The following is a 144,179-nucleotide window of genomic DNA, read 5'->3' on the forward strand; positions in this document are numbered from 1 at the left end:
TTTCCTTCTGATCCTGGATCTACCTTCCAGTTTGTGTTCATTGGAATCTTGACTGATTTCATGTGCTGAATACCGAACTTGGCGATCAGTTCCCTGGCGTACTTTGACTAGTTGATCAGTATTCCTTTGCTGGTCTGCTTGACTTGTAATCCAAGAAAGAAATTCATTTTTCCCATCATGGACATCTGAAACTTATTAGTCATGATATCAGCAAACTTCTTGCACATGCGTTCGGATTTAGATCCGAAGATTATGTCATCGACATAAATCTGAACAAGTAGGAGATCTTCTCCTTCTTTGAGAGTGAACAAGGTTCTGTCCACTGATCATTTCTTGAACCCTTGTTCTACAAGATACTCGGAAAGAGTATCATACCATGCTCTTGGTGCTTGTTTCATACCATAGAGCGCTTTCTTCAGCTTGTACACCTTTTCTGGTCCTGCAACCTCCAAACCTGGAGGTTGTTCCACTTAGACTTCATCGGTGAGCACTCCATTGAGAAATGCGCACTTCACATCCATTTGGTGTACCTTGAATCTTTGTGAGCGGCAAAGGCGAAGAAGAGCCTGACTGCTTCCAATCTGGCAACTGGGGCAAAAGTCTCATCGTAGTCGATTCCTTCTTCTTGATTGTGTCCTTTTGCTACTAGCCTTGCTTTGTTTCTCACTACATTTCCTTCTTCGTCTTTCTTGTTTTTGAAAATCCATTTCAAACCAATCACTTTTGCATCGTCTGGTCGATCCACAAATTCTCAAACTAAATTTTGATTGAATTCATTGAGCTCTTCTTGCATTGCGATGACCCATTGAGTGGACTTCAGAGCTTCTTCAATGTCTTTAGGCTCTGTAGATGATAAGAAATAATTGAAGTTCCTATCTTCGTAGATGCAGTTCTGGTTGATATCAAAGACGAGGTTGCACATTGATCTTCGAGTCTTTACACCGTCTGATGGTTCTCCAATGTTGTTCTTCTTTGAATAGAGTTCAAACCATCTTCAATACTTCTTGATTTCTTCTGGCGATGGTGGAGGTTCTTCAGTCAGAATGGTTCTGAATCGTTCAGCAGTTTCTCGAGCAGGGGAGTGTTGAACTGGTGTTGCTTCAGCAGGTTCGACTTGTTCTTCGGCAAATGGAGTCCCCCCTTGACTGATGCCATTCACAGTGGTTCCAATCTGAGCTTCAGACCTTTGACTGATCTTCTGATACTGAAGCTTTTCAGTATCTTCTTCTTTTTTGGGTCCCCACACCAAAACTGTAGAAGGTTCGATGTCCTGCCTTTCAGTTCTGGAAACTTCAATGTTCTCAACACTTCTTTCAGTTTTCTGTTTCCTGAAATCATCAGTAGACTCATCAAAAATAACATGTGGTGTTTCTTCAACACAAAGAGTTTGAGAGTAAAACACTCGATAGGCTTTGCTGGATCGTTCAGTTCCAGAGTATCCAAAAAAAATTTCTGGATCAGCCTTGCTATGAAATGTGTTTAATCTCCTCTTGTCATTGTTGTGAATGAAACACCGAGAACCGAAAACATGAAAATATGAGATTGAAGGCTTCATGTTCTTTCATAGTTCGTATGGAGTTTTCCCATGTCTTTGAGTGAGAAAGGAGCGATTCTGCGTGTAGCATGCGTTGTTGACTGCTTCTACCCAAAACTTCAAAGGGAGTTTTGATTCGGCTAGCATCGTTCTTGCTGCTTCCTTCAAAGATCTGTTTCTTCTTTCTGCTACTCCGTTTTGCTGAGGAGTCCTCGCTGCAGAAGTTTGATGACTGATTCCTTGTTCCTCACAGTAGTCACGAATGACCGCATTGAGGAATTCAATCCCTCGATCTGATCTGATGCTGATAATGTTGACTTCATTTTCAACGCTTAGTCTTCTCAGCAGCTTTGGCAATTCCAGCAGTGTCTCTCTCTTGTTGAAGAGAAAGATAACCCAAGTATATCGTGAATAATCATCCGCGACAACTAAGGTATACTTCCTACCGTTGTAACTTCTGGGGGAGATTGGGCCAAACAGATCCATGTGAAGTAGTTGAAGAATTCTTCCAGAGGAGTGTCCTGACTTTGACTTGAATGACGTCCTGCTTTGCTTTCCTCTTTGACATGCTTCACATTCTTGCTTCTTCTGGAACACAATAGAGGGTAAGCCCTCTACCAGTTGATGGTTAGCAAGCTTGTTGATCATTTTGAAGTTGAGGTGGTTTAGTCTCCTGTGCCACAGCCAGTTGAGCTCCGAGCTGCTTTTGCTGATGAGACATGTTTCTGGAGGGCTATCTTCCCATGAGACGACATAGAGACTTCTTTGTCTGATCCCTCTCAGAACCACCTTCCTTTGACTGTTTCTGACAGTGAATTCATCATTTTTGATCTTCACTGCGAATCCGCTGTCACAAAATTTACTCACAGACAACAAATTATGTTTTAGTCCAGAAACATAGCTAACATTACTGATATTGGCGTTACCCATGTCGAGTACACCATAGCCTTTTGTTTCTCCGATTGAGTTATCTCCGAATGCAACTTTTGATCTAGCTTCCCCAACATATTGAGTTAGATATTCTTCGTAGCCCGCCGCTATCCAGGTACCATGTTCTGATTGAGGCTTTAACTTTTTCCTTCTTTTTGTGTTTCCTATTTTTGTCCTGCAAGGAAGAGTTAATTTAGGTACCCAATCAATGTTTGGGTCCTTCATTGTTAGCTCATGTTCCTTTTGGAACCCATATCTGCTTCAGAACTGGTGTTGGTGCTGATCTCTTGCGCTTTGCCGGTTGTTTGACTAAAGTAGTCGGTGCTTCAGTTGGCACATGAGCAATCTTCTGTTGAGCTTTCCTTTTGAGAGCCTCACTCTTGTAGAAGCTTTGTCTGGTGAGTTGTTGAGGTCTTCTTTGCTCCACAGAGTATCTCATTTGAGATACGTGAGTCATTCTTGACTGATGGAGACTTGACTGATGTTGTGGAACATGAGTCATATGATGTCAAGTTGCATGCTGTCGTGATTGGCATTTAGCTCGTCCGGACTTATCATAGCTTTGTCTCCATGGATGTTCTTCTCTTCGGAACTGTACTGGTTTCAGTTTCTGACTGATGTTGTTGTTCTTCCCCCTGGACTGGTGAGGAAGATTCTGCTTGAGTCCTGATGTTCCTTACCCTATCTTTGACTGAAATCTGCTTCTGAGTCTTCTTAGTAGGATGATCTGGTTGGGGGCCTCCTTGGCTCGTCTGTAGCTTTGTGGAGGAGGAACATTTGTTCTTGCCATCAGTTTGCGTACGTTTCCGAACTTCTTCCATATCATGATCTCTTGATTCTTCTAAAGTGTTGTTTCCAGAAACGTCAGCTGCTTCTTCGATCACGATATTCTTTCCTTTAACAGTTGAAGCAACCTTTCCTCCTATGCTTTCGACAAGGGCTTTTGAAGGAAAGTTGATCATCATGGGAGACTTCATCATGCAGTCCTTGACCGTTTCTTCCAATTTGTGATTGAGCCTTTTGATTTCATGAGATGCTCTGTCACACTCTGAAGTAGAAATTCTGAGCTTTTCTACAAGTCGACTGTTCTCCATGATCAGTTCGTCAAGACAAGTTTCATCCGAAAAGTAGATGATTGTTTGATTCTTGATTCGTTCATCATTGATCCCGTTTTCCATTTTCTGATTCTGCTTGAGGAGATGTTCGAACATTTTCCTTAACTGACAGTGATCAGACATGAGCTGATCGTACTCATCTGTTTCATCGACTGAGCTTTCTCCAAATTCTGAGTGATCTCCTGAAAACACCAGGGAGTTATCAGTATAAGGAGTTTTTGAGTGAGAGTTTACCTCTGAGCCGTTCATTCCGTTGTCATAGCTGTTGTCGGCCACACTTTCAGTTTCGTTAGCCATCAGGGCTTGGCTCTCATCATCTGAGCTGGTAGAGTTGAAGTCGGATGATTCTGATGCTTCTTCGGAAGATCCTGCATCGTCAGCAACCATCGCTTTCTTCTTCGCTATTTGCAATCTCTCTTTGCTTTCAGCTCCTTGCGCTCAGACTGCGTCAGTTCAGAGCATTCAGATCGAAAGTGCCCTTTCTTTTTGCATCCAAAGCATTCCACATCTTTCAAGTCAAAAGCGGTTGATTTTCTTTCTCCGCTTCTGTCAGTGGAATATCTGGACTTGCTTTCTCTTTCTTTTCCTTCCTGTCCTTGCGGAACTTCCTGTACTTGCGGAATTTAGACTCCATCTTGTTGAATATTTCAGTCAATAAAGCATATTGACTGAAGAAGTCTTCGGGCTTGAGTTCCGCCGGTTCCTTTGTCTGTTTCTTGCTTTCTTTTGCTGATGCTTTCAGCGCTGCTCCTTTTGAGGTTGATGGACCATCTTCATCTGATCCTCCAGCCCTCTTGGTTTCAAGATTTCTCTGAATGTCGTACTCATTAGTCAAGAGATCAGAGAAAAGCTTGTTTGTCGGGAGTCGACTCAATCCTGGCTTATTTTGATGAGCGACTGAGTAGATCTCCCAATCTCCTCGCAGAAGTACTCGAAGAATCTTCAGGTTGATTTCTCGTTGAGTGTACTTGTCCTTCGAGATGGATTAAACTTCGTTCAAGATCTGGTTGAATCTGAGTTCCATCTCGTCGACAGATTCATTCTTGAGCATGAGGAAAGAGTTGAATTTCTAACAAGCTATGGACAACTTGTTCTCCTTTATCTCCTCAGATCCGATGCACATTCCTTCAAGAATGTCCCACATCTCCTTTGCAGTTCTGCACTTGATGATCTTGGTGACGTGCTTGTCTGGAAATGTGCTGGAGATGATATTTTTTGCGAGGTTGTCAAGCTCATCCTGCTTTCTTTCTTCTGTGGTGAAGTCTGCCTTTGGCTTGATCTGGACATCGTTGAATGGATCTCTAGATGGTTCTAGAGGAATTCTTCTGACAATTTCAGTGATCACGATGGGTCCATTGGTGATGACTTCCCACATTCGGCAATGCTGGGCGGTGAGGAAGCTTTCAAGCTGAAACTTCCATATGTCGTATTTTTCAATACTAAACATAGGTAGAGAGGATACTCTGCTGTGGTTAGTCTCCATATAAAAAGAGAGAACAGATAATAACAGATAAGAAAAGCAGTAAGCACTTTTTGAAAGAGAAAAGTTTTCGAGACCTTTGAGAAAAAAGATCTAGTTCAATTAGAACCTAATCAAAACAGAATTGTTCTTGTGAACAACCTGCTTTGATACCAATTGTTAGGTCCGGAAGGTCTCGAATAGGTGTATGGGGGGGGGGGGGAATACACCTATAGGCTATTTTCAATCTTTACAAGAGATTGAAATGAAACTTCAAACACAAACTCAGAAACCTGTTTACTGAAAAGAGTTTTGACCAAAACAGGGTTGATGACTGATACTGAATACTCTTCAGTAAGGAGTTATCAGTTAAGTCAAAAGAACTTAACTGATGCACGTTAGGCTTCAGTCGAGTTTGATAAACAGAGATGTTATAAATCTTACTGACTATCAGAGGATAGATCAGTAAGACTGATAACACACGCAGCGGAAAACTTTTGCTTCGCAATAGCCTGTGAGTTGAGCATGTTGTTAGTCTTAAGTTTCTCTTTGCAATTAATCAGTTTTCAGTTTACGAAAGGAAGAGCACAAGTAAGAACGTAAATACTAAAGGCTGTAAATAACACAGAGATTTTTACGTGGTTCAGAAAACACTTCCTATATCCACGGTCGGTGGATCAGACCAACAACTTCACTCTGCAAGTGCTTACTAGTGCACTGCAAACCTGAACATGTGCTTACAGGTACACACAACCGAAACAACCGAAGATCCAATCTTCAGTACCAACACACCTTGTTGGATTTCTCAGTCCTAGCACGCACTGGGCACTAGGATCTCACGGAGACAGAACGTCATTCTGAACTCCTTTACAACACAAACACTCGATTCAGTCATTTGAAGGGAGGTTTGAAAACTTGCCAACTAAACGTCAAAGAACAAGTTCTTTGCAGTTAGTTTGACCTAGGCTTTGGGTAAACGAAGTTTGCCTAAGGTCTAAGAGAATTTATGTAATCAGTAGTGACTGATTTTTAGCTTTGGGATTCTCTTCTTCGATTCAAACTTTGGAGAGTCTGGGCTTTAGCTGAAAAACAATTTTGGCAGAGTTTCAGCTTATGTCGTTGAATCGGTGAAGATTGAAGTGATCCTCGAGCACTATTTATAGGAGAAGTCTTGAATAGATCCGCTGGCAGAGAAGGTCTTCAAGATTTTTTCCGTTAGAGAGTAATTTGAACTCGGGCTGAGGCTTCAATCATCGAGGTTCCTTGTTTGGTGAGAACGACTATCTTGAAGAGCAGGAGATGCAACATCTCTGAAAAGGTGATCACCAAAGAGGAATGACCTCTGCAGAGAAAGGACGATCCTGAGATCTCTGCATTTAATGCGGTTGTATTTTTGGAATGCGTGGCTTCTTTTGAACGTTGGAGGTTCAGTCCGAGGAAGAATGTTTAACTGATACTTGACTTTAGTATCAGTCCGCTGATTCCACGTGGCACGCATTAAGTAATCAGTCAAAACTGATTCTTCGACTGATGCTTCAGTCGGCAACTTCAGCCTTCAATCCTTCGTATTTCAGTCTTCAGTCTTCAGTCTTCAGAACAACAAGCTAAACTAGAAAAAGAACTCTAACACTTGAGTTCGAGCTGTTATAGTCTATTACAAAAGAAACCTATTGATTTTGGTATCATCAAAACAAGGATTAGGATATTTCATTAAGTTTCCAACATTAGTTAATCAGTCATAACTGATGCTTTAGTGAGATCTTCGTCCAGTTGACTTCACTAGTATTTGACTTGGTCTTTTCACATGTTGTCTTCAGTCGTGAGGTCTTCAGTCTTCAGAACTTCAAACAAACTAAGCAACTGAACTCTAACACTTGAGTTCGAAAAGTTCTAGACTAAAATGAAATTTTAAGAGTTTTGGTATCATCAAAACTAGGGCTAGGATATTTCATTAAGTTCCCAACAGGTACACATCCATTATTTATAAAGGTTATACATAACGGCTTTTCACCGTTATGTATTTAGATTTTACCATTATGTATTAAATTTTTTGTTTTTTTTTCCATCATAATTAACAGTTTTTTGTACTTTTTATAACGGTTTAAACCGTTATCTTTGTAAGAAATACATAACGGTTCCTACCGTTATGTATTAATGTTTTTACCGTTATGCTATTAGATTTATATTTTTTTCCATCATAGTTAACAGTTTTTTGTACTTTTTATAACGGTTTTAACCGTTATCTTTAATATTTAATATTGTTTTCTCAATTTTTATGTTATTTATCTCAAGAATTATTAAAATAGGATTATATTAAAAAGAGAAGAGAAAAAACCTAAACCCTTGAAAGCACAGAGAGCAGACTAAGGGCCGAGCCTCGTTAAAACCTCAGGAAGAGGAAAAAGAGTACTCGTCTAAAAAGAAAAAGAAAAAAGTGTTTAGAAGCTGAAATGGGAGAATCTCAGAAGCTCCGGCCGTACCATCGCCCCTAGAAAATCCCGGCTTCACAACACCAACGAGAACAAAAATAAACAAAGAAGACCCAAGGGAAAAAAGAACCGAACCAACAAACCCGACGTCTGTCATAGAAGGATCCCCGGCCGGTAATACGCCGTCGCCGAGACCCTCCTCCAGCCATCGAGCAAACAAAGAGAAGGTACCAATCCAACAAAAAGCACGAACGGTGAAGGAAAGAACCCCGGCCGGTGAGACGCCGTCGCCGAGGCCCTCCTCCAACCAACTGAAAACATCACGAAGGCACCTTCTCTGCAGCAGCCACAGAATGCAGGTGGTGCGAGCGCCGCAGCCACGTCCATCCCAATGCCACCCAACCAACAAAATCGAAAAACAGGGAACAAGCTCCATCCAAAAGTCCATGAAACGCAGCCTAAAGAGCGCCCCCCAACTGTTTGAAGAAAAGTCACCGACGTCTGTCATAGAAGGATCCCTAGCCGGTAATACGCCGTCGCCGAAGCCCTCCTCCAGCCATCGAACAACCAAAGAGAAGGTGCCAAAAAGACAAAAAAACCCGAGTTGTCGTGAAAGGAGCCCCGGCCGGTGATACGCCGTCGCCGAGACCCTTCTCCAGCCAACTGAAACTTCTCTGCAACAGCCACAAAATCCAGATGTGGCGAGTAAAGAGAGACTCAGCCGGTAAGGCTCCGTCGCCGAGCTCTCTCGTCCCATCAACAAACATGCGCGAAAAATAGGAGCCAAGCTCCAGCCAAAAAACCACGAAAAACATTCCCAAAAGCGCCTCCAACTGTTTGAAGAAAAACTACTATAACAGCCAATCATGCACATCAAAATCCAGATGCTCCGCTTCATCCAATAATCCATGACCATCAGTCCAATCAACGTCCTCCAACTGAATGAAAAAATGTCGCAATAAAAACTCTCTATGAGCTTCCTACAGCACAGCCAACCTCGCAAATTCCTAGTCATCTCACCAGTGAACACACTTCTCGTAAAATCCCGCTCACCAACAGTTCGACAAAACTCCTCAGCCAAATGAGGAACGCCAACTCGTAGCCGTTCGCTAACATCAAAGTCATTCCAGATCATTCTTGAGAGCCGCATCTGGAGCCAAGAAATCCTCCTACAGAGAATGAGAAAGAACGCTCGGGGCAACCACCGGAGAGATCCGTGAGTTTCGATTCCCAGTAAAAGAACCAAAACCTCCTCCAAAGTCCACCCAAAAATAAACCAAAAACTCATTAATTCTTGATACGCAGGTGACTATGCGTGTGCATGTCAAGACGAACAACTTTTTGAATTTCAGTAATTTCATGTGGCCACCATCCCTCCTCACGTTGATGGTTTGCCATAATATCCGCCGCAGTGTTACCTTCCTGATAAACGTGAGAGATTTGTAGTCTGAAGGTATTGAGAATGCTAAGGATAGAATGCCAAGAAGCAGCAAATCGCCAAGGAACATCTCTAGAGCGCGTGTTAAGCAGATGGACAACATAGCTAGAATCCGACTCAATCCACAGGTGATGCCATCCACGCAAATTAGCAATATGAATGGCGGTAATGACAGCCATTAATTCTGCCTCATAAGCGAACCCAACTCCTCCTTTAACATGAAAACATCCTCTAACCCAACTCCAATTATCTCTGAAAACACCTCCTGCAGCAATGCGACCCGGAGCTCCCATTGCCGAACCGTCGGTATTAACTTTCATCCAAGGGGCCGCCGGCGGCCACCAATGCACGGTTATAAACTCCGGGGGAGGAGCGGCCCTAGGAGCAACGCCAATTTTCCTTAGCATGGTGTAATCTGACCAAGAGTTATACATATGGCCAATATTCTTGCAGTTCATGTCCATTTCCTTAAAACAAACTTTAACCATTTGAATAGCCCGCCTAGAATCAAAAGTTTTATCTTCAAAAACACAGCTGTTACGTTGTCCCCAAATAGCCCAAAGAACCGTGATGACTCCAGCTTTCCAGAGACAATTAAGTTGTGAGCTAAGCTTGATATTCCAAGCAGCCACTAGAAAGTTATGAATATCAATCTCCTGTAAAGCATGCTCGAGATTAAACCAGCTAAGCAGCTCTTTCCAGATAGGTTGCACCGCCGAACAAGACCAGAAGACATGAGGAATACTTTCAGCCGCTTTAAAGCAAAAAGGACAATGGTTCGGCATTTGAATACCTTGTCGAATCAAACGATCAAGAGTAGGCAATCTATTTTGAATGATTCTCCAAGAGATAAGCGACCTCCGAACAGGAATATACGATTCCCACAGACATGTTCCCCAGATAACACGCGAGAATTTATGACATTCATTAGCAAACGCATTAGCCGATGAAACATTACCAGTCATAGAATGTTTCCAATATCTCATATCCGTATCCTCCCCAATAGGAATAAGAAGAATGTCACAAACGACGTGAGGGTACAAGTTTATGAAATCTTGAGTGAAATGCCAAACTCCATCGTAAAAGTATTCCGAAACCGGATAATGCAGATAGTTCCACATGAAATGAGGGATATGACATTTATCAATTAAACGATATCCAAGCCAGTCGTCAGTCCAAAAGTTCGTGGAGCTGCCGTTCCCAATGAAGGAATAAGAATTTTCAACCAGACTTCCGACTTCCTCTCTAATACGCATCCATAATGTGGACGGAGTCGTGAGATTTTTCGTCCTGCAGAAACGATTAAGATATCGATCCTTGATCAAGTCAAAACCAAAATCTTTCCCGCAGATAATTTTCCAGGCGATTTTCATGAGGAAACATTTATTCATGATAGAAAAAGAACGAACCCCCAGCCCACCTTCTGTTTTAATCGAGCAAACCCGATTCCAAGCGACCGGGCAGGAGGGTTTTTTGCAAGTGTCACCAGTCCAGATGAAGTTACGACATTTGGAGTCCAACTCATGGAGAAGCTGTCGTGGCCAACGGTAAACCATCATAGAATGCGTTAAAGAGCTTTGAATCACATATTTAACCAAACACAAACGTCCAGCCATAGAAAGTTTAAGACCCTTCCATCTAGAAAACTTATTCAAAATCTTATCATGAATCGAACGAAGATGAGCAGCACGGACTTTCCCTTTAAATATCGGCACTCCAAGATAAATAAAAGGAAGATTCCCAACAGAGAACGGAATAGTTCTAGTGATCGAGCGACGCAAGAAGGTCTGAACTTTGTTGGAAAAGAAAATCTGAGACTTTTCAGGATTGAAGCTTTGCCCCGAAATCTTCCCGTAATAATCTAGAATATTGAGAATGGTCTGAGCATTTCTGTCATTAGCCGGGCAGAAGACCAAGATGTCATCGGCGTACAAAAGATGAGTGGAGAAGGGAGAACCCCTGCTCGACTTCATCGTAGAAAGATGACCCGAGTTGACACAATTAATAAAAAGAGTACTCAGAACATCTTCAGCAATTCCAAATAAAATCGGGGAAAGCGGATCTCCTTGTCGAACACCACGAGAACAGCTAAAATAACCGCAAAGCTTATCATTATAAAGGATGGAAACTTTTGCAGACTTAAGAATGACATCAATCCATTTAATGAACCTTTGATCGTAGCCAGCGACACGAAGAACATTAAGAAGAAAGGTCCAGTTGATAGTATCAAAGGCTTTCCTAATGTCGATTTTGCAAGCCATATTAATGCCACTACCAGTTCTGTGCATGCAGTTCACTCCCTCCGACCCCAGCATGATACAATCGTGTATCGAACGTCCGCTAATAAACCCAAATTGGTTAGGCGTCACATAGTGATGGGCCAAAGAGCTAAGACGAGTAGCCAACACTTTCGAGATAATTTTGAATAAAAAATTCGACAGAACTAACGGGCGAAGATCCATCACCGAAACCACCGTATCCTTTTTAGGAATGAGAACCATAGTGCTAGAGTTGCAACCCGTCGGCAAATAAGAGCAAGTAAAGAAAGTACGAACATCACGATAAATATCATCCTTGATAATATTCCAACAACTTTGAAAGAAGTGACCAGAAAAACCGTCCGGTCCTGGCGAGCTTTGAGCGTCCATATTAAAAACCGCAGCTGCAATCTCATCATCTTCAGGAATTTTCGAAAGAAGAGCATTATGCTGGTCCGTCACCATCCTGTCGATCACCGCTTCCACCGCAGTGATGTCATCAGTAATATCCCCGCTATCATCGAAAAGATTGGTAAAATAATCAACAATGTGGTTTCCAATCTCTTCCTGATCATAAACTAAATCACCATTAATCGATAAGTGAGAAATAATCTTCGGCTTTCGCTTATACTTAAGCATCGTGTGGAAAAAAGCGGTATTTCTATCACCATCCTTAAGCCAATTAACTCTACTCTTTTGCTGCATTAAAGAGTTCTTCGCCGAGAGTGCGGTATTGATGGTCGCTTGCGCCTGAACCTCCTTCTCAAATAACTCCTCAGTATAACCATCAACAGCAATTTGAGCCTGAATATCCATAAGATCCTGCTGTGTCTCCATGATTTTTTTATCCACATTCCCAAAAGTATTTTTATTCCAGATCTTGAGAACGCTTCTGAGACGTTTGATTTTTGCCATAACCGTATAGATAGGGCAGCTACAATCAACATTATCTGTCCAAGATTTTTCAACAACAGTCAGGAAATCAGGATGTAAAGTCCACATATCAAAGAAGCGGAAGAAGCGCCGACCACTATAAGAAGAAATACAATGCAATACCAAGGGCGAATGATCAGACGTTAAACGCGGCAAGGCTTGCGTATAAACCTGCTGCCACATCTCGAAGAAATCCATAGAAAATAACGCTCTATCCATCGTTGATTCCACATGAGACGGCATAAATCTGCGGCCAGACCAAGTATATTTGAGACCCATCGTAGGAGACTCTATGAGCTTAGAAGCGTCGATAAACTCGCAAAAATCCTGGCAAGCAGCCGAGTTAGGTCTACAACAACTGGAACGTTCGTGCGAACCTTTGACAGCATTAAAATATCCAATAATAACCATATGTCTGGAAATAAAGCTTAATAAATCAGTCCAAAGATGACGCCTAAGCAATTAGTCATTAGAGCCATGTACCACCGCAACTCTGAACTGGTGATTAGCCCAACAACAATCCACAATAACAACCTGATAAGAAGAATAGACAACCGAAGTAGTAAGATCTGGATGCGAGAAAATCCAAATATTAGAGCTCATATTCACTCTGTTATTTTGAAACCGAGGCACCATATTAATAGATTTCCAAAAACCAGCATTGGTTCTGGAAAAATCAGACTTTGGTTCAATAAGACCCAAAAAATAGGAGAAAAAGAGCTACAATGCTCTCTAAGAACACGTTTAGATTCATCCGAAATACCACGGATGTTCCAAATAATAGCATTCATCAATCAACTTTTGTGAGAGTCTCGGACATCGCCGGCTTCCACTTCAGCTGCCCAACTTTGAGTTGCAACATTCGACATGGCACGTGCGCTGCTGGTTGGATGTTTCGTGACCACGAAATCCCTAGGGGTCTGCCCAGATAATCGCGCTTTATTTAACTTTGCACTTATAATTTGATCCGCCTCAGCCGCAGGGGCCGTACGCATGTATTCCGATTTTCGAAGCCTTCCTTTGATACTATCCTGCGCTGTCGGAAGCTTTCTCATCCCCTCAGGTTTTTGCTCAGTTTTTAGTGGCCGTCCCCTCTTTTTAGGTATAGAATTCTGTTCCATTGACGGTTGCTCAGTTTGTTCTGCCATTTTTCCCTGCACCAGATGATCCACACGTTGTGTTTGTATCTGAGGTTCAACAATTCTGTGAGTCTCTCCCGACACTTGCTCCGTGTCAATCTCCTCATCATACTCTTCCGAATCAGAGGCCTCAATCTGTTCATCTAAATCGTGGTTAGCAGAGCCCTCACCTGTATGACTCGATACCAGCAGTGATAAGTCCGGCCCATACATAACAGGGAATTTTCAGTAGGACTTAAGACCAGACCGCTGTCACTCGATCTCTGTGGTTTCTCCAACTGTTCTGCCGAATTTTGAAGAACATAAAATCTGTTTCCTGCGTTGGGTCCATTCACCACGTCCTTACCAGATTTGTCCATCTGTTTTTGGTGCCAATGAGGTTGTCGCTTACCATTTCTGACCTCTTGAAATCCATTTTTGTTATCCGGCTTCCTGCTTTTATCCTCCTTGGCTTTCCCTTCAACCAAAGTTTCCTTCGCATTATCCGAAGATTTGATAAGCTTGTTACATTTATCAATAGAATGTCCCGTAATCTTGCATTTGTTGCAAAATAATGGTAGCTTCTCAAATCCAAATTCAACGTAGAAATATCCATCTTCACAATCAATCTTAACAGAGTCCAGCAAGGGTAAAGCAAGATCAATTTCCACTAACATTCTAGCAAAATGTCCAACATCTCCAGACGCCGACGCATAGTCAACTTTTATGGGAGTACCTAGAGCACGCCCGATCACAGCAAACACCTCAGGGAGCCAGTATTCGCTTGGAAGGCAAAAAATCCGCACCCAAACTTGGCAGACAGAAGAAATCTCCTTATACGGATCGAAATTGCGTACCCAATCCCGAACCCGGAACGATCCAATCGGCAAATCCCAAACCAGTTTAGTTTTGGCTCTTTTTTTGTCGTCGAGAGAACTAAATTGAATAGTGTAAAAACCTTTAGCATGCGGTATAATTTTCCACTCACCCGTAGGTTTCCAAAGTTGCTTCAGGTCCTCCTGCAAATCATTCAAAGTACGAGGAGTGTTGCCTTTGCGAATGAGCAATCTGCCGATGATAGCAAATTCAGAGTCTTTAACTTTTTGCTGATAAACTTCCTTAGGCAACGTGATAACGATTTCTTCGCCACACTTCTTTGGCTGGAGCAAAGAGTATCGATGAATTAAAACATCTGGCTTGCGAGCAATTCTAGGAGCAATGGCCATAGCATATGATTTCGTTGTATCAGACGCCTTGGGAGTAGAAGCCAATTGTATGGATTCCGTATTTTCAGAAGTAGGGTTTTCAAAAACCCTAGCGTCTGCATGTTTCTCTATCGCAGAGGGAGAAGAAAGTTTCGCGGTGGGTAGAGACGGGAAGTCTCTTTCGGACGAAATCGAACCGCAGGCATTCGTGTCGATGTGTATGTTCGGGAGGCTATTGGAGTGACGATGGTTTTTGTTCACCGGCGCCGGAAAATCCATGGCGGCGGTGGCGGGGAAGAGCTAGGGTTACCACAAGAGTCGCCAGAAAGTCATCCACTATGTTTTTTACTCTCATTCACAAAATTATTAAGGTTCCACCGAGACTTGAACTCGGGTTACTGGATTCAGAGTCCAATGTCCTGACCACTAGACCATGGAACCACTTGTTATTTATCTCAAGAAATAAATAAATAACTTTAAAACAATAAAATGATAAAATCACCAATAACAATATTATATATCATCCAAAATATTCATACATTATCATCCGAATGAACCAAGTATCAAGTATATATGATCATTACATATTTCGATTCACTTCCCGGCTTATTCACTCTGACAAACTCTTTCTTCACGCTCATATCTCCATCTTGACCTTCGTTCCTTCTTGGATGTTTCATCCCCTGATAACATACAAAACGATAATCTATTTCTACAAAATATAACAAATAGTTAAACACAGAAACAGTTTAAAGTGCCTAATAAATAAATAAAAAATCAAAGAATAGAATAATACTTAATAGCTGGTATATACCACAAAGTAAATGGAGACTTGCATAGATAGAACAACAAATGGCAGCGGAAGAATCTTACGGTAAACTGACCCTGTCTCTTGTTACGTCTAACAAACAACTATGAAAGTAGATCAATAAACCCTTATCACATTTGTAGTGGATAAAATCCGACTGACCAGAAGTCAGCGGAACCCTCGCTAGAGGGACTAGCGAATTCTCTGCTCGGGGCGACTTTCCTGCTCGCCGCGATTCCTCTGCTCGGGGCGACCTTCCTGCTCGCCGCGATTCCTCTGGCGCCTCGCCAGAGGAATCAGCGAAGTCTTCGCCAGAGGAGTCAGCGAAACCCTCGCCAGAGGGATCAGCGAATTCTCTACTCGGGGCAACTTTTCTGCTCGCCGCGATTCCTCTGGCGCCTCGCCAGAGGAATCAGCGAAGTCCTCGCCAGAGGAGTCAGCGAAACCCTCGCCAGAAAAGTCAGCAGAACCCTCATTAGAGGGACTAGCGAATTCTCTGCTCGGGGCGACTTTCCTGCTCGCCGCGATTCCTCTGCTCGGGGTGACCTTCCTGCTCGCCGCGATTCCTCTGGCGCCTTGCCAGAGGAATCAGCGAAGTCTTCGCCAGAGGAGTTAACGAAACCCTCGCCAGAGGGATCAACGAATTCTCTACTCGGGGCGACTTTCCTGCTCGCCGCGATTCCTCTGGCGCCTCGCCAGAGGAATCAGCGAAGTCCTCGCCAGAGGAGTCAGCAAAACCCTCGCCAGAGGAATCAGTGAAGTCCTCGCCAGAGGAGTCAGCGAAACCCTCGCCAGAGTAATCAGCGAAGTCCTCGCCAGAGGAGTCAGCGAAACCCTCGCCAGAGGGATCAGCGAATTCTCTGCTCGGGGCGATTTCCCTGCTCGCCGCGATTCCTCTGGCGCCTCGCCAGAGGAATCAGCGAAGTCCTCGTCAGAGGAATCAACGATTCCTCTGCTCTGGCAGAGGAGCGACCCCTCTGCTCTGACAGCGGCATGATCTCTCTGCTCGGGCAGAGGCGTGACCCCTCCGCCCTGGCAGCGACACCATAGTAAACACCTCAATACGAAAGCAAACAAACGGAATTATACGCTTACGAAAACCTAGTCAAACGTGGGTGACTAGGTCAAACGAAAGTCGCGGAAGATCATTTCCTAAAAATTCGGAGCCGCTAGGGTTTCAAAGAATATTCCAACAAACCCTAGAAGGGCAGCGACTTGGAGAGAAAGAAAGGAACGAGGTCAGGGATACGATCCCCCAAATATCGGAACGACCAGGGTTTAAGGGGACGTGCCAGCAAAACCCTAGCCATCAGGCCTATACCTATATATACTACTTCATTAACACAATGGGGGGACACGCCGTCATTAACACTCAGACTGATACTTACGATCATTCTCATTCTAACACATTCTCTAGCATTATTCTGCCTCCACGCTCCCAGCCTTAGGTTTTTCGGTGATCAGATCAACCGGGACGACCCAACGGCCCTCGCTCATTGCTCAATCGCCTTCAACTCCGTCTACTAAATCGATCCTATTCATTATTTCATTTACTTTCAATTGCTTTCAATACGATTTTTATTACAAATGTTTACTGACTTGAGCGTCGGAGGCCCTTCCATTGACACCCCCACCGGTGCTCTTCGGAGGGCTCTAACGTTGCTAGTGGTTTCAGGTTGCTAGTGCCCATCGATTTGGACGTTGCCGACGTCGCTTCCGTGATTGTTGGATTCATCCTCCACAATTTGGCGCCCACCGTGGGGCCCTAGCAATCAAAAGCTACACCATGAGTGCTCCGAACGACGCTCACGACCCGAAGAACGCCTCAGACTAAGTGGGTTCAACCCAATCGGAACTGCTAGCCCAGGTGGAGATGAATGCGAAGCTCAATGCTTTGATAGACCAGATGGCCCAAGAAAAGGAGAGTAGGCTGATGTTGGAAAAGCAAAACCTAGAGTTGCTAGCCCGACTGAACACTCTCACCCAGATCCAAACTCCTCCGCCAATTCGAACACACCATCTGGACCGATTCCGAGTCCCCGTCAATTCCATGGTGGACATCGAGGACATCCCTCTCACCCCTCACGGAACTGAGATCATCCCAGACGATCCTTCATCTTCGGTAAGAAACACTGGATCTGGGGTAATTCAACCTAACACGGGTGTTACTCTTGTGACTGCAGGTGAAACGCAAGTCCTAGGTCAGACACCTGGGGTACCAAAGATAACTGGAACATCTGGGGCGACCAGGATGACCGGGACAGCCGGGACAACTGTAATGGAAACCCCAACCCAGATCAACTCAATGTCAGGAGAGATGGTTCGATCTCTTCCGACAGGTCAGACCGACACTACCCAGATGCAAGTAGTACCACCAGGGCAACTGGAAGGAGATCACGTGCGCAACACCCTGACGTGTCAGCCGGATGGAATATCAAGGTAAATGATTATAGCTAACCAAGATAACAATGCGTCCGATCAACCATTCCATATCAACTCGAGCAAACAAGCCACGACCAGTACCCATCCGAACATGGACCCGGCCCTGGCCGTAAGATTGGCCGAAATGGAGGCATTGATCCAGCGAATTCCTGGTGTCCCGGCACCTATCCACAAGAGCTCGAAGAACTGCTATGCCGACTCCCCCTTTGTGGATGAGATTGCCTTGGTGGAGATGCCCATCAAGTTTAACTTCCCGAGCATGCAAATGTTTGACGGCACGATGGATCCGACCGACCATATCGCTCAGTACAAGCAAAGGATGTTCACTGCCGCAATTCCTCGTGGATTGAGGCAGGCCTGCATGTGTAAGGGGTTCGGTTCTAGTCTGACAGGACCGGCCCTCCAGTGGTACACTAACCTTCCAAATTATTTTATTTCAAGTTTTGCTCAACTAACAGATATATTTGTGCAGCAATACGCTAGTAGCAGGAAACTTGAAAAGATATCGGAGGATCTCTACGCCGTGGTGCAACAGCGTGGCGAACCTCTTCGAGACTACATCAGCCGATTCAACAAAAAGAAGGTGTCCATCACCAATTGCAACACCCAAACGACGGTCACCGCCTTCCGGAAGGGTCTTCTGCCCGACTCAGACCTCTACAAAGATCTCACCAAATACCCGTGTAGAACAATGAAGGACGTCCTTGCCAAAGCATGGGCACAAATCAAATGGGAGGAAGATCAATACAGCCACCACCGATCTCCAGGGTAGATAGAAGGACAAATGATAGGCGGTCTGAGCCTTACCCATCTTCACGACACGAATACAGAAGGAGACAGTATGACCAACCTTACGAGACGCGACCACGTGAAAGGGCCAAGATCCCAGAGTACAACTTATCTATCTCGCCAGCCGAGGCGATCTTAGCTCTCAAGAGTCTAGGCAACAAAGTCAAATGGCCAAAAAAGATGAGGGCCCCAGCTGACCAGAGGGACAGATCCAAATGATGTGAGTTCCATGCAGATCATGGGCATCGGACAGAGGATTGCATCGTTCTCAGATTGGAAGTGGCCCACGTACTAAATCAAGGCCACCTCACCGATTACCTGACTGAAAAGGGCAAGCTTACCCTACAACAAGGAAGGGATAAGCAAGAGAAACACAGAGACGACAGCCCGCCAGACTCACCACACCATGAGAGAACTGTGAACTGTTCGCTATTTTATTTACACGCCGCAAGTGTACGGGTGCAATTGAGTATAGCAGTGACAAGGTCGAATCCACAGGGACTAATTGTTATCAATGCCTAATCGTAATCACTTTACTCTATCTGGAAAACCGAATTGTAAAGGTTTGATTCTTGAAAACAAATTTAAATTGAAATAAAGGAATACTGAAAGGAAATCAAGCTGTAAAAATGCGAAGTAACAGAAGAAAGAGAGTTTCCCAAGGCAAAGGTTTCAACAGATTCTCCTAACCAACACGTTTGATTCAATTAATGAGATAATTCCTAAGGCAATCTCAAAGTTAATTCATACCCACTCCCGTGGCATACAAATCGTTGATTACATGCAAGGCTACCGTCCCCGGATCACACTTCTAACATGTAACTCCTAAAAGTTCCTAGGATTAAAGCCTTCACAATTATTAATTCCCTTTAGAATTAAAATAAATGTGTTCTATGTTCTTAGTTCAGGTTATAATTATCATCTCCCGATCTCAAATTAAAACCTATGATAATGCTAAATTGGTGATCAAGCAACAAAGCAAACAATTATAACAAGAACATAGAAAGGAATATAAATCTCAATTAATTAAATCAACAGTTAGAAATTTGAATCATGTTTACTCCCTAAATCCTGGGAAAAAGGGATTTAGCCACACATAGACATATGACTAACAATCACAATCTCAATAAAACTAATAAACATTAAACAATGAAAAACCGTAGAGAAGTTGAGATTCTTCAGTCTTGCTCTTGCTCCGTGTCTCACAGCTCTCAGGAAAAGTCAGAATATGATCAAAGGTGATAAAAGGTGTCTGGGATAAGCTAAAAGATGGTATTTATGAGCCCTAGGTCGTCTAAGCCCGAAAATACTCCAAAAACGCGCTTTTAGTGAAAAATCGGAAAAACTGGGCGGAACTCGGCGTTTCGCGCGGCCGGGTCGCGCGGCCGCATGGCTGGACCGCGCGAGCTCGCGCGGCCTTCTCGCGCGCCCGCGCGCTGTGCCCGCGTGAGCAGTCCAGCAACTTCTGCCATCGTCGCGCGGCCGGGTCGCGCGGCCGCGCGCCTGGACCGCGCGACCTCGCGCGGCCTTGCGCAGTGATTTTGTTTTGGCTCGTTCTCCCTCGTCCGAACTCCGATTTACGAACCGTTTGCACTCACGAACTCCTCTAGAGATGAACTAAAACTTGTATTTCAGCCAAATCTTCCAAATTCTTCTTCGTTATTTCTGAAAATACGTTCAAACACAAGCGAGTGACAAGTTCTTGACCAAAAACCAATATAAGCTCAAAATAAACCATCAAACACACAAAAACCTCATAACTAACCATCAAATATGACACACTAAGAGGTAAAAAAGCATGTTTATCAACCCCCCAAACTTGAACTATTGTCCGTCCTCGGACAAAACAAAGATGAACCAAGAATGAATCAACAAGAGCGCAGAGAAAAGTGGATAACATTATGGCTTCAGATTTGTCAACAAAATACCAACATGCATTTGTATCTCCTATCATCACAATATCACAATCTTGACAAACTCAAATTATGCTCTCAATGAATTGCAATCCTCACCAAAAAGATAAAGAATATAAGAACTCTCAACTCTCAAGTGTATCAATTCAAAAAGGACGTGTATACGCTCAGTTCAAGCTAAACAAGTACTCATCCATAAGCTTGTCAATCGTCTCACCTCTCCACCACTAAATGTGTGCTCCTATAACCAAGATCAAAAAGGTCTTTATTGAAGGTTGTAATGTAGGCTCTTTGGTAAGGTAGGATAAATTTGGCTGAGTGACTAAAAGATACTCCTCAATGTAGCTCGATCACCAACCTTATAACATTCTTAAATCATACCATCTTCCACCTCTCACAAAACCAGATTTTTCAATGCGAGAAATCATCACAACTCAACAATTATTTCTCATAACATTATGTCTCTCTAATGCATCCTATGTACCCATTTTTTCAATTCTTTTGCTCTCTCTTTTCCTTTCTTTTTTTCTCTCTTTCTTCTTTTTTTTTTTTTCTTTTTTTTTTTTCAATGACTTGTAGGGTACTAGGATTTTTTCAATCAAGATCAAAGTACATAATCCATAAACACACATCTCCACAAACCAACTACCCCATAACAACAATCTCCAAGCTCCCACCCACGGCTAAACCAAATAAAATGGAAAATAAAAGGCTCAAAGGGGGCGAACTAGGATCATATATAGTAATAGGACAAATATGGGATATATAGGCTAGCAAAGATGGCCTTCTATCATCTCAAAGTTATTAAGCACACTATGTGACCTCGAGAGAGAAACCAAGACAAGTTCTAGTGAGACACATGCATGCTCGAACAATCACTCAAGAATAAGAAATAAGACTGTAAACATGGTGACAGTCAAGGCTCAAATCTCACAGCTTATTTCATTGATTGCAACATCAAAAGAGACCATGCTTATCATTCATCAATCATGCTCAATCTCAACAATATCAACACAAACGCATGCAATTTCACAATTTTAAAGCAGAAATCGTCATAAGCCAATTATCCAACAAAACTCTGCACTACTCACATCATCATCAAGGTACATCACAAAGAAATCAACAAAGCAAGACTAAACAACTCAACGACAAAACAAACAAGAACAACCAAAGCAAACAGTGCACCCACAAAGACACATCCCCCCAAACTTATTCACCACCAAGGAGAATAAGTTTGAAAAGGATTTGTGGGGCACGAAAACAAACAAACAAACAAACGAAAAGGAATAAACTAACCAGAAATTGGGTTGCCTCCCAATAAGCGCTATTTTTAACGTCGTTAGCTCGACAGAACAGCAACCTCTTCAAGGTGGCTGGTACAAGCAGTGCTGCGACCAGCTGCTTCCTACTCCATGCTTTTCATCCAGAGCTCTTCCTTTAAACTTTCGATCACGTGGGTCCTGCCAAGAAAAAGGATCCGTATCAAATGTATTAAATATATCAACACTTACCTTGCCCGGATCTTTAGCTTTCTTGGGCACTTCATCTTCTTGGATGTGGCATGGTTCATAGACATGGAACGTTTGGCTTTCCTCATGAACCCTCAACGTGAGCTCTCCTTTCTCCACATCAATCAAAGCTCTTCCCGTTGCAAGGAACGGGCGCCCCAAAATCAGCGGAATTTTGTTGTCGTCCTCAATGTCTAAAACCACAAAATCTGCAGGGAAAATAAAATCCCCCACCTTCACGAGCACGTTCTCCACAACTCCACGAGGATAAGTGACCGACCTGTCTGCCATCTGCAACCTCATAGATGTCGGCTTTAACTCCCCAATCGCCAGCTGCTTGAAAACAGATAACGGCATGAGATTGATGCTCGCCCCCAGGTCGCAGAGTGACCTTCCGAAATGCTGGCTTCCAATAATGCAGGAAAGTGTGAAGCTGCCCGGATCTTTGACCTTCGCCGGCAGCTTCCTCTGCAAGATTGCGCTGCATTCTTCATTGAGATTCACCGTCTCAAACTCCACCAACTTCTTCTTCCTCGAGATAATGTCCTTCAGGAATCTAGCATATTGCGGCATCTCCTGCAATGCTTCCACCAACGGAATATTAATTTGCACTTTCCTGAAGATCTCTAAGAACTTGGAGAACTGCTCCTTCACCCTCTCTTTCTTATGGCGCTTAGGGAGAGGAATGGCCACAGTTGCTGGCGAAGTAGCTTTTTGCTTTGCATCCTTCTTTCTGCCAGAAACCTCAACAGTGACCTCCTCAGCTTTTTCCTCAATCAGCCGTGCGCTTTCCTCTGTTGCCGTCATAGCCCCTTCCTGTGTAGTCCCGCTCGGCAGATCAACCATCTTAAAGTGACGCTGGGGAAACGGCAACCACCCAGGAGGACGCAGATGAGGTGGAAGTCGTCGACCTTCCTCCCAGACTCTCCACGATAGCTCTGGTCTCTCCATCTCACGAGATCCATGGCTGCAATCTGAGGTGCCTTCACTATTTAACCCAATGGCCATGCACTGCTCCTTTGCATTTACCTTGGCATTGTTTGTGAGGTTGCCCGACTGTTGGAGTTTGTTGACGGCTGTGGCTATTTGGCCCAATTGGGTCTCGAACATCTTCATTTGAGTCCCCACAGCAACGGCATTGGACTCCAGCTTTTCCATCCTCTCATCTACCCTGGAGATGAACTTCATCATCAGCTCTTCCAAATTAGGCTTCTTTTCATCATTGATGACTCCATTGGTGACAGAGAATCCTGGTGGAGCATGAAGCGCGTTATTCGGATTCCCATAAGCCAAATTGGGATGTGGACGCCCTCCATGATGAAACTGTTGTCCATGCTGATAGTTCCCATAGTTTCTGCCATTGATGTAGTTGACGTCTTCTACGCCTGTTGGGATCTCCACAGCCGGCTCAGGATGGCCAACAGTCATAGCCTTGATCTTCGAGTTCATCTCTGCCAGCTGAGTCAAAATCAACGCCATAGGCTCCGAACTGGAGGTAGCAGCAACTTTCTTCAAGTGAACTCTCTCGGATGGCCATTGATAGCTCGTGGTGGCCATGCTCTCAATGATCTCCATAGCTTCAGAACTTCCTTTCTTGAGCAATGAGCCCCCTGCAGCTGTATCCATGAACATCCTGGTGCGCTCCCCACAAGCGTTATAGAACATAACCACCAGAGTCCCCTCATCGAAACCATGGGACGGGCACTTTCTCAACTTTTCTTGGTATCTCTCCCATGTCTCTGCTAGTGTCTCTCCATCAAACTGTTGGAATTGGAGAATCTCCATCTTTAGCTTCAGTGTGAGCCCGGGGGGATGGAACTTCCGTAGGAAAAGATCAGCCAAATCCCCCCATACCGGATTAGCTCCCAGCTGCAAAGTTTGATACCATGACTTTGCCTTATCCCGGAGTGAGAATGGAAAAAGGCGGAGTCGTATGATATCATCTGGGACTCCGTTCATCTTGACGGTGCTGCACAACTCCAAGAATTGCGCCAGATGCGCATTGGAATCTTCCACAGCTTTGCCTCCATACTGGTTTTGCTGCACCATCGTGATTAAACCAGTCTTGAGCTCAAAATTATTTGCGTTGACTCTTGGAGGCTCATGAAAATAATAATGCGGAGTGAACGCCTCATTGATCGGGGCCTGTTTCTGCTTGCCAGCATCTTTCTGAGCATCTAACAACGCCTGCAGCTGCTCTCTCAACCCCCGGACTTCTTCTGCAGTGGCAGCCATCGTGTCTAGTGTGGCTTCTCTTTTCTTGTTGTTGTTGAGGTGGAACGTGGCTTCAATCTCTGGATCAAAATCTTCAAGAGGAAGATTCTGAGATCGTGTGTCCATTCACTACCTGGAAAGCTCCAAACACAAGAATTAGAACCACAGGAAAAACAAAGAACAGTAAAATAAATAACAGAAATAAAAAATCCAGATTAGTATCAAACAATTAACAGAATAGTACTGATAAAAATCAGTCCCCGGCAACGGCGCCAAAAACTTGTTCGCTATTTTATTTACACGCCGCAAGTGTACGGGTGCAATTGAGTATAGCAGTGACAAGGTCGAATCCACAGGGACTAATTGTTATCAATGCCTAATCGTAATCACTTTACTCTATCTGGAAAACCGAATTGTAAAGGTTTGATTCTTGAAAACAAATTTAAATTGAAATAAAGGAATACTGAAAGGAAATCAAGCTGTAAAAATGCGAAGTAACAGAAGAAAGAGAGTTTCCCAAGGCAAAGGTTTCAACAGATTCTCCTAACCAACACGTTTGATTCAATTAATGAGATAATTCCTAAGGCAATCTCAAAGTTAATTCATACCCACTCCCGTGGCATACAAATCGTTGATTACATGCAAGGCTACCGTCCCCGGATCACACTTCTAACATGTAACTCCTAAAAGTTCCTAGGATTAAAGCCTTCACAATTATTAATTCCCTTTAGAATTAAAATAAATGTGTTATATGTTCTTAGTTCAGGTTATAATTATCATCTCCCGATCTCAAATTAAAACCTATGATAATGCTAAATTGGTGATCAAGCAACAAAGCAAACAATTATAACAAGAACATAGAAAGGAATATAAATCTCAATTAATTAAATCAACAGTTAGAAATTTGAATCATGTTTACTCCCTAAATCCTGGGAAAAAGGGATTTAGCCACACATAGACATATGACTAACAATCACAATCTCAATAAAACTAATAAACATTAAACAATGAAAAACCGTAGAGAAGTTGAGATTCTTCAGTCTTGCTCTTGCTCCGTGTCTCACAGCTCTCAGGAAAAGTCAGAATATGATCAAAGGTGATAAAAGGTGTCTGGGATAAGCTAAAAGATGGTATTTATGAGCCCTAGGTCGTCTAAGCCCGAAAATACTCCAAAAACGCGCTTTTAGTGAAAAATCGGAAAAACTGGGCGGAACTCGGCGTTTCGCGCGGCCGGGTCGCGCGGCCGCATGGCTGGACCGCGCGAGCTCGCACGGCCTTCTCGCGCGCCCGCGCGCTGTGCCCGCGTGAGCAGTCCAGCAACTTCTGCCATCGTCGCGCGGCCGGGTCGCGCGGCCGCGCGCCTGGACCGCGCGACCTCGCGCGGCCTTGCGCAGTGATTTTGTTTTGGCTCGTTCTCCCTCGTCCGAACTCCGATTTACGAACCGTTTGCACTCACGAACTCCTCTAGAGATGAACTAAAACTTGTATTTCAGCCAAATCTTCCAAATTCTTCTTCGTTATTTCTGAAAATACGTTCAAACACAAGCGAGTGACAAGTTCTTGACCAAAAACCAATATAAGCTCAAAATAAACCATCAAACACACAAAAACCTCATAACTAACCATCAAATATGACACACTAAGAGGTAAAAAAGCATGTTTATCATGAACGTGATATCCGGAGGCTCCGAAGTCAGCGGAATCACCCACTCAGCCGCCAAGAGACACGCCAGACAGGCTAGATCAAGCAAAATAGGGGCTCTGCCTTCCGGCAAAGCTGGACCAACGGATCCAACCCTGACAATCAGCTTTGCAACATCCGAATCAGACAAGCTTCTACACCCTCATCATGATGCTTTAGTCATTTCCATTTATATTGCTAACTGTTTAACAAAGCGTGTGCTAATAGACAATGGCAGCTCTGCCAATATTTTGTTTTTCAGTGCATACAGGGAGATGGGTTTGGACGAGTCCAAACTAATCAAGAAAGCGGCAGTACTCGTTGGCTTTAGTGGCGAGAGTACGACTACTGTAGGGGAGATCGATCTTTCCGTTTACGCAGAGGGAGTCAACCTTTCCACTAGGTTTCTCGTGGTAGACGCCCCATCAGCATACAACGTCATCCTAGGCCGTCCATGGATCCACGAAATGGAAGCAGTACCATCTACCTATCATCAAGTCATACGATTCCCAACCAAGTGGGGAGTTAAAGAGATCAAGGGAGAGCAGACGGACTCCAGGGCATGCTACCAAACTACTATTAAGGCGAAAAACCCATCCTTATAGCAATTACAGCAAGAAGCCCCGCCCCATTCAAGGCACATGGGAGAACAGGAACACCCACATCATACCTTGCGGTGCACTCAAGATAAAAGTCAACACACGAAGCTATAGAGAAGTCGAAGCTACCAGAGCAGCGAAATCGACAAAGGCCAGAGCAGCGAAGTCGACGAGCTGCCAGAGCAGAGAAGTCGAAGCTGCCAGAGCAGCGAAATCGACAAAGGCCAGAGCAGCGAAATCGACAACGGCCAGAGCAGAGAAGTCGGCGAGCTGCCAGAGCAGAGGAGTCGAAGCTGCCAGAGCAGCGAAACCAACAAAGGCCAGCGCAGCGAAGTCGCCAAGGTGCCAGAGAGAAAGTCTAAATCGGTGAGGTGCCAGAGCAGAGAAGTCGAAATCTGCAGAGCAGAGAAGTTAGAGTCTGCAGAGCAGAGAAATCAAACGAAGAGACCACGCAGCCTGATCGAGGAGGAGATGGTGGAGATAGATGAAATTCAAATTAATGCGAGCTTTCCAGACCACAAAGTTCGGATTGGAGCACAACTCGATCCAGAACTCAGAGAGAAACTTATCAACTTCCTATCTAATTACTATGATTGTTTCACTTGGTCCCACGAGGACATGACAGGAATTGACCCTAGTATTATTGTTCACAGGTTATAGGTCACCCCGGGCTACCCACCGAGGAAACAGAAACGTAGAAAGTTTGCACCAGAGAGGAACCAAGTAGTGAATGATGAAGTCACGAAGCTCCTTAAGAATGGACTCATTCGAGAAGTCCACTATCCCGAATGGCTCACAAATGTGGTGGTGGTCAAGAAAAAGAACGACAAATGGCGGGTCTGCATCGACTTCACGGACCTCAATAAGGCATGCCCGAAAGACTCGTTCCCACTTCCACACATCGACATGCTAGTGGATGCGATAGCAGGACATGAATTGATGAGTTTCATGGACGCATACTCGGGGTACCATCAAATCCGGATGCACCCTGATGATGAGGAGAAGACGGCCTTCATGACCAGCGTAGCGTTATTTTGCTACAAATATATGCCATTCGGATTGAAGAATGCGGGAGCAACATATCAATGCCTGGTCAATCGGATGTTTGCAAGCTTGTTGGGCCAAACAATGGAAGTCTACATCGATGACATGTTGGTCAAGTCCATCCGCGCAAGAGACCACATTGATCATTTGAGGGAGACATTTGAGATTATTAGAAAATACAATATGAAGCTAAATCCTATTAAATGTTCTTTTGGTGTCAGTGCAGGGAAGTTCTTAGGTTATATGGTCACCCAAAGGGGCATAGAGGCCAACCCGGCCCAAATCGACTCCATCATGAAGATCCAATCCCCAACATGCGTCAAGGACGTACAAAAATTAATAGGGAGGATAGCCGCGTTGGGCCGATTCATCTCAAAATCCTCAGAGCGGTATCATCCATTCTTCAACACTCTTAGGAAATCAAAAACCTTTGAATGGACAGAGGAGTGTGAGGAGGCACTACAACAACTCAAGCAATACCTGACCAACCCGCCCCTTCTGGCCAAACCAAAAGACCATGAAGTCCTATTGGTTTATTTAGCCGTGTCCGAGACTGCTGTCAGTGCCGTGCTGGTCAGGGAGGACGAAGGGAGGCAAGCGCTGATATACTATGTGAGCAAGTCCCTCCTAGATTCGGAGACCCGATACAGCCAACTGGAGAAACTAGCTCTCGCATTGGTCCACGCAGCAAGAAAACTTCGACCCTACTTCCAATGCCACCCGATCTCAATGGTGACCACATACCCCCTCAAAGCCATACTCCACAAGCCGGAACTATCTGGTCGATTGACAAAGTGGGCAGTGGAGTTGAGCGAATACGACATCACATATAAACCACGGACCGCACTTAAATCTCAGGTATTAGCCAATTTTGTTGTCGACTTTGCACCTAACCTTACTATACAGGTCGACAAAGAGTTATGCTGTCTGACGGAAGAACCAGACCAAACGGGAACTTGGAAACTATATGTTGATGGATCTAGCAACGTACGAGGGAGCGGACTTGGAATTATCCTCTCATCACCACGAGGAGACAACATTGAGCGGTCAATCCGATGTGATTTCAAAACCACCAACAATGAGGCTGAATATGAAGCCATGATAGCTGGACTCGGACTAGCTAAAGAAATTGGGGTAAAACGCATTAACATATTTAGTGATTCTCAACTTGTAGTTAACTAGATGCAGGGTACATTTCAAGCCAAAGATGTGAAAATGACGGCTTACTTGGGCAAGACGAAAGAACTCCAATCGGGCTTTGAAGAGTTTACCATCAATCAAGTGCCGAGGGTGGAGAATGGCCCCGCTGATGCCTTGGCCAATCTGGGGTCAGCAATTCAGATCGCACAACCTAAAACAATAACAATCACTTGCCTTCAATATCCAGCAATACAAAGAGACGAGGCCGAGGAACACGTGACTGCAATATCAGTCGGACAAACGTGGATGACCCCAATAATGGAATATCTCGAAAGAGAAATACTCCCAGATGATCAGAATGACGCACGTCGAATTAAAGCTCAGGCCGCACGATTCTGCATCATTCGAGGTAAACTGTATAAACGTTCATTTACCGGTCCATACTTGAAATGCATTAACCCTGCAGAAGCAAGATACGTCTTATCCGAGCTACATGAAGGTGAATGTGGCAATCACTCAGGAGGAAGAAGCCTCGCACACCGCGCTTTAACCAGCGGTTACTATTGGCCCACCATGAAAACTGACGCAGCTGATTATGCTAGAAAGTGCGACAAATGTCAACGATTCGCCCAAGTATCACACCTGCCCCCGGAGCCCCTGACCGCTATCACTTCACCATGGCCATTCATGAAATGGGGGATGGATATTGTAGGCAAACTGCCCACCGCACCCGGGCAGAAGGTATACATGTTGGCAGTGACCGATTACTTCAGCAAATGGATAGAAGCAGAATCTTTCCACCAAGTTCGTGACAAAGAAGTCAAGGGGTTCATATGGAAGAACGTGATCTGTCGGTATGGGGTGCCCAAGGAGATCGTCACGGACAACGGGTCCCAATTCATAAGCGCAGACTTTCAAGATTTTTGCAAGTTTTGGAACATCAAGCTAAGCTTCTCAACGCCAAGGTACCCCCAAGCCAACGGGCAAGCGGAATCCTCCAACAAAACCATCATGAACACCTTGAAGAAATGACTAGAGAAGGCCAAGGAAAGGTGGGCAGATGAGTTACCAGGCGTGCTATGGTCCTACCGAACAACTACAAGAACATCAACAGGGGAAACACCATTCTCTCTCGCCTATGGGATGGAGGCAGTAATCCCAATAGAAAGCGAAGTACCCACCGCCAGACATGAGCTCACGACAGACGATGGAAATCAAGAGGCCATGTGCCACGAATTAGATCTCCTCGACGAGAAACGGAACAAAGCAAACATCAGAATAGCTTCCTACCAACAAAGCATCGCCAGACACTACAACAAACATATCCGCACTCGCACATTTAAGCCGGGCGATTGGGCGTTGCGAAAAGTGTTCCAGAACACCAAGGAAATAAGTGCGGGTAAATTAGCCCCGAATTGGGAAGGACCATATCTGATCACCAAAGTGGTTGGACGTGGAGCATACAGGTTACGATCGACAGACGGACGTGAAATCAACAACAGTTGGAACGCTCTACATCTCAAGCAATACCACGCTTGATCCCAAACTCTACAAATTTTACTTTATTTCAATAAGGTCTTCCGAGACCCATACCATCTACTACAATTACTGACCTTTGCATGCAGGTCAGAACTACATTCGGGCTTGATCCCTTAAATGGGTATGTAGGCAGCTCTAAGGAGCGCAGCCCCCCTCCCCCTCACCCTCCTATTCCCCTCCACACCTCGCCAGAGAAATGGCCCTCGCCAGAGAAATGGTTTTCATCAGAGAAATGACCCTCGCCAGAGAAATGGTCTTCGCCAGAAAGCTGGCCTCCGCCAGAGAAACGACTCTCGCCAGAGGAATGGCACCACACCCAGGGGGAAAAAAAACTTTAAATACAAAAGGCGCAAGCCCATCTCGCCCCGAACACATTGAATTTAGCTTTAAGTTTATCAACTAAGTCTAAATGGGGGAGATAAAAATTTTCACGTCAAAGGCTCACGCCCATCTCACTCCGAACCTCTTGAATTTAGACTTAAGTTTAAACAACTAAGTCTAAATGGGAGGAAGAAAACTTCATTTAAAAGACGCAAGCCCGTCCCACCCCGAACGTCCTGAATTTAGACTTAAGTTTCAACAACTAAGTCTAAATGGGGGGGAAGAACTTACTTATACAAGGCACAAGCCCATTTTCACGAACCTAAGGTAAAGACCCATCGCGTCCGTCAGCGCAAAGTGCGCCTCTCCCAAATCGAAAAATTTTCGCTTTGCCAGAGAAATGGCCTTCGCCAAAGAAATGGCTGTTGCCAGAGAAATCACGTTTGCCAGAGAGATGGCCTTCGCCAGAGAAATGGCCTTCGCCAGAGAAATCACATTCGCCAGAGAAATGGCCTTCGCCAGAGAAATGGCTCTTGCCAGATAAATGGCCTTCGCCAGAGAAATCTCCCGCCTAGGGGCAAATTTACTCCTATGCCTTCGACCACGCAAGGTGCATGTTTTAGCAACGAATTTACTATCTTACCTCCAGCATGGGTTTATAAATAGACATGTACGCGTAATCTGAAACCTACGCTATATTTGCTTGCAACACTACAACAATTCACTCTCGTGCTCTCAACAATCCAATTATCCTCTCTCACCTTTCCAATCAAACACTAGGTACAATTCGCGATTCAACAACAATTCACCGATTGATTCTATATCTATTTCATTTATGATTCATCACCACCGTAACATCCAACGCCATTGGATACATTTTGGGGCTTTGAAAGTGCCGCGGTTCTAGGACACCCAATGTTATGTCACCCCGACCATTTAATTCCACGTTTTTCCGGCTCACCTATTTCACGCGAACTGCCGGGAAGCAAAGAAAAGGGCAACGCCCTGCTCACTATGCGCACTCTATACAAGTTAAATTGCACTCCATAGTTAAAAGAATTCCAACTATGGAGTGGGGGACAAACTGTAGTGGATAAAATCCGACTGACCAGAAGTCAGCGGAACCCTTGCTAGAGGGACTAGCGAATTCTCTGCTCGGGGTGACTTTCCTGCTCGCCGCGATTCCTCTGCTCGGGGCGACCTTCCTGCTCGCCGTGATTCCTCTGGCGCCTCGCCAGAGGAATCAGCGAAGTCTTCGCCAGAGGAGTCAGCGAAACCCTCGCCAGAGGGATCAGCGAATTCTCTACTCGGGGCGACTTTCCTGCTCGCCGCGATTCCTCTGGCGCCTCGCCAGAGGAATCAGCGAAGTCCTCGCCAGAGGAGTCAGCGAAACCCTCGCCAGAAAAGTCAGCGGAACCCTCGTTAGAGGGACTAGCGAATTCTCTGCTCGGGGCGACTTTCCTGCTCACCGCGATTCCTCTGCTCGGGGCGACCTTCCTGCTCACCGCGATTCCTCTGGCGCCTCGCCAGAGAAATCAGCGAAGTCTTCGCCAGAGGAGTCAGCGAAACCCTCGCCAGAGGGATCAGCGAATTCTCTACTCGGGGCGACTTTCCTGCTCGCCGCGATTGCTCTGGCGCCTCGCCAGAGGAATCAGCGAAGTCCTCACCAGAGGAGTCAGCGAAACCCTCGCCAGAGGAATCAATGAAGTCCTCGCCAGAGGAGTCAGCGAAACCCTCGCCAGAGGGATCAGCGAATTCTCTGCTCGGGGCGATTTCCCTGCTCACCGCGATTCCTCTGCGCCTCGCCAGAGGAATCAGCGAAGTCTTCGTCAGAGGAATCAACGATTCCTCTGCTCTGGCAGAGGAGCGACCCCTCTGCTCTGACAGCGGCATGATCTCTCTGCTCGGGCAGAGGCGTGACCCTTCCGCCCTGGCAGCGGCACCATAGTAAACACCTCAACACGAAAGCAAACAAACGGAATTATACGCTTACGAAAACCTAGTCAAACGTGGGTGACTAGGTCAAACGAAAGTCGCGGAAGATCATTTCCTAAAAATTCGGAGCCGCTAGGGTTTCAAAGAATATTCCAACAAACCCTAGAAGGGCAGCGACTTGGAGAGAAAGAAAGGAACGAGGTCAGGGATACGATCCCCAAATATCGGAACGACCAGGGTTTAAGGGGACGTGCCAGGAAAACCCTAGCCGTCAGGCCTATACCTATATATACTACTTCATTAACACAATGGGGGGACACGCCGTCATTAACACTCAGACTGATACTTACGATCATTCTCATTCTAACACATTCTCTAGCATTATTCTGCCTCCACGCTCTCAGCCTTAGGTTTTTCGGTGATCAGATCAACCGGGACGACCCAACGGCCCTCGCTCATTGCTCAATCGCCTTCAACTCCGTCTACTAAATCGATCCTAATCACTATTTCATTTACTTTCAATTGCTTTCAATACGATTTTTATTACAATTGTTTACTGACTTGAGCGTCGGAGGCCCTTCCATCGATACCCCCACCGGTGCTCTTCGGAGGGCTCTAACGTTGCTAGTGGTTTTAGGTTGCTAGTGCCCATCGATTCAGACGTTGCCGACGTCGCTTCCGTGATTGTTGGATTCATCCTCCACAAAATTCAAGTCTCAAAGGAATAAATTAACTCCAAATAGCACACAAATAATAGCTTTGTATAGCTCACCTATCACATTCAAGACTCAAGGCAAAACTATATCATGCATTCCTGAATCAGCTGAACAATTATCACATTCAATACTCAAACTGGACAACTAGACATGCAAACTATTGACCAGATAATTCACAAGAAATCAAGCACCAAGAATTATATATCACATGCTAGAGGGCAAATTGATATCAATAAATCAAATAACACATATTCAATCAACTATGTACAAACCTTAGGTTCAGATAAATGAACTAGTCAGACATAGCACAAGAAAACATAAACATAATTAAAAAGAAAGAAATTGTAAAAACTGAATTAAATAAAACCTGGAATAAACCAATAGCAACAACTTGAATCTTCAATCTTGCATAAATCCAATCCAAGCTCTAAAAACTAGAAAGCAATGAAAATTCTAAAGCTATGAAACTCAAAATAAAAGTCTGGAACACTCAATAGGTCATTAGAGAGATCTATTTATAGTCTCAGGGAAAATACAGAAAACGCATAAAATAAAAGAATCTCGTATGCGCGGCAGTCGGGGCGGCGATCACCGCCCCTAATGCAAAAAAAATTCAGCGGACGACGACCATACTGGCAGTCGCCGGATGGATCGCCATCATCTTCGTATTTCCAATGCCCTCTGTGGCGGGCGCCGTCGAGATCGTAGGCCTCATGCAATATTTCTTCTGCTGGCGGCGCTTGTCGGCTAGGTTGTTGTTGGTCCGTTGTTCCGTCCATTTCCTCATTTTTTGAGCTCGTTTCTTTGATTCTTGCGCTCGGAACACTTGAAACTCGAACCTTAGATCTTCATTATCCATATTTAACTTTCAAAACACTCAAGCCTGTATCGAAATAGCCAAAACTATACCCAAACGTAATATCGCAAAAGCATATAAAACACATACCAAAAGATATCACAATTAGGCATAATCCTAACACTTTAAGCACTAAGATTAAAAAATAATACAAAATGAGTGTTTATCAAGGAATGAACATCTGAACCAATAGAAGCGAATCTTTGAGATTCACAGAGCACAAGCTAAGCGTAGGAATATTTGAATTGACCCCTATGCTCGAAGGCATACAACCTTTGAGCTCGATCAATGATTTGATCATCACTCATGTCACTTCCTTAATTCGCTTGACAATTTTTGTATATGGCCTCCATATCTTGACGTCATTTTGGACGCGTCGAAAGTGCGACTTGATTTGCTTCACGTCCCGTTGAAGGGTGTTGAGAGATCGTTGCTCGTTGTACTTCGTGACAATGCATCCCCAATAGACGAGAGCCTTTCGACTGGCCCTCTTGACGATGTTTAGAGTAGTCTCAGCCCACAATGGGCATATGAACATTGTCTCCGCCGGAGTGTAGCCATCGTGTTACTTTGTCGTCATCAGCATGGACAGTATCTCTGTCACATCATCATCTTGAAAAAATTCTTGTTCAAGTTAATTCCCTCAAGATCCGCTGGAGTGAAGGCGTTTGATTCTTGAGAGAACGGCGAGAAGGCTCTACCAAACGAATTTGGATTGAGCGGCGACAGTGCCGAATTTTGGGGGTGATTGTTCCACCAATTTTCCTAATCATGCTCCATTTTTTTTTATCAAAATAAAAGGAAAGAAAGAAAAATTGAAGATGAGATGGATGAAGAAGTAATTTGTGTTATTGAAGGTTAAAGAGTGTAGTATTTATAGGAAAAAAAGTAAGGAATAAAAAATATAAAATAAAAAGGAAAATTAAGAATGTTGTTGCATTCAACGGCTTTGTCACAAAATGGAAAAAAAGTAAAATATTGAAACAAACAGCTCTTTCCCAGATTTTTAAAAAATTTTTTTTGCCAATTTTTTCTTCGTACCTGGCTGCACACGTCTCACTCTCCTCATGCACATTCAATACGCGCACGCGAGCCGCGCATCGCGCGCTCTTGGCCCGCAAACGAAAATGGGCTCATGCAAACTGGGCTTGCGCTCGCTCTGCAAGTCCTGCTGCGGGTGCTCTAAAGAGAAATTTGCATAATAAAACCTGAAAATTATGGAAAATCAAAAGAAAATCTAAATTTAATTTTTGTATAAAACAAGAGAAATGAAAAACTTTAAAAAGAAAGCAAGGCAAAAGAGAAACTAAAATTAAATTAAAAAATCGATTTATAAAGAAAAAAGGAGAACTGATAGAGATCTTTTTAAAAAAAATAGACTTTTTTTTGAGAAATAAAAAAATAAATAAACTTTAAACAAGCATCATTTTTACATTATAATTTTTCATTTTGTAGATAACAGTATATATAATTTAAGATATTATCATAACCTTTAATTTGATAAATATTTTAATTATATTACAATTAGTCAAATGGTAAAAAAAGAAGTAAAATAAAAACTAAAGAAAAATAAAGCATCTCTCCACACGCTGTGAATACCACGCACCAATGGTGCAGCAGTGCTGTTTTCATCCACGCACACCAAAATGAAAGATGAATTTTTGCCCCTCACCTCGAACCCACCTCCACCCCCACATATACACCTCTCTACTCTCTATATATATGACTCATTCCCCACAAATTCAATGTTCAAACAACTATCCAAACCTCAAACACTAGTTACTCATTCTTCACATTTTATATTTGTCTAAACATATATATGGATATGTCTGGGACTGGGAGCTCCAAGTCAGAGTCCTTCACTGGCGGCGTGTGTTCACCCTCATCATCTTCTTCAACCCCCAGCGGAAGCTCCAGCGCCACTGCTATTCTTTCAGATGATAGACATGTCATTCTAGCTTGCGACAGCCCGAAGAAGCGGGCCGGAAGGAAGAAGTTCCGCGAGACGCGCCACCCTGTGTACCGCGGCGTGCGCTTGCGGAATTCCGGCAAGTGGGTCTGCGAGATTAGAGAGCCCAACAAAAAATCAAGGATCTGGCTTGGCACTTTCGACACCGCCGAAATGGCGGCGCGTGCACATGATGTGGCCGCCATTGCATTAAGAGGGCGTTCCGCTTGCCTCAATTTCGCCGACTCCACATGGCGGCTGCCCGTTCCGGCGTCGACGAGCGCTCAGGACATTCAGAAGGCCGCGGCCGAGGCGGCCGAGGCTTTCCGCCCTCAGTCAGCCGAGGCCGAGTCAGTTCCCGAGGCTGTCGCCGAAGCCGCCGCGTTCACGGAGAATCCATTTTTGATGGATGAAGAAGGTATGTTTGGAATGGATGGATTGGTGTCGGATATGGCTGAGGGGTTGATGCTCTCTCCACCACCCCTCTTCAATAATCACATCCAACCGGAACCCGAACTCGAACTGGAAGATGATATGCCACTGTGGAGTTTTTCTAGTTAAAGTTCCTCACTTAAAAATATGAAACATTAAATTTTTGTTCTACTTGTTTTGGCAAGCTCCAAGGTCAGGAAAGAGATGCACAAATATGGAAAGACATGTTTCTAATAAATAAGCATCATTCAACGCACTCAGATCTTTTAACTTGTCACTAAACTGCTACAACTTTAATTTTGACCCAACATATAATTTAAATACTATGATAAATTATAAAATAAATTAAATGAAAAACATTTCAAATCCAGCACACCATTATTTTAACATATAAAAATTACTATAAATTGAAAAGTAGATCTACATTATTATTCAAAACTTCTTGCCTGCTGGGATTTGTTTAATGGAGTGGGGTTCACTCACACTCTTGAGTAGCGATTGACAGCTCTCGACGGACCTTAAATCCTAGACCCAAAATATCATTAGTTTTAGTATAATCAGGGCTGGAATGCTACGTGATACGTGATAAGACGTGATATTTTTTATTGTGATATCTGTTAAATTTATTAGATATCAATATTATGTTAGGTAAGATATCTAATTTTTTTTTAATTTGTCATATCTCTCAAGTGTGATACAGAATCCAAAAGATATGAATAATAGATAACGGACCATTAATTTCTAAAGGACTTTGAATTTCGAAGCAAACAACATATTAAGGTGTTATATGTATCTATCCCACACTTATCATGCATAGCAAACAAGCCCTAACATATAATCGGTTTCGGTTTTGATGGATAATCACTTTATATTATAATTTATAATTAAAATTATAAAAATATTTTTATATTCCTTCCATACACAAAAAATAGTCTTAAGACGAGACAATATGAGTTTTAATAAAATAATTGAATGTATGGTGTAACGCCAATCTAATTAAAATTTATATAAATATTCATGCAAAAAATCATAAATAAATATTTAATAAATCATGAAATAAATTTTTATTTAAAATACTTTACTCAACATAATATCTTTAAGTAAAATTAAATTCAAAATATTTGATCCGCCACTCAATCTTCCACGTGCCTCCGTTCTTAAAAATTTGAAATTATTAAATCTGAGATAAACATACAAAGTATACTCAATGTGAGACTTCATGCAATAACTGACCAAATTAATAAAATGATAACACATACGACTATAACATTTATAACCTCAAGTCACACAAGTTTCGTATGAATCAACGTTCCGTGAGTATGCGTGTGAATAAGTCAATAATTTCTCTAAACAAGTCAGCGTTCCGTATCAACAAGCATTTCTATCTGAATTCAAATTTTGAAGGATGCGAGATTTTTGACCTATAAAATAAGAACCAATATTAGCCCTTAGATCAATAAAATTGGATGGTCAGATTTCACCTTATTTTTCAGCCCATAAACTCACGTCAGGTTTCTATGGGGCTGTTAAGTAATTTTACCTTAAAAGATTCAGTTACCCCAAGATTGTAGGGATTACATCATTTAATAAAATATTATCTTCTATATTAAATCCAATTCATAAGATTTATATTTTTGTTAGCTTATTTTTTTCACACGCTGCAAATTTACGAGTGTAATTAAGTATAACAGCAAGTAAGATCATATTTCACAGAGATTGATTTCTAATGATTACTACAGAGATTGATTTCTAATGATTACTAAACTATTATCATCTATCTGGATGACAGAAAATAAGGTTTGATTTTTTTAACAATTAAAATAAATGACAGCAGTAATAAAATCCACACAAGTAGAAAGAGACAAAAACTATGAAGAATAAATATCACAAGGCTATGGTTTCAAGAGATTCAGGAAATTAGACAAATTCAGTTCAATAATCAATGACAAGTTCTTCCTAAGCCAATCTCAAAATTAATTTATACCCACTTTTGTGGCATACAAACTGCGGACTACTGATAATACTCATGTTTCCATGGTTTTTTAGTGTTTATATAATGTTAATTTTATAGGAAATTGAGTGTTGGATAGTTGTTTTGTGCTTATATTGCTCTATCTTGTGAAATATGATACTTACTCGAACTTTGATAGAATTTACAGGAATATTAAGTCCGAATTTGAAAAAACGTTCTGAAATAGAAGTTGTACTTCATCTCGATACAAGTTTGTGAGTGTAAACAGATCAAAAATTGAAGTTCGGAAGAGGGAGATATGGCCGAAACAAGAAACTCGCGCGCAATAGTGGCGATTCATCAGCTGAAGAAGGAAATTTGCACGGCGGTCGGCGACCCAGCCGGCGACCGCCGAAAACTCAGTGACGGCGACGACTGCCAGGAAGGTCGTCGAAAAAGGCGGATTTTTGGCCAGGAGCGCAGCGATCACCGGGGAGGCCGCCGCGCATCCGGGAAATCTTATTTTTAGGCGTTTTTTAGTGTTTTTTTGAGCTCTAACTATATTTTTTCTCATGTGCCTATATATAGGTCATTTTCTTGACCTATTAGATTTTTTCTTTATCTTGCTTCACCTCTTTTCATATTTTCTTTCTTTTAGACTTAGAATTTTATTGTTTTTATAGATTAGATTTATTTTCCTGCAAGATTCAAGATTTCAAGATTCAAGCTATCACTTTAGAATTTCTTCTGGGTTTTATCAATTTTATTTATTTTTATTGCTTTCTTATTTATTACTATGACTTTCATTTATTTCCTGATGTCTGCCTAGTTCTTTATCTGATTTTAGGACTTGTAAATAATTGATTGAATTTATGTAATTGATTTATTGATACCTTTTTGCCTTTCGGTTTTTTATTCATAATTCTTGGTGTTTGATTTCTTGTGGATTATATGGCCAATAATTTGCATGTGTACATATTCGCTTTGAGACCTAGCAAAGAAAACTGTTTAGCGGATTCAGAAATATATATATGATATGATTTTAACCTTGAGACCTAGCGGAGATAGGTGGATCATAGGGAGCTATTCTTGTGAGCTGTTGGGAGTTAGTAGATTTTCTTGAGACCTAGCGAAAATAGAGAATTTATTAATCCATTGTCATATGCTGCTCTAGCGAGAGTGTTTGATAATATTTGTGATCTCTCATCAGAACTGGATTAAACTGATAATTAGGATTAATAGGTTGATTATATGAATTTGATTAATAAATTTACATCCCTATGATCAGTATTTTATATATCTGAGTTATTTCTTTTTATTTATTTATTTTATCAGAGTATTTTATTATTTGATTTAATTATTCTCTTGTTTTTATCTGTTTTGTTCTGCTGGGTTCCTGCCCACTACACGGCGCGCAGCTTTCGCATCTCGCCACCGCTGGGTTCATCTGCTATTAGAGAGAGAGAGAGGTCATCGCTACAGGAGCAGCAAGGCTTTGGGAATTGGGTTTGCAGCAGCAGCCGCTGCTCCCTTCTCGTTCCAGTCAGCCCGTCGCTGCCGCCAGATCCGCGACGCCGACGACGTCGCGCGACCTCGCCTGACGAAGCCCGCTGCTCGTCAGCACGCTGGAGAAGCCTGCGTCGAGGGGAGGCGTTTTCAGCAGGGAGAAGCGCCGCTCTCGCTGGACGGAATCCAGCCGGTCGCAGCTCGTAGGCGAGTCGGAGGTTACACCGGCGACCTCGATTCCAGCCCAAAACCCGCAACAGCTCTGGGCGGCGGCTCAGATCTGGTCCGTTTCAGATCTGGTTCTCTGGTTTCCGATCTGGTTTCAGTTCGTCGACGCCCGCTTGCCCAGACCCTAAGCAGCATCTCCTCTGCTGGTCGATGGATCTCCGTTCGCCGGCCGGAATTCATGACAAGGGGGCTCTCAACCTCCCTCCTATCTCCACAAACTTCGATCCTCCACGACCTCTAGACGCCTCTAAGAGGCACTCTCTTCAGCCGCTGCCCCTAGCCGCTGCTGCAAATACAAGCATCGCCACTTCGGCCGTTACTAGCGCCGCCGAAGCTTGTTTGCTGTTACAACTCGATGCTACTAAGATGCACTCTCTGCAGTCGACGCCTCATGCTGATACAGAAAAGCCTTCTGGAGGATTACACGACTCAGAACAGCTCATCCAGTCGTCCAGCGAACCTATCTCTTATGCCGCGAAAGTTCGGCCTACCATTATCAAGAAGCCTGATTTTCCTGTTTATGGCCTTCGTACCCTTCATTCGAAACGTGAGGGGGAGGTCGTTACTTTATCGATCCCGAAATCAGAGTATCAACAGCGTCTAGATGAATTCCAGTTTGCTTTGATCGGGAGGATGATCCTTCGCAAAGGCGACAAGCCGCGTTCGTTCGCGGATATTACGCTAGAGTTGCAGCGTATCTGGCAGTGCTCGGATTGCCAATTCATTCCTATGGCTAAGGGATTCTTTACTATCAAATTCAATACGCTGGAAGCAAAAAAAAAGGCAAAAGGAAATGCGATCCTCCAGCTTTCAACGGGTCACATACGTCTTCGAGAATGGTGCAGATACTTTGATCCTTATAAAGAAACCACATCTCTTGCGCAAGTGTGGGTAAGGGTGTATTACCTCCCGGTGGAATTATGGACTCCAGTTATTATTGCTAATATTGATCGAGCCCTAGGACATCCGTTGCGTATTGACAACGTTTCTGCTAATGGCCAAGTGGGGCACTTCGCCAGGGTCCTTGTGGAAATCAATATGGCGCTGCCCCTTCTCAATTCAATGTACATCGATGATGGTAATAATTCTTTCTACATTGAATTTGGTTTCGAATCTTTGCCGTTGTTCTGTTCTCGTTGTAAAATCACTGGTCATTCCACGGACAAATGCCGGAGAGTTGTGAAAGCAAAAGGCAAGCAGAAGAATGAGGAAGCGGCTGATCAAGTTGAGGAGAATCATGAAAGAGCTACTAAGGTGGATCCCAAGCCTGCTTGGCAGCCTAAGGAACAGGTTAATGAACCTAATGTCAAGGATAGTGATCTTCAGCCGATTGGATTGGAAAAACGTTACGGCGTGTTTCATAAAGATGATGAGAAGGTGGTCGAAACAGATTGCGACAGGGTGGACGAAAACTTTGTTGTTGAGTCTCCCGATATGTCTCTAAATGATGTTGTGCCTAATTCTAGTAGCGGCATACCCACAGCCGCTATTACGACTTCAGCATCTCAGGAAGAGCCTGGCATCGATCGCACCCCTGAGTCTGGTGCTTCAATCGTCCCTCTGCATGATGACTCGACTCATGCAACTGTGCCTCTTGATCAGGTTCGCCCAGCCTCAGACTCAACAGTCGAGCTCACTGAAGCTTCTACGGCCAAGCGAGGCCGAGGGCGTCCTAAGGGCGCTACCAAGCAAGTCGGGAAAGGGGGGATTTCTGATACCTCTATAAAGCAAAGGTTACGACATCCTGCTTCTATCTCCACTCCCGGGGATGCAGCTGGTCTTGCGATGACGGCGGTCTCTTCTCAACGTTGGGGGGACATCATGGATTCTGATATTCAAACGGTCTATCCTCAACGTTGGGGGGACATCATGGATTCTGATATTCAAACGGTCTATCCTCAACGTTGGGGGGACATCATGGATTCTTATATTCATACGGAGGATGATGCTCTTGAATTTTGATTGTCATGGGATTCCTGCTATGGAGCTCCTGCACATTTCTTGACTCTTTTTTCCTCTCACGGTGTTTTTCCCTATGGGTCCTCGCCGTTATGGTTTCGTAGCCCGTTAGTTTGCTATAATTACACTGTGTTAGTTGTAGTTTTTGTTACTAAGAAAATAGTGATGAATTACATGCAAGACTACCGTCCCTGAATCACACTTAAACATATAACTCCTAAAAGTTCCAAGGATTAACGTCCTCACATAAGTCTCAAGTTCCTTTGACAAATATTGACAAATATATTCCGTGTTCTTAGTTCAGACAATAATAATTATCTCTCGATGTCAAATTAATACAAATAATCATGTAAAATTAGTGGTCAATCAATAAAGCAAACAATAAGCACAAGAACACAAAAAGGATAACACAAAAAGGAAACCATCATCTGTTTACTACCAAAACCCTAGAATAAAAGATTACTAGCCACACATAGACATAACTAGCAATGAACAATCAAAAATAAAATAAATCATCCTAATGATAAAACTCAAAAAGTTGTGATAAATCTTCAATTCTTGCTTCCAATCTTCAAGTCTTGCGTCTCTTCAAGTTCTCCAAGTATAAATATGAGCAAAAGTAAAGTCTCTACAATATGTTTATGGGGAGTATTTATATGTCATATGTCTCAAAGTATAGGTCAAAACCGTGTAGGATCGAAAATTAGGTGAAAAACTAAAAAAAATGAGAAAAAATTCGAGCAAAAACGCGCTCCGAGACATGGCTGCGTGATCAGCCCACGTTCGTTGCCGAAAAGTCCGCGGTCTGGGCTGCGGCCTGCACCACGAAGTCCTAACAGCTTTGTGCAACAATTTTATTTCGGCCCGTTCTCCTTCGACTGATGTTCGATTTCTGATCCATTTGCACTCACGAACTCATATTAAGCTTCCATATTTCTGAAAATTTGCTCAAACAACAAGGAAATAACAAGTTCTCGACAATAAACCAATATTCACTCAAATAAACTATCAAACATACAAAATCCTCACAACTTATAAGCGTCAAATATGACATACCAAGAGGCAAAAATGCATGTTTATCAATTTTTTCTGAAACATAAATTAACAAAACCATCATCTGAACATAATTTTTTTCTTTTCTGAACTTTCACACGTTGAATATGGAGAATTCAGATATTGAAGGACGTTTCTTCTTAATTATTACCCCCTCCGTCCCACTATATCTGAGACTCTTTCTATTTTGGGCGTCCCACTGTAAGTGAGACTCTTTCCTTTTTGGATAAAAGTTTTTCCCTTTAAACACATTTTCACTTTTTCACCTACACACAAAATACACCTTTCTTAATTCCTGTGCCTAAAAAAAAGGTCTCACTTACAGTGGGACGGAGGGAGTATTCATTATCATCATTTTACGTTCTAGAGTATAATATATATAGTGTTGTTATTTATACATTCATTCTGTACAACCTTGAATTCACATATTTTCATTTATGAATCCATACAACGTTAGACACTAATTCACAATGTATTATCGAACTTAATTTTTTTTTTAAACATGAATATGACTTTGAAAGAAATTTAGTGCCTAAATTTACTATACAAATCAATGTTTTTGTATAAAACATACAAAATTCATAAGATCAAGCTTACAAACATAAGTTTCAAATTCACGTGTCATCTCGAGTGTTACTAACACAGTAAATGACAAACAACGGAAAATAAAAGATGACGCCAGAAATACTTTCTGCAGAAATAACAATGATGAAATCATTACAAATTACAATATAGTAGAACAAACATATTCTACCTTCTAGATCCTAGAACCTAGTCTTGGAGAATATACAATAACAACCAATCTAAGCCTAGACTAGTTTAACAACATACGAAAAGAGAACAAACATATTCTACATTCTAGATCCTAGAATCTAGTCTCGGAGAATTTACAATTAGAACTAATCTAAGGCTAGACTAGTTTAACAACATACAGAAAGAGAACAAACTATACAGACGTAAATCTACCTAAGGAATTCTCTAACCGAACATAAGATTATTCTAGGAACAATCTAAATAAGACTACCTACACTCGTGTTGTTTGAATCACACAGATTGCACAATCTGTCTGAACTAACAGCGCCTCTGTCAGAAGACGGAGTTGCTAACGCAGGCAGGCATAAAAACACAATTAAGAACAACTTTACAGCTATAAAACTGCCTTAGTCATTCTCAATGGAAAACATGATCAGTCTTCGACTAATTAAGTTAACACCACTTAAACATGTGTTGCTCCTTTAAAACGTTGCAAGAACTGGGCTTGAAGTCTTCACAGATTCCATAATCTGTTCTGGACTCACAGCATCTCTGTCAGAAGATACAACAGCTAACACTGGTAGGTAGAATGATGAACTTAGAGGAGCTCTCGAGTTTGCAGCAAGGGTTCTGGATCTTCAAATGCATAACCTCGTAAATGAGGTCTTCTCTGGTATATATAGACGTTCCACAGATCGTGGACTTCATGGATGATCAATTGCATGAGTTGGGGTAACTTCCTTCAGTAGTTATCTTCATGATATCCATAATCGTCGTTGCCCACTCCTTTTAAAATCACTCCCTCCCCTTTATTGTATAGCCTATAAAATCGTATAATAAAGAAATACACATAATAGAAAGATAAACTGATTAAATAAACCTCAAGGATGAAAATCCGAGTGGTTAAAAATGAGTAACGGTTTTCATGTTTGTTAGTTAGCCAACTAACAAACAACATAACCTATTGGTAACACACCAACAAATACGTGTTCACATCATGTTGGTAACACACCAACTAACACGCTTAAAATGAAAACCTTAACAAACTTTTTTGCTACAAACCACGTGTATCGACTACGGATTCATACAATGTTAACTATGAATTTACAATTTAAAATTCTTGAAAAAAATAATATTAAGAAAAATGAAAATAATCAGACTGTGAGAAACTATGTTTATCGATTTTTAATTTCGTAAGTATGTAATTTGTTCCGAAAATAATAATCGTAGAAAGAAATACACCATTCATTAATTTTTGTATTTTTCGTTGCATGATTTCTATGATGCAAAAGGTGGTGAACTAGCATGCATGCTGATACGAATTCATACACTCAGATTTATGAACTAACTTGCATGGCAGAGAAGAGAGAAGAACTTTCTAGGGCTATATTCAAACATGGTGAAAAAAATGAGAGAGTGAGATTAAATGTAGATTCATTGAATAGATATGGAAAATCTAAATTTTTAGATTATATGCGTGCTTTCCAGTATTAATTAGTTGTAGACAGAAGGTCAAATTTGTTCAATTACAAAATTGTTCTTATCAGTAAAGATGTTATGAATTAACAATACTTTTGAAACGAATTAATCTGAAATGAAAATCTGAATCGTTAATTTGGTATAGCTCTGGGGTGAGAAATTATTCATATTTTATAGTTTAAGGATTGTTTTCATCGTAACCCTACATTGAGAATGTTAAATGTGTTGATAATTGAGAATGTGTGTGAACTCTCGCGAATAAGTCAATAATTTTGATGAATAAGACATTAATTTGCATGAACAAACATTTTGGTTGGGTTTGAATCATGGATGGGGCGAGATTTTTATCATATTAAATAGGGTTAAGGTGCAGATAGGCCCCTCAAGTGGAGGCCCTTAGAGCGTTTCAGTCCCCTTACTAACTGTGTGTGCAAATTGGCCCCCAAACTCAAAAAAACGGTGCAGATCGGCCCCTCTGACTTAACACCGTTATGGGCCGTTAGTCAAGGGGGCGATCTGCACCGTTTTTTCGGAGTTCAGGGGCTAATTTGCACCTTTTAACTTTTTAATTAATTCATCTCTCTCGCTCAAAATTTGATCGTCGTTGTCGCTGATTCAAGCTCCGGCGAGGCCGGCGGAGGGCGTCGCCCCTTTCTTTCTCTCTTGGGCCTTAAACCTCGGAACCCGCCGCCTGGCTTTTCTCGATGAGGAGTCGCCTAGCTTTTCTCGATAAGGAGTCGCCTCTTTATCTCAAATCTGGCGAAATCCGGTGATAAAGGCCGACGATGCCTGTCGCCATCTACACTATCGGCGTGCTGTTGAAGAAGGACGCCTCCAAATCAGAGACCATGGCCAACATGATCTCGATCTCGATTGGGGTCACGATCACCGCCTACGGCGAGGCGAAGTTCGATTCGTTGGGGGTGATTCTGCAATTGGGGGGCGGTGACGTTCGAGGGAGAATTCGAGTTTCCATTTCGATTATGTGATTTTCGGGAGCAATGACGCCAATTTGGAATTCTCGATTTGGGGCTTGGGAACTTGATTTCGTGATTTTCCTCATTTGACGGCGATTGACGCCGGAAAAGTTGGTCGGAGAAGATGAGATGTGATTTTTTTTAATGAACGGTGTGCAGATTAGCCCCCGAACTCCAAAAAGGGAAAAGGTGCAGATTAGCCCCTGAACTCCAAAAAAAAGGTGCAGATCGCCCCTTCTGACTAACGGCCCATAACGGTGTTAAGTCAGAGGGGGCTATCTGCACCATTTTTTTAAGTTCGAGGGCCAATCTGCACACACAGTTAGTAAGGGGACTGAAACGCTCTAAGGGCCTCCACTTGAGGGGCCTATCTGCACCTTAACCCTATTAAATACTCCCTCCATCCCAACTTTAAGTATCCAATTTTTCTTTTTTGGACGTCTCACATTTTAGTATCCATTTATATTTTTAGTAAAAGTAGGTGGGACCCTTACTCCACTTTTATTATTTTAACACTCACATAAAAGATGAGACCTTTATTCCACTCACAACACACTTAACCACTTTATTAAAACATGTGTCACTCTCAAATGGATACTAAAAGTTGGGATGACCTGGGAATAGATACATATGTTCATCAATTTTATTGATTTATTCATTATTCTCATTTATGATGAAAAATAAAATTATCAATTGAACAACACCATATATATATATATATATATATATATATATATATATATATATAGGGGAGGGCTACGGTAAAAACACTTCTTAAAATATAAATATAAACGTTTTTTAATGTACGAATTTTATCCAACAGGGTTACGAATTCATCAAACATGGTTACGAATTGCGAAAAATAATTTTTTGCTACCTTTGGGATTCGAACTCAGGACCACGAATTCATCCAACAGGGTTACAAATCAACCGTAGATCTTGATGATCTAAGGGCTGAAAATCATTTATATTTTATACACTTAAGAGTGTTTTTATTCTAGCCCTCCCCTATATATATATATATATATATGGGCGTTCCAATGAGATCCTCTATATGTGGTGAGATCTTAGATTGATTTGTGGGTGTTGATTTCATGTATCTTATGACTGATATTTATCTAAAGGGCGAATTTTTTTACCAGGGTTTGAATTCTTGAGAGAGCGAAAATTTTGTAATTTTTTTTAATATAGTTATTCATCAGTATTTATAGTCTTATTCAACACTGCCTTATTCATTGTACTCATTATCTCACGAAAATAGTAGCCTCACTGGAATGCACCCCTATATATATATATATATATATATATATATATATATATAGAGAGAGAGAGAGAGAGAGAGATGTTCCATTGAGAATGCTAAATATATTGAGAATTTGAGAATGCGTGTGAGAATAGCAAACAAGTTAATAATTGTTATGAATAAGCATTTTGGTCTGAGTTTGAACCCTGGATTGATCGAGATTTTTATCATATTAAATAGATACGTCTATTCATCAGTTATCCTTGGATTATTCGTAGAATTTATTGATTTATTCACTATTCTCATTTTTCACGAAATAAAAAATTCTAAATAGAACCACACAATATATCTATATATATATATATATATATATATATATATATATAGGGGAGGGCTACAGTAAAAACACTTCTTAAAATATAAATATAAACATTTTTTAATGTACGAATTTTATCCAACAGGGTTACGAATTCATCCAACATAGTTACGAATTGTGAAAAATAAATTTTTGCTACCTTTGAGATTCGAACCCAGGACCACGAATTCATCCAAAAGGGTTACGAATCAACCGTAGATCTTGATGATCTAAGGGCTGAAAATCATTTATATTTTATACACTTAAGAGTGTTTTTATTCTAGCCCTCCCCTATATATATATATATATATATATATATATATATATATATAGGGAGAGGTTCAAGAAAGAACCACAAATGAAAAAAGAACGGAGAACCATTTTCAGCCATTCGATCATCAAGATCTACGGTGGATGCATCATCTTGTTGGATGAATACAAATCCTGGGTTCGAATCCAGAAGGGGGCAATTTTTTTTATTTTTTTGAGTGCATTAATTTTAATAGTGAATGCATTAATTTTTACAGTGGATGCATTAGATTTTATGGTTCTCACGTTCTCACAAATAATGTAGTTCTCTTTAGAACCACACCCTATATATATATGTGTGTGTGTGTGTGTGTGTGTGTGTGTAAAAGATCTGTAGAGAAAGACAAATATTTAGGGAATTGAGAAGAAATCTCGGTCATTTATTTTGATTCATCCAACGATATATATTTATTCTAAATTTATTCATTTCTACATATATTTTGTCAATTTGCAAAACGTTGAACATATTAATAATTTTAATGAACACGTTAATAATTTTGATGAACAAACGTATTTTATTTAACATATTGAAAATCTTGTCACTTCAGGATTCGAACCCCAAACAAAAATGTTTGTTCATGATTTCTCCATGGAATATAACCCTATATATATATATATATATATATATATATATATATATATATATATATATATATATATAATATAATATAGAGTTACGTTTTAGTAAGATTGATATTTCTCGTGAGATGTGAGACTAATGAATGAGGCAGTATATACTGATAAATAAGACATTATATAGTGTTAAATAACGATATTCAAAAACTTAGTAAAATTTTCACTCCATCCAGGATTCAAACCCTAGTAAAAAAATTTCTCATCTAGATAAATATCAGCCATATGATACATTAAATTAACACCTTCAAATCAATTTAAGACCTAATCATATATGAGGGAGATATATATATATATATATATATATATATATATATATATATATATATATAGGGGAAGGCTAAAATAAGAACGCTTCTTAAAATATAAATTAGGAACCATTTTCAGCCCTTAGATCATCAAGATCTACGGTTGATTCATCACCTTGTTGGATAAATTCATGGTCTTGAGTTCGAATCCCAAAGGTAGCAAAAAATTAATTTTCACAATTCATGCCTTTATACAGTTTATTCATGCGTGTTATACATAAAATTCATGCATTTTTGTTGGTTCGTAATTCTTAAAATAAGGGTGGTTTATTGAATAACCGCCCCCTATATATATATATATATAAGGGGGGGAGCTAAAATAAGTGCACTTCTTAGGATATAAACTAAGAATCATTTTCAGCCCTTAGATCATCAAGATCTACGGTTGATTCGTAATCATGTTGGATGCATTTATGGTCATGAGTTCGAATCCCAAAGGTAGCAAAAATTTATTTTTCACAATTCGTACCTTTATACAGCGAATTCATACGTATTCTACATAAAATTCATACATTAAAAATTGCTCTTATTTCTTATTTTAAAGGGTTAAGTACCAAATACCCCCCCCCAAACATTGGGGCCCCTATCGCGTATAGAACCTTATAGTCAGGGTAGGCGCTGTTTACTACCTCAACGTGGCCAAACCTAAGCAACCCCCCCCCCCTGCGTTTTAACACCGTTAAGTCACTGTTAAAAAAATTATTTTTTTTAATTTTTTAATTAAGATGGTCTCTCTCTCTCTCTCCCCCCCCCCCCATCGAGCATCCTCTCTACTCTCCTCTGCGTTCTTTTTCCCTCTTTGCTATACCGTCTCTCTCCTTCCTTTTCCAGTGAGCGTCGCCGGTTCTCGCCGCCTCCGGCGTGGCGAGGCCGGCACCTCCCTTCTTTCCCCTCTTTTCCTTCATTTTCTTCCCCTTTTCCTCAAATCAGAAATAGATCTAGGGTTTCTAATTTCCTCTCCACAATTCTTGTTCTCCAGCGAATAACGCCGCCGCCACCGTTTCTGTCTCAGGTAAGCTCCCTTCCTCACTCTCTCATGATGTCGCGCCGCTGCGCATGCAGTGTCGGCGGTCGCCGCCCTGCTCTCTTCTCTCTTCCTCTATCTCGCTCTGTCATTTTCTCCCTCGCTCAATCTCTAGCTCTCTGTCTCCTCTCTACTTCACTCCCTCAATCTCCCTCTCTCTCTGCTATCGGCAGCCATCGAGGACCACCGTGGCGCGGGCAGCCCGTGTACTGCTCAAATTAATAAATCTCTAATTATTTCTTACTTCAGGAATTGATGGCTCAGACGTCTCCGGCGAGGCAGCCCGTCTACTGCTCAAGACTCTATTTTTTTTACCTTTCTTTTGTTATTGATCTGCTTTCCTATTTAAATACTGTAAAATTAAGGTTTTGATGGTGAAGCTATGCTTATGTTTAATCTGGTGTAGCTATGTCTATTCTGCTTTGATGGTGAAGCTATGCTTATGTTTAATCTGTGAGAGATCTTCGGAAATGATTGTTTGTGTACTGGAGAGAGAGAGAGAGACCATCTTAATTAAAAAAAATTTAAAAATAATTTTTTTAACGGTGACTTAACGGTGTTAAAACGCAGGGGGGATTTGCTTAGGTTTAGCCACGCTGAGGTAGTAAACAACGCCTACCCTGACTATAGGGTCCTATACGCGATAGGGGCCCCAACGTTGGGGGGGGTATTGGTACTTAACCCTATTTTAAAATGTGCTCTCACGGTAGGCCACCTCTATATATATATATATATATATATATATATATATATATATATATATATGGGGAGCGTTCCAAACTTCCAATGAGATCACTCATATATTGTGATATCTTAGATTGATTTATAGGCGTTGATTTAATGTATCCTATGGCTCATATTTACTTGGAGGGGAGTTTTTTTACCAGGGTAATCCTGGAGTGAACGAAAATTTTACTAATTTTTCGAATATTGTTATTCAACATTATACACTGCATTATTTAGCACTATATATTATCTTATTCATTATACTCGGGTCTCGCAAAAAATAATAATCTCATTGGATCGTTCCCCTATATATATGGAGAGCTTCAAATGAAAACAAAGATTTAAAATGAGATCAGAGACTCATTCTCAATCCTTTAGATTTACGGTAGATGCATCATTTTTTTATGGATGAATGCATCACCTGGGTTCGAATTTTAAAGGGATAGCTTATTTTTTTCTTCATTTTTCTCGAGTGCTGCGAATGCAGTAATTAATTTTACACGTCAATACAATGTTCTGAGTTATTTTAAATTGTGGTTTTCATATAATCAACACACACACACACACACACAAATATATATATATATATATATATATATATGAGTCGTTCTTTTAAATTTTTGCATGTGCCAGTAAAAATTAATGCATTCGTTGCTGAATTTATTGCACTCAAAAAAATAAAAAATAAAAATTCCTTCAGGATTCGAACTCTGATGCTATATTTATCCACCAAGATGATACATTCACCGTAAATTTTAATGATGGAAGAGTTAAAAATAATTCTCATAAAAACAAATAATTGATTCATCGATTTATATTAACTTATACATTATTTTCATTTTTCGCAAGGAGAAAAAAGGAAAAAAGTAAAAGAAAACTATTTTAACTTGATCTCCCAAAATAGATAAAGTTGGGAATGAAAGAAAGAAATCAAATATAGACGGACAAATTTGTTTTGTTGTTAATTCCAAGTGCCAGCCAATGAGGTTGCCTATCATCGTAACAGTTGCCATCAATTAATAATGCTTTATAAAGCAAAGAAAATAAAAATGGTCGTCGCACGGATAGGAAGAGGGAAGAGGATGGAATGGAACACATACTCACTCTCGTATGAATTAAATAAGAGTAGAGGTGTGAAAGATTACTAGATATTTCTCAGCCACGAAAAATAAAAATAATGTTTAATAATTAATATGGGACCGACGACATAGAAAGTAACCACAAATTTTGTAATGGTGGCTCCTAGGTTTTGGATGAGCACGTGGGGCCCGCGTTTCTGTGTGGAGAACACCGAATTAACGGTCATCCGGTAGTGAAAACCGGATCTAACCACCTTCTCATCTCTCTCGCCCATTTCCATCAACATAACTACAAATGCGTCAAATTTTGTCCCTTGCTTTATTAGAATAAGCTTGGCCACATGATTTCTCACTTCTAACTACAAACGGGCAGAACCAAGTTAAAATTAATTTGACTTACCATTCTATTATTTTTTGTTTTTGTTACTTATCTTCATTATTTTATGTTGCTTTTACAGTACATATCCATTTTCTTATTTACTTTTGTGATTGCGATGTGATACCAATGTAGTTTAATTTGCAAGCTTTTCTTTTTTGGGTAGAAGATGGAAGTTTTAGTTTTCTCAACTTTGTATGTGTTGGATAATTTAGCTCCTATAATCAGGTTGTACATAAATATTATCATACAATAAAAATTCTATAAATTAATAATCTTCAAATCATGAAATTTTATTAATTTAAAGATACATTAATATATTAATTAAACTCGTCTTAAATTATAAAAATGTGAACCAACAAAAATGTATGAATTGTCTAAATTTTGACAATTGAAATTTGATCTATTCTCATTTGATCCATTCTCTCTCTCTCTCTATATATATATATATATATATATATATATATATATACTCAGACAGCATAAGAGCGAGTAATATGGAATGATCAAGCATTGAAAAGGAGTCAACAATTCTTAATGACAACTTTCTATTGCAGAACTCTGACACCAAATTTTTAAATTTTAATTAGTAAAGTGAAAGATGAAATCCACTTAGACGTAATTTTTCAAGAAAAGACATACTCCCCGTCCACGAAAGAACTTATTAAGAAAGAGTGACACAAGTTTTAAGAAATAGTTTGTTGAGTGTATTGGAAATTGAGAAAAAAAAAATGTTAAATATATTGAGAATAGGTAAAAATATATTTAATTCGTATTGAAAGATGTTAAAATGTGAAATTAATCCAAAAATATGTAGGGAGTTCTTTTATGGGCGTCCCAAAAATGAAAAGTATAAAGTTCTTTCGTGGACAGAGGTAGTACAAAAATATAGTTAAATTTTAGTAAGTTTTTTTAGAGAGAATATTTTACCAAGCTACTATATACTTGAATATTTAAGAATAATTAATTTAACTACATTGATGAGACCTATATATAAATATATGGGAGGTCTTTAAAAGTTCGTATTATTTTACAATTCATTGAAATTGATTATTTCTTGAGCTGGCCCAAGCCGGAATCACATATAAATTATTATTTTAAAGAGTTTATTAATCATAAAGTTTTTAGTTGACAAATATTTTAGTGTACTCATATTTTGATGACATTACTAGAAAAAAATGTACATTTAAATCATATGAAAAATACCACTGAATATCCCACGTTAACAATATTTATGCTTTAATGTCTCAAACCAGTATCCCTAGCAATACCCATAATTTGAATTTTTCTTTTTATATTATTTGAAATGGATATTGGGCCATTCTTTCCTTAAAAGGCCTTATGGTGAAACGAGAAACCAACACCTAAACTAGAAAGCAGTAAACGACACCGGATTTACGTGGTTCGGTCGAGAAGATCTACGTCCACGGGGGTTTTGGGGGTTTTCCACTATAATTGAGAGAGTATTTTACACTTTACAAGTTGTAGGCTAGAAAAAATGACTATCCCCCATCAAGGCCCTATTTATAAGCATGAACATAAACTAAAGGCCCTTGGGCCCATTAGACCCCTAAAGCCCATTAGCCCAATGAATCAAGCCCAAGCCCCATTATTCTAATCTACATCTTGAAATTAAGCCATCAGAGCTGGAAAGCGGAGCCGAGCCGAGAGTCAGGGCAATCCTGTATCAAATATCAGAAATAACCACAACAACAATAATAATAATAATAATAATAATAATAATAATAATAATCATAACTAGAAATATTCCCGTTATGTTTAGCACAGCGCTGGTGCATATTTCAGTCCTCATCACCTTATAAGGGAGAGGGTTGTCTCACCATATAAAGTGACTTATCCCTAGCAATACCCATAATTTGAATTTTTCTTTTTATATTGTTAGAAATGGATATTGGGCCCATTCCTTTTAAGGATTGCCTCAGCATATAAAGTGGCTTATCCCTAGCAATACCCATAATTTGAATTTTTCTTTTTATATTGTTAGAAATGGATATTGAGCCAATTCCTCCTTTAAAAGGCCTTATAAAGGAGAGGGTTGCCTCACCATATAAAGTGGCTCATGTCAATATCTCAAATCCAATGTGGGACACTTCAATACACCCCCCGCATTTTTCTTTTTATATTGTTAGAAATGGATATTGGGTCCATTCCTTTTAAGGTTGCCTCACCATGTAAAGTGGCTTATCCCTAGCAATACCCATAATTTGAATTTTTCTTTTTATATTGTTAGAAATGGATATTGAGTCAATTTCTCCCTTAAAAGGCCTTATAAAGGAGAGGGTTGCCTCACCATATAAAGTGGCTCATGCCAATATCTCCAATCCAATGTGGGACACTTCAATACACCCCCCGCATTTTTCTTTTTATATTGTTAGAAATGGATATTGGGTACATTTCTTTTAAGGTTGTCTCACCATATAAAGTGGCTTATCCCTAGCAATACCCATAATTTGTCTCACCATATAAAGTTGTTCATGCCAATATCTGGCTTATCCCTAGCAATACCCATAATTTGCCTCACCATATAAAGTGGCTCATGCCAATATCTGGCTTATCCCTAGCAATACCCATAATTTGTCTCACCATATAAAGTGGCTCATGCCAATATCTCCAATTCAATGTGGGATACTTCAATACACCCGGCTTATCCCTAGCAATACCCATAATTTGCCTCACCATATAAAGTGGCTCATGCCAATATCTCCAATCCAATGTGGGACACTTCAATACACCCCCCGCACGCGCAGCGTGGACTATCCCAAATGCCATCTGTTGACAACGATATTGGGGGGGGGCCATCATTGAATTGGGTTGGCTTCTGATACCATGTTAGAAATGGATATTGAGCTCATTCCTCCTTTAAAAGGCGTTATAAGGGAGAGGCTTGCCTCACCATATAAAGTGGTTCATGCCATTATCTCCAATCCAATGTGGGACACTTCAATATATATGGTCGTGTTAGATAACCATAATCATAATCTTCAACATATAGAAATTCAAATTCTACCTCGTGCGAACGCAAGAGGATTTGATCTACGAGTCTGCCTTAACAAAATGTAATGAGAATTAAACTTAGTGCAAACCAGTTTAATAGGAGTATAAGATTTTTTTTTTTTAATCAGATGTGCTTATTTGACATAAACTGTATAAGTTGACTAAATTAGCTTATTGAATTTAGTTAATTTTCTTAGTTGACTGAATTAGCTGTCAGATAGTGTCGTATTTATAGATAACAAGGTAAAGCTAACACCAAGAAAGTTATTAACAAAATCACTTGATCTAAGCCTAGATAGTTAAAAGTTATAAGGAAAAAAAAATACAAGAAAAAGAATATTTAGTGTGAGTAATAAGGCAAATGTTAATGCAATAATCGGAGTGATACGAAGTTAACGTGAAAAGAAAAGGATGGGTATGAGGCGAAAAAGTAGTAGAAAAGAAAAGAAAGAAAGGGACGGGGGCAGAAGTGAGGAATGTGGAAAATTGAGGGGAGAAAAAGGAAATTAGTGAGAAGTGATGAAAATATCAGAAAGTTTACTGTAGTGAAGCAATGAGAGTGTGGATGAAGAGGTTGTGCGAAATAAGAGCTGGCTAATCTTTCGAGCAGGCTTTTGGTTTTAAAAGCGAAACACCCTAACGTCCACACATCTATCTCTTCTCTATAAACATCACTCACGACATTCCCCCAAAAACTCAATATAATGTTGAAAACACTCTACTCTCTCTTCCCACTGCCAACTCAATATCATTTACATGGATGCGTTTGAGAGTTCAGACCCGTTTTCTGACCTGCAAGATTTGTGGTCATCATCTTCTTTATCCCACTTCGGAAGCTCCAGCGCTGCTGCTGACTCTGATACCCAAGCCAACGTGATTCTCGCCTGCAACAGCCCCAAGAAGCGTGCCGGACGGAAGAAGTTCCAAGAGACGCGCCACCCAGTGTATCGCGGCGTGCGCTTGCGGAATTCCGGCAAATGGGTTTCCGAGATCAGAGAGCCCAACAAGAAAACAAGAATCTGGCTTGGCACCTTCGACACCGTCGAAATGGCCGCACGCGCACATGATGTCGCCGCCATTGCACTCAGAGGCCGCTCCGCCTGCCTCAATTTCGCCGAGTCCACGTGGCGCCTGCCCCTTCCGGCGTCTTCCAGTGCTCAGGACATTCAGAAGGCTGCGGCCGAGGCAGGCGAGGCCTTCCGTCCTCAGCCGCCTCCCTCCCACACCGACGCCGCCTTCACCGACAAATCATTGCTCGCGGATGAAGACGGTGTGTTTGGATTGATGTCCGATATGGCGGAGGGGTTGATGCTGCCGCCACCACCTCTCTACAACAATGACGTCGAAATGGAAGATGATGATATGCCACTATGGAGTTACTCTATCTCAAATCATTAAAACCGTGTTCTACTTTATTTAGCAACAAACAAGGTAAGGAAACAGGTACACGAATATAGTATACACAGTCACGAGTGACATCTCAATATTCTGTATATTACATCTATCTTTGATTTTACTAACTTTCATATAAAGTAAAATTAAATTAATTAATAAACAAACTTGTATATATTAATTCTAGTATAATAATTAATTTATTGCTCTTAAATTCGCAGGTCAATAAGCATATGAGGAATATCTATATCATATCCCCCTATTGTGTTCCGGAGGCAGCTATTGCAGGTTGCAAACAACAGTGTGTGTTATGGAAATAAGAGACAGCAGATTCGAGTGGTATGAACTGTGAAGCAACTATTGAAGAACAAAGCAATTTCCTTGTTCAAGAATATTTAATCTTGTTAGATTAATTTCATCAGATCTGAAAGAAACATAGCAGATCTACCTTTAAAAGGATAAATGTTCTGATATAATACTCTCTCCATGTACGAAAATATTGGTCATAATTTTTTTTGGTCCATCCACAAAAAATTATCACTTTTATTTATAGTAATAGGGTCTACACAACTTTACTCATATTTAAAATAGAATATTTTTTTAAGGGATTTAAAGTGAGATTTTTGCTCTCAAATAAAAATTCTATTAATATTTATTAAAATTCGTGTCATTTATAATATAATAATAATAAATTTTTTATGTACAAAGAGAATATGAATCAATATACAATCCTGGATGATAATGGTGAGTTTCATAACTTCATGATAATTATATCGTTTATATTACATCGTGAATATTGTTTACATTCATAATGTATTGTTGCATGCATGGGCGGATCTGCATAGAAGCTTGCACTGGGCTCCGAGTGTAAGCCTAAAATTTTGTCTTATATATTAAATATATTTAGCCTAATATTTATATAGTTCAGTCTTAGTCCTGTCTAGTTTTTAGAAAAAAGATAAAAATACCTTTCAATATACTAATAAAATAAGTTTATTTTTGTAGAAGCTAGATTAATTTTTTTGAAAACATATAGCGATAGTTTTTATATGCTTTCAATGTATATGTTATTGAATCAAAAGAAAGAGATTAATTATTTATTATAGTAGGTGATCGAATTTTAATCCTAAATCTATTAAAATTATACTTGAACATAAAAATAAATTGTACAGACTGCCCAAAATTTTTGACTCGGGGGCGGTAGCCCTCGAACCCCCCACTTAATACCGTCAAAGTCAACCCCCTATCGGCAAATTCTGGACGCGCTTGCATGCAAATATTTAGATTAATTTCTGTTGTGCAACTCTAATGTATATGTTTTACTAGTTCAAAAATAGTTCCCACGTAGAAAAAGTAAAAAAGAAATCAAATATATAGAGAATTATTAATTTTGTTCGTTAGTGCCATGTGTTCGACTAATAATTAATGAGATTGAGGGCGCCTTGTAATTCTCTATCTTTATCGTGTCAATTGCCATCAATTAGTAATACTTAACCTTTTTTAGCCGACTTAGTTATGCTTCCTCCCCCATCTATCTTTATCGTGTCAATTGCCATAAATTTGTTCGTATATTCTTGATTCTTATTTAAAAAAAAAAAAAAGAGTTTCACTACTATATAAAATAAGTGATTTAAAATGAATAATCAGTAAAAAAATTTATAAATAAAAATTATTTGTAAAAATAAAAGATAAAGAAAAGATATAAAGTCATGTTCTAAAAAAAATATCATACTTTTAGTAGACATTAAAAATGACAAAAATATCATATTTTTCGTGGATGAAGAGAGTATTTAATAAAGCAAAGAAAAGAGTGACACACTTTTTCTAAGGATGAACACTTGATTGTCTAAAAATATGTGAGATCATACCTATCGGGGATTTTTTTTTTTTTCCTTTTTTGCCTAGGACCCCAGAATATCAAGGCCGACTATGCTGCTCCAGCCACCGCAAATTTCCATCTCCGTCAGCTGCCTCTGCCTCTAACTCCGTTGTATGTCCTCATCATTCACTCAACCCTGCCTCACGACAACAGCCGCTCTAAAGGTTTGAGCCAAATGTATGGAGCTCGCTTGCGCTAGTTTGCTTGATCCGATGTACACATGTGACAATACTTCAATATATATAATATTTATTATCTATCATAAATAAATACTCCCTCTGTCCACGATTGATGTTCCCCAATATTTTGAGTGCAGATTTTAAGAAAATGTTAGATGAGTGTTGAGTGGAGTTTGGGTTCCACATTAAAGATGTTATTATGAAGTAGTGTTTAAAAATGTGTGGTAGATAAGTGAAGTTTAGATTTCACATTAATAAATTGTGTTGTGAGTGAAGTTTGAGTCACATATTAAGTGCTCGTTTGGTTTCATTAGATGAATTGAAAGGAAATAGAATCAAATAAAGAGGTGGAATGGTAACAATTGCTTTTATTGAATATTTGGTTAACAATGAAAGTGAGTCACTAATAAAGAATTCCATTTTTTTTGTTCCCCCTCTATTTTTGTGGGTAATAAATTGGATGATTGAATTATTCTCAAATAAGGGTAATAGTTAATTTATTGCCCAAAACCGAACAACTAGTAATGAAAATCAATTAATTGAATCTCTTTCAAATCTCTAAGAACATTCGATCAAACATGGACTAAAGGTATTATTTTGGGGTAGTGCTTAAAAATGTGTGGTGACAGTGGAGTTTGAATTCCACGTTAAATAATTATTTATGTTGTAGAATAGTGTTTAAATTTTTAAAAAATATATATATATTTTTTAAGCGTATTAAAATAACAAAAAATGAATATTGATCGCGGATGAATGGAGTGTCCACAATCACATTAATATATACATAAAATTTTAAATACAATGACGAACCAATACTGCCTCGCCAAAAAAAAAAAAAAAAGACTAGACCGCCTAAAAAAAAAGGACTAGACAATGTATCGGAACCCGAAATAATGGAGGCTCCTAAGGTATTGGATGAGCACGTGGACCCGCGTTTCAGTGGTGAAAACCGGATCAAATTTGTCCCTTGCTTTAGTATTAGAAATAAATTGCCACTTGCGTTCTCACTTCTTAGTGCCCAAACCGAATTAAACCTAATTTGATTTAGCAATGCACTCTATGGAGGATTCGGAAGGCATGAAGCAATTTCATTTTTTATGAAATTGATCCATATATCATAAAAGTTGTGGAAAATGTGAAAATTAGTTTTTGAAAGTGACTTTGTGTCTAATTTTTTTATTCTTTTTGTTGTTCAATATTTGATTAATTGGTGTAGTTGGCCGAAAAATTTATTTTTCGTGTAAATTTTAATTTTGAAATTCTCATGGTGTAAGGGTTGAGTACCCCTTATACTCAGCTATATATATTATATATTTTTGAGTTTTCAAAAAAAAAAAAAAACCTAATTTGACTTCTAATATTATACTCTCATTCCGTCAAATTCATGTCATTTTTGCTATTTTCGGCATCCGTAAAAACTAATATTTTTATTTATAAAAATATGATATTTTTGGTGAACACATATTTTAATAAAGGTACTCTATGCATTTTTCTTTGATTATTTGCATATAAATAAAGTACAAAATTTTGAAAGTTTTTTGATAATATATATATATATATATATATATATATAGTTATTTTCTTAATCGAAATACCAAAACTTTTATATATTATTTTATTTCCGAAACACTATTTTGAATTTTCTTCAAATTAAAATTGAGTTGGCAATTAAAATTTTCAATATAGCCAAATCGGTGATGAAGAAAAAACAATACAATATATTAAAACACACCAAAACATTTGTTTTAGGGATGAAGGGAGTATCATTTTTTCTCATAGTTGTTTTAGCCACTTTCAAATTTCTGACTACCAACTCAATTTCAATTTGGAGGAAATTTAAAATTGTGTGCAAATGGAAAAAAAATTGGAAGGCCCCATAATTATACTATTTAGAAAAGAATTATGTGCAATTTTAAAAAACCTACAAAACCAGTGTATTTACAAACTAATATCTAATTTTCTTTTGTGATATTGTCATGGAACGCCGCCGTTGTTTTGGTAATTGTTTTGGGGCGTTATGAATATCATTACGTAGAAGAATAAATTTATATGTTTCTCAAATCTGTATAGGGGTTCAAGATTTTAAATACCACCTTTTAAAAATGAAATATTTTTTAGCTCCTCTTCAAAAACATTTTTTTTTATACCAAAATGAAATTAAAAGACTAAAATACCCTTTACGGTCCCCACCACTTTAATTTTCGCGTAACATGACACTTGCCCACGATCGTGGACACGATGGACACGATCGTGTCCACCATCGTGGGCACGATGGTCATGATCGTGTCCACCATCGTGTCCACGATCGTGGACACAATCGTGCCCATTGTGGACACGATCGTGGGCACGATGGGCATGATCGTGTTCACCATCGTGTCCATCATCATGATCGTGGGCACGATCGTGATCATGATCGTGGCACGATCGTGTCCACCATCGTGGTCAGGATCGTGTCCATCATCGTGATCATGATCGTGGGCACGTGTAATGTTGAGCGAAAATTAAAGTGGTGGGGACCGTAAAGGGTATTTTAGTCTTTTAATTCATTTTGGTATACAAAAGAGTTGTTTTTAAAGAGGGGCTAAAATACATATCACTTTTTAAAGGTGATATTTTTTTATAAGTTTCCTCATCTGTATATGTTTAGAGTGTCCGTATGCACTAGAATTAAAAGAATATTTTGATGCATTTCAATGAAAAAGATGGACATCTAAATCATATATAGATCATATATAGGGTTAAATTCTTTGAGATTTTTTTTTTCCATGAGAAATAAGAACAATGAACAAATCAATAAATCTTATAAATAAACCAATATAATTGATGAGCAGATTCTTATAAATTACACAAGTAAATAAAGAAATTTAAAGATCGATCAATGGTGGATTTGATTCCAGGACCTCAGATCTTAGGTATTAAACACCTACCTCTGGGCCAATACAATTGATATGTTCAAACACATTCTCAATTTCGTTAAATATTCAATTTCTCAACAGATCCTTTCTCTTTATATATATATATATATATATATATATATATAGTGAGAGAGAGAGAGAGAGAGTAGTTCTAATAAAACCAAAATTATTGTGAAAAATGAGAATTAAATTTTGTAAATGCAAAGTAACATAATTTCTGCATTACAAAAATTGTATTTGTATTTTTATATTTTTATCTGATATATCATGATTTTTCTACAATACGGAACGTGCATGGTCTATAGTACTTTAAAACTGTAGACTATGTGTGAATTTTTAGCAGTGTGAAAAATGTAAAAATACATCATGACATGTTTTCCTTTTTGGGTTGTCCCAACCTAGATGACACGTTTCTATTTTGGAAAATAATAAAGGTTAATTTAGCCTTAATTTAATCACTAATCACCTACCTAAAAATTCTGATAACCCTAATTAAAACTCATTTCCTACTTCCTCTCTCTCTCTCTCTTTCTCTCCCCTACCAGCTGCCGCCTCCATTCTCTTCAAAAATTCTCGGCCACCACGGCCCGTCGATCTACTGCCACCACCGCCCTCTCGCCCCCCACCACCCGGTTGCACCCGCGTCGCCGCCTTCACCGCTGCTGTTTACCACGGTTGCTCCACCCGCCTTTGCCACTCTCTTCTCCGCCGCCTCCCTCACCTTCCGCCTGCTCCACCCCCTTTGAGTGAACCCTAGTAGCAGCACGGCGACGGAGTACGAAGGAATTGTTTGAATTTTTGTCTTCAATACTTGGGTTTCGATGTTTGTGGGTAGATCTGGTTTTGATTTTTGTTCGATTTTGTCTTCAATACTTGTGGATTTGTGGATTTTTGTTTGTGGGTTTCGATTTCTGTTTGCTGGTTAATCGAGCTGGCCGACGACGAAGGCGGCAGCGGTGGCGACTCTTCACCGCGAGCCCAGCGGCGCTGGAGGACGAAGGAGGCGGCGACCGTTCTCTGTCTCCGGCACAAGGGGCGTATGCCCTGTTCCGAACGAGAGGCGGAGAAAGAGAGATGGAGAGAGGCAAGAGGGAAGGGAGAGAGAGGACAGGGGGAGGACGGAGAGGGGGCCGACGACGGAGGCGCTCGCCGGCAGTGGCGCCGTGTGCCAGTCCGGCGAGAGAGAGAGGCCGAGAGAGGAGTGTATGTGAGTGTGTGACTGCGTGTGTGGTTAATTAAAATAACACTAAATATCTAATTCCCTTAATTCTACTTTTCTTAATCTCCGTGCCGAACAATAACGTCCCATAAATAATGGGACGGAGGGAAATGCAACAAGAATACATCCATAAAAATGACTACAATATGATTCAATAATAAAGCATAGTATTTTTATCAAGAGCACATAATTTTACAAAACATTATTAGCAATAGTACTATTTTGTATGAAAAAACGTATTTAAATATTTGATATGGTTGATAATTTAGTCCAACAATCTGTGTGATAGAAGTTATATATAGTGAAAGGGAAGCGAAAGGCACAAAATGGGAAGGTGTAAATATTTGGGGGCAAATAGGAAAGTACATGCCTAGCTAGGATAGTTTATTTGTGTTCTGATATAGCAAAACATATATACCCCACGAATTCGAAAATATATATATATATATACCCCACAATCCACATGCAAGTTGGTTGAGTGGCGCTATACTATTGAAACGTGTCTCTCCGGATCTTCATATTCTTCACCTTGTGGTCACCCGTCACTCATTCTCGCCCTAAAACTACAAATCAATTAGCGCCGGCTTTTCATCCTCACTCACTCAGGGAATAATGACGTCCAAATGGAAGATAATATGCCACCCTTTATTTAGCAACAACCAAGGTTAGGAGAAATATGGGATAAATAAGCATCATTTGCCACTTTAACTGTATCACAACTTTAATTTTGATGTGATGCAGGCAGAGGCAGGCATATAACATAACAGGGTCTTAGATATTTTTGATTAATAATAGAGTAGTTGTAGTCTGTTTGGGAATTTATGGGCAGCAGCATACACAAAGAAATACACAGCAATGATTGTGATTGTGGGGCGGACTAAGTTGACAATGATTTTGTAGATTAATTAATTGATTTCATTGGACAGCTGTGACACTACTAGATATGTAGTACCGTAGTGGGCAAGTTGGGAATCATTTTCTAAAATTTGACTGTGGGCCATACTGGCGTCCTTGACGAAACTCCACCACAAAGAGCTCCAGCATCCACCCCCACCCAAAATACGTACAGTACAATATTGTCTTGTCTACTATATCAATTTTCAATGCCCATCATGTGCTTTTTTACTCGCTCTCATATACTCTTATTTTTATTTTTCAGATATTTCAAATATATATATATATATATATATTTTAAAATACAACTTCCAAGTGACATGAATTTTAAGAATAAAATTATTCAGTATATCGAGAGTACATAAAAAATTGTTGAGTGTATTGACAATGGTAAAAAAATATTTTAATTAATATTGAGAGTGGTGAAAAAGTGAAAAGTAAAAGGTAAATGAGATATTTATAGATGGTAGGGTATAGTTCAAAAATAGGTAGAATTTCTTTTATGGACGTTCCAAAAATAAAAAATAGAAATAAAAACTTCTTTCATGGATAGAGAAAGTAATTTTTTTTTACTCATTTATTAATGCATTTTTATTTGATTATTTGATTAACTCCAATTTTAATTTATTATAAAATAATAAATATGGACATATTAAAAAGTTTATTTATATATTTTCATTTCTAATAATTTTTTAATCATTGTATAAATTTCAATCATACTATATAATTGGAACGAAGTGAGTCTATAATACTTCATATGTCCACGATAACGTTTTTATTTTTTCTATTTTGGTCCGTCCACAATATAATTTAATTTCAATTTCATTTATAATAATAGGGTTCATAAAGTCCACTCAAAATAATAATGGGATCCAAGCTCCAGTCACGATAATATCCACGCATGAGAATTAATTCGATTCCATGTGCAACGCATGTTCATTTCAATAATTTGTTAATTTCATCGTAGATGCATTATTAGGTTAGAGCAGGCAAATGGAATCTACCACCTAGGCTTAGGCGTTATCTAGATATTTGTGATGCTAGCAAGATTACTAGTTTAAGTAACATATAATACGAGATTAATTTGACTGCAACAAGTTCCTCAATATATATATATATATATATATATATATATATAAAGGATGATGCAACAAGAAGAAGAAGAGGTCTGTAGTGTGAATGTAACTCCTTTTTAATCCGTGACATGTCGGTTACAGTGAAAAGAAGGGAATAGGGATGAGATGAAAGAGCCGGGGAGGAAAGTGCGAACCCGATAAAATTGGGGACTTAATAGGAAATTTCCTATGAAATGCCAATTAAGTTTTGCATCTGGTTTGAAAACTGAAAAGGTTGCAACTCCACTGACCACTCGAAATCGATACACGTGGAGTGTGAGCTGTACTTGCTGGGATATTTTCGAATAAAGGCAACTTTAAAACTAGCCTGTTTGAAATAGTAAAGAGAAAAAATGGCGAATGTTATAAAAATATGAAATATTAGCCATTCTTATTATAAGAAAAGTATCCTTATTTTATACTCACTTTGTCTCATAAAAATATATATAAATTTTTTCATCATTTCCATAAAAATATGCATATCCTATTTATAATAAAAGTACATTTACTTTGATGAAAAATGAAAGTAAAAATATATTTTCACTCATTTTCCATCATTTTCACATGTTTATTATGATTGGAAATTTTTTTCAAGGATTTTTTTTTTCGAACAACTCATTTTCACTATTTTTCTCTTCAATGTTGAATAATATTATTTTAAAGTACGAGTGTGGAAATATTTTCCAACATTTTCTCATCTTTTCATCTAACATATGATAAAAAAAAGGAGAAAAACAAATATTTTCTTATCTTTTTTTTATCCATAATTTTCCAATGAAAATTTTACAACCAAAGTAAACTCACCCTAATAATTCTCCCACTAAACATCACAATTAATATGAGACTCTTTCTCCATTCACACTATACTTAACATGATTTTCTTAAAATACTATATTTTTATGGAACGGATGGAGTATATTTTATACGGATGGAATTTAGTGTCCCACAATTTTATGTGTCACTATATACCGTTAATTTATTATTTATTTCCTAATAGCCAATGAGACCTAGCTCAAGTGGCAAAGTTGCGACATTTAGAGCATCACCAACACGGTGTTGAAGACCCGCGTTGATCCGGGGTGAAGGAAGAAGCGCCGCATTGGAGACCTCCATTGGGTCGAAACCGGGGCGAAGCTACGACGCGGGGCGAAGGCTTTGATTGATGGCAAGTATCATTACATTCGGTCTGTGATCAAGCATTGTGAGGTTGCATTGATGCATATTGCAGGAGTTGATAATCTGGCTGATCCCTTCACGAAGAGTCTTCTTAGTGCGGTATTCAACAAGTATGTTGAAGGCCTTGGAGTTTGTGACCTCCCTATACTAAATTAAACTATAGTGTAAGTGGGAGATATTGTAATAGCTAGAGGATATTATCAGTTTATCAGTCACGTTGTATGCTAAAAGTTTGCTTTAGTATAAGTGAGAGAATTAAAGGGTTGTATATTGAAAGCAAGACTTTATGTTTGTATACATTGATTCCTTAGTTCACTGCAATTCTTCTATCTGAAATATTGTTATTGCATAATCCTATTATAGTCCAATTTATCTCATACTATAGATTATATGGTGTGTTCTAGATCACAGACGATCATATAATTAGAAAAAGTTGAGATATAAATTGAGTTCACAATCAAGGCAACTATGGACGAGTAGCTAGTTTAGATTGTAGCATAAATGGATAAATAGTTTGTCTTGACTATTTATTTATGCTAGTACCTTCGTGTATTGAATATTTTCTAGAGAACCAAACTCTTCTTTGGCACCTAAGATTGGGTCACATCAATCTAAGGAGGATCCAAAGACTGGTTTCTGATGGTATGTTGGAGTCTATTCAAGTAGAACCAATCCCAATCTGCGAATCCTGCATAGAGGGAAATATGACGACTCAGCCTTTCAAGGCCAAGGGGTATAGGGCCAAAGCAGTGTTACAATTGGTTGACTCTGACTTGTGCGGACCTATGTCCACTCAAGCTCGTGGAGGGTACGAGTACTTTGCAACTTCCATTGACGATTACTCAAGGTACGAGTACATTTACTTGTTACGCTACAAGTCTGAATGCTTTGACAAGTTTCAAACATTTAAGGCAGAAGTAGAGAAACGACAAGGTAAAAGTATCAAGTTATTGCGATATGACCGTGGTGGCGAATACCTCAGTAACGAGTTTAGAGCATACTTGTTAGAATCTGGGATTACATCTCAGTTGACTACACCGGGTACACCCCAACAGAATGGTGTGGCAGAGAGAAGAAATAGAATTCTTCTAGAAATGGTTCATTCGATGATGAGTTTTGCTACTCTACCTATTTCGTTTTGTGGATATGTCTTGGAAATGGCTGGTTACATTCTTAACTTAGTGCCTTCTAAGTCGGTTGCAAAGACCCCCGTCCAAGTTGTGGCCAGGGCAAGAAAGAGAAACCGGTCCATATGGTAATACGCGAAATACCCGATCCCGGCTAAAACTACCTATATCAAAACCGCGAGTTCTGAGTAGAACTGAAGTAAAGCTGTTTATAGGATATCCTAGAGGAACGAAAAATGGTTATTTTTATTGTCCTAATGATCAGAAAGTCGTTATTAGCACTAACGCAAGATTCTTGGAAGAGGACTATGTAAATAACCACAAAAGTAGGAGCGAAATCATCCTCGGTGAGGTCAAAGAGATTGGCACGACAAGTCAACCAACTCAGCCAATTCTGCAATAGTGCCACGTCGTAGTGAGAGGGCAACAAAGGGTAAACCGCCCAGTTGATGTGCGTTTGTCAACGAATCTACAGATTTAGTTGATGATGGGTTTGTCGAAGAAGATCCCTGGACTTACTCAGAAGTACTAGCAGATCCAGATGCTCTTGAAGGAGAAGCATGTATGGTTTCTGAATATGAATCCATAACTACCATGGATGTATACGAGAAATATTTGCTTCATGTGGGTCGAAAGGCCATTGGTTGCAAATGGGTATACAAACGGAAGAGAGGACCAGATGGGAAGGTTACGACCTTCAAAGCGAGACTAGTGGCGAAGGGTTATACTCAACTGAAAGAACCATATTTTGACATATGATTCACGTGCATGTGAACCATTTCGGATACTAAACGAATACATACAAAAATCAACGTGCCTATTACAAGAGAACGAATCTTACTTGCAAATCTAGCGATAAGCGACTCCAGAGTGAATCTTCCGACTTGTTTCCCTCGGCAAGACTTGACGTTGGATGGCGACGAGCTTCAAGTTCCTTTCCACCTTCTAGGAATGGCGTCTTCCCTCTCTCTCTTTCTGTTATCACAGAACTCTCTTTTTCTGGTCTCACGTAAGCGTAAAGTAATTAGGTTTTAGGGCTTCCTTATTACTCCCTCCGTCTCACTCCAATAGGCTCATTTTTCTTTTTGAGTAAAAAGTTGTACTTAATTGGTGTGGACCACGCCACTTTACTACCACTTTCCTACTAAAAAGTAAGTTTTCTTAATCTCCATGCCCAAAAGAAGTGAGCCTATTGGAGTGGGACGGAGGGAGTATTTATACTAGGTATTAGTCATACCTAAATAATAACCATAAACTTAATTAAATCAAATAGAGCCCAAAGAGATATTGAGAAAGGGACGCCCCCTATGGAATGACGCCTTTATTGGGCCAAGCGAGGATCTACTAGCTTGAATAAAGTTTGGCCTCCCAGTGCTCGATTTCTTATTCAGCCTAGAAAAAAATCGAAACACAAGTATTAATGTATTCCACTAGAAAATGAATACTGAATTGCCTCTTTATTCTTTAGGTGAGCCGGGGCTAGCATTAGACTTAATTAATCCCCGTGTTTAAGATATCCAATATCCATTAATTAATTAATTCCTCTGATGATCAATTAATTAATTAATTAGCCGTTTAATTATAAATGATATCTCGAGTGCTACCACTTAAACTTATTATCGTATCGAAACTAATTCCACCTGCAAGGTTTAATACGATAAACTTATTAAGTTCCTCAAGAGGATATTATCATCTTGTTATTAGCAGGACAGAGATCCTTGTTGCAATGTAATCGCATGTCAAATAATAATTGCTATCACCCAAAGTATCGAGTATATTGAGCTTCAACAGAACTCTCACGCATGATATATCAAAGTAATAGTCAATTAATTATTCACACCGATTAATTCAATTAAGGCTAAGACTATTTAAGTCGCTGAGATCTTGATTCTTAATTAGTCAGAATATAAGAATTCATCTCACTGTGATCCTGTTCAATACACGAAGGTACTAGCATAAATAAATAGCTAAGACAAACTATTTATCCATTTATGCTACAATATAAACTAGCAACTCATCCATAGTTGCATCGATTGGACTATAATAGGATTATGCAATAAGAATATTTCAGATAGAAGAATCGCAGTGAACTAAGGAATCAATGTATACAAGTATAAAGTCTTGCTTTCAGTATACAACCCTTCATCAACGATCTGGTATTGATTATGTAGAAACTTTTTCGCCAGTAGCCATGCTTAAGTCTATTCGAGCTCTCTTGACCATGGCTGCCCATATAAACCTAGAGGTGTGGCAAATGGATGTCAAGACCGCATTCTTGAATGGGTATCTTAAGGAAGATAGAGATATATAAATGCTACAACCAGAAGGGTTCATCAAGGAAGGTGAAGAGCATCTAGTGTGGAAGCTTAAGAAGTCCATTTATGGACTTAAGCAAGCTTCACGATCCTGGAACAAACATTTCGATGATGTGCTCAAAACTTGTGGTTTAGAGCAGTGTGTCAACGATAGTTGCGTTTATAGGGTCTGTATAAATGGGAGTTTGGTATTCCTCATACTCTATGTGGACGACAAACTTCTCATTAGTGATAATGTGAATGTATTGTCTGGCATTAAGGAGTGGTTATCCCAACAGTTTCAAATGAAGGATCTGGGAGAGGCAGCATATATTCTCGGGATAAAGATCGGTCGTGACCGATCTAAAAGAATGTTGAGTTTGTCTCAAACAGCCTACATTGATACTGTATTGGCGCGGTTCAACATGCAGAATGCCAAGAAATGTTTTCTACCTTTCTGACATGGTGTTCCGCTATCTAAGGCGTTGTGTCCCACAACACATGAGGAGATAGCGAGCTTGATGATAGTTCCCTATGCTTCTGCTGTGGGAAGTCTCATGTATGCGATGCAGTGTACCAGGCCCGATATCTATTTTTCCGTTGGCATTGCAACAAGATATCAGACGAATCCAGCTCAAGCTCATTGGACTGCTGTAAAGAACATACTCAAGTACTTTAAACGGACTAAGGAGTACGCACTAGTTTACCAGTCTGATGATCTGACACCGGTAGGGTATGTGGACGTCGATTATCAAGGTGATAAAGATAAGAGGAGGTCTACTACTGGCTATGTGTTTATGTTTGGAGGTGGAGCCATTGTGTGGAGAAGTGTAAAGCAGAAATGCAATTCACTATCCACCATGGAAGCCGAGTATGTAGCTGCTTGTGAAGCTGCTAAAGAGGCTATATGGCTCAGGAACTTCCTAACTGAGATTGATGTGATTCCTAGTTTGCCGAAGTGCATCACAATTTATTATGATAATGAGGCTACTATTGCGAATAACAAGGATTCACGATATCATCAATCCATGAAACACATTGATGGCAAGTATCATTACATTCGGTATGTGGTCAAGCATGGTGATGTTGCATTGATGTATATTGCGGGAGTTGATAATCTGGTTGATCCCTTCACGAAGAGTCTTCCTGGTGCGGTGTTCAACAAGCATGTTGAAGGCCTTGGAGTTCGTGACCTCCCTATACTAAATTAAACTTTAGTATAAGTGGGAGATATTGTAATAGCTAGAGGATATTATCAGTTTATCAGTCACATTGTGGGAGAATTGAAGGGTTGTATACTGAAAGCAAGACTTTATGCTTGTATACATATTGATTCCTTAGTTCACTGCAATTCTTCTATCTGAAATATTGTTATTGCATAATCCTATTATAGTCCAATTTATCTCATACTATAGATTATATGGTGTGTTGTAAATCACATAAGATCATATAATTGAAAAAAAAATTGAGATATAAATTGAGTTCACAATCAGAGCAACTATGGACGAGTTGCTAGTTTAGATTGTTGCATAAATGGATAAATAGTTTGTGTTGGCTATTTATTTATGCTAGTACCTTCATGTATTGAATAGGATCACAGTGAGATGAATTCTTGTATTCTGACTAATTAAGAATCAAGATCTTGGTGACTTAAATAGTCTTAACCTTAATTAAATTAATCGGTGTGAATAATTAATTGACTATTGCTTTGATTTATCATGGGTGAGATTTTTTTGAAGCTCAATATACTCGATATTTTGGATGATAGCAATTATTATTTGACATGCGATTATATTGCAATAAGGATTCGTATCCTGCTAATAACAAGATGATAATATCCTCTCGATGAACTTAATAAGTTTATCGTTTTAGTTCTAATACGATAATAAGTTTAATAAGTTTAAGTGGTAGCACTCGAGATGTCATTTATAATTGAATGACTGATTAATTAATTAATTGATCGTCAGAAGAATTAATTAATTAATGGATATTAGATATCTTAAACATGAGGATTAATTAAGTCTAATACTAGCCCCGACTCACTTAAAGAATAAAGAGGTAATTCAGTATTAATTTTCTAGTGGAATAAATTAATACTTGTGTCTCGATTTTATTCTGGGCTGAATAAGAAAATCGAGCACTGGGAGGCCAAACTTTATTTGAGCTAGTAGATCCCCACTTGGCCCAATAAAGGTTTTGCTCTAAGTGGGCTGGGCGTCCCTTCTCATTCTCACTTAAGCCTTTGGGTTTTGTCTTAATTTAGTTAGATGATGGGCTTATTATTTAGGGTTTTAATACCCAGTATAAATAATAGGTACAACCCTAATTCTAATTAGTTGTGACATTACGTAAGATAGAAAATTGAGAAATCTGTAAGAGCAGTGCGAAGGGGAGATAGACAATTACACTAGGGAGAGGACTTGAAGATCGTTGCTATTCAACGTCAAGTCTTGCTGTGGGAAACAAGTCGGAAGATTCACTGTGGAGTCTCTCATCGCCGTATTTGCAAGTAAGATTCATTCTCTTGTAATAGGCACATTGATTTTTGTATGTATTCGTTTGATAAGCAGAATGAATCACAGACACGTGAATCATATGTCATAATATGGTTCCTTCAGCTTATTGTACAAAATTCACATACGTACTTACGATAGTGGTTATAGATTATCCTAGTTATGAAACAACAATTAAAAGGAGTAACTATTGAGAGAGTTTGATGAATTTGATCACAATAAAGATAAACTAATGGTTTAAGTTATCACAATTTGACCCCCAAAAAAAAAAAATTCTAATGATTTATTGGTTATTATTATTATTATTATTATTATTATTATTATTATTATTATTATTATTATTATTATTGTATGAAAATAAGTATTTGATGATATTTCCAATTTCAATCATCCACTAATGCGCCTGAAGTGGGAAGCCACCCTAAATGCACATGGGATCCTCTGTTCCACTATTTTGTGTGTACCATCGTGTATCACTCTTAATTTATTATAATTTTTAATTATATTTTCTTTAATTTTAATTTATTATGCTTTTATATTATAAAAAGATAATTAACAAGGTTCACTCATCCAATTAGGATTTATATTTATTTTTTTATATTTATTTGAATTAATAATTGATTATTTAGATTTATTAATTCAAAGTTAGGGTATATAATTTTCTAAAATTTCAATCTTTAGTGATAAATATTAATTAGAGTTCATAATATAATAATTTTTTTATTTTTATATAAAATAATTATAAAATAAATAAATTAAGAATGGTACACATAAAATAATAGGACAGAAAATGAGGGGAGGATATCGTGATTAAGTTTTGAAAATATCACAAGTTTAGTGAGCAGACGTGGATGCAGAGCTTTGCCAATTCCAAATAACAAAAATTCCCCCTTTCCCTGCTCTTACCTTGCTGCATTTAAAAGTGTTAATCGTGATAACGTGTCTTATCCACAGACCCCACACCCTAATTAACATTCACCTCTATAAGTATCACATATTCAATGTTGAAACAACTCATCTATCTCCCAATCCTCACTCACTTATTCCATATATGGATATGTTTTCCGAGCTGCAAGACTTGTGGTCACCCTCTTCATCATCATCATCCTACGCCGTCGCCACTTGTATTGACGATAGACAAGTGATTCTAGCATCCAACAGCCCTAAGAAGCGGGCCGGGCGGAAGAAGTTCCACGAGACGCGCCACCCTGTGTACCGCGGCGTGCGCTTGCGTAGTTCCGGCAAGTGGGTTTGCGAGATCAGAGAGCCCAACAAGAAATCAAGAATCTGGCTTGGCACTTTCGCCACCGTCGAAATGGCGGCGCGTGCACATGATGTGGCCGCCATTGCATTGAGAGGCCGCTCGGCTTGCCTCAATTTCTCCGACTCCACGTGGCGGCTGCCTATTCCGGCCTCGTCCAGTGCTCACGATATTCAGAAGGCTGCTGCGGAGGCCGCCGACTCATTCCGGCCTCAGGCGTTGACGGAGAATTCATTTTTTGAGGATGATGAAGCTATTTTTGGAATGGATGGATTGATATCCGAGCCTCAGGGCTTCATGCTCTTGCCACCAACGCTCTACCATAATCACGTCCAATTGGAAGATTATATACCACTCTGGAATTTTTCTATCTAAATATACAATTTTGGCAGATTTATAAATATGGAAAAATATTTTTCTGTCCTTATATTAGCACCATATAAAGCAAATCAAGGAATCGAGGGTAACTAGCCAAAAACTTCTTATATACTCCACTATCTACGTACCAGTAAAAAAATTTGCCAAAATAGAAAAAGAGAGAAGAAATCAAATATAGAGAGGCAAGTTTATTTTGTTGGTTTGCGACAAGTACTAGCCAATAATGAGGGAGGGGTGGCTAGTAATTCTTGATGTTTGTCGTAGCAGTTGCCATCAAATAACTATGCTTTACAAAGAAAAGAAAATAGTAGTTGTCACACGGATAAGAAGAGGATGGAACACACACGTATGAATTTAAAAAGAAGAAAAAAGAAAAAAGAAAAAAGAAAAAAAAGGGACGGCGACGTAGTAGAAATAAATGAGTCGCCATCAGTTAAATTCATAATAGCATAATTCAGTGCAACCGTCTGCACCATTTTAATGGATGATATATAAATTAAAGGGTAAATGTTACTTTTTGTCCCATTGTTTGAGAGAATTTTCAAAAATATCACATCCTAACGATAATATCAAATCGGTACCCAACGTATCACAAAAATATCGTCCGTGTCCTGCAAATTTTTTTTCGGTAATCGAAAACTTACGTGGATTGCCGGTGTTACACCATGGCAAATCCACGTGGACTCATTTAATTTAGGTGAAATTGGTTTTTATCAGCAATTTAAAAAAGGCCCAGAACGGTACCGTTTTTCACTTCTTCTTCTCCTCTCTTATATCTTATTTTCACGTTTTTCAGCATTTGTCCTAATTTCAAACGCGACAATCTTCTTCTCCTCTCTCTTAGCAAATTTAATCATCAATTTCTCGATAAAAATCTCTCAATCTAGATCAAAGAATGACGAAATCTTACAGTGAGGAGTCCGTGAATTCATTTGAGAAAAAGTACTGCATTCATGGAGAATGTAATCTCCTTCAGTCATTTAGTATAGCTAATCCAGGTAGGAGGTTTTGGAGATGTCAATTTAGAAATTTGGTAAGTTTTTTTTTTCTTCAATTTCGTTTAAGTTCCATTTTTTTCTTTGAAGTCGAAATATTTGTTGTCAAATTCTATGTAATTGTCAAAGTATTTATTAATTTAGCCGGATGATTGCAAATATTTTGTGTGGTACGATGAGCCGTTCGATGGAAATGTGAAATCGGCTCTACTACATTGCATACGGAAAAGCAACGTCTTGATTGAAAAAGAGCAAAAAGTTGCAGCCGAAAAGCTTTAAGAATTGAAGGACGACCTAGAGTTGAAGATGCATAAGTATCGTGTTGAAAATAGGTCATTGAAGAAGTCTTTGAAGGAGACGAAGTGTAGACTTCATACTTTGTGTTTTGTATTGATTGTAACATATGTGTTTTTGATGCTTTGGATTTTTGTAGGTCGAGTTGAGTTTGTATCGGACACCCGACGTTGTCTTCCTATGTATCTGCAAAAATATATATTTAGGAGTATTAGAGAATCCATTTCAGAATGCAAAATCAATTGAAGTAGATTCTGCTCTAGCTTCAAAATTTAAAGGCAGCCATGGAATTTTCATCATTACAAACTAATTCAAAAACTTATTCCATCAAATTAGACATGGCAGCAGGGACAAGAAAATTGGGAATTTTCGAAAACTTATTCAAATTAGGAACAAATTTATGCTGGAAATTTTCGAAAGGAATTTAGGAACAAATATGGACAGAGACTTTAGCCATAGATTGAAGAACACCGCGATTGGATAGAATTACCTACCAAAAATTTTCAGATGCCGAGGTTGAAGAACACCGCGAATGTTAGGGCTTCTTCAGCAGTACATCGCGATTTGAAGAAGACTTCCTCGATTTCAGCCCACCGTGATTCCCGGTGACCCAACCGATTTCAGGCCGCCGTGATTTCAATGAACTCTGGTAAGATTTTTGGCAAGAAGGCAGACTCATTTTTTCAAGGAAGGCAGACACATTTTTTTTAGGAGAGAAGAAGTTTGAAGTTTCAATCTTTTTTTTCTAAGGGGAAATAGAAGAAGTGAAAAACAGTTCCGTTTTGGACCTTTTTTAAATTACTGATAAAAACTAATTCCACCTAGATTAAATGAGTCCACATGGATTTGCCATGGTGTAACTCCGACAATCCACGTAAGTTTTCGATTCACCGAATTTTTTTTGCAGGACACGGACGATATTTTTATGATATATTGGGTACCGTTTTGATATTATCATTAAAGGTGGGACATTTTTGAGAATTCGCTCAAACGATGGGACAAAAATTGATCTTTACCCCTAAATTAAATATATACACACTTAAACTTATAGTTACGAATCAATAAATATGTAAGCTATTTGTTTGATGGACATACAACATATGTAGCTAATTTGCTTTTGATAATTTGATTGAACTTTTGCTATGATTGTGTGAAGGATAGTGAATGAAACGAAGATATCATTGCTATATTGGTTTGATGCATCACATTATGAAAGAACGAAGAAGAAACAAGCGTAAGCTCATTTGAAGGATGGTGAACACTTTTAAGAACATTCTAACTACTTACAAGACCTATATATATATAAAGGAAAAGACAAATTAAAAATGACTAAGGAGGATTTGGACACAACGAAAACAAATACACAAATACTCTTGTGCAACTGGTTTCCAGAATGACACTACTTCATTCGGGAAATGACACTTGAACATTTCCGAATGACACTACTTCAACATACAAATGACACTTGAAGACCTTCAAGTGTCAAATGTCATTTGTATGTTGAAGTAGTGTCATTTAGAAACCAGTTGTACGGTACAACCGGTTGCACAGGAGAGTGCCTAAAAAACATATGTACTCTGGCGGCAAAACATGCACCATGACTGCAAAAGTATATCATCTTCTTTATTTTTTCGGCGATATCGAAACTATTTTTTTCTACATTTTTATATGGGCTTAACCTTCTATATATTACAATTAGATAGGATCAACCGTATGATATTCTTTTCGATGGATATGGTTTGGTATTTAATATCGAGATAATAATATTATATGATTAGTCATAACTTATGAGTCTTAATCTTTTTTCCATGATAGAATTAATCACGAATAATTTTAAAATAATTCAATCTCAGACAACTGAATATCTTATATAGTATTAGTGTTTAATATATGACATACAAATTCAAAAGGCACACTCATGTGCATTCGAATGCATAATGCATATTCATCTTAAATAAATCTATTTATATTTATTAGTATATCCTAACTAAAAAATGAAAAACATTAATAAAAAATCACCAAGCTCTAATTATTATTAATAATTAATTGTTAAATGCTCCCTCCGTCCCACTATTGATGGTCTGTTTTCCTTTTTGAGTTGTCCCATATATAATGGCCTGTTTCCTATTTTAGAAATAATAAGGGGTCAATTAGTTACACTAATTAATTCAGAAAATTGTCAAATTACTTAATTAGTGGCAAATGACTCCTAACCCTAAAACAAAATAGCTTCGTCCAACACTCTTCTCTCTCCACAATTCCTCTCTCCCAATTGCTATCGCCACTGAAACCCTAGTTTTGTGCGCCACCTCTCCACCATTTGCGGCACCATCGACCACTGATACCCTTTCCTCTCCCACCGAGGTGATGAAATCTAAATGGGAGAAATATCTGAGCGATGAGAAGATACCCGATACTGAAGAGGATTGTTCCCAATGGTCGGCGCCGCCAATGGTTGAGTTTTCATGGTCTATTGACTACTCAAGCGCGGAGAACTCGGAGGTGGGGTCGATTCATACGATGGAGGTCGATCTACTACCGACGAGTGGAGATTTGAAGGGGCGCGACTCCGACTACCACCACACATGTCGGCAGCCGATCTACCGCCGCCCCTCTCGGCTATTGATCCATCGTCAACCCCCTTCCTACGGCCATCCGCTGCCTCTGCCTCCTGTGAGAGAAATGACTCCTAACCCTAATTCTATGACAACTGCAGTGGAAAGTAAAGTGATTGGTGGCCAGAGGTTGTTGGCGGAGTCGGAAGCCACCCCTGCGGTAGTGTGGACGCCAGCCCTAATCCGTATGTAAAGGATTCTGCTACCTAATTTTAATTGGGTGAGATCTTTCTTTTAGCCTCAATTATTTGTGGTAATATCTGTCCAATTATGTTTTGTTGATGGTGGAATTCTTTCTGTGAGTAGTGCACTGTGTGGTAGTGATGAACTGGGCTTTGAAATGATGAAATTGTGCTCACCTAGTTGCTTCCCCCTACACATCGATGATTACATTCATGTATGAGATGTTACTAATTGTTGCCCCCCGTGTTGCTTGTTTCTTGGTTGTGTGCTGTGTAGGATAGAGCCTTGTGTGGGTGCCCATTCTTGGTTGTGTGCTGTGTATGATAGAGTTCCGTGTGGCTGCCCTTTTCATTGCATATAAACATGATCTAAAATGTTTACACCTTAAAACATGGCTAAAAATTAAGCTATACATGTTTTCTAGGCATAAAACACAAAATTCGTAGCCATAGAACAACTTACAAACCTCTTGCCATAACTTTAAGTTCCGCCATCCTTCGTTCTAGCCCTGTCATTCCCTCTTGTTCCTGTCCTAGCTGTGTTGATAGGTCTTCGAGTTGACTTAGTCCCTGTTTTCCTTGGTCAACAAGGTAGTTAATGCATTCTCTTACTAAAATAGGAGAAACTTCCAAACTAAAAGGAAAAATTCCCTGTCTAGTAAGTGCATCCTTCATCATATGGGGTACCTTGTAGCAATTTTTCCCCTTAACCTTAATCATTTCAATCATACAACCTTGTAGGCTCAATAACACCTTGTTCAAAGTTTGAGCAGAGAGTTCTTGAAAAGATTTCTCAACTGCATTCACAAGTGAATCCATGTCGAAACACACGGATTCAGTTTGTAGGCTTTGTATTGCCCGAAACCAGCCCAAGTCAATAATATTGGTATCCGGCGAGTTAGGTAGTTGATGTACCAACTTTATGTTGAAGCCATCACCACTGGCTGCCGCCCTGAAATCAGGGTCGTTACCCTTTATATGTGGCCTACTATTGTCTTGCTGAATATAGATGTCTTTACTTGCAAATGCAGACCATTTAGACTTGATGACTGGTATAATCTGTGGTAGTTGAAACCAATAAACCAGTTCAGTAAAAAAACAGAATGTTGAGTTCATTAAATGCAGTACCTTATGGATTAGCCACTCTTTTATCACTTCCTTAGTGATGGAAGCAATAGGTTTCTGCTCCAGAGTACCAGCCTATCGATTCTTACTTGTTCTCTTAGCTGGAACCCATTCTGTCAAGAGAAATATCCCTATTTTTCCATCGAATTCCATCCGGGCCAGACACTGGTCTGCACACAGCGCATATAAACATCACCTTGATGATGAATTTTTTACTCTTGCATGTTCTATGAGGTTCAGTTTCACCTGGAGTCATTGACTCAACCTAAACACTACTCTAGATTGACTCGCAATAGTACGAGATCTATTGTAACGTGTAAGTTAACCCTAAGTCGTCTCACAAGGAAAGTCTTTAAGGGCTTCTAGTAGTATCGTAGGAAAAAGCAATAAAAGAAAGCATTAAAGAGTTTGATTATTAAACTAAAACTTAGAATTAGAAACGGAATTAAAAACTGAATTTTAGAATTACTAGGCGAAATAAATTATTAACCCTAGGCAAGATTAAAACAACTTAAATTAAATCTAACTTAAGAAAATTAAATACTTGTGAATTAAAAACCAACTAATCTAGGCGTGAAACTAAAGTGCATAATCTAAATTGCATAATGGAAAAGAAAGCATAAACATGAACGAAAAATATAAACATGATTAAACAAAATAAATAGAATTGAATTACGAAATACCAAAACGTCACGAGGATGGAATCTGTCACGTGATTACACCTTCGACAAAAACTAAAGAACGAATTTAAAAAGAAACTAGAACTAAAACTCGAAATCTTGAAGAATTATGAAAGCAATAAAATTCTTAAGTCTCGGATGCCAACAGATCTCCAAGGCGTCTAAAACTAGGGCAAAAGGTTAATTTAACAATAAAAAGTAAACCCTATTTATAGATCTCAAATTTCCCTAGATCACCATGGAAGTTGCCTTGCAAAGTAGAACTCTAAAGGAAACAAAATCGTGCAAGATAAGGCAACTCCAGCTGGATGCGCACTCTGGAAAACACTCCTACTCTGGCCAAATTCGCAGCTCTGCCTCGGCAAGGCAGAGCTAAAAACATCAGCTCTGGCGAGAATAACTCTGCTCTGGAATGGTAGTCAGAGCTGGAAGTCAGCTCTGGAACAGTAGTCAGAGCTGGAAGTCAGCTCTGGAACGGCATGACAGAGCTGAAAGTCAGCTCTGGTGAGTAGTGCAGAGCTGAAAAGTCAGCTCTGGCGTCGCGCGCTCTGAAAAGTACAGAGCTAAAAAGCAAGCTCTGGCATAGTTGACTCTGGAAATTGACTCTGGGAAGTACAAAGCTGAAAAGTCAGCTCTGGCAGTTGACTCTGGCACTTAGCTCTGCTCTTCCGGGTTTACTCTGGTGCGTATTTTAGCTCTGCTCTGTAACACTTGTTCTGCTCTGGAGATGTCAGCTCTGGAAATTCCGGCTCTGCTATGGAGATGTCGGCTTTGCTCTGCTACAGAGCTATATTCGCAGCTCTGCTCTGTCGAGCGTCGCAGCTCTGCTCTGCAGCGCGGGCTTCCAGCTCTGGCGTGGGCTTTTAGCTCTGGCGCGGGCCTTCAGCTCTGGCTAGCTCTGGCTAGCTCTGGCGACAGAGCTATGCTAAAAACGCCATTATTAGCCCAAAAATCTCCAAAATTGCATTCTTCCATCTATAAAACCTAAATCTCCTGCAAAGCATAAAACAACACATAAAACGCACCAATTTCCAGAAGATTATCTTAAGATTAAGCTCATACAAACCCCAAAATTTAGCACAATTAAGCATAAATCAGTCATATAGAATCTGTGAGAGCTTTAAGTAATGTAGAACCACTTCTCGTTTATGTGGACAATGTTTTGCATGCTTTTGAACCTCAAAGTTCTCATAATCCCATCATATTCCAATGCCTCTAGTGAAAACCTTAGTCTCAACAGCTTATTAGGAGTTGTTAGATCTGGCTTTATAGCACTAGTGTGAGCTTTGATCAACCCTTGACATATCCATCTGCCCACAGTGCTCTTACTGCATTGAATTCCACTTGCAAGCCTCTTAATAGTTGAACTCTTGCATAACTCTAAAGATGCTATCAAGTCTAAATCAATTTCAATTCCACTTGTATAACTAACCATAGCTCCTGCTGCTTGTTGTTTCTTTGATGCAGCCCACAAGCGACTAATCATCCTTCTCGAGCTAGAGAATTTGAGAATGGCTGCTTATATCTTGCCTCGCGCCGATTTGCCATTTTTGCTGCCTTCTTGAAGAAATTGAAGAATGGATGCTCTTTCAAAGGGAGATAGATCTTTCCTTCTCATTTTCTTTTATTTTTGGTAGTAGGTCGATCTGCCCTCTTAAAGGCTGAACTGTTTCTGTTTTATAGACTTCAAAAATTATGTAGAAATGATGTTAAAGGGAAATTCGTACCTCCTTTAAATTTTAATGAATTTGCCGCCTCATTTATTGTTGAATCTGCCGCCTAATTTAATGAAAAGGTGTAAACAATTCATTTATTTTATTGCTGAATCTGCCACCTCATTTATTGATTAAATGCATTCTGCCAACTCCTAATTAAAGGCATAAATGAATTTTGATGAATTGATAATTCAAGTTTTTTTATTCAATTTGTGATTTTTATTAAATCTAATCGAAAAAAAGGAAATGAAAAGTTATGAAAGTCACTTTATTAGTCAATCATAATAACAATACAATTAGTGTTAATTAAATTACTAATTGTGTGGACCACACCCACCTTTTCCCTTAGTTTAACTCTCCTAAATACCCGTGCCCAAAAGAACTAGGCCATCAATAGCGGGACGGAGGGAGTAAAATTTTAATTTAGTTAATAATTGCAATAGTCTGCGAACTCCACACGGTGGAAAAGGCCGCACAAGAGGAGTCTATGCTTAAAGGCTAACCAACAGAGGCAGCTTGTCTCCTAGGTTTGGTACGAGCACATTGGGCCCGTGCTATTGTGCGAAGAGAGCATTGACTTACCGGTCATCCGGTAGTGGAAATTGGATCCAACAGCCATCTCATCTCTTCCTCTCATATCCACTCAACATAATGACAAATGCGTTAAATTTTGTCCTTTTCTTCATTTTAGAAATGAGTTGCCACTTGCCTTCTCACTCGTCACAAGCCGAAAGGGCATTACCGAATTAAACTTAATTTGACTTCCAATATTCTATCATTTCTTTTTTATTTTATTTTATCTTCATTTATTTACGCTGGTGTTGGGAACTTATTGAAATATCCTAATCCTTGTTTTGATGATACCAAAATCCATAGGCCTTAATTGTAATAGCTTAGAACTGTTCGAACTTAAGTGTTAGAGTTCTTTTCTAGTTTAGTTTGTTGTTCTAAAGACTGAAGACTGAAGGACGAAGGACTGAAGACTGAAGACTGAAGTTACCAACTGAAGTATCAGTTGATGAATCAGTCCAGAATTGATTACTTAATGCGTGCCACGTGGATTCAGCGGGCTGATACTAAAGTCAAGTATCAGTTAAACATTCTTCCTCGGACTGAACCTCCAACGTTCAAAGGAAGCCACGTACTCCAAAAGTACAGCTGAAAATCCCATTGATGCCCTGCTCGATGTCATCTCCGATCAGCAATTCGCAATCGAGACACTCAAGCATGAAAGGGAACGACATGACATCTATGGCGCAAAGTTCCTTAGGCACCTCACAGCTATTGAAGCTCAAGCCAAAGACGACATGATCAATCACGATGCTCGTCTCATTGATCTCCAAAGAACGATTTATCAAGCCAAAATCAGTCATCTCACCTTCCAAAGAGACCTACTCCAAGAAGACTTACCAAAGATTAAGACAGAGCTCAAGGAGCTTCATCAATTCGTGTTGGAAGCTGAAATCAAATCCAAGCAGCAACTTCTTGAGATTCAAGATAAGCTCAGAAACATGCGCATCGAGTTCATGACAGAATTCATGACTTCTACAGATGCCTAACTGATGATCGCGCAAGAACTCCGACCGATCCTCGTTCGCTTAGCTAAAGTTGAAAGTGAGCTGAACTCTGTTCGAGAGTCTTCCAACTCTTCGCTCATGCAATCAATGCTGAGTGACATTAAGGATCTTCAAAAGAAGGTTAGCTCTCTCCCTCGTGATGATGCCAAAAAGGGGGAAGAGTATTTGGAACCTTCCTTACCCAAATAACTGGCACAGAGTTTTGCCAGAGCATAAGCCATCTTCTACGGCGCTACCAACACCACAGCGCAAGCTCCTTCCGTCTTAAGAGACTTCAGCAGGAAGAGACCAAGAGAAGAAAGCTCATCTTCAGAACCAAAGGCCAAGAAAGCTCTCTCCATGGACGAAGAGACCAAAGAACCCTTCCCAAAGAGGCTTCAAGAAGAACAAAGAATAGTTCAATATATCAGCGAAGGCCTCTTGGCATCCCACCTGGATAGATGTGAACGACAAGATCGTTGGATGCCTTCCGACATGAATGAATGGTGGGAAAAGTTGAAGGAAAGCTACACCAAGTGGGTTGTCTTCGTAAATCTCGACAGGAGCAGAGAATTCCAAATTGAAGCTTGATAATACTTCCTTGTCAATTGGCCTGAAAGAGCAATGGTTGAGAAGATGCAGGCTGCTCAGAGAAATGCTAGGATTCCGACTTCAAATACTCTGAAGAAGACTGTTTGTCCTTCGAGAACCAGAAACGGCGTGAACAGAGATTCCATCAGAAGAGAAGTCGAAAGCATCTGCAAAATTTAGAAGGTACCTACTAATGTTCAATCAGAGGCTCTCGACAATATCAAGAATGCAGTCTTCAGCCTGTATGGACAGAAACCTTAGTTTTCTGATTCTGCTATCTTAAGAAGTTTCCTTTTTACATGCTATGTAATTCAAACTGATGTCTCATCAGTTTTACCTTTTAATGAAAAAAACTTCTTTTGATCTCAACCTGAAGACAATGACTCTTTGTCCAGGCTCTGATTAATATTTTTCTATTTTCTCCTCGTCCTGTGTTTGAACTGTTGTGTTTTTTCTCTTAGTACAAGTTTTTAGGTTCTATTGTTGAGGGGGAATAGTTTTCACCCTTGTTTAGAACTTGTTCTCTGAGTTCAGTCTTTGGTTTGTCTAGAACTGTTGTGTGGTTTTGGCATCATCAAAAAGGGAGAAATTGTTGGGAACTTATTGAAATATCCTAATCCTTGTTTTGATGATACCAAAATCCATAGGCCTTAATTGTAATAGACTAGAACTGTTCGAAATCAAGTGTTAGAGTTCTTTTCTAGTTTAGTTTGTTGTTCTGAAGACTGAAGATTGAAGGATGAACTACTGAAGACTGAAGACTGAAGTTAGCAACTGAAGTATCAGTTGAAGAATCAGTCCGGAACTGATTACTTAATGCGTGCCACGTGGATTCAGCGGACTGATACTAAAGTCAAGTATTAGTTAAACATTCTTCCTCGGACTGAACCTCCAATGTTCAAAGGAAGCCACGTACTCCAAAAGTACAGCCGCATTAAATGCAGAGATCTCAGGATCATCCCTCTCTGCAGAGGTCATTCCTATTCGGTGGCTACTTTATCAGAGACGTCACATCTCCTGCTCTTCAACATAGCCATTCTCACCAAACAAGGAACCTCGAAGATTGAGGCCTCAGCCCAAATTCAAAAAGCTCTCCAACAGAAGAAATCTTGAAGACGTTCTCCGCCAACGGATCTATTCAAGACCTCTCCTATAAATAGCGCTCGAGGATCACTTCAATCTTCACTGATTCAACGACATAAGTTGAAACTCTGCCAAAATTGTTTCTCAGCCAAAAGCTTAAATCTCTCCAAAGCTTGAATCGAAGAAGAGAATACCAAAGCCAAAAATCAGTCACTGCTGATTACATACATTCTCTTAGACCTTAGGCAAACCTCTATTTACCCAAAGTCTAGGTCAAAACTAACTCCAAAGAACTTGTTCTTTGAAGTTTAGTTGGCAAGATTTCAAACCTCCCTTCGAAAGATAGAATCGAGTGTTTGAGTTGAAAAGGAGTTCAGGAAGGTACTCTGACCCCGTGAGATCCTAGTGCAGGTTCGTGCTAGGAGTGGAAAATCCAGCGCGAGTGAAGTGTTGGTACTGAAGATTGGATCTTCAGTTGATTCGGTTGTGTGCACCCGACTAAGCACACAGATAAGTTTGCAGTGCACCAGTAAAAGCACTTACGGAGTAAAGTTGTTGGTCTGATCAACCGACCATGGATGCAGGAAGTGTTTTCCGAACCACGTAAAAATCTCTGTGTTATTTACAGCTTTCAGTTTTATATTCTTACTTGTGCTCTTTCAATTGATAAACTGAATACTGATTAAATGCAAAGAGAAACCTAAGACTAACAAAGTGCTCAACAAAGGCTATTTCGAAACAAAATTATTTTCGCTGCGTATGTTATCAGTCTGACTGATCTATCCTCTGATAGTCAGGAAGACTTGTAACATCTCTATTTTAGCAAACTCGACTGAAGCCTTAACGTGCATCAATTAAGTTCCAATAACTTAACTGATAACTCTTTACTGAAGAGTATTTCAGTATCAGTCGTCAACCCTGTTTGGTCAAAACTCCTTTCAGTTAACAGGTGTCTATGTTTGCGTGTAAAGTTTCGTTTTGATCTCTATCTTGAGATCCCTCTGGTTTTTAGATTCAAAAATAGCCTATATGTGTATTCCCCCCCCCCCCATACACTTATTCGAGACCCTCCAGACCTAATAGCTGGCTATACATAGCATGTCCATTTTTCTTATTTAACTTGTGATTGCGATTTATTGAGGTGTGATGAATTTATCTAGAATATTCTAAGTAAGATTAGTTAAATTTATTTTAGAGAATTCATTACTAACTAGAAATATCTATGTAATCTAGAAAATTAATCTTAAGATATTTTAGTAGAGAATTTTAGATCCCTCAAGTACTAGTGGATTTAGAATCATTATCTAACACCTATAAATAGAGACTATTGTAAATAATTCGTAAAAAGTATTACATTCTAATACATTCTAAGTTCTTTGGAGACAAGAGCTTCACTCTAAAATCATTCTCTCTATTTCTGCATACACTGCACTCATAATATTCATCTATATCACCTCACTAAATCAATCACCACATCCAAAACATCTTGTTAGAGTTGTGTTTACTCTATTTAGATATTATCATTTATATAGACACTTAGCTATTCTTTGATACCATCGGAGATACCAGTTGAGTTATCGTGTGAACCAGAATATTCTTAGAAGATTCCTTTGCAGATAAGTATAGAGTTTCATGAAGATCTTTATCTGTCCTCAAGAGATATTTTCGTGGTGGACTTCTCATATCTTATGGATCGACTTAAAGCTTATCATGGACGAGTTCTAATCGAAGAAGGAGTCATTTCCTTCTCCTCTATATAAGCCGATCTCTTCCAAGAATTGGGGATCCGCGACTTGTGCCTTTATTCGAGCAGTTTGTGAGTGCAACACGTTTTATTGAGAGAACATCATAGCTTCGATCATATGTTCTGGTATTTCATACTTTGCGTTTAATCTTGTTGATAACATAGTTGTTATTCTGATTATATCCTTTGTGAGTTGAAGGTTGTGTTGTAAGGGAGTAAGTGTGTTCGTCGGGGTTCACACTTAGAAGGTTAGTGTTATCTAGCTTTTGGCGTTTTACTAATGTTGAGGTTTTGGGAAATTATAGAGGCATAGATGGTTGAGTCTTGTGTAAGTCCTGTAGTAATTTAATGTCTCATAGTTAATCGTTTCCCTAGGAGAGGCCCCCCCCAGACCTAGGTGTTCTATCACCGAACTAGGTTACCATATCGTGTGTTCGTGTTTATTTATGTTTGTGGTTATTGTTGTGTTCTAGTATCTCGCTCAGTATTATCCTTGGTATTTGCGAGATTTTATGTGTATTTGGGTAGGCAGGTACTTCAACACCTCCTACCACTTCCAAATTTTCTAATATTTTCTAACAAGTGGCATGAGAGCCTATTTGATCATAAGCGGGCATTATGGCGTCGTCAAGTCTATCCATCACGACTCCAATATTCAATGGAGAAAACTATGATTATTGGAGTGTTCATATGAAGACTTGCCTTGAATTCCATGATCTTTGGGATTTCATTGAAGAAGAAATCAACATACCGCAAGAAGATATCGACAAGAAATATTATACTAGACAAGAAGTTAATATTATACTAGGGGTATGAAGAGAAGTTATAATAGATATTGGTTTTCTTTAAGATTTGAGTCTTATAGAAAAGTAAAGCGGCATCATGCACTCCATCGTGGGAGTAGAGTATATGTAAGGCCAGGGCTTGTCTTATGGCGGAGGGAGTGATCACTATTTTATTAGCGACAAAAGTACCGCAACTAACACGGTGTAATCGTAGTATAAACAGCAATCGGATATCGTATCCACAGGGACTGTAAGACGAAATCACTCTATCTATCTCCTACACAGACTCTCACAATATGCAAGTAAAACGATTATGAAGGTGAATATTAAACTAAGATTAACTAAATAAAACTAAAGAGCATATAAATAACAATTACTTAACTCAAATATATGGAAAACTCTGACCCTAGGGATGTACTTTCACTAATCAACTACATGTATTTAACCTATTGATTCAATTACCAATTTTAATCCAACCCTGATGAAAGATCACTATATTATTCACAAGCGTCTCTAACGACCACCTATGAACGTAGATTAATAAATCCCTTTTCGCATTCAAGACTCCAAGGAATAAATTAACTCCAAATAGCACATAAAGAATAGCTTCCTATAGCTTCACCTATCGCATTCAAGACTCAAGGCTAACATTATATCATGCATTCCTAAATCGGCTGAACAATTATCGCATTCAAGACTCAAATTGAACAGCTAAACATGTAAATCATTGATCAGATAATTCACAAGAGAACAGGCACCAGGAATCATAAATCAAAAGTTGGAGGGCAAATTGATATCAATAAATCAAAAACACATAATCAATCAGCTATATACAAACTCTAGGTTCAGATTAAAAGACTAGCCAGACATAATAAAATCCAACATAAACATAATTAAATTGAACGCAATTGTAAAAACAAATTGTATAAAAACCGAATTGAAACGATTGTAGCGGCTTGAATCTTCAATCTTGATCCAAGCCTTGAAAACTGGAAAGCTAAAAAGTTCTAAAGCTATAAAACTGAAATATGAATGTTGGGAACTGAAAAACTAAAGCTGGGAACCCTAGATAGGTCTAAAGAGGACCTATTTATAGTCTTAGGGTGAAAAACCAAGTTCTAAACCGAAAATAACTTGAAAAAATCGTAAAAACGCGGAAGGAAAATAAAACACGCCTCAAAACGGCGACCCGTTCGGCGGTCGCCGAACTGGTCGCTGAATTCAGGCCATTTTGTACACGAAAACGGCGACCGCCGTTTTTTCCACCGAAGGCCAAAATCCATCCAGGTAATTCGGTGACCTGGCCAGCGATCGCCGTCTTGGTCGCTGTTTTCACCCTTTAAATCACCGAAATTCGGCGGTCAACTCCCTTTGACCGCCGAACTGCTCCTTTTCCGTCCCGACTCCAGAATCTTCGTCTTTTCTCGATTTTTGGGCTCGATCCTCTCAAAACTCTTCTCTTCAACATGTTCCTTACACTCCATGCTCCATTATCACTCAATTCTGCATCCAAACAGTCAAAACTACACCCAACCGTGAAATCTCAAAATAATAGTAAATGAACTCCAAACAATAATGAAACGGGTGTAAAATCGACTTAAACTACAGAATATAAACCATAAAAACCATGCAAAATGAGTGTTTATCAACTCCCCCAAACTTAAGATGTTGCTCGTCCTCGAACAACGAGAAGAACAAAACAATAAACACGAATGGGTAAGATGATTGGATCATCGATGCCTCAGAAAAAAAATAAAACCTTTCGAATTCCCTCAAATTCTCAACATATGAACACAATAATCACCAACAAGTATAATCAATGGCAAATTCAACCTCGACATTCCAACAATTGACTCTCAAGATAAAAGTGTTTCGCTCAACTCTCAATTGATGGAAAAAGGACGTGTATCACTCATCGAAACTCATGAAATGCAGATTACTTACCATATGCTTGCCAATTGTCTCAAAATCTCCATCGCTAAAAGTGTGTCAAGGGTTCGATCAAATAGGTCTTAAATTTGGGTTCTAATGTAGGGACATTGGATTAGGTAGGGAAATTTGGCTAAGTGACTCAAATTAAATTGCTCTCACCAACCTTATGACTTCACCATTCAAGCATGGAATAAATTCCATCTTCCACCTAACAACATCTCCATAATCATCACAAACCAAGGGATATAATCATCATAAATCAAACTAGACATTCTTTTATGCTCTTGTTTTTCTCATAACAACAAAGTCGACTATCCATGAATTTTTCAATTATCACTCGACTTTCTCAATCAACTTTCATCAAAATTTCCTTTTTTTTTTTTTTTTTTTTTTAGAGCTTATAAGAATGACTAGAATCATGTTTCACCCTTATTTCAATCAACCCACAGTCAATATCACACGATGATCCCCATATACTCCATCACCCCCTATCATCCGGTTAATGAATCAAAGCTTAAAAAGGCTCAAACACGGTTAACAAGGGAATAATGTTTTCAGGACAGTGTTTGGGATATAACATGGCTTACGAAAAATGGCCTAAGATCATTTCAAACTCTTGAACACAACAGGCAACCTCGACCAAGACTCATGGCAAGTTCTAGAAGCGCACTACATGCATGACAACACTCAAAAACAAAGAACAAACTGCAAATATGGGCAGTTAAGGCTCAATTCCTCACTAGCTTGTTCAACGTCAAAAGTCAAGGCAAAATCTACTCATCAATCACACACATCGGTTCAAATCATGTCATCATATCAAGAAAATTTGAGAATTACCTTCTTTTCGCAGAAATCGTCACAGGCACCTTACCAATCAACTAAATGGAGCAACAACCATTCAAATAGCACAGAAACTATGGAGTAAGTCTGAGAGATTATATCAATTTAATTACAGGCCCACGAATTAAAAGACTAAGAAACAAATCTCCTCAAAAACATCAAAAAGATCAAAAATATGCTAGGCTAAAAATGCAAACCATAACTAATCTCCATCCCCCTCCCCCAAACTTATTAAGGAGCGTATGCTCGAAAATAAGTTTGGAGGGAAAAATAGATAAAAGTTATGGTTAGCATACTTACACATCACTCAAGATGGCGGTCCTCCTTGTCTCATCTGGAACTCCTGAAACTGTCGTAGGAGTTCCTCCTGCATAGCCATCTGCCTCGCATATTCTTGCTGCTGTCTCGCCATCTCAGCCCGCTGCCACGCCTCAAAGGTCGCCTGCCGGTTGAACTCCTCCCGGGCGTATGTCTCAAAAGCGCCATAATGAGCAAATTGCTCGCGCTGATATGCATCCATCGCTTGTTGCTGCAGGCGAACCGCTGTGACGTCAGTGCGCATCACTGTGAGCTGCGCCTCCTGTTGCTCGACGAAGCCCTGCAACCGCTGCATCCGATCGGTGAGGTCAGTCACATCAAAATGGGCTCCCGGTCCCCATTGTTCTCCGGCTGCTTCTGCCGCGGGCTCCTCCTGCTCCTCTTCCTCCTCATGCACCTGCTCCTGCTGAAGGACCTGCTCATCAACCCGCTGTCCTGCAATAACCCTCAAATGGGCGTCAGTGTTCATTAGCCAATTTTGCGTCTCAAAGCGTCCGCCCACTCGGGTGAGAGGCGGGTTCGGCAGGGGGAAGTGGTCTCCATCACTTTGCACCAGTTTGAACGGGGGCTGAGCGCTCGTCAAGAATCGCATGTGGACCAATCGGCGACCGTTGAGTAGCGTATCACCTGCCAACGCATCCCATTGAGCAACGGCGGGACAAATACGTCGGGCAAGGGGTGTAAGCATCCCTCCAATTGTAATCACTCCTCTGGTCGCGCTGGATGCCTTGAACAACTGCTTGAGGAGGATTTGAGTCAAATCCATTGGGGTGCGTGTGAGCATCCCCCAAATCATGAACAGCTCCTGCTGCGTCACATGAGTGTTGTCCTTCCGTGCAAGCACCGTATAAGCCAAGATGCGGTGTGCCATCCTTAGGACAGGATTTCTGATATCCGCCGCATTCGATGTCCCCGACTCGAATGCACCAGCGCTCGGCAGGGCTATTTCTCTCCAAAATGCTCCAGCATTGAACTCGGTACCAATTGTGTGCACGGTGTAGCCCCCTACCCTGCAGTTGAGTGCATTGGTGATCTCGTTCACCGAAGTATCCGCCTCCCAAATATTATTGAGCTGGAAAGAGATGGTTCTCGGTCTGGGTTCCTTGAAGACCGACTGATCCAACGAGCTCAGAATCTCCAGCGTTGCTCGTTCATAGGTGGGCCATCCACCGTTGAAGATGTAGACCCACCCCACATGGTAGAACAAGTCTTTCACGTCGTCATAAATGCCCATCTCCCGGAGAAGGTCATGATCGGCATACTGTGTGATTTCAATCCCCTTCTTAGCAAGCTTCTTAAACCGGACCCTATCATCGTCGGATATCAGGACTACCCCATGAAACTCGGGGTTCTCCCGTGTATATTCGCCCGGTTGGCGTGAGCTTTCGCCCGGTTGGCGTGAGCTTGAGGCGCCGGCGGTTCTACGCTTCTTTGGGGCCATTGTACCTGGATTAAGTGCTAGTTAGAGACCATTTAAACATGTACAAGATTGTAAAACAAGCTAACTAGCACCCCATTTCCATCTCTCTTGACAAAAATCAACTTCTTGTGTCTATCATAATCCCCCACATCATGCTAAGTCTTTCAAAAGATACAAAGCCTCATGAATATTATCAATGCCACAATCAACATCACATATAATCTTCAAATAAGGACCAATCAAAATCAAAGCAAAGACAATATCCCCTTGAGACTCAACAATTCTAGAACTAGCATGCTCTTGTTGATTCCATCACTCATCAACACCAACAATGATCTATCAATAAGTTCAAACACCAACACAAAGCAATTGATTCAAACTCCCTAAACAATTAAGCTCATAAAAAGTTCTAGCATAAACCCTAGCTCTACTAACCCATCAACAATTTCACAATTAAACCAAAGGAACGTAGTAATAGCATAGGAATGATACTAGATTAAGAGTTAGAAGCACATACCTTGAGGATTTAGGAGTGATTTTCGAAAATTCAAGTGTTCTTGAGCAAAAATCCCAAATTCGTGAATCTCCCGATTTGGTGGATGAAAACCCGAAGTAATCGGATGGAATGGAAGATAATGATTTGGGAAGGAATTCGGCGACCGCTGAAATTCTGCAGCATGTGTATTTTTCATCCAGGACTTTCGGCGACCTGGCCGGCGATCGCCGTCTTGGTCGCCGTTTTCTGAGCTGGGTCGCCGATTTCCGAGTTTAGTCGCCGTTTTTCGATTTTTCCCTTCTTTTTTTTTTTACTGCAAAAACGAAACACACTAGGAAAAACATTAAAAACGAACATAAACTGACAAAATAAAAACTAACAAAAGTGAGAGGAAAAACAACGACAAACGAAAAGCAATAAAAACAAGCAAAAACTAACAAAGCAAAGTGCTAAAATTAACGTCTATAGCTTGACGATACCTCCAATCATGGATCAATGAAATTGACCACTTCCACGTCGTGGTCCAGCTCTACTTTGAAGTACGGTTTGAGGCGATGTCCATTAACAGTGAAAGTGGACCCATTCGATGCAAGCAACTCATAAGTCCCATTCCAATTGCTCTTGTGAACCACATATGGACCTCTCTATCTAGACTGCAGCTTGCCAGGAAAAAGTCGAAGCTTGGAATCATACAAGAGTACCTCATGTCCCGGCTTGAATTCCTTTGTGCGAATGCTCAAATCATGAAACTTCTTCGCCCTTTCTTTGTAAATACGGGAACTCTCATACGCTTCATTCCTCCACTCATCCAACTCTGTCAACATATCTCGCCTTGTATAACCGGCCTCCTTGAACTCCAAATTGATTCTCCTCGTCGCCCAATATGCCTTGTGCTCTATTTCAACAGGTAAATGACAGGATTTGCCAAAAACAAGTTGATAGGGAGACATACCAATTGGAGTCTTGTAGGCGGTGCGATACGCCCAAAGAGCATCATCCAAGTGTTTGGCCCAATCTTTCTTGTTGGCGACACTCTTCTCCAAAATCTGCTTGATTTCTCGATTTGCCAACTCTGCCTGCCCATTAGCTTGAGGATGATATGGAGTCGTCACCTTGTGCTTTACTCCATACTTCGCCAAAACGCTTGCTAGCAGCTTGTTGTTGAAGTGCGAACCCCCATCACTAAGCAACGCTCTCGGTGCTCCGAATCGAGTCAAAATATTCTTTTGCAAGAATTTAATGACTACCTTTGAATCATTGGTGACAGTCGGGATCGCCTCCACCCATCTAGACACATACTCAACCGCAAGCAATATATAGGAAAAACCACATGAAAGAGGGAAAGGACCCATGAAGTCAATTCCCCAAACATCAAAAAGCTCTACCTCAACAATGATGTTCTGTGGCATCTCATCCCGCTTGGTAATGTTGCCCATGCGTTGGCATCGATCACAAGACTTCACGAAAGCATGGCAATCTGCAAAAATTGAAGGCCAATAGAATCCACTATGATTTACCTTCATGGCAGTGCGGTTGGCAGCAAAGTGGCCTCCACTAGGTGAGCTATGGCACTCCTCAATGATCTTCGGCCATTCATGCTCCCTAACACATCGCCGAATAAAGCCATCGGCGCACCTCCGGTATAGGTAAGGATCCTCCCAATAATAAAACTTGACATCATGGAGGAACTTCTTCTTTTGATAGTGCGATAACCCCTCGGGAAGAGCTCCAATAACCAAGTAGTTGCTATAATCGGCATACCAAGGATCCTTAAATAGTACCGCCCAAATCTGCTCATCGGGGAAAGACTCATTAATGGCCATCTTCGGATCATCCCCCTCAATCGGATTCTCCAATCGAGACAAGTGGTCAGCTACCACATTCTCACATCCCTTGCGATCTCGGATCTCCATATCAAACTCTTGCAGTAATAAGATCCAACGAATCAAGCGGGGCTTGGAGTCCTTCTTTGTGAACAAGTAGCGGATGGCGGCATGATCAGTGTAGACAATTGAATGAGTTCCAATCAAATAAGAACGGAACTTATCAAAGACATACACTACAGCTAGCAGCTCCTTCTCCGTGGTAGTGTAGTTCATCTGCGCAGAATCCAAAGTTTTACTAGTGTAGTAAATTACCTTGAACAACTTATCTCTCTTTTGCCCCAACACGGCTCCCACGGCCCAATCGCTAGCATCGCACATCAACTCAAACGGGGCACTCCAATCCGGCGTGATCAAAACTGGCGTAGTGGTCAGTGCAGCTTTCAACTTCTCAAAGGAGACGAGGCACTCATCGGTGAAGACAAACTTCACATCCTTCTCTAGCAAAGCACAAAGTGGCTTGGACAGCTTGGAGAAGTCTCTGATGAAGCGCCTATAAAATCCTGCATGCCCAAGAAAGCTCCGCACCGATTTCACAGATGTAGGAGGAGGCAACTTCTCTATAGCCACGATCTTCGCACGATCCACCTCCAAACCTTGGGCAGAAACCTTATGCCCCAAAACAATGCCTTCTCGAACCATGAAGTGGCATTTTTCCCAATTTAGCACTAGTGCCGTCTCCTCACAACGCTGCAACACTTGAGCAAGATTGTCCAAACAATTATCAAAGGAGGAACCAAAAACAGAAAAGTCATCCATGAATACCTCCATAATGTTTTCAATCAACCCATGGAAAATCGCCATCATGCAGCGTTGAAAAGTGGCAGGAGCATTGCAGAGACCAAAAGATATCCTCCTAAAAGCAAAAACGCCATAGGGACAAGTAAAAGCGGTCTTATGCTGATCCTCCGGGGCTATCATAATTTGATTGTAGCCCGAGTACCCATCCAAAAAACAATAGTACTCATATCCTGCCAAGCGGTCAAGCATCTGATCAATAAATGGCAAAGGAAAGTGATCCTTACGTGTGGCTGCATTCAAAGCTCGATAGTCAATGCACACGCGCCATCCTGTGACTAGCCTCGTAGCTATAAGCTCATCTCTCTCATCCTTAACCACAGTCATGCCTCCCTTCTTAGAGACAACTTGAGTTGGGCTCACCCACTCACTATCAGAGATGGCATATATGATTCCTGCATCCAACCACTTGAGCACCTCCTTTCTCACAACTTCTTGCATCGCCGGATTCAAACGTCGCTGCGGCTGCACCTTAGGCTTGTATTCCTGCTCTAATAAAATACGATGCATGCAAATAGAAGGACTAATTCCTTTGATGTCAGAAATAGACCATCCTATAGCAGACTTGTATTTCCTCAACACTCGCATCAACTTCTCCAACTCCAACGGAGATAAATAAGCAGACACAATAACAGGAAACGTTTCATTCTCACCCAAAAATTGGTACCTCATGTGCTCAGGAAGCGGTTTCAGCTCAAGTTTGGGTGCAGCTGCAGCTGCAGCTGGTGCAGGAAAATCAGCTCCCTTTTCCGTGGACTTGCTTCCCCCATCAACAGGTTTGTGAATATCCATGTAGGGCACAGGATCGATGGGATGGCTTTCAACGGCTTCCAGCTCTGCAATATAATTTAAGATCTCATCACACGCATCATCAAGATCGGAATAAGGATATAAGGCCTGTGTGATGCACTCCTCCAAAGGATCATCTACAGCTGCAGGAAAGTCCACCAGAGTATCAATTAAATTGCAATCCTCAACTTGTGGCTCAGTTGGCTTCTTCATCGCATCGTAGATAGACAACGTCATCTTCTCATCATTGACACGGAAAGTCAGATCTCCCTCCTGAACATCTATCAACGCACAGCCCGTAGCTAGAAACGGACGCCCCAAGATCAGTGGAGTATTCTTGTCCTCCGGCATGTCCAATACTACGAAATCTGCAGGAAAGATAAACTGCTCCACCTGCACTAGAACATCCTCCACAACTCCCTTGGGATAAGTAAGGGAACGATCTGCCATCTGCAAAGCAATAGATGTAGGCTTGATTTCTCCAATCTCCAACCGGTTGAAAATAGAGAGAGGCATCAAATTGATGCTTGCCCCTAAATCACACAGAACACGTGAGAAATTCTGCTCTCCAATCACACAAGCTATAGTAAAGCTACCAGGATCCTTCTGCTTCAATGGTAGCTTTCTTTGTAGTACAGCACTGCATTCCTCGGAAAGATTAATCGTCTCATATTTCCCCAACTTCTTCTTGTTGGAGACTGCATCCTTGAGGAACTTGGCATAGCCTGGCATATCTCTCAAAGCATCAAGTAAAGGAATATTGATGTGTAGCTTTGAAAATACCTCCATAAACTTGGCTAACTTCGCATCCATCTTTGGCTTTCCCAGGCGATTCGGGAAAGGCGCTACAGGCTTGTACTCTGGCCTGGGAAACGTAGGAGTAGGATTGGGCTCCTTCACAGCAGCAGAACTCGATGCCTTAGAAGTAGGCGGCGAATCGCAAACAATCGTCTCCAAATCCTCCTCCTCAATGATCTCTACACTTTTTTCCTTTCCATCCTGCAGCTCTGGATGATTCTGATACTGAGTCCCGCTCCTTAGATGAATCGCATTACACTGATTTTTAGGATTGATCTCAGTGTTGCTAGGAAACTTTCCTGGTGTGTGCTGCGCAGCTGCTTGGTTGGCAATTTGACCAACTTGAGTCTTCAAAATCTGCACTTGTTTGGACAGTGATGAAACATGATTTCCTATTTGACTCACTTGGTTCTCCATGTTGGTCTTCCACGCACCTACATTCGTTTCCAAACCACCTATCTTTCCCAACACCTGCTTCATCATGTCTTCCATCGAATCTTTCTTTTGCTCATTGATAACTCCTCCACTAGACACAGAAAATCCAGGTGGAGGTTGCAAAGCATTGTTCGGATTATCGTAAGACAGGTTAGGATGTGGGCGTGCTCCTGGCTAGAATTGCTGAGGACCCTGCTGAAACTGTTGATTTCTGCCATACATTCCTGGCTGTCCTCGCTGGAAATTCCCATAATTTCTGCCATTCACAAAATTTACATCTTCCATGACTGACGGATCTATCACAGCTTGCTCAGGACGTCCAACATTCAGCTCACCAAGTTTTGTAGTCAACTCTGCCAGCTGTGTAGCCATTGCTGACTGCTGCGTAGCCATCGCTGCTTGTTGAGTAACCATAGCTGCAATAGGATCAGAACTGGAAGCAGCTGCAACCTTCTTCAATTGTATTCGCTCAGATGGCCATTGGTAGCTTGTAGAAGCCATACTATCAATAATGTTCCATGCATCAGAACTGCTCTTTTGAAGTAGAGAGCCACCTGTAGCTGTATCCATGTGCATCCGTGTACGCTCCCCGCAGGCATTGTAGAACATTATCACTAGCGTGCCTTCATCAAATCCATGGCTTGGGCACTTTCTGAGCTTCTCCTGATACCGCTCCCAAGTCTCCGCTAGCTTTTCTCCATCGTACTGTTGAAACTGCACGATGTCCATCTTCAACTTCAATGTAAGGCCAGGCGGTTGGAACTTGCGTAGGAATGCATGAGCCAAATCCTCCCACACAATATTATTTCCCAGCTGCAGCGTATGATACCACGACTTCGCCTTATCCCGCAGTGAAAAGGGAAAAAGACGAAGACGGATAATGTCATCAGGGACACCATTCATCTTCACCGTGCTACACAGCTCCAGGAAATGCGCCAGGTGCGCATTAGGGTCTTCGATCGCCTGTCCACCATATTGGCTCTGTTGAACCATCGTGATCAGACCCGTTTTCAGCTCAAAATTGTTAACTTTCAGTGGTGGGGGCTCCTGGTACACATACTGTGATATGAACGCTTCATTGATGGCTGGTTGTTTCGGAGCCTCTCTCGTCTCCTGTGCGTCAAGCAGCTTCTTCAACTGCTCTTACAGAGCTCGAATTTGGATTTGCTCTGGAGTAGCCATCGTATTATCCTCAACTTGATTCTGTTGCTTCTTAAGATTGCGCAAAGTCTTGTCGATTTCAGGGTCGAACTCAAAAAGAGGATTTCCTTGAGATCTAGTGTTCATACGCAACCTACAGAAAAACAACTTATAAAAGTTAGAAAAGAAAAATAAAAACAAAAAAAACTTGCAGTACTATAAAGTCCTATTGGAAATATTAAAGCAAAATCTAAACAGTCCCCGGCAACGGCGCCAAAAAGTTGATCACTATTTTATTAGCGACAAAAGTACCGCAACTAACACGGTGTAATCGTAGTATAAACAACAATCGGATATCGTATCCACAGGGACTGTAAGACGAAATCACTCTATCTATCTCCTACACAGACTCTCACAATATGCAAGTAAAACGATTATGAAGGTGAATATTAAACTAAGATTAACTAAATAAAACTAAAGAGCATATAAATAACAATTACTTAACTCAAATATATGGAAAACTCTGACCCTAGGGATGTACTTTCACTAATCAACTACATGTATTTAACCTATTGATTCAATTACCAATTTTAATCCAACCCTGATGAAAGATCACTATATTATTCACAAGCGTCTCTAACGACCACCTATGAACGTAGATTAATAAATCCCTTTTCGCATTCAAGACTCCAAGGAATAAATTAACTCCAAATAGCACATAAAGAATAGCTTCCTATAGCTTCACCTATCGCATTCAAGACTCAAGGCTAACACTATATCATGCATTCCTGAATCGGCTGAACAATTATCGCATTCAAGACTCAAATTGAACAGCTAAACATGTAAATCATTGATCAGATAATTCACAAGAGAACAGGCACCAGGAATCATGAATCAAAAGTTGGAGGGCAAATTGATATCAATAAATCAAAAACACATAATCAATCAGCTATATACAAACTCTAGGTTCAGATTAAAAGACTAGCCAGACATAATAAAATCCAACATAAACATAATTAAATTGAACGCAATTGTAAAAACAAATTGTATAAAAACTGAATTGAAACGATTGTAGCGGCTTGAATCTTCAATCTTGATCCAAGCCTTGAAAACTGGAAAGCTAAAAAGTTCTAAAGCTATAAAACTGAAATATGAATGTTGGGAACTGAAAAACTAAAGCTGGGAACCCTAGATAGGTCTAAAGAGGACCTATTTATAGTCTTAGGGTGAAAAACCAAGTTCTAAACCGAAAATAACTTGAAAAAATCGTAAAAACGTGGAAGGAAAATAAAACACGCCTCAAAACGGCGACCCGTTCGGCGGTCGCCGAACTGGTCGCCGAATTCAGGCCATTTTGTACACGAAAACGGCGACCGCCGTTTTTTCCACCGAAGGCCAAAATCCATCCAGGTAATTCGGCGACCTGGCCGGCGATCGCCGTCTTGGTCGCCGTTTTCACCCTTTAAATCACCGAAATTCGGCGGTCAACTCCCTTTGACCGCCGAGCTGCTCCTTTTCCGTCCCGACTCCAGAATCTTCGTCTTTTCTCGATTTTTGGGCTCGATTCTCTCAAAACTCTTCTCTTCAACATGTTCCTTACTCTCCATGCTCCATTATCACTCAATTCTGCATCCAAACAGTCAAAACTACACCCAACCGTGAAATCTCGAAATAATAGTAAATGAACTCCAAACAATAATGAAACGGGTGTAAAATCGACTTAAACTACAGAATATAAACCATAAAAACCATGCAAAATGAGTGTTTATCAGGGAGCTATTTGAAAAAAAGGGATTCCAAAATAATTGCTTACATCGACAAGGAATTGAGGAGGGGGTAACCTCCGACCTGCGAGGATTTGCTGTTCCCAGATAACGATGGTGTCTCTATTAAGCCGATTCAATTTCTCTTTACCTTTAGATTGGAATTTAAATTCTAAAGAAGGGATGGGGCATCAGAGAATTCTCATGATCTTTTTTAATTCTTTAAAAGTCATACAAGAATTGGGAAGATGAGCACAATCCATATTGTTTTGGTATTTATCGCGTTTTGGCGGGACCCTACAGTGGTCATGATTGATTGGTCTATATATATGCTCTAAGCTACGAATATACACCGAAAGAGTGGTTGAAGAAAATAATGAGGACGAAAATAAGAAAATCAGAATCGAGGAAAAGGGGTCTAATACCTGTAAAAGATGTGGAATCTTAGGAAAATGAAGAATCACCGATGAAATAGGACAGTCGGAGTGTTTGAAATTACGGTAAAAGCTTCAGAGGTTTGATAATGGTGGAAGAGGGTAAGAATTCAAATGATGAAGAATGAAAGACATTTATATGAATAAAGAAAAGGAATTGAGAAAAGACGTATTCTCTTACGGTTTCATGAAACTAGAAATGGATGGATTAATTAAGCCAAATCAACATTTAAAAGCAGAAACAATTGAGATTTCATACGAAGTCGAAAGGTTTGTACTGGGAAATGAAAAAGTGTATCAGTTTTTAAAATATTAACCGATAAATGATATGATTACTGATGACCTCAAAGGAGGTGACAGTTGTTTTTTTAGCCTAAAAGCAGAGCTGATAATTGCGAGAAAATGAAAAACTCATCATAAATGTTCGTTTATCGTTATCCAGGAATGGAGTAGCTGATGAGTAGTAAAATATACATCAACGTTGATTGCTTGTCTGTTTACTTAATTAGTTTCCTTTTTTTGAGAAGCTTATGGTTAGAAGAATGTGAGAACACGGTCAAATTAGAGGATGAGCTGGCAATATAACATTTCAATATATATTGGTAGGGGTGTCAGAGTTCATGGCCACAACCATCTCTCTATCGGAGCTGAAAGCAAGGAATTTAATATATAATAAACCAAATGAGTTAACAAAGTGATGATCACAGACATAGCTAATAAAGTCATAAAGGAGGTCGCCAGAGCTGATACATTCCGGCAGAAAAACGTTAAAGATGAGCTCCGCCAACAGAAGTTGTTATAATTTAGTTAGTGAAGGCTAGTGTAATAATTTCTAATAGTTATAGGCATTGTACAATGCAGTGTACGTGATAACATATTTGGATACACTGTTTTACCCTTCTTGTAATCCTCTATAAATTGATAGATTGATCTCATTTGTAGGACACACGAAAATATCTAAAGAAAAGTTATCTTCTTCTTCAAATCTAAGAGATTGTTCTTCACACAGGTTTCATTTTTTTCTCAACTTATGCATATTTAGATTAGGTGTTGGTAGATAACTTATCGACTGGCGAAAATCCTTGACCATCTCCAAAATATTCTCGAATCTGTCACTGTGCCTCAAAGATCCCCAATTCTTAAATATAGGCCCAAAGTCTTCATTTTGATGAAGATCCCCAATTAAATCCCAGATCTCCTTTCCCATCGGATGGACAGAACAACAAAATCTCGTTCCAAAATCTGACAACATAATAACACTATCCCTGGCATCATCTTCCCTCTTCTATGTAATCTAGATAAACCATAAAATATTATAGTAGAGAATTCTAGATCCCTCAAGTACTTTAATGGATCTAGAATCATCATCTAACACCTATAAATAAGGACTTGTAAAAAATTCGTAACAAGTAATACCAATCACATTCTACTACATTCTAAGTTCTTTGGAGACAAGAGCTCATGCACTCTAAAATCATTCTCTCTATTTCTACATACACTACACTCATAATATTCATCTACATTACTTCGCTAAATTAATCACCACATGCACATCCAAAACACCTCCTACCACTTCCACATTCTCTACACGATTTGATGTCGTTTGTTGTTGTTGTTGTTTTCTTTATTTTTTTCTTTTTTTTGCTCCAACGACTTCAATTACATGTGAAATAATTATTTTAAGGGTGCGTTTATATTGGAGGATTAGTCTTGATAGATAAAAATAATAAAGTTAATCCCTTGTTTATTGTGATGACATGAATTGAAACTTTGGGATATCCCAAAGCCCTTGATTGTTTATATCATTCAAGCTAGTTTTGCTTGATTCTTATCCCATGAAAATGATGGGATTGGAGAAATCCTACTGATGGGTACAGAATTAAGCTAAGTATTTGGACGGAGAGATTTTTTTTGGGTTCACCTATATTTGAGCGCGCGAGACAGAAAAGCTTTAAAGTGTTCTTGAAGGTGGTGAATATCATGTGTATTACATAATAAAAAGGAGTTATTTATAGAGTTTACAATGAGGGTATTGCAGTCATTTCGTGATAAAACATACGCTCCACACACTAACTACCTAGGTCTAAACAGATACGCTTTAGAAAACTGTCAGATTCTTTGTCGGATCATTACCTCTGAAGTCAGTTCTGGAACCTCATCCATAAATAGGTCTGGTCTGGTCCTCTCCGATATGTTTCCCACGGTCTAGCCCTCTCTGGTCTGATCTTCTCTGGTCTGATTTTCTCTGATCTGGTCTTCTCTGGTTTGGTGTTCTCTAATCTGGTCTCCTCTGATCTGGTCTCCTCCGATACTCTGGCTTGCTTATATGTGCCACGTGGCGCGATCCTGGATGAACACATAATTCACCCCTCATCAGCTAGTCCTCATCTGGTATGGTCAAATGAATCATTTCCAAAGTTTGACCAACCATCAGTTCTGCTTTATCTGCATTTAATTTTCTGACAGGGTGGCAGCTTTTCCCTGTTTCCCAGGTAGTTACGTGTTCTTGTTATGATAAAAAAAAACCTTTCGACTTCGGAGCAATACTAATCGTCGGATTTTCTTCCCATATCCACAGGTAATCTACACCATTGACATTTTTTTAATATAATCGGTTCTGCAGATTTTGAAATTCCCATCTTATCGCGCTAATTTCTTCCTTCCTTTCTTCATCTTCTTCTACGGTTATTTGCCATCACTTGTTCGTTGCTGCGTGTCTGCGATTCTGTCTTTGAGTGCTTCTCCCTCCTGTGTTCCTCTGTCATTTCAACTAGGTATTTTTTCCGAACTTTCAAATTTTCCCTTTTCTAGCTTTGACGTTATAGTGTGACTGATTAGATATTAGGATCGATTGTGTTTCTGAGTATACCGTCCCCTTTCAAACTCTCAATTTTATCCTTTCCAACATTTCAAATATGTTTTCTTCGAGTGTTCCGGACTTCTTGATGATGCCGGATCAATTGCAGAAATTGGAGGGAAGGTTAAGAAGTCCTCCAAACCTCCGATTCCATATCCCCGGTAGGGCGAGTGATCTTTTTAACAATCTTGATAAGACCACAATTCTCCTTTGGAAAGGTCATGTGGATGTAGGCTTGCGCTTTTCTCCTCCGGTTTTTATAAAAGATGTCAGTAACTACTATGGAATCTCCTTCTATCAAATTGCATCATTTGCATTACGACGAGCCTTTGTTTTTCACATTCTTCTTACTCACCATGGTGTTCCTGATACAGCCAAGCTTTTCTTTCAAACTCAGATATTGAAGAAATCCAACACACACTATAGTTTCGCGAGTCGCCGTAAATATCCCATTCATTTTCTATCCAGCCTTAATTCCAATGATAAAGGATTTTTGCCCCAATACTGCTTGGTTTCTACCATCAAGGGGGATTGGGGTACTTATTACCATTTAGGTGATATTATCTGGCATCCTGCTAGGCATTCGAATGTTCCTGAGCCCCCAGAGAAACCCTCCTCACATGATCTGAGTGTTATAGACAGATTAAACGCTAGTCAATAAAATCGAGTTTTTAAGTGCAAGAAGTTAACGGACAACAACTCAGCCCTGGGAACCACAAGGTTGTTCGAACTTTTCCCAGTGGGTAATATAGGTAATTTTATCTATTTCTGCGGATGTTCTTAACCGTATTTCATTTTCTCTTTGTCATCCTTATGTTGTTGCTTTCTGGGTTTGTTTCGCAGATTTGTCGTGGCGGGATGATTGTAGAGTTTTTTTTGAAGCCGCCGAAGAAGACTAGGGATGGTGAAGATACTTGCTTCTTCCCATCAAGATACGTCTTGAACTTTGTCAGATCGAGCTGAAGATGCAGCCCCGTCCTTTGGCATTGATCAGGCTGTCATGGGAACTTCTATCCCGTTCAGCCCTAGTCCTAGAAGGCTTCCCCTCGAGACTTCAACCTTCATCCTAGAACCCTCTTCTTCTAGTACGATGGCCTAAATTTCTTCCGATCCGATGTCATTCGTTCTCTCTTCTCAGCAGCCAAACAGAGGAGTCAAGGTGGTCGAGTTAGATGCTCTACCTTTTCTTGATAAGGGTCCATCGGATGTTGTCGAGGATAAAGTTGACTTGAATTGTAAGAGGCGGAGGGAAAGCAAGGAAAAGTTGGTAGATCTGGCCAAGAAACAGAGGTGGGAGACTCCAAAAAAATTGCGGTTCGAGATTTTGCCTTGGTGGATGAGGGCGAGGAAATTCCAGTTGGTGGCCCAGAGAATTTGACTGCTCTTCCCGTTGATTCGACTGATGCTCCGAAACCTGTCCTTCAACTGAAGGGGTAGGAATTTCGGGAGCGAGTGCATCATCGCGTTCATCCTAACGATCGTGCTGCAGCGCGGAAGTTAAAGGGCAAAACTCTAGCCGACGGTTTAAGCAAGTTCTGGATGGTGGTGAGGATCTTCTCCCTTTTTGTTCCTCTTTTCCTTCCTATATATATATAAAGTTTTCTATGGTAGGGTGAATCACGTCTAAATGAAGCTATATAGTGTGTGGAGGATTATGAGGGTCTCGAGTATGACTTGAAAGAGGCCCGCGAAACTTTGGAACAGCGGGAGAAAAAACTTACTGCGATTACTGAAAAGTACAGCACTACTGACACAGAGCTGCCAACACTACGAGCCCGTCTGTTTGAGCTCGAGGTAGAGAAGGCCTCTCTCAAGTCCAAACTAACCAGAACCAAAAGAGAAAGTCATGAGCAATTGGTTCGCTTTAAGACGACTTACCCTCAGCAATATGGGGAAGCAAGGCGTCGCTGGCAGTTGGCTCGAGATTCTGCTTATCGGGAAAGATTTCTCTACGGAGCCAGAGATCATAGGTTGGACTTTCTTCTCTCCCCTCAGGGCCATCAATTCCTCAAGATTCTCTTTGAAGGAACTCTGAAGGTTGTTCGTCTCACCCCTGAAATTCTCCATTGGTTCGCCCCTCTGTTTGCCCATCTTATTGCTGTAATTGGACGAAAGGCTGCAAAGATGACAAGAGCCAGCTCTGAGCAAGTGGAGAATCTGGATTTAGAAGCTCTAATGGGTGCCATTGATGATGAAGAAAAGTTCGCTATTTTGGGTATTGATGTTTCTACTCTGCCAGCTCCAGCTTGGTGGTATCCAGTGCTAGATGAAGCAGCCGAGCAATTTGCCTTCGGCATTTGTAGCGATCCCCTTCCATCAGATCGTTTATATCAATCTCCCTTTCTCATTGCCTTGAAGGAGTTTGTGGACAAGTTGAAAGGGCCCAATGTTCTTGGAGTGGGTCAACGGCGATTTGAAGAGTATGGGATTAGCCCTTCTTGGCCCTCTTCAACTGGTGTCGGGGGGATGTCTGTGTCGAAAGAAGATCTGCTCCAGTAATTCATGACTTTTTATCAGGATGAAACTTCAGTTTCTTAGCAGATCGTTAAGAGTATGATCCCTACTCCTGGTTCCTACTCCAGTGTTGGTGACCAGGATGATTTGAAAGTCCTTCGCATTGACCCTACTCCTGCCCCTCATGGTCCGAATATTGCTGGATCCTCCAACTCTGCTCGGCCTCCTTGTTAAACTTGTCTTCTTGTATATTTGACTTATTTTGTAACTCTTGGTTTTCTCGAACTGGTCCTTTGTGTAGATTTTTCATTGACTGATTTTCTCCTTCATGGTGTTCTATCTCTTTGAATGCTCTTGGATTCATCTTGTCCTTATAATTTTATATATTCTAGGTATCCCATTTTCTGAATATGTTAACTTATGCTCTTTGACCTTGCTTTGTTCCGAACATCTATAATTTATGTTTTGAATATCGTAGTTCTGATTACTTGTAATTCATGCTCTGGATGTTGTTCAGCTCGTGCTCTGAATGTTTGGGCTTGTGCTCTGGGTATTCTAACTTATATCCTGGATGCTCTTTATTTCGAATTTTTTATTCCTAAAAAATAGGATATGAAACGTGGGAGGGGTATACACCCCTAGTCCCCCCCAGTGTCGTGCACGTACTTTAGAAGTCAAGCACAATTCTGGCATTATCTTTGCATGGGGTTTCTATTTTGGGCTTGTGTTTGATGTTCTAGCCTATGTCTTCTTAGGTAGAATTCTACTCTGCTTAATTGCGTTTGCTCTGGCTCATAGCATTTGTTCTAGCTCTTTTGCTCCAGCAACCAGTGGTGCCTGCATAGCGTTTTTTTTTTTTTTTTTTGATCGGACAAAGTAATGTTAGAAGTTAACAGTTAGTACCCCAAACACTCCAAGAAATCACCAAGCCCACCTTATCTCTCCAATCACCAAATTCGCTTAGCGTTTGCTCTGCCTCGTAGCGTTTACTCTGGCTCTTTTGCTCTGGCAACCAGTGGTGCCTGCATAGCGTTTGCTCTGGCTCTTTTGCTCCGGCAACCAGTGGTGCCTGCATAGCGTTTGCTCTGGCTCTTTTGCTCCAACAACCAGTGGTGCCTGCATAGTGTTTGCTCTGGCTCTTTTGCTCCGGCAACCAGCAGTGCTTGCATAGCGTTTGCTCTGGCTCATAGTGTTTGCTTTGGCTTTTCGTTATGTCTCATCTTCCCTTTTTGTTTTTAGAGAGAGGATCAGTGCTGAAAAAGAAAAAAGACACGCATATTACCCTAAAACCAAGAGTACCATTTTATTGCTGGTATCTTGGTCTCAAACCTCATTAAAACCCCTGCGGGGAAAAAGAGTATCTGGTCAACATAGATGTCTCGAGTGATTACACATAGAATTTTTTCAACATGGTGATATTCCACGGGCGTGTGAGTGGTCTGCCGTAGTTATCCGACAGGTGGTATGCTCCTCCTCCTAACACTTCCATTACTATGAATGGTCCTTCCCATGTAGGCTTGAACTTTCCTGTATTCTTTAGGGCGTCTGCCCTTTTCAAGACCAGATTGCCCTTATCAAATTTACGCACAGTTACCTTTTCGTCGAACCCAGCTTTGATAACGATTTTGTACTTAGCAGCTTTAAGTACGGCCATATCTCTTCGCAAGTCGATGAAATCTAGATCTAATCGTCGAAGCTCGTCATTTTGAATATGGTCATAATGAAGTATTCTGTGTGACATCAGCCGGACTTCCGCTGGTATAACAGCGGTGGATCCATATACCAGAGTGAAAGGTACCTCGCCTGTGGCAGTTTTAGGGCTGGTCCTGTGAGCCTATAAGACCCCGTCAGCTTCCTTTGCCCATTTACCTTTGCTCTTCTCCAATCGTTTTTTCAATCCATCGCAAATAGTGCGATTAGTGAGCTCCACTTGGCCATTAGCTTGCGGATGGGCCACAGACATAAATTGTTGCACGATATCCATTCGATCGTAGAAATCTTTGATCTTTTTACTAGTAAATTACAATCCATTGTCTGAAACAAGCACATGTCGGGATTCATACCTGCAACAGATTATTACGCCATAAAAATCTTTCAATTGCGCAATCATCCACTTTAGTTACCGCCTCTGCTTCTACCCACTTTGAGAAGTAATCCACTGCTACGATGAGGAAACATTTGCCCCCTGGAGCAGTGAAAAGTTTTCCGACGATGTCAATTCCCCATTTATCAAAGGGACACGTGGCGTACATGACGCCTAGTGTTTCGCCTGGCGCGTTGATTTTTGGTGCGTGTTTTTGACAAACTGGGCATCTCTTAACAAAACTTCGGGCGTCCTCCCCATCTCTGGCCAATAAAAACCAGCTCTGATAATTTTCCGCATGAGATCTTTATACCCGGCATGATTCCCACAACAGCCCTTATGTATTTCATTTAGTGCGAACTGGGTCTCTTTTGGGGATAAACATTTCAACAAGGGACGTGTGAACGATCGCTTGTACAATTGATCATTGAGGAGGCAATACCGATTATAGAGGCATCGCTGAGAGACAGTGGGATTCAAGCGTTCTTCTATTTTCAAAAAATGGACGATGGGTGTCCGCCAATTGTCCCGAGCCTCTAGTGTTAATATTTGTTGATTCGCCTCTGGGTGAGGTTCATATAAAAGCGTGACTTTGTTGTTCCAGCCCTGTTCCACCGCGCTGGCCATTCGTGCTGGTAGATCCGCTCGGTTATTATGTTCTCTGGGGATTTGTTCTAATTGGCATTCTTGAAACTTTAGCATTAGCTCATTGGCTTTATTGTAATAGGCCATCATCATATCCTCTCTGACGTCATATTCTCCCAACAACTGTTGTATGACGAGTCGAGAATTAGACCTTATCAGTATTCTTTCTATACCCAGCTCTGATAAGAATGTCAATGCTCTAACCATGGCCTCATATTCGGCCTCGTTGTTGGAAAATCATCGCTCGTACTTTACAGCAAACTGGAGGTCATCGCCCAAAGGGGAGATGATGTATATTCCTACTCCACAGCCTTCCTTCGTTACTGATCCATCGACATAAGCTATCCAAGGCTTTTTTTCTTCAGTTCTGGTCATTTCCTGGACGAAATCCGCCAAGGCCTGTGCTTTAATGGCTATTCGTGGCTCAAAATCAAGATCGTACTCGCTGAGTTCGACAATCCACTTTACCATCCTACCCAACAAGTTTGCTCTGCCTAGTACTTGCTTAAAGGGCAGAGTGGTACGTATTATGACCTTGTGTGCTAAGAAATAAGGCCGTAGCTTCCTAGCCGTAACTAATACTGCCAGTTCTGCCCTTTCAATCTCTGTATAATTAAGCTCTGGTCCTTGCATTATTTTGCTGACGAAGTATATTGGTTTCAGTTGGCCCCACTCCTCTCTGATCAGTACTGAACTCAAGGACTCTGCTTCCACAACTATATATAGATACAACACCTCTTTGGGGATTGGTTTCGTTAAGACAGGTAACTCCGCCAAATATGTTTTCAATTTCTCAAAAGCACTCTGGCAATCGTCTGTCCATTCAAATTTTGATCCTTTCCTCATGATTTTGAAAAAATGGAGACTTCGATCAGCCGAGCGGGAGATGAACCTTCCCAAGGCTGTAATTCTTCTGTTCAAAGTCTGGACCTCCTTAATGTTTCTCGGGAGTGTCATGTCCATGATTGCCTGGATTTTGTCTTTGTTCACTTCTATCCCCTGAAGAGTAACTTGATAGCCTAAATGTGCATTTGTTAGGATTCAGCATTAATATGTTTCTACGGATGACGTCAAAAACCTCATCCAAATCTCGCGGATAGGATGTCAAGCCTTTACTCTGGACCATCATGTCATCCACATAAACAGACATGATGCGTCCGATCTGCCCTTCAAAGATGGTGTCCATCATACGCTGATAAGTAGCCCCCGTATTTTTGAGGCCGAAAGGCATTCTAGCCCATCCGAACACACCGCAATAACTGACGAAGGCAGTCTTAGATATATCAGTTGGATGCATGCTGATCTGATGGTATCCTTGAAAGGCATCCATCATAGAGAGTAATTCATACCCAGCGGTGGAATCAACCAACTGATCTATGCGTGGTAACGGATAACAATCCTTTGGACAAGCCACATTTAGATATCTGTAGTCTACACACATGCGCCATATTTTTTCCTTTTTCTCGAACATTATAGCGTTGGATAGCCAGATCGGGTAATGAAACTCTACTGTGTGCCCGGCTTTTAACAAGGTTTGAATTTGCTCACGGATGGCCGCATCCTTTTCTGGACCAAAGTGTCGTGTCTGTTGCACCACGGGTTTAATGGCTGGATTTACGTTCAAGCGATGCTCTGCCAGAGCCCGATCAATTCCTTCCAAATCTGCGGCGGAGAAAGCAAATACATCCGCATTCCTTTGTAAACATTATATCACCTCTTTTTCCAGAGTTGGTTCCATTTCCGTTCCCACCTTAGTGGCGAATCCTATTTTTCCGGAGAATAACTCCACCAACATACAGTGGTCACTGGTGGAAATCATGGGTTGTTTGTCTGGATTTTTCTTGAATCCTTCTACTTCTGCTCGTTCGATGATATTTTCAGCTCTTGGATTAACAACTCTGGTGATGCTTGCTCTTGTGTAGTCTATTTCATTATGTGATCTCTTTCGAGTAGCTCGGGATGTCAAACTTCGGACGTGGCATTTCTTAGATATGATCTGGTTTTCCACACACCTCCCATACTTTTCCTCCCTCTAAAGGGAATTTCATCTTCAAGTGGTACATTGAGATTACGGCCTGAAAAGCATCAAGAGTTGGACGCCCTAAAATGATGTTGTAACTAGGCTTCGGAAAGTTTATCACCAGAAAGTGCAAGATTCGAGTCCTGGATGCTCCCGCTTGTCCCCATGTCATGGGTAACTCTATCGATCCGACTGGAGTAATTGACTTTCCAGTGAAACCATATAGAGGGGCGCCTGAGGGCTTCAGGGCTGCGTTCAGATCCATAGCTGTCAAGCAATCCATGTATATGATATTGACTGCACTCCCCGTGTCAACGAAGATCCGGTGTATTGTACAATTAGCCACTTCTACAGAGAACACTAAAGCATCACTGTGTGGTTGTACTAAATTTCTCAAATCAGCCGGTCCAAAGGATATGTCTGGCTCTTTGTTATCTTGTCGTATGGTCATTACATGCGAGGGGTATTGGCAGCTCTGATAACTTTCTTTCTTGCTCGATTGGACGTGGGACCGTCTTCCTCTCCTATGATCATATGTACTACTTTTCTTTCTGCGGGTGGAGGATTTTCAACTTTGTTTTCCCGTTCTCCCTCTGGATATTGTCCCTCATGTCTTTCTTTAGCTCTGCCCTGTTGAGGTAGTGGTGTTTGCTTGACAAACCGGTCCAATCTTCCTTGTCTCACAAGTATTTCAATCTGGCGTTTGAGGTTATGACAATATTGTGTCGGATGACTGTAGGCATTATGATATTGACATAAAAGATTGTTGGGACCTAGTTTGGGTGTTCCTCTTTCATAACCGGGTGGTGCTCGAAACCAAGGCTCGTCCTTAACTATGTCAAAAATCTTCTCCTGTGGGGTATTCAAGGGAGTAAAGTCGGTGAACTAATTCACAGTGTTCACGACTGGCTGTGGTGTTTGATCTTCCTTTACTCTAAAAGGGATTCTGGGCGGCAATCCCCTGAAGGGGGCCCGACCGATTCAATTATAATATCTGTTCTCTGCTTGCTCAGCTCTGGTTTCTACCTTTTTAGGTCTGTTGCGTTTATATTCAGCTCTGCGAGCGGCCTTAATGTAACATCCCAAATATTTAGATTTATTATATAAGTTGAATTATTATGGTATTTTCTTTATAGTTTATTTTTTTGGATAATTACATGAAACATATAGTTATGCACCATTAATTTTATCTAGACTGTAATTATTATTGTTATTATTATTAATTATGATTTGGGTTATATTCTTTATTAAACCTTTTAAAGTTCAAATTTAGAGTTTTAGGTAAATCGATTTATTTTTGGCAAAAGTGTTTTTACAGATATATATATATATATATATATATATATATATATATATATGGTTAACATTTAAACGATTTTTTATCCTATAATTTATTATTGAATTATTTTCGGTGATTAGTCTAATTAAAAATAGATTTATGTGATTATATATATATATATATATATATATATATATATATGCATGCAATCATATATATATGTATACGAAAGAAATTTTGTTTAATGCTTTTGTTCCTTAAAAATTTAGATTTGGATTGGTGTTTTAATTGTGATTTTTTTATGGTTTGACCGAGTGGTCTATATGAATGGGAAACTATTTAAATAGTATTTAGTTAATTCTTATTCTATTATTATTAGTTTTATTAATAGGATCAATATGTATTTGGGGATATAGCTCCAAATGGTAAAGCAATATATATACGTATATATATATAAGAGACAAAAGTGATTTACTCAAAGTAGATTCATGATTATCAAGAATTCTTCAAAAATTGAATATATATAAGGGGGTCAGGGACGTATTATGGGGAGGACACCAAATCTCATATTTTTCTATCTTTCGTTTTTTTTAGCTTATGGTTTTCATCGGATATTTTCAAAACAAGTTTAAGGTGAGGGATTATATGCTTGTGGTTATATTCATGTATGTTTTTATATGCTCTTATTTCATGTTTGATTATACTTGCTCAGTCATGTTGAAATACATGTTCAGCCATGTAGAAATACATGTTCAGAAAATCAGCCATGTTGAAATACATGTTCAGCCATGTAGAAATACATGTTCAGAAATTTAGCCATGTTGAAATACATGTTCAGCCATGTAGAAATACATGTTCAGGGGCTCTCAGTTCGCCCATCAGTTTTTCAGTATATGTGTATGACAATGTGAATTATTTGCATGTTTAAGCATATGTGAATATTTGCATGGTTTCTCACTGAGTATATTTTCAATATGCTCACCCCTTATCTTCTCAGTTTTGCAGTTATGGAGTTGAGGTGGCTATGGAAGTCGAGAATGACTAGAGATTTAATATTTCCATAGAAATTTAAGTTGAACATGTTACTTTTTAGTTTTTCATTTTATTTCATGTTACTACTTTAGTTTTGGCAAGTTGATTTTTAAATTGGTTTAAACTTTTATATATAATTCAAGAAATTTTATTTTATCTATTAGTTCTTCAAGATTTTTAAATTGAAAAGTTTATGAAAAATCGGGGTGTTACATAGTGGTATCAGAGCGGGTCTACGTTCCTGTAGACTCGTGTTTAAAAAAAATGGCTTTCAAAAGTTAAGTAAGCCTAGTCATTCGAAACTCATGCGCTGCATCGACTCCAATGTATGTGTTTTAATTATTCAAGTGTATGGCCGTTATGATGATTTACATGATATTTTTTTTATGATGCTTTTATGTTCTAGTACTACTACGTTTAGATCCATTAGAAATATTTGGTTTTTATGAAATTGTTTAGATGACAAGAATGAAGCATGATTAGAAATTTCGGGGACGAAATTATTTTTAAGTGGGATAGGTTGTAACATCCCAAATATTTAGATTTATTATATAAGTTGAATTATTATGGTATTTTCTTTATAGTTTATTTTTTTGGATAATTACATGAAACATATAGTTATGCACCATTAATTTTATCTAGACCGTAATTATTATTGTTATTATTATTAATTATGATTTGGGTTATATTCTTTATTAAACCTTTTAAAGTTCAAATTTAGAGTTTTAGGTAAATCGATTTATTTTTGGCAAAAGTGTTTTTACAGATATATATATATATATATATATAGGGTGGAGTTCTATGGAGACCACTTCTTATATAGAGAATGAAGACCAAATCTTGTGCGTCGATCTTGCTTAATCTAACGGTGATCATTCGTCCATTAATTATTGTAATTTTTCCATATTTATTTATTTCCCTATTACAACTAATCAAATCTTTTATTTATGCTCAAATCTCTTCCTCACTGTTCCGTCCCTCTCTCCAAACTCACGTTCGTAGAAAATACTGATGAACATACTAATGTTCGTTGATATGTTCGTAGAAAAACAAACGAACATACTAAATTTTCTACAAACATAGCAACGAACATTAGTACGTTCATTAGTATTTTCTATGTGAACATTAGTATGTTCGTTTGTTTTTCTACGAACATATCAACGAACATTAGTATTTTCTACGAACGTGTGGGAGAGAGAGAGAACGTGAGTTTGGAGAGAGGGACGGAACAGTGAGGGAGAGATTTGAGCATAAATAAAAGATTTGATTAGTTGTAATTACGGAAATAAATAAATATGGAAAAATTACAATAATTAATGGACGAATGATCACCGTTAGATTAAGCAAGATCGACGCACAAGATTTGATCTTCATTCTCTATATAAGAAGTGGTCTCCATAGAACTCCACCCTATATATATATATATATATATATATATATGGTTAACATTTAAACGATTTTTTATCCTATAATTTATTATTGAATTATTTTCGGTGATTAGTCTAATTAAAAATAGATTTATGTGATTCTATATATATATATATATATATATATATATATATGCATGCAATCATATATATATGTATACGAAAGAAATTTTGTTTAATGCTTTTGTTCCTTAAAAATTTAGATTTGGATTGGTGTTTTAATTGTGATTTTTTTATGGTTTGACCGAGTGGTCTATATGAATGGGAAACTATTTAAATAGTATTTAGTTAATTCTTATTCTATTATTATTAGTTTTATTAATAGGATCAATATGTATTTGGGGATATAGCTCCAAATGGTAAAGCAATATATATACGTATATATATATAAGAGACAAAAGTGATTTACTCAAAGTAGATTCATGATTATCAAGAATTCTTCAAAAATTGAATATATATAAGGGGGTCAGGGACGTATTATGGGGAGGACACCAAATCTCATATTTTTCTATCTTTCGTTTTTTTTAGCTTATGGTTTTCATCGGATATTTTCAAAACAAGTTTAAGGTGAGGGATTATATGCTTGTAGTTATATTCATGTATGTTTTTATATGCTCTTATTTCATGTTTGATTATACTTGCTCAGCCATGTTGAAATACATGTTCAGCCATGTAGAAATACATGTTCAGAAAATCAGCCATGTTGAAATACATGTTCAGCCATGTAGAAATACATGTTCAGAAATTTAGCCATGTTGAAATACATGTTCAGCCATGTAGAAATACATGTTCAGGGGCTCTCAGTTCGCCCATCAGTTTTTCAGTATATGTGTATGACAATGTGAATTATTTGCATGTTTAAGCATATGTGAATATTTGCATGGTTTCTCACTGAGTATATTTTCAATATGCTCACCCCTTATCTTCTCAGTTTTGCAGTTATGGAGTTGAGGTGGCTATGGAAGTCGAGAATGACTAGAGATTTAATATTTCCATAGAAATTTAAGTTGAACATGTTACTTTTTAGTTTTTCATTTTATTTCATGTTACTACTTTAGTTTTGGCAAGTTGATTTTTAAATTGGTTTAAACTTTTATATATAATTCAAGAAATTTTATTTTATCTATTAGTTCTTCAAGATTTTTAAATTGAAAAGTTTATGAAAAATCGGGGTGTTACATAGTGGTATCAGAGCGGGTCTACGTTCCTGTAGACTCGTGTTTAAAAAAAAATGGCTTTCAAAAGTTAAGTAAGCCTAGTCATTCGAAACTCATGCGCTGCATCGACTCCAATGTATGTGTTTTAATTATTCAAGTGTATGGCCGTTATGATGATTTACATGATATTTTTTTTATGATGCTTTTATGTTCTAGTACTACTACGTTTAGATCCATTAGAAATATTTGGTTTTTATGAAATTGTTTAGATGACAAGAATGAAGCATGATTAGAAATTTCGGGGACGAAATTATTTTTAAGTGGGATAGGTTGTAACATCCCAAATATTTAGATTTATTATATAAGTTGAATTATTATGGTATTTTCTTTATAGTTTATTTTTTTGGATAATTACATGAAACATATAGTTATGCACCATTAATTTTATCTAGACCGTAATTATTATTGTTATTATTATTAATTATGATTTGGGTTATATTCTTTATTAAACCTTTTAAAGTTCAAATTTAGAGTTTTAGGTAAATCGATTTATTTTTGGCAAAAGTGTTTTTACAGATATATATATATATATATATATATATATATGGTTAACATTTAAACGATTTTTTATCCTATAATTTATTATTGAATTATTTTCGGTGATTAGTCTAATTAAAAATAGATTTATGTGATTCTATATATATATATATATATATATATATATATATATATATATGCATGCAATCATATATATATGTATACGAAAGAAATTTTGTTTAATGCTTTTGTTCCTTAAAAATTTAGATTTGGATTGGTGTTTTAATTGTGATTTTTTTATGGTTTGACCGAGTGGTCTATATGAATGGGAAACTATTTAAATAGTATTTAGTTAATTCTTATTCTATTATTATTAGTTTTATTAATAGGATCAATATGTATTTGGGGATATAGCTCCAAATGGTAAAGCAATATATATACGTATATATATATATAAGAGACAAAAGTGATTTACTCAAAGTAGATTCATGATTATCAAGAATTCTTCAAAAATTGAATATATATAAGGGGGTCAGGGACGTATTATGGGGAGGACACCAAATCTCATATTTTTCTATCTTTCGTTTTTTTTAGCTTATGGTTTTCATCGGATATTTTCAAAACAAGTTTAAGGTGAGGGATTATATGCTTGTGGTTATATTCATGTATGTTTTTATATGCTCTTATTTCATGTTTGATTATACTTGCTCAGCCATGTTGAAATACATGTTCAGCCATGTAGAAATACATGTTCAGAAAATCAGCCATGTTGAAATACATGTTCAGCCATGTAGAAATACATGTTCAGAAATTTAGCCATGTTGAAATACATGTTCAGCCATGTAGAAATACATGTTCAGGGGCTCTCAGTTCGCCCATCAGTTTTTCAGTATATGTGTATGACAATGTGAATTATTTGCATGTTTAAGCATATGTGAATATTTGCATGGTTTCTCACTGAGTATATTTTCAATATGCTCACCCCTTATCTTCTCAATTTTGCAGTTATGGAGTTGAGGTGGCCATGGAAGTCGAGAATGACTAGAGATTTAATATTTCCATAGAAATTTAAGTTGAACATGTTACTTTTTAGTTTTTCATTTTATTTCATGTTACTACTTTAGTTTTGGCAAGTTGATTTTTAAATTGGTTTAAACTTTTATATATAATTCAAGAAATTTTATTTTATCTATTAGTTCTTCAAGATTTTTAAATTGAAAAGTTTATGAAAAATCGGGGTGTTACACTTAACCTCCTCCAACTGAATATATCCTGGTAACTTGGCTATTATGTCATCGAAATCGAAAGGCGGATTAATCTGTAACTCTTCAAAGAATGCACATTGTTTTAGTCCTCTGACGAATGCATAAAATCTTGTTGCGTACTCCTTCAACATTTCATGCGGCTCCTGCTTCATCTCCATGTGAGACATCGTTGTTTTTACCATCCGCTTCGAGTTGGCAAACTGACATATGAAGAGGTCGTGGAATTCTTTGAAATAATGGATGGACTCGGGATCGAGTGTTCGGAACTATTGTTGCGCCAGACCTGTTAGCGTGGTGGAGAAGATTCTACACTTGATGCCTTCAGATTACTGATGAAGCATTACCACGGTCTTGAACCTGGCCATGTGCACCTCCGGATCTTCAGAGCCATCATACTCCATGTTGATGGGCTTATAATGATTAGGTAAGATATCTGCCAAGATTTCTTCCGAGAATGGGCTAGATTGGAGACGTGGGATATAAGCACGTCCTCCTATCGCTCGTCGATACCTTGGTAGGTCTCCATGGGGTGCGCGAGAAGCGTGTGCTCTGCTCTTACCAGGGTAAGAAGAATGGATCCACTCCCCCTCCTCTTGATCAGTCTCCTCATCATTCTCTCGCTAGTGCTCATCGTTGGAATGTAGCCTTTTTCTGGATATGGTAATTCGACTCTTCCCTTTATCTCCCTTGCCTCCAGTGATCTCTGCTTGGAATTCCTTTCTCTCTATCACAGCCTCCAACTCTCGGATATGTTTCTTCATGAGGGAAACTCTTTCCCTTAATAGATCTGGATCCTCGACTGGGTTGTTGGGCTGATGTTCCACTATTTTAGAGGTTCTACTTGAAGTATCCTCTACGTCTTCGATATTATCCATATCACCCGGATGCAAGGGCCTAGTTTGTCCTTATTTTTTCGGGATGTCAGATTTGTCCGAATGATGTCCCTCCAGAGCTGGTTGTGGGGTAGTTTCCATGTTTCCTAGGGACGGAGCTGGTAGTCCCGATGTTGGCATACCTCTCGGTGTTAAGGGGGAGAACGGGATCCCCATCATCTGCCTTACACAAGAATAGTTTATGAATGATAGCAATTACTCTGGTATAGTAACATTTTGCAGTCCATGTTCTGGTGAGAAAGGCCCTGTCAATGACAACCCTGTATGGATCTGCACAGCGGTAGAAGAAATCGGCTCGGTAGTTCCTAGCGGTGTTAACCCAACATGATAGGTTTCTTTGTCACTTCCAGACAGAAAGGGATTAATATCAGTGGTTTCTTTCTGGAAATCCCCATCAAGGTTCCAGGGAATGGTGATGTCTTCCATTTCCTGTATTTGAGTATAATTGTGAGTATAATTATTATGATAATATCGCGATCTCGCAAACGTCGTATGAAAAAACATACAACCATCATCTACAAAGCAATGAACTGAAATTTTAATCAAAATTTCACCATTCACCCACATCAAAGTGGTTCTAAAAATATAACCAAGGGTTTGTGTAATGAAATGCTCAATCAACATTATGTATCAGGGAAGAACGAACAACGATAAGCGAACGACAGTCATAAGCATGCGAATCACATACATTCTAATTTGTTCTAGTTTTTCAAATTCATGTAGATATGAAAAGTACGTGGCGTTGTATCATTCAAGAGCTAGATCGCAAAGTGATGATTTGGCACGAGGAAAGTTTTCCAGCCTATATACCATTTCATCCTATCAACAACTTTAAGATTTGAGAAATTCCTTTTCATAAAAGCAACGATAATCTCTAAACTAAACGCACATATTTCGTTAGGACTCAGAAACACAAAAATGCCAAAGCTATTTCAACAGAAACGCAAAATCGTTATGAATGAAAATGAGATCTAAACGCAGCGTCATCGATTTTCCACTCCGTAAGTAATCCAATTCTCCACTTATATATTGTATGAATCACTCGCTTCACGCGCATTTCAATCGATATTTTATGCCCTCAAACCTGGAATATCCGCCCGGAGATAGAAAACTCCGACAGATACTCCAGAAAGGCAAAACCGCACAATATTTCCTCACGCCTTAGACTTTGTTTTTGCACAGACGGCGGCAATTGATGAGTACAGAATTAAAGTATTTGGATGGAAAGATTTCTTTTAGGTTCACATGTATTTGAGTGTGCGAGAGAGAAAAGCTTTAAAGAGTTCTTGAATGTGGTTAATATCGTGTGTATTACATAATAGAAATGAGTTATTTATAGAGTTTACAAGGAGGGTATCGCAGTCATTTCGTGCTAAAACACACGCTCCACATTGATAAACATGCATTTTTACCTCTTGGTGTGTCATTTTTTATGTTTAGTTATGAGGATTTTGTGTGTTTGTTGATTTATTTGAGCTTATATTGGTTTAAGGTCAAGAACTTGTCACTTCCTTGTTGTTTGAACGTATTTTCAGATATAATGAAGCCGAATTTGGAAGAATTTGCTGAAATACAAGTTGTAGTTCGTCTCGATAGGAGTTCGTGAGCGCAAACGGATCGTAAATCAGAGTTCGGACGAAGGAGAACGAGCCAAAACAAAATTGCTGCACAAAGCGTCAGAGCTCGCGCGGTCGGCTCGCGCGGCTGCATGCCACGGCCGCGCGACGGAGCAGAATTTGCTGGAAGACCGCGTGGTCCAGGCGCGCGGCCGCGCGAGCGGCTGCGCGAGTTGCCGAGTTTTCGCCCAAAAGTCCGTTTTTTCAGCCTTTTACGCGATTTTGGGGGTATTTTTGAGTTCTACTTGACCTAGGGCATATAAATACTCCCCAATAACTTATTTCTAAAGAGCTTTTATCATCTTTTATCATTTTTTACATCTTTTGGAGAGCTTTGAGAAGACGGAGAACACCATTGGAGCAAGACTGAAGATTCTCGATTTTACTACAGTTTTTCTTGTTGGATGTTTATTTGTTTTATTGAGAATTGTAATCTAGTTCATATGTCTATGTGTGGCTAGAATCCCTTTTTCCCAGGGTTTAGGGAGTAGACATGGTTTGAATTTCTGACTGTTTGATTCAATTAATTAAGATTGTTATTCCTTTTTATGTTCTTGTTGTAATTGTTTGCTTTATTGATTGGCCACCAATTTAGCATAATCATAGGTTTTAATTTGAGATCGGGAGATGATAATTATTACCTGAACTAAGAACATAGAACACATTTATTTTAATTCTAAAGGGAATTGATAACTGTGAGGGCGTTAGTCCTAGGAACTTTTAGGAGTTACATGTTAGAAGTGCGATCCAGGGATGGTAGCCTTGCATGTAATCAACGGTTTGTATGCCACGGAAGTGGGTATGAACTAGCTTAGAGATTGCCTTAGGAATCGTCTTATTAATTGAATTGAACATGTTAGTTAGGAGAATCTGTTGAAACCTTTGCCTTGGGAAATCTTGTCTCATCTGTTTCTTTGTTTCGCAGCTTGATTTATTTTCTTTCCAATGTTTATTTATTTATTTAGTTTAAAAACAAAACTCTCAATTTCGTTTGTCCATATAGAGTAGAATAATTTAGGATAGGAATTGATAATAATTAGTCTCTGTGGAATACGACCTTACTTGCTATTGTACACAATTGCACCCGTACACTTGCGGCGGTGTTAAATAAAACAGCGAACAAGTTTTTGGCGCCGTTGCCGGGGACTGATTTTTATCAATACTATCTTTCAATTGTTTGAGACTAACCTGGATTTTGTTTCTGTTATTTTTTTTATGTTCTTTATTTTTCCTGTAGTTCTAATTCTTGTGTTTGGAGCTTTCTAGGTAGTGAATGAACACACGATCTCAGAATCTTCCTCTTGAAGATTTTGATCCAAAGATTGAAGCCATGCTCCACCTCAACAACAACAAGAAAAGAGAAGCCACACTAGACACGATGGTTGCCACTGCAGAAGAAGTCCGGGCGTTGAGAGAACAGCTGCAGGCGTTGTTGGATGCTCATAAAGATATTGGCGCGCAGAAACAGGCCCCAATCAATGAGGCGTTCACCCCGCAATACTATTTTCATGAGCCTCCAAGAGTCAACGCAAACAATTTTGAGCTCAAGACTGGTTTAATCACGATGGTGCAGCAAAACCAGTATGGAGGCAAAGCTGTGGAAGATCCCAATGCGCATCTGGCTCAATTCGTGGAGCTGTGCAGCACTGTTAAGATGAATGGAGTCCCTGATGACATTATACGACTCCGCCTTTTCCCATTCTCACTCAGGGATAAGGCAAAGTCGTGGTATCAAACTCTACAGCTGGGAGCTAATCCAGTATGGGGGGGCCTGGAAGATCTTTTCCTACGGAAGTTTCATCCTCCTGGGCTTACTTTGAAGTTGAAGATGGACATTCTTCAATTTCAGCAATTTGATGGAGAGACTTTGGCTGAAACATGGGAAAGATACCAGGAGAAGCTGAGGAAGTGCTCGTCCCATGGCTTTGATGAGGGGACTCTGGTGGTCATGTTTTACAATGTGTGTGGTGAGCGTGCGAAATGTTTATGGATACAGCAGCTGGAGGTTCTCTGCTCAAGAAAGGGAGCTCGGAGGCAATGGAGATCATTGAAAGCATGGCTACTACAAGTTATCAATGGCCATCCGAGAGAGTTCAGTTGAAGAAAGTTGCTGCTGCGTCCAGCTCAGATCCCATGGCATTGATTTTGACTCAGCTGGCAGAGATGAACTCGAAAATCAATGCTATGACTGTTGGCAATTCTGAGCCAGCTGTAGAGATCCCAACAGGCGTAGAAGACGTCAACCACATTAATGGCAGAAACTGTTGGATTTGTATACTGAAAGCAAGAACTTTATGCTTGTATACAATGATTCCTGTTATTCACTATTCTTATCTCCTATCTGATTGTGTTCATGATTGCATATGTATGTTCTTTATCTCTGTATAAGTAGATTATATGGTGTGTTGTAGATCACAGAAGACCATATAATTGGAATAACCTTAAGAGATATAATATGATCACAGCCGAAATAACTCTAGGACAAGTTATTGGTTTAGGCTGCAGTATAGATGGAAGTAGTTTGTCTTGGCTACTTGTCTATACTGGTACGTCATTACGTATTGATAGGACCAACAGTTGAGATGTATTCTTCTATCTGACTTAAGTGAAGAATCAAGATCTCGGTGACTCATAAATCTTAATACTAATAAGTATTCAGATATATATGTTAATTCGTATATCACTTTGACTTACTATGGGCGAGAGTTAAATACTAACTCGAGTACTCTGTATCTTGGGTGATAGCGGTTAATATATGATATTTGATTATCTGTATTAGTACCCGTATCCGGTATAGGATAATGACATCCCCTTAAGGAGCTCAATAAGGTTTATTACGCTAAACCCTGCAGGTTGATTAAGTTCAGGCGTAATAATAAAGATTGAGTGGTACTGCTTAAGGAATTATTAAGAGATTAATTAATTTAAGCTGTCAGAGCTCTAATTAATTAATGGATGTCGGATATTTTAAATACGGAGATTTAATAAGTCTAAATACAAGCCCCGACTCATCACCGGCAATAAAGGGGTAAGTCAGTATCGGTTCTCTAGTGGAATGAACTGATATTTATAAATTAATTATGGTCTGGGCTGACCATGGATAAATTAATTTATTTGAGGCCCATCTTTATTCCTTGTATCTGGTCCCTGGGCTGGCCCAATGTCTCCAAGCCCTAGAAGACAGTAATTTTCGGCCCTCTCACTAATGTGGCGCCTCCTCCCTCTTTTCTGTATTATTAATACAGCTGTCAGCTCTCAGGAAAATACACTGATAAAAATATTAGGGTTTTGAGAGCAGAGGGAGGCGCAGGAACGTGATTGGCCTTTCTGTCTTGGGAGTTCTCATAGCTCGTTGTCCATCCAACGTTGGGAATTGAGCGGGATACAGTCGAGAAGATCAGAGCTGGAGTCTGAATCATTCGACGCGATCATCAATCATCTGTGCATCCAATTCTCAAGTAAGTATTTTCTAACACCTAAGTGCAGCTGTTAAATTCATAGGAGCATGTTAGGAATTAATCGTTGTATGATGAATTAATAATAATCCAAGAAACGATCATCGGGCAATCGAGTATTAATTCAATTTAATATTCCTTCAATTGGTATCAGAGCCCAGGATTAATTTCTTGGCTCTATTATTAATTTGTGTACGATTAATAATGTGCGTTGTTTTTAACTGCTGTTGTTCTTCGTGATTCGTTGATTCGTGGAATACGTCGTTTTGACGTTGTAATCGTTTTTCACCACGAGAAAATCCGTGGTTAGATTAGGATTTCAATTGTATTTGTTTTTCCGTTGTAAATCTGTAAAACCGAGAAACGAAACGAGGATGACGACGAATCAACGACGAGGAAGGTGTAAGGAGGGCGGGACTGCACGGCGCGACACGGGCTGCCGGCGCCGAGGGCGGCGCGCGCACGAGCGCTTGCGCGCTGTGCCGCGCGCGCCTGGTCGGGCTGCCGAGCAGCGCCGGGTGCCGCAGATGCCGAGGGCGGTTGCTGCTGCTGCTGTTGCGTGCGAGGCGAGGCGAGGCAGACCGAGGTGGGCTCGGCTAGGGCTGGGCGAACGGCTGGAAGCAGCGGGCAGGAGCGGTGTGCGCCCGGGGCTGCGTCTGCGCGCTCTGCGCGCTGCGCGCCCGGCGGGCGGCGCGCTGCCGCTGCTGCCGCTGCTGTTGACGTCCGCTGGAGCAGCTGCCGCCGAGATCGCCGAGGGCCTGATGCTGCTGCCGCTGTGCGCGCTGGAGGCGCGCGGAGGCTGCTGCCGACTGTTGCTGTTCGCCCGGTGCCGCGCAGAGGCTGCTGCCGCTGGGCTGCTCGCTCGCCGGGCTGCTGGTGCGGCATACGCCGGTCTGCCGCGCGCGCCGGGGCGGCTGTGCAGAGAGGCGGCGGCGCCTAGGGTTCCAAACCCTAGGTGGCTGCGTTTCAAACCCTAGGGGGCCCAAACCCTAGCTTGACGGGCCCAAGTGTTCGGGCCGAGTTTTTTTTTTTTTTTTTCAGTTTTTGGGCTTGTTTTTCTATTTTATTTTGTAATAGAATAGATGTTGGGTTTCCACGAATGGGTCACGAAGAATTTTAATTCTTTTATTACTGTTCTTTGCATGTCGTGGTTGTTAATCCCTTATGCTCTTTACCTGCCTTTTTGCACGTCTTTGCTTGTTAATATTTGTTTATTAATTGCGCTTAGACGAGCATGTTAGTAGGTTTGCCGTTTTCTTAAGCATGTTTTAGAATTCTGCGAGCATGATTTACATGTTGCGTTCTAGAGAAGCATGTTTAGGTTTATGTGCTTGAGCATAACAAACCTTTTGAAAGAAAAAGACTAAGCAGTTTAATAATTTTTTATAGTAATTAAAAATTATTTTAGACCTCCACATGCGGTCTCTAGACAAAGTGATTAGCAATATGAGTAAACGTCCACCCAACGTGGCTTACTTCATATTTGTTTTTCATAAGTTTGTCAGAAGAGGTTTCTATAAAAAATATTTAAACCATTAAAGTAGTGGGAGTTATGCAGTAAACGTCCACCCAACGTGGCTTACTTGTGTAATTTTCACAAGTACTTTGGAGAATGGAATTAAATAAGATAACCAAGAAAATTAAATTGAAAGCGGCATGGTCCTGGTGAGTATGCTAATTTCGAGAATTTAATTTTCAAGGTTAAAATGTGGTCATTGCTTAGATATCATATCAAGTACAATGTACAACTCCCAAAGGAGTCCCTTCTTGATGATGATATGGTCTAGTTAAGGTGCCAACTATTAATTTCCTTTGTCGAAAGGTTAAGTTGACATGGATGGAAATTAAATGACTAGGTAAATAGTCTGGTTGAGGAGTTCATGTGTAAACGTCCACCCAACGTGGCTTGCACATGGGATTCTTTGAGCCGTTGGAGGTTTCATTAATATTATTTTATCAAAAGGTTACAATATTACTGTTACGAACTATATGTTTTTTCATGTTCTTACATGTTTATTTGTTTACTTTCAGATATGTCTATGTCTCCGATTATTAACATTCTAGCAAACAATCCTCTCACCGGTCCAAATTACACCGAATGGAAACGCCATATTATGTATATTCTTGACGCTGATGAGCACAGTTTTGTGCTTACCACTCCACGTCCCGCGGCCTTAACTGATGAGTCGACTGATGCGGAACGTGAGGCGCATAAAAGGTGGCACAAGTCGAATAATATGGCCAAGTGCTATATTATGATGACTATGTCGCAAAATTTGCAACTCCAGCATCAGGTCATGGATGACGCAGCGACCATCATGTTAAACCTCAGCGAGGTTTATGGGGAGTCCGAGAGGTCTGCTCGTTTTAACTTGATGAGAGAAATCTTATCTTGTAAAATGAGCGAGGGCAGCTCGGTGCACGATCATGTCATGCATATGACAAATCTGTTTGACAGGCTTGATCTGCTAGGAGGGGGTATCGAAGGCGAAGCCAAGGTCGATATCATCCTCAATACTCTCCCCAAGACTTTTGAGCATTTCCGTCTCAATGTCGTTATGAGCAAGGCCAACTATACTCTTAATGAGTTGTTGAATGCTCTAGTTTCGGCAGAGGGGGTCATGGGCACGCGCAATGGGAAAGAGGTCCTTGTTGCTGCCAAGGGATCTACTTCTTCGTCGAAAGGCGGGAAAAAGAAGTGGAAAGGTCCAAAGGGCAAGCATGACCATGAGGCTAGTGGGAGCGGTAAAGCCAAAGTTGATGGCCCTAGCGGCGGCGTGAACAAGCCGACAGCCAAGGGAAAGTGCTTCAAGTGCGGCAAGGTTGGGCATTGGAAGAAAGATTGTCCAGTGCTCAAGGCAAAGGGACAAGGTACGTCACAAGTTTTAGTAACAGAAACATGTTTAGCTTCGTTTTCTACTCATTCGTGGGTAGTGGATACGGGGGCAACTGACCATGTTTGTTACACCTTGCAGGGGTTCAACCCAACAAGGGAGCTGGCAAGTGATGAGATCACCATCTCCATGGGCAATGCGTCGAAGGTCGCAGCTGTTGCTATTGGAGATTTATCTTTATGTTTTGGTGATGACATTTTAGTTTTGAGAGATATTTTATATGTGCCGGAGTTTCGGCGGAACATAATTTCTGTTTCAAAGTTGTTTTTGAATGGATATTCTGTTACTTTTGATGGGGGTGTCTCTATCATGAGAGATAACAAGATTATTTGTTCTGGAATTTTGAACAACTCTCTCTATACTATTACATGTCCAATGAATAACTCTGTCCATGTTGCATCTACATCACAAATTCTTCCAAATCCAAATAAGAGAAAATATTATTCTCATGAACAATATACACATACTTGGCACCTAAGATTAGGCCACATCAATCTAAATAGGATCCAAAGGCTCGTTTCAAATGGAATCTTGAAAGATTTTCAAGCTGTGCCATTTAGAACCTGCGAATCCTGTATAGAGGGAAAGATGACGGCAAGGCCTTTTAAGGCAAAGGGGAATAGGGCCTCGGATGTGTTAGAATTGGTTCACTCTGACTTGTGTGGACCAATGTCCACTAGAGCTCGTGGAGGGTACTTTCATTGACGATTACTCAAGATATGGGTATATTTACCTACTTCAACGCAAGTCTGAATGCTTTGAGAAATTCAAAGAATTCAAGGCGGAAGTGGAGAAGAGAACGGGTAAATCTATCAAGTCATTGCGGTCTGATCGCGGTGGCGAATACCTCGGGAACGAGTTTCTGCAATACTTGTCAGATCTTGGGATTACATCCCAATTGACTGCACCGGGTACTCCCCAACAGAACGGTGTAGCGGAGAGAAGAAACAGGACTCTTATGGAAATGGTACGATCTATGATGAGCTATGCATCATTGCCTATTTCGTTTTGGGGATATGCCTTGGAAACAGCGGTTTATTTGATGAATCGGGTACCGTCCAAATCGGTTCCTAAAACTCCTATTGAGTTATGGTCAGAGCGTAAGCCCAGCTTGAATCATATAAAGATATGGGGTTGTCCTGCATACGTGCTAGACAAGGAAGCGAGGAAATTGGAGCCGAGATGCGAACTAATGTTGTTTATAGGATACCCTAAGGAAACGAAAGGTGGTTACTTTTATAATCCAAAGGATCAGAAAGTGGTTGTTAGCACCAACACACGATTCTTGGAACACGATTATGAAAGTAATCACAAGTCTAAGTCCGAGATTGTCCTTCAAGAAATCGAAGGCAATGGACAGGCGATTCCATCACCCCAGCCAAGTGTGCAAGTGAATGCACCACAAGACACTGCACAAACCATTGTCACAACTGTACCACCACCGCTTCATCGTAGTGGGAGGGTTGTAGTTCAACCCGATCGATTTATGTTCTTGGGAGAATCTTCGGATCTTCTCCCTGTTGATGAACAAAAGGATATCGACCCTGACAACTTTAGACAAGCGATGAAAGATCAAGATGCAGATTCTTGGTACGAGGCCATGGTTTCTAAAATAGAATCCATGGGTGCTATGGATGTATACGAGAAGACCGAACTACCAGATGGCTTCTTAGCTATAGGTAGTAGGTGGGTATACAAGAGAAAGAGAGATTCGGATGGCGAAGTCGCAGCTTTTAAAGCTAGACTGGTGGCGAAAGGTTATACCCAGGAACAGGGTATAGATTATGATGAGACCTTCTCGCCGGTTGCCATGCTCAAGTCTATCCGAATACTCCTTGCCATAGCAGCCCACATGAACCTTGAGATTTGGCAAATGGATGTCAAGACCGCTTTCCTAAACGGTTTCCTTGAAGAAGGAAGGGACATCTATATGCAGCAACCTGAAGGGTTTGTGAAGAAGGGCGAAGAGCATCTTGTGTGGAAGCTTAAGAAGTCCATTTATGGACTTAAGCAAGCTTCGAGGTCATGGAACAAACGTTTTGACGAGGTCATTAAATCCTACGGATTTACTCGTTGTGAGAACGAAAGTTGCGTGTACCGTTTAGATGCCAATGGTGACGTGGTTTTCCTTGCACTTTATGTAGATGATATCCTCCTCATTGGCAACAATGTTGAGCTATTATCGGACATAAAGAAGTGGTTATCCGAACAGTTTCAAATGAAAGACTTAGGAGATGCAGCGTACATCCTGGGGATCAAGGTCGTTCGTGATCGCCAGAAAAGGATGTTGAGCTTATCTCAAGCGTCTTACATTGATACTGTGATTGCTCGTTTTAGCATGCAAAATGCCAAGAAAGGCTTGCTACCTTTTAGACATGGCATTCCTCTGTCTAAGGACATGTGTCCTAAGACGCCTAGTGAGGTTGAGGAGATGAGGAAGATACCCTATGCTTCCGCCGTAGGTAGCCTCATGTATGAGATGTTATGCACGAGACCTGATATTTGCTATGTCGTTGGCATGGTTGCAAGATATCAGTCGAACCCTGGACCAGGACACTGGACTGCGGTAAAGCATATTCTCAAGTACCTGAAACGGACTCGAGATTATAGACTAGTTTACCAGTCAGACAGTCTATTTCCTTTGGGTTACACCGATTCGGATTTCCAGGCTGACCGGGATGAGAAGAGATCTACCTCTGGTTATGTGTTTACCTTGGGAGGTGGAGCCGTATCGTGGCGGAGTGCAAAGCAGAAGTGCATTGCAGACTCCACCATGGAAGCCGAGTATGTAGCTGCTTCGGAAGCTGCTAAGGAGGCTGTATGGTTCCGGAACTACCTCTTGGATCTAGGAGTGGTCCCTAATTTGCCTAAGAGTATCATAATTTATTGTGATAACTCGGGTGCAGTGGCAAATTCTAAGGAACCCAGGAGCCACAAGGCGTCAAAACACATAGAGAGAAAGTACCACATCATACGAGAAATCGTAAACAGAGGAGATGTGCTAGTAGAAAAGATTGATACATTGGAGAACCTAGCTGATCCTTTCACGAAAAGCTTACCGCAAAAGACCTATGAGAAGCATGCTCGAGGGATGGGATTACGGTTGATGCCACCCACTTAGAGAAAAACTTTCAGTATAAGTGGGAGAGATGAAGTGAAGTCTTGTAATAGCTAGTATTTAGACACATTGTATACTAAAAGTTTTGCTTTAGTATAAGTGGGAGATTGTTGGATTTGTATACTGAAAGCAAGAACTTTATGCTTGTATACAATGATTCCTGTTATTCACTATTCTTATCTCCTATCTGATTGTGTTCATGATTGCATATGTATGTTCTTTATCTCTGTATAAGTAGATTATATGGTGTGTTGTAGATCACAGAAGACCATATAATTGGAATAACCTTAAGAGATATAATATGATCACAGCCGAAATAACTCTAGGACAAGTTATTGGTTTAGGCTGCAGTATAGATGGAAGTAGTTTGTCTTGGCTACTTGTCTATACTGGTACGTCATTACGTATTGATAGGACCAACAGTTGAGATGTATTCTTCTATCTGACTTAAGTGAAGAATCAAGATCTCGGTGACTCATAAATCTTAATACTAATAAGTATTCAGATATATATGTTAATTCGTATATCACTTTGACTTACTATGGGTGAGAGTTAAATACTAACTCGAGTACTCTGTATCTTGGGTGATAGCGGTTAATATATGATATTTGATTATCTGTATTAGTACCCGTATCCGGTATAGGATAATGACATCCCCTTAAGGAGCTCAATAAGGTTTATTACGCTAAACCCTGCAGGTTGATTAAGTTCAGGCGTAATAATAAAGATTGAGTGGTACTGCTTAAGGAATTATTAAGAGATTAATTAATTTAAGCTGTCAGAGCTCTAATTAATTAATGGATGTCGGATATTTTAAATACGGAGATTTAATAAGTCTAAATACAAGCCCCGACTCATCACCGGCAATAAAGGGGTAAGTCAGTATCGGTTCTCTAGTGGAATGAACTGATATTTATAAATTAATTATGGTCTGGGCTGACCATGGATAAATTAATTTATTTGAGGCCCATCTTTATTCCTTGTATCTGGTCCCTGGGCTGGCCCAATGTCTCCAAGCCCTAGAAGACAGTAATTTTCGGCCCTCTCACTAATGTGGCGCCTCCTCCCTCTTTTCTGTATTATTAATACAGCTGTCAGCTCTCAGGAAAATACACTGATAAAAATATTAGGGTTTTGAGAGCAGAGGGAGGCGCAGGAACGTGATTGGCCTTTCTGTCTTGGGAGTTCTCATAGCTCGTTGTCCATCCAACGTTGGGAATTGAGCGGGATACAGTCGAGAAGATCAGAGCTGGAGTCTGAATCATTCGACGCGATCATCAATCATCTGTGCATCCAATTCTCAAGTAAGTATTTTCTAACACCTAAGTGCAGCTGTTAAATTCATAGGAGCATGTTAGGAATTAATCGTTGTATGATGAATTAATAATAATCCAAGAAACGATCATCGGGCAATCGAGTATTAATTCAATTTAATATTCCTTCAGAAACTACGGGAACTTTCAGCACGGGCAACAGAGCGGGTATAATAATGGACAACAGCTTCATCATGGAGGGCGTCCACATCCGAATTTGGCGTTTGGGAATCCCAACAATGCAATTCAACCTCCACCAGGCTTCTCGGTAACCAATGGAATGATAAATGAAGAGAAGAAGCCGAATATAGAGGAGTTGCTGATGAAGTTCATGTCCAAATTCGATGAGAGGATGGAAAAGCTAGAGTCCAATGTCGTTGTTGTGGGGACTCAAATGAAGATGTTCGAGACCCAATTGGGTTAAATAGCCACCGTCGTCAACAAACTCCAACAGTCGGGTAATCTCATAAACAATGCCAAGGTGAATCCAAAGGAGCAGTGCATGGCCATTGGAGTAAAGAGTGAAGTCACCTCTGAAGACAGCCATGGTTCTCATGAGATGGGGAAAAGAGAGCTCTCGTGGAGAGTCCATGAGGAAGGTCGACGACTTCCACCTCATCTGCGTCCTCCTGGGTGGATGCCGTTTCCCCAGCGTCATTTTAAGATGGTTAATTTGCCAAGCGGGACTACACAGGAAGGGGCCATGACGGCAAAAGATGAGAGTGCACGGCTGATTGAGAAAAAAACTGAGGAGGTCACTGTTGAGGTTTCTGGCAGAAAGAAGGAGGAAAAGCAGAAAGCTACTTCGCCAGCAACTATGACTATACCATTCCCTCAGCGCCAGAAGAAAGAGAGGATGAAATAGCGGCTCTCCAAGTTTTTAGAGATCTTTAAGAAGGTGAACATCAATATTCCGTTGGTGGAGATGTTACTAGAGATGCCGCAATATGCCGAATTTCTCAAGGACATAGTCTCACGAAAGAAGAAGTTGGGAGAGTTTGAGACTGTGAATCTCAATGAAGAATGCAGCGCAATCTTGCAGAGGAAGCTGCCGGCGAAGGTCAAAGATCCGGGTAGCTTGGGGGCGAGCATCAATCTCATGCCGTTATCAATTTTCAAGCAGCTGGCGATTGGAGAGTTGAAGCCGACATCTATGAGGCTGCAGATGGCAGACAGGTCGGTCACCTATCCTCATGGAATTGTGGAGAATGTGCTCGTGAAGGAGGGGGATTTTATTCTCCCTGCAGATTTTGTGGTTTTAGACATTGAGGACGACAACAAAATTCCGCTGATGTGGAGAAAAGAGAGCTCACGCTGCGAGTTCACGATGAAAGTCAAACCTTCCATGTCTATGAACCATGCCGCATCCACAAGGACGAAGTGCCCAAGAAAGTTAAAGATCCGGGCAAGGTAAGTGTTGATATTGTTAATACTTTTGAGGATGATCAGTTTTCTTGGCAGGACCCAGGTGATCAGAGTTCGCAGGAAAGGAGCATAGCTGGCAAGAGTGGAGCAGGGAGCAGCTGTTCGCAGCACTGCTTGTACCAGCCTCCTTGAGGAGTTTGCTGTTCTGTCGAGCTAACGACGTTAAAAATAGCGCTTATTGGGAGGCAACCCAATTTTTGGTTAGTTTGTTCCTTTTCGTTTGTTTTTTGTTTTCGTGTGACACCCAAATCCAATTTAATTTTAAATGAAAACGCACGCGGAAAAATCATGACTATAAATAAATATTTAATGTGAAAATTAGGAAATAAATTTTTATTTAAACATACTTTACTCAAAATAACATTTTTAAGTAATGCTAAATTCAAAATATTTGACTCGCCATTCGACCTTCCACGCGCCTCCGGCCTTTAAAACCTGAAAATGTTAAGTATGGGATGAGCATACAGAGTACACTCAGTGTGGGAACATGCAATCATTGTCCAAGATAATAACACAGTAAACACATACGATCACTTCATATATATCCTCAATATTCGCACTGTGGCAATCCAATGACTATTAAAGTCCCGGACCCTATTTACGGGCCCCTGGCGACATCCTCAAAATAAACCTCAAATCGCATTGTGGCAACCCAATGACTGTGAAGTCCTGGACCCTATTTACGGGCCCCTAGCGATATCCTCAAAATATACGTCATAACACATATGGTAAACACATATTATTAAAATGGACAATAAATAACCACGTCATGTATTTAAATAAATCTCACACCTGAAATTTGAGCTTTGAAAATTAGCTTGAGTAATTCAAATCAAAGTCAACGTCATAGTCGTGCCGCACCTAATCCCATAAAATTAAACATAATTTAATATTAACTAAAAATAATTAATATATAATTTAATAATATATATATATATATATCTTAATAATAATAAAAATATATATACCTTAATGTATCCAAGCTCTAATGTTTATGTTTGATGGTCGAAAATATCAGCTCAAAGCATCTCTATTTATAGTGTCAAAATATAAATTTAAAAATGTATAGGTTTGATGAGTAAACCTCATAGGCTTGCTTTATCATCCCTTAAAAACAATCCACGTAGGGGTGCATGCATGTAATATTTATATATATATAACTTTGTTAACCATGTATATATATATATATATATATATATATATATATATATTTAATTCGTGCATATATGTAATAAAATAAACTATAGTACTACAAATTTAAATATATACATTTAAGTACGTAGATTTCTTACTATAAATATTTATACAAACAAACATTTATCACTATATAAAAAATTATTTATATATGATTTTTTTTTAAAAATTATTTTTTAATTAGGGGCACGACTAGACTAACATTAATTCAATAAATAAAATATTTTTCAAACACTTTATAACTTAAAAGTTCACTAAATTTCAAATAAAATTTGTAAAGAAAATAAATGGTTTTGGGCTGTGACATTTCGTGCCCCGCAAATCCTTTTCAAACTTATTCTCCTTAGTGGTGAATAAGTTTGGGGGGATGTGTCTTTGTGGGTGCACTTTTTGTTTTGATTGTTTTTGTTTTGTCGTTGAGTTGTTTAGTCTTGCTTTGGTGGTTTCTCTGTGATGTTACCTTGATGAAGATGTGAGTAGTGTAGAGATTGGTTACATAACTGGCTCATGATAATTTCTGCTTTAAACTTGAGAAATTGCATGCGTTTGTGTTGATATTGTTGAGATTGAGCATGAGTGATGAATGATAAGCGTGGTCTCTATGTGTTTGCAATCAATGAAATAAGTTGTGAGGATTTGAGCCTTGACTGTCACCATGTTTACAGTCTTATTTCTTATTCTTGAGTGATTGTTCGAGCATGCATGTGTCTCACGAGAACTTGTCTTGATTTCTCCCTCGAGGTCACATAGTGTGCTTAATAACTTTGAGATGATAGAAGGCCATCTTTGCTAGCCTATATATCCCATATTCGTCCTATTACTATATATGATCCTAGTTCGCCCCCTTTGAGCCTTATTTTCTATTTTATTTGATTTAGTCGTGGGTGGGAACTTGGAGATTGTTGATGTGGGGTAGTTGGCGTTGTGGAGATGTGTGATTATGAATTATGAATTTTGTTCTTGATTGGAAAAAATCTTAGTACCCTACAAGTCGTTGAAAAAAAGAAAAAAAAAAGTGAGAAAATTAAAAAAAAAATGGGTACATAGGATGCTTTAGAAAGTTATAATATCATGAGAAATAATTGTTGTGTTGTGATGGTTTCTCGTATTGAAATATCTGGTTTTATGAGGTGGAAGATGGTATGGATTAAAAATGTTATAAGGTTGGTGATCGAGCTACATTGAGGAGTATCTTTTAGTCACTCAGCCAAATATATCCCACCTTACCAAAGAGCCTACATTACAACCCTTAATGAAGACCTTTTTTATCTTGGTTATAAGAGCACACATTAAGTGGTGGAGAGGTGAGACGATTGACAAGCTTATGGTTGAGTACTTGTTTTGCTTGAACTGAGTGTAAACACGTCCATATCTTTGATTGATACACTTGAGAGTTGAGAGTTCTTATTTTCTTTATCTTTTTGGTGATGATTGCAAGTCATTGAGACCACAATTTGAAGTTTGTCATGAGTGTGATATCTTGATGATTGGAGATACAAATGCATGTTGGTAATTTTGTTGACAAATCTGAAGCCACAATGTTATCCACTTTTCTCTACGCTCTTGTTCATTCATTCTTGGTTCATCTTTGTTTTGTCCGAGGACGGACAATAGTTCAAGTTTGGGGGGTTGATAAATATGCATTTTTACCTCTTGGTGTGTCATTTTTGATGTTTAGTTATGAGGATTTTGTGTGTTTGTTGATTTATTTGAGCTTATATTGGTTTATGGTCAAGAACTTGTCACTTGCTTGTTGTTTGAACGAATTTTCAGATATAATGAAGCTAAATTATGAATTATGAATTTTGTTCTTGATTGGAAAAAATCTTAGTACCCTACAAGTCGTTGAAAAAAAGAAAACAAAAGTGAGAAAATTGAAAAAAAAAATGGGTACATAGGATGCTTTAGAAAGTCATAATATCATGAGAAATAATTGTTGTGTTGTGATGGTTTCTCGTATTGAAAAATCTGGTTTTATGAGGTGGAAGATGGTATGTATTAAGAATGTTATAAGGTTGGTGATCGAGCTACATTGAGGAGTATCTTTTAGTCACTCAGACAAATATATCCCACCTTACCAAAGAGCCTACATTACAACCCTTAATGAAGACCTTTTTGATCGTGGTTATAAGAGCAAACATTAAGTGGTGGAGAGGTAAGACGATTGACAAGCTTATGGTTGAGTACTTGTTTTGCTTGAACTGAGTGTAAACACGTCCATATCTTTGATTGATACACTTGAGAGTTGAGAGTTCTTATTTTATTTATCTTTTTGGTGAGGATTGCAAGTCATTGAGACCACAATTTGAAGTTTGTCATGAGTGTGATATCTTGATGATTGGAGATACAAATGCATGTTGGTAATTTTGTTGACAAATCTGAAGCCACAATGTTATCCACTTTTCTCTACGCTGTTGTTGATTCATTCTTGGTTCATCTTTGTTTTGTCCAAGGACGGACAATAGTTCAAGTTTGGGGGGTTGATAACCATGCATTTTTATCTCTTGGTGTGTCATTTTTGATGTTTAGTTATGAGGATTTTGTGTGTTTGTTGATTTATTTGAGCTTATATTGGTTTATGGTCAAGAACTTGTCACTTGCTTGTTGTTTGAACGAATTTTCAGATATAATGAAGCCGAATTTGGAAGAATTGGCTGAAATACAAGTTGTAGTTCGTGAGCGCAAACGGATCGTAAATCGGTGTTCGGACGAAGGAGAACGAGTCAAAACAAAATTACTGCGCAAAGCGTCAGAGCTCGCGCGGCCGCATGCCACGGCCGCGCGACGAAGCAGAATTTGCTGGAAGACCGCGTGGTCCAGGCACGCGGCCGCGCGAGCGGCCGCTTGAGTCGCCGAGTTTTCGCCCAAAAGTTCGTTTTCAGCCTTTTACGCGATTTTGGGGGTATTTTTGAGTCCTACTTGACCTAGGGCATATAAATACTCCCCAAGAACTTATTTCTAAAGAGCTTTTATCATCTTTTATCATTTTTTACATCTTTTGGAGAGCTTTGAGAAGACGGAGAACACCATTGGAGCAAGACTGAAGATTCTCGATTTTACTACGATTTTTCTTGTTGGATGTTTATTTATTTTATTGAGAATTGTAATCTAGTTCATATGTCTATGTGTGGCTAGAATCCCTTTTTCCGTAGGGTTTAGGGAGTAGACATGGTTTGAATTTCTGACTGTTTGATTCAATTAATTAAGATTGTTATTCCTTTTTATGTTCTTGTTATGAATTGTTTGCTTTATTGATTGGCCACCAATTTAGCATAATCATAGGTTTTAATTTGAGATCGGGAGATGATAATTATTATCTGAACTAAGAACATAAAACACATTTATTTTAATTCTAAAGGGAATTGATAACTGTGAGGGCGTTAATCCTAGGAACTTTTAGGAGTTACATGTTAGAAGTGCGATCCAGGGATGGTAGCCTTGCATGTAATCAACAGTTTGTATGCCACGGGAGTGGGTATGAACTAGCTTAGAGATTGCCTTAGGAATCGTCTTATTAATTGAATTGAACATGTTAGTTAGGAGAATCTGTTGAAACCTTTGCCTTGGGAAATCTTATCTCATCTGTTTCTCTGTTTCGCAGCTTGATTTATTTTCTTTCCAATGTTTATTTATTTATTTAGTTTAAAAACAAAACTCTCAATTTCGTTTGTCCAGATAGAGTAGAATAATTTAGGATAAGAATTGATAATAATTAGTCTCTGTGGAATACGACCTTGCTTGCTACTGTACACAATTGCACCCGTACACTTGCGGCGTGTTAAATAAAATAGCGAACACACACACTAAATACCTAGGTCTAAATAGATACGTTTTAGAAAACTGTCAGATTCTTTGGCGGATCATTGCCTCTGAAGTCAGTTCTGGAACCTCCTCCCTAAATAGGTCTGGTCTGGTCCTCTCCGATATGTTTCCCACGGTCTAGCCCTTTCTGGTCTGATCTTCTCTAATCTGGTCTTCTCTGGTTTGATCTTCTCTGATCTGGTCTTCTCTGGTTTGGTCTTCTCTGATCTGGTCTCCTCTTATCTGGTTTCCTCCGATACTCTGGCTTGCTTATATGTGCCACGTGGCGCGATCCTGGATGAACACATAATTCACCCCTCATCACCTACTATTGAGGATAAAAGTATTCAACCTTGCACGATTGATAAAATGGATGATTGAGTATTTTTATCCTCAAATGTGGGATTACTCAAATCTCATTTTTTTTTTTATGAGATAAGAATCAAGCAAAACTAGATGATAAAAATGATCCAGCGCCTTGGAATATCCCAGAGTTTCAATCCAGCAAAGTAAACAAAATATGAACCTTACTAATTTTATCTATCAAGGCTAATCCTTTAAAGTAAAATGAGTGTTGCATATAAGATATTAATGAGAAAATAAGTTGGGATAGATTAACTTATTTTTTGGGGAGCTTATAAACTCTTTAGGAACTTATTTTGTCAAACATTTTGAAGGAGCTTATAATGTATTTTAAAGAACTTATAAGGTCAGCCAAACATCCTCTAATGGCGCCATTAAGGCATTAAACCGAAGATAAATTAGAGTTTTTTTGAAAAATTGAGTTTACCGCTGGGATAATATTGATAGCACGATACATTCGAAAATAGATGTAGATAGTTGATTTAGTGGTATCTAGAGATATTTTAGCTAAATCGTGTTCCATATCTTTTGATGGCATATGTACGTATCTTACTTTGATCGCTCAAACCAAAACAATCAAAGATCTTGGATTGTCTACCCAATATCCATTACAAATAAATGGTTCATTATTCATCATACAGTAAAAAAAAGGTTATTCTTTCACCAGCTGAAAATAAAATTCTATCTTTCTCTCTATATATTGAACGCAATTTTCTAATTTCTCAACTGTTCTTGCTTAACTTTCTCTAATTTTCTTTATAATTTTTTTATTGGTCAAACGGCAAGGAGTTAATGTTAATGGGTTCGAGTCCCCTGTGGTGTGGCATTTAAATTTCTTTATTTTAAATTGTTAATTTATATATATATATATATAAAGCTATATACTCCTAATTCTACCTCAATCATCACCATTGATCAGGAATTCATGATCAGATTAAAAGGATATTTGACTAAGTTTATTTTAAAGAGCTTATAAGCTCTTGCTTATAAGATGTTTCAAGAGTTTATAAGATGTAATTTATTAAGATCTTATAAATTGTCACAGTGATTGGATAATTAAGTTTATATAAATTAGAAAAAGAAATTTTAGTTAGAGAGAGAAAATTTTTATTAGAGAGAGAAAATCGAAAAAAATAAAATTAGAATGATATATAATGAAAATAAAAAAATTATAGTTGAGCTATTTTTGTAAATTAAGTGTTGCTTATAAGAAAATGAGAAAAATAAATTGGATAGAAGAACTTACTTTTTCGAAGATTATAAGCTCTTGAAACCTAATTTTACAACTTATAAATTTTTCAGCAATTTATTTTGTCAAACACTTTGAAGGGGCTTATAATGTAACCTCAAAATTAGTTAGACGATCTTCGGCTGCAGTAACTAACTCCCAAAAACTGTTATGTTATTATATCATTTTGCACTTTAGTCCCTTGAGTTTAATATATTGCAGTTTAGCCCCTGAGCACTTCATGCGGTTCTCAATTTACAATTTTGATAACAGTACAGACGAGCACAGTATAAGTTGAATGTTTGCGTTCTAGCCATGTATTAACAAAAGGTCAGAACTTGAAGAACTAATTTATATTCGAAAAATGAGTAAAGGTAAGGCGTGACGGAGATTTCGCTGTTAATGGAAGAGTAGGGATATGTTCGTCTTCTACTTAATGTAAAGGAAAGAGGCAAACAAAAATGGAGAGACATATCCATAATAAATTAGGAGGCAAAATTTAAAGTGCCCTTTCTCTTATGAATAATTTGAAAAATGCCCTCTCTTACTATACCAAGCACTACATGCCCTAAATAAGTGAAGAACCGAAAATGCCCTTTGAATGTGATGGATGTGCATTGTTTTCCGCAAAAGTTCTTACACATCTATGACAAAAGTTGTTACAGTGTAAGAAAAACATCAATTCATCAATTTAAAGAAGCAAATCGGTCAAATAAGTGTTGGAACATGTGAAAGACTGACAGAAAAAATAATATTTATTTATTTTTGAATTAAAATCGAAGGTTTTACAAGTAAATCGTAGGCTAATTAATCAATGGAATATAAATACTAAAAATTAACACAATCGATATTAGCACTCAAAACACACATTGGAAAAAAAAAACCAACAATCCGACCGTAAAAACAAAGTGTCCGACCGGAAATAAGGTTTCACCGGTCGGACGCATATATGTTCCGGTCGGATAGATGTTTTTTTGGTTCTGATGTGTGTTTTGAGTGCTAATATGGATTGTGTTAATTTTTTGTATTTATATTCCATCGATTAATTAGCCTTCAATTAAGGGACATAATTTTTTTTTTAAATTGATGATAAACGACAAATATGATGTGAAATAGCCTTGTCAGTAAAGTATTCATGTCAAACATTCTAATTTCATTGAAATTCACGTGAAATGAAGGAACCTTTGTTTATATATGAGTGAATTCTCTCATCCTCTCATCCGAGCACTCAAAGTGAAAAAACACTCAAAAAACACTCAAAATATTAGAAATTCTAATATCTCTCATCCGAACGTTTAAAGGTATGTCATTTTACGTTTGAAATGTAATTTAAGTTGGTTATTGTTTATTTTCAATGTTTTGTTTGATCCTATATGCTTATGTGAATTATTAGCATATTATAGCATACTATGATTTAAAGCCACGTTTGAAGGAAATACATGTGAATTAGAACACATTCTATCATGTTTTAAAGTATTAATTAGTAATTATTAGTTGAATTTTTGTTCTATACATATATATTGCTGTATAACTCATGTTAATATGCTCGAAAATCATGTATCCGCCCGGACAAGTGTCCTTGAAAATGTGTCCGGCCGTGTGTAATTATATATCATGTAATACACGGCCGGACACATTTCCTCGGAAACTTCCCCGGGCGGATAGATGCTTTTCGAGTGTATTAACATGTTATATGTTGTATTTTAACATTTTATTCCCTTTACATCATATATTTATTGATTTATTATTTTTTATGTAGATGAATGAATATGGGAGATACTTTGTGGTTAATTATGGAGGTGCCTTCAATGGTTATGAGTACATCGGCGGCTCTTCTAAGAATTTGCATATTTTCGGAGACACAATGGCCAGTACGGTGTACATGATAAATTACCTGATGATGGAGAATTCATTGAGCACTAATTACAGCTTGTATTATTTGACGAAGAGATTAAATGGCAGGGTATACAGTAAAAATATTCTTGCCGATGACAATGATTTGCTTCAGTTGCTGGCGTCCCAGCCACATTTTCCTGAGATTTATGTTGTCGAATACGATTACAGTGGAGGAGTGTATGTTCCTTCGTTCGATCTCCCTCAATCTTCCGGGTATGGAGGTGAATCTAGTGCACAATTCGAAGGTGGGGACGGATTGGAAGCAATCCAAAGATATGCTTATTTAGACCTATCAGCCGGAGATTCACCGGCGCAACAAAGTGTTGAACCGTCGGTCACTTGGGGTAATGATCAGTCAACGGGTTGGACTTCATGGGATGAGCCAAATCCGTACCAGTACGATCGCCCAACAACTGATCGTTGTTGGGGTCCAGCTGATGATCAATATACGTACGAGCCTCAGTTTGTGGAGGATGCTGGTAATGTAGATGAAGATTATGTTCCATCGTCTGAAGCCGAGACTGATACAAGCGCCTCTGAAGACTTGTCGGAGCAAGAGAACGTGAGAAGGGCGGGGATTGAATATGCAGGTTGGCAGAATTTGCAGATCGACGAGGATGATGACGAACAGGTTCCTGGAGCAGATGAACTAACTAATTGGTTAGTTCCGGTTATCCCGTTGGACGCCGCAGCGGCACTTGTGGATATTGAAGATTATCAGCTACTGCCTCGGGAGTTGTCAAAGAATATGTATTTCAATAGCAAAGATGATCTGATCGTTGCAATCGGTCTGTGGAACATGAAGCAGGGCAAGGAATTTTCTGTCAGCAAATCAGACAGCAGACGAGTCTACGTCAAATGCAAGCATTCAGATACGTGCCCCTTCAAGCTCCATGCATCGTCACAAGATGGAGCCATTTGGGGAGTGTATAAGTTCACCAATGAGCACTCATGCGACGGTGAGCTAGGGCGCGTAGCGCGAATAAAGGCCCCCGCAAAAGTCGTCGCAGCATATTTAGCACAGAAGATACACGACGATTGCGAGATCTTGAAGCCGAAGGCCATCCAGCTGGAGCTGCGACGTGAGTTTGGCGTACAGATCAAGTACGATGTTGCATTGCGAGCCCGTAATCGAGCCACTGAGATGGTTTATGGTCGACATGATCAGTCCTTCGAGATGCTGCCCAAGTACTTATACATGTTGAGACAATCCAATCCCAGTTCGATGGTGGAGTGGGAAGTTGACGATGATGGTCGATTCAAACACTTATTTGTTGCTCTTGCAGCTTCGGCTACCCCTTTCATGTTCAGCTTACGGCCAGTGATTGTCGTCGATGGCACACACTTGAAGGGCAAGAATAGGGGTATTTTGTTTGTTGCAGTGACGAAGGACGGCAACGAGAGTTTGTTCCCACTCGCGTATGGTGTTGGCCCGAAAGAAAACGATGAATCGTGGGCTTATTTCATGTCACGCATTCGACGTGTTTATGGCCAAGCCAATGAACTTTTGATTGTCTCTGATCAGCATATCTCCATTGCCAATGCTATCAGGAATGAGTTACCAAATGCAACCCACGGCCTATGCTACTACCATTTGCAAAATAACCTGAAGCATTACGGTAAGGCAGTTGTCGAGGTGTATCGACAAGCTGCATTTGCGTACGAGAAGTCCGACTTCAATAGGGCTATGAACGCCCTGAAGTTTATGAAAAGAGCTGCGTACGATAAACTAATGGGGATTGGGCCGGAGAAGTGGGCTCGTTCGATGTGTCCTATGCCTGTGCGACGCTACAGTTTTATGACATCAAATGCTGCTGAAGCTTTTAATTCCAGATTGTTGTGGGCAAGAAGACTTCCTATATGCTCGATGTTAGAGGCAATCAGAATTGTTATTGAGAAATGGTTCAGCGAGCGACTAAGGGCTGCACAACAAATCGAGCAAGGCTTGACTGCTGAGGCTGGTAAAAGAGTCGCTATTGAAGTCCAAAAAAGTCGTCGATACACTGCACAAAGGTTGAGTGGCATGAAGTATAAGGTGCAAACTGCTGACAGAAGCTTCAAGGTGGATCTGGAGCAGAAAAAATGCGAATGTCGAGTATTTCAGCTAGACCAACTGCCCTGTTCTCATTCAATCGCTGCAATAAGGTACGATCATGAAATGATTACTGTCGGGTTCATTGAAATGTAAATATGTTCTAATGTTCGTTATATTGATTACTATCGGAGTTTGTTTGTTTTTATAGTGAAGCCGGTGATACGATCGCGGAGTATGTAGACTCGTACTACACGAATGACTTTCTTATCGATACTTACTCTCGCGAAGTTAATAATCTCCCGCCGAGACGCCAGTGGTTGGTTCCCGAGCACATCGCTGAGCAGGTTGTATTACCTCTGATTGTAAAAGGTCAAGCGGGGCGACCAAAAGAAGGTAGACATCGAGGTGGTGGTGAAGGCAGCAGCACACAAGCAGATGAGTCTTCTAGTATCAGGCGTCGTAAACCAAAGAAGTGCAGCATCTGCCATGAAGAAGGACACAGCAAGAGAACGTGCGCTGGCAGGGCGACTGAGCCCAGGGAGTAGTGGGATGTATTTGTGTGCTGTAACAGTTAATGATTTTCATTGAATTATCTTATTATTCGCTAATACGAGTATGATTTACTGGAAATAATGCAACACGAATAACCAAATAGAAGCACACATTAATGTAACAACATACAAAACTATGCAAAACCAAGTCGTCTGGTACGGGCGGTCCAAGTTTCACACAACGAAAATATAGATCTAGCAATCTTGGCCCTATATGCCGCCACGTTGCTATTACCCCACTCAATGGATGGAGATCCGGATATCAGTCGTTCAGCATACATGCAGACGAAAGGCCCGCAGCTGACAGAGTCCTGCTGGTGAAACTGAACCTCCGCTGGAGCAAACACTGCCGTCATAAGTGGCCACTTGCTCTTTGCCACTGTCGCATCAATGGATGTGTCGTCTAGCCACCTCGACACCTGAAGGACAGCTGGCAACAATCTCAGTAAAGGTAATAAATCACCAACTCGATCATTCTGTTGTCGAGGTGTTAGCTTGTGGAATACTGGGTCATAGACCTCGCAGACGGCGTCTCCTAACCGAATCCGACATAGGATAAAATGGTGGCCAATTATGACTGGCATGAGAACCTATGACAAACCACAATGAATTGATAAGAAACAACGATAAATCACAAATGACAAGTAACAATAATTGTTTAACTGATAACCTGTGCGGCATCCATCCATCCTATATGACCAGGAGGAAGTTCATGGCCCTTAAGTGATTTTCCACGTACTTGGCAGATCCATTCTATAGCAGGCTGCCAATCATCAGCCAGTGCTGTACTAGTCAATACATGAAACTCCTTGGGGCCGAACTCACTTCCTGCCCACTTATCCAATAGAGCGTCAAACTCTTTCTTGAGGTATATCTACAGATCAAATAAGTAATTAATAATTTATATCCGCACCAATGAAAACATATAAATAATGAAAGTTTACTTACAAACCAATCCGTGTCTACTATGATTGTGTTATTCATATCTACGTCATCCAGTAAATCCAGGGAACCTCGAAGTCTATTTCTCAAGGTCAAGAAATACAAGTCAATATCCTGCAACAATGTTAAAATCAATAAGTTAGTAGACAGTAATTTAACAATGTTAAACTCAATAGATTATTTACCCCAGTAGTGAATTCCTGGCTGACATTATCCACCCGCGCGAAGTCGTCGTACTCCCGCAAACCACCACTTGCCTTGACATAAATCTCACCACGCCTACCCTCTCGACACCTAGCCATCCACTTCTCATAATGGTCACTGCAGGTTTGTGTCACTGGACGTGGCATTTGGCTATTAACCCAAGGCGATCTCTGAAAGTTAGACGGACGCCTCACCCTCTGACTGCGACGCGGGAGCTCTGCTGGCGGCTGCTCTGGGTGCTGCAGCAGCAGTACCTGTGGCTGCTCTGCCTGTGGCTCAGGCTCCTTCGTCTGAGACTGCCCTGCCGAACTGGACTGTCCCCACTCATGTGGTGCAATAGAAGTGAGCGGTTCAGCAAAGAATATCGGGGTCTCTGTGCTATACTGCGGCTTCAGGAATGGGGAAGACCAATGAGGGTAGACCTGGGTCGACCAGTCAAAAGTCTGCGCTGCCGGTGTGTAGTC

General features: G+C 39.8%; 7 protein-coding genes and 1 non-coding gene across 8 annotated transcripts in view; 4 read left to right on the forward strand and 4 right to left on the reverse strand.

Moving 5' to 3' along the window:
* Positions 1–8,754: 8,754 nt before the first annotated feature.
* On the reverse strand, positions 8,755–12,507 carry LOC130993974 (uncharacterized). The gene has a single exon (XM_057919013.1). The coding sequence runs from the start codon at positions 12,505–12,507 to the stop codon at positions 8,755–8,757; it is 3,753 nt and encodes a 1,250-aa protein (XP_057774996.1).
* Positions 12,508–14,788: 2,281 nt separating this feature from the next.
* TRNAQ-CUG (transfer RNA glutamine (anticodon CUG)) lies at positions 14,789–14,860 on the reverse strand. The gene has a single exon. It is a non-coding gene; the product is annotated as a tRNA-Gln (tRNA).
* A 20,801-nt stretch (positions 14,861–35,661) lies between these two features.
* LOC130993523 (dehydration-responsive element-binding protein 1A-like) lies at positions 35,662–36,560 on the forward strand. Its single transcript, XM_057918449.1, has one exon. The coding sequence runs from the start codon at positions 35,744–35,746 to the stop codon at positions 36,431–36,433; it is 690 nt and encodes a 229-aa protein (XP_057774432.1). The 5' UTR covers positions 35,662–35,743; the 3' UTR covers positions 36,434–36,560.
* An 18,941-nt stretch (positions 36,561–55,501) lies between these two features.
* Positions 55,502–57,226, forward strand: LOC130993524 (dehydration-responsive element-binding protein 1A-like). Its single transcript, XM_057918450.1, has 2 exons — positions 55,502–56,709; positions 56,892–57,226. The coding sequence occupies exon 1, from the start codon at positions 56,035–56,037 to the stop codon at positions 56,674–56,676; it is 642 nt and encodes a 213-aa protein (XP_057774433.1). The 5' UTR covers positions 55,502–56,034; the 3' UTR covers positions 56,677–56,709; positions 56,892–57,226.
* A 15,476-nt stretch (positions 57,227–72,702) lies between these two features.
* Positions 72,703–73,665, forward strand: LOC130993525 (dehydration-responsive element-binding protein 1D-like). The gene has a single exon (XM_057918451.1). The coding sequence runs from the start codon at positions 73,033–73,035 to the stop codon at positions 73,615–73,617; it is 585 nt and encodes a 194-aa protein (XP_057774434.1). The 5' UTR covers positions 72,703–73,032; the 3' UTR covers positions 73,618–73,665.
* Positions 73,666–109,004: 35,339 nt separating this feature from the next.
* LOC130993976 (uncharacterized) lies at positions 109,005–110,541 on the reverse strand. The gene is made up of 3 exons (XM_057919014.1): positions 110,212–110,541; positions 109,868–110,102; positions 109,005–109,732 (listed from the first exon to the last, which is right to left on the reverse strand). Exons 1-3 carry the CDS (start codon positions 110,539–110,541, stop codon positions 109,005–109,007), a joined length of 1,293 nt encoding a protein of 430 aa, XP_057774997.1.
* A 29,281-nt stretch (positions 110,542–139,822) lies between these two features.
* Positions 139,823–142,583, forward strand: LOC130993526 (uncharacterized). Its single transcript, XM_057918452.1, has 2 exons — positions 139,823–142,128; positions 142,227–142,583. Exons 1-2 carry the CDS (start codon positions 139,847–139,849, stop codon positions 142,561–142,563), a joined length of 2,619 nt encoding a protein of 872 aa, XP_057774435.1. The 5' UTR covers positions 139,823–139,846; the 3' UTR covers positions 142,564–142,583.
* A 120-nt stretch (positions 142,584–142,703) lies between these two features.
* LOC130993977 (uncharacterized) overlaps positions 142,704–144,179 on the reverse strand; it is a 3,109-nt gene continuing 1,633 nt past the window's right edge. The window contains exons 2-5 of the mRNA XM_057919015.1: positions 143,697–144,179; positions 143,518–143,625; positions 143,240–143,443; positions 142,704–143,159 (exon numbers count right to left, since the gene is read on the reverse strand). The exon at positions 143,697–144,179 is cut by the window's right edge and continues 819 nt beyond it. Coding sequence (XP_057774998.1) covers positions 142,704–143,159; positions 143,240–143,443; positions 143,518–143,625; positions 143,697–144,179 — 1,251 coding nt within the window. The remainder of the gene's footprint in view (positions 143,160–143,239; positions 143,444–143,517; positions 143,626–143,696) is intronic.

This window comes from Salvia miltiorrhiza, chromosome 7 (assembly GCF_028751815.1).
Source record: "Salvia miltiorrhiza cultivar Shanhuang (shh) chromosome 7, IMPLAD_Smil_shh, whole genome shotgun sequence".
Classification (NCBI taxonomy): Eukaryota; Viridiplantae; Streptophyta; class Magnoliopsida; order Lamiales; family Lamiaceae; genus Salvia; species Salvia miltiorrhiza.

What these genes read in the sequence shown, in the direction of transcription:
- LOC130993974 (XM_057919013.1), bottom strand. Translation starts at nt 12,507, where the DNA reads ATGGTTATTATTGGATATTTTAATGCTGTCAAAGGTTCGCACGAACGT.
- LOC130993523 (XM_057918449.1), top strand. Translation starts at nt 35,744, where the DNA reads ATGGATATGTCTGGGACTGGGAGCTCCAAGTCAGAGTCCTTCACTGGC.
- LOC130993524 (XM_057918450.1), top strand. Translation starts at nt 56,035, where the DNA reads ATGGATGCGTTTGAGAGTTCAGACCCGTTTTCTGACCTGCAAGATTTG.
- LOC130993525 (XM_057918451.1), top strand. Translation starts at nt 73,033, where the DNA reads ATGGATATGTTTTCCGAGCTGCAAGACTTGTGGTCACCCTCTTCATCA.
- LOC130993976 (XM_057919014.1), bottom strand. Translation starts at nt 110,541, where the DNA reads ATGACCATACGACAAGATAACAAAGAGCCAGACATATCCTTTGGACCG. An exon ending in CTCGAATCTTGCACTTTCTG is followed by an intron (nt 110,103 to 110,211) that starts GTGATAAACTTT and finishes AATTCCCTTTAG; the next exon opens with AGGGAGGAAAAGTATGGGAG. An exon ending in GATTTCCACCAGTGACCACT is followed by an intron (nt 109,733 to 109,867) that starts GTATGTTGGTGG and finishes TCTCCGCCGCAG; the next exon opens with ATTTGGAAGGAATTGATCGG.
- LOC130993526 (XM_057918452.1), top strand. Translation starts at nt 139,847, where the DNA reads ATGAATGAATATGGGAGATACTTTGTGGTTAATTATGGAGGTGCCTTC. An exon ending in CATTCAATCGCTGCAATAAG is followed by an intron (nt 142,129 to 142,226) that starts GTACGATCATGA and finishes TTGTTTTTATAG; the next exon opens with TGAAGCCGGTGATACGATCG.